This window comes from Tachypleus tridentatus, chromosome 1 (genome assembly GCF_004210375.1).
Source record: "Tachypleus tridentatus isolate NWPU-2018 chromosome 1, ASM421037v1, whole genome shotgun sequence".
Classification (NCBI taxonomy): domain Eukaryota; kingdom Metazoa; phylum Arthropoda; class Merostomata; order Xiphosura; family Limulidae; genus Tachypleus; species Tachypleus tridentatus.
In genome coordinates, this window is record NC_134825.1 from 92,069,639 (window position 1) to 92,213,817 (window position 144,179).

The 144,179-nt window shown below is 31.6% G+C and overlaps 1 protein-coding gene across 1 annotated transcript; it reads left to right on the forward strand.

Moving 5' to 3' along the window:
- The first annotated feature begins 3,673 nt into the window (after nt 1–3,673).
- Nucleotides 3,674–109,914, forward strand: LOC143255498 (carbonic anhydrase-related protein 10-like). Its single transcript, XM_076511250.1, has 10 exons — nt 3,674–4,127; nt 10,309–10,356; nt 50,712–50,848; nt 53,126–53,320; nt 72,039–72,140; nt 82,020–82,086; nt 96,918–97,072; nt 100,016–100,147; nt 105,842–105,887; nt 109,253–109,914. The coding sequence occupies exons 1-10, from the start codon at nt 4,082–4,084 to the stop codon at nt 109,282–109,284; spliced, it is 960 nt and encodes a 319-aa protein (XP_076367365.1). The 5' UTR covers nt 3,674–4,081; the 3' UTR covers nt 109,285–109,914.
- The last annotated feature ends 34,265 nt before the right edge of the window (nt 109,915–144,179 follow it).

The window sequence follows — 144,179 nt, forward strand, 5'->3', positions numbered from 1 at the left end:
TCCAAAATTTTAAGAATATATCTTGAGCTTGTAGTTGAGGTTTTAGTTTATTTTGCCGTACGTGTCCTGCAAATGTATTGTATATACTATAGCCTTGAATACTTATATAAAATTATATTAATATTTTTTTAAATCACAAGTGTGTTTTATTTATGTGTTTGTCACATAGTCACATCTACCTTAAAGTTACATTTACAATTAAAAACGACTTTCATAAAATGGAGAACATGTAATGACTACCTACCTTTATATGTTCATCTATTCGTCTTTCACGCTTGTAAGAAAGAAAAACAATGGGAGTTGACATCAACTTATTTTTATGAACTTGATCAGAGAGCATTATAAGAACATTCACGTTACTTATTTTACGATTTTAGTATAATTTAACATTTGCCTAAGAATAAGATTATTTTCATCAACGATAGTAAAAATGTATCGTCAACGCTTATGGTTAATACAGTAGAGAATGCGTGAGAATTTAAAAATAAAAAGATTCGAGATGTTAATAGTTTCGCTTATGCCTTTCTTAGCAATTATCTTATGTTATAACTACTCTTTATATAAAGTCGTAACTTGCAGCTATTACTTCCTTGTTGTGTGATTACAAGACTAATACGAACGTCTTGCTCATCATAAGACCCCTAAAATAATTATAATGTCAAGGCCATTTCATGCAACCGAGATAAACGTTGTATAACAAAAAGACAATTTTTATAGGCATCATTTCCTTGCGTAATCACTGCCAACTTTGGTACGTAAAATATGCAATACAATATGAGTTTTTTGCCAAATTCTATTCACTCAAGAAATTTTATTCACAAAACAAATAATGGACAGAAAAGTACCATAGTAAACTTAGTCATAGGTTTGAGATTAAAGTTCATAATTTCTTTTGTGTATTTGATTTTTTGTTTTATATACCAAACAAATTATTAAATGCAGTAGCTGTTTCTGCCAACATATGACAAAATAATATCAAACTTGTAAAGAAATAAGAATTACCAGTGTAATCATGCGTGCTTAAAGATCAGAAACTTGTTCAGCTCCATTTATTATAACAAGCAATGTCACTTCAAGCATATTTACACGCATCGAGAAAAGGCAAAGAAAAATAAGACTCTATTGTAAATATCTATATATTATTTTGGATTCATTAGAGTGTCTGTAAGAACGTTCACAAAACAGGAATGTGTTTATTAAGTATCCCGAAAAAAAATTCACTTCGTATTAAAGGATCATTATCAATGCTACAGAATGTGTACTTTTGAAAGACAATAAATGTTATACCAAAACTAGTTTGACATATCATGTTGTAGAGGGTATTTCGTTTTTTTATCTTTGTAATTTTCCTGTTTGGTTTTTAACGCGTATTTAATTAATTATTTAATAGATTACAATGTATGTGCTTATTCGTAAACAGAAGTTCAACTTCACATATTTCGGTTTTGGGGAAGGGCTTTATTAGATTATAAAATTTTATGAGTTGATATTTAACTATAATTATAAAACTCATAACGTAATATTCAAGGATTCTATATGTATTGTGTTAAAATATGAAAGATTATTCTTTCAGGCCTGGCATGGCCTCGCGCGTAAGGCGTGCGACTGGTAATCCGAGGGTCGGGTTCGCGCCTGCGTCGCGCTAACCATGCTCTCCCTCCCAGCCGTGGGTGCGTTATAATGTTACGGTCAATCCCACTATTCGTTGGTACAAGAGTAGCCCAAGAGTTGGCGGTGGATGGTGATGACTAGCTGCTAAATACTCATCGCACGCGTGATTATTTCAACATTACATTGAAAAATGATTTTAAATAATTTTGACACCCGTACCAAACCAGAAGAACGATCAATTTATGCTTGATTTCTACATGTTACCAAGTTCCAAAGTTATTTTCAATGCTACTTTGAAACTAAGAAAGTTAAATGCATTGAGAAACTTAGTTCGTTTGAAAGGGCTAAATACAGATGACGAGCAACTGAAATAATGACAGCCATATTCAAAGTTTATACGAAGAAGTAGGCTGTGTCCTATCACGATTTCGTTCTTAAAGTTAATTCGAAGAGGTTATATGGATTTAGAGAAAGGTTCACAATACTAAGCGATGCATAAGACTAAAGTTCGAAATTACGAATCGGGAATTAAGTGTAAAAAATATTTTGTGTTTAACCTTTCTGTGTTTACATGTGGATATTACAATTAAAATAAACTACCAAATCAAACATTTCAAACAGTCATTGTAGTTCTTTACTGCATTCGTCTCAGTGGACAGAATATGGTTATAGTGCTTGTCTTTTGAATTTCGTGCAACGTTACACGAGGATTACCTGCGCTAGTCATCCCTAATTTAGCATTAAAAGACCAAAAGAAAAACAATTAGTCATCACCACCACCGCCAACTCTTGGGTTACTGTTTCAACTACGAATAGTGGGATAAATTGTAATGTAATAACCCTCCCCTACGGCGTTAATGCGAGGATGTCTGGTGGGATGAGGATTCGAAAACACGATCCTCATATGCGAATCAAGCGCCCTAACTTCCTGGCTTCTTTAAGTAACACGAAATAAAGAATAATAGCACAGTCTTTTAACTACCTTCGGAGATACTTATAATAAGTTTTATTTACTTTTTAACTTGTATTTTTTATGATACAAAAATTAGTGCTTAGTACAGAAATTAAATTAGATAGGTATACTTAATATCTGAATATTTAACTTGAAATTTCAAATATTAAAAGTTGTACGTTACTGTAATAATATTAAAATGACTTAGAATTAATATAATATATAATTTACGAGTCTACAGTTGGTGTTTTCGAACGGATTTGGTATTTCTTTTTGCAAAAGTTATTTTTTTCACTTCATAATTTCGTTATTTCGTAGCCAAGAATGAGTTGAGGGAAGACAAGCCTGAAGATACAAAAAACTAAACCTCATAACGTGTCTTTTTGAACCCGAGTCTGGGACTATAGCCCCAATAAACTCTTCTTTAATGTACCATACAATAATTAATAAAGTGAATGACACATATAAATAGCTGTGCTGGAAAAAAATCTTTTGACGAAATTTCAGTCTTTTTATGAGTAAATACAACACAAAAAGAAGATATTTTAAATTATAATTGGTCATTTTTGGGTTGATTGGTAGCTCAACAGTAAGCTTCAGGGCTTATGACACTAAATATTTGTTGTTTTATGCACTAGCCTGTACATAACAAAACACAAATTGTGCAGCTCTGTGCTTTAAAAGAAACAAAGTTTATCTTGGAATATAAAGAAAAGGCTAGAAGTTTATGAAGTAAGTAGTTTTATACCACAGAAGAACTGTTATGGTGCCTTATATTTTTACACTCTTTTCTTATGTTATAAATTTCATACGAAATTTCAGTAAAATATTACTTTCGAAGTAAGATGCAGCAAATTGACGAAAATAACCAAAAGGTAAATGTTTTGTACCTTATAACTTAAATATAAATTAATTTAATTTGTTATGAGTTCTGAAAACTGTGTAGAAGAAATTATCTGTTTATAAGTAATATGTATAACCAAGAGAATATTTCTATAGTTTCATTTCTTTCCCGAGAGAGGACAGTGCTTTCACCACAAAGCTGAGTATTAACTTGAATAAGTTGGATCACCCGAGTAGTTGACGGCTTACTTTGCAGACAACCTGCAAGAAGTTTCAATGAAAGAATTCTATTCAGACATCACAATGCGAAATGCTTTGAGTTCAAGTAAAGTCAAAAAACGTTTTATGAGAACAATTTTACGCAATTTATGATAATATGTTTGATGATACTTCGCTCATCTCATTTTAAGAAATCCCACAGGTCTAAAATAATTTACTGTAGTAAAGAAGCTTATTTCATACACAATTAGGCTCTCATTATTAATTAGTGGCTAAACTTCATATTTCTGGTAGGGTGGTGGCGATTTGAGTAAACGTATAGTGAAATTTTATTCAACATAAAAAGATTTCTTATTTATTTTTACTTCAAATCATGGACTATTACAAACATTTATGATGCTGTCTGCTATAAGAAACTTAAAGTGTAAAAGCTGAAGTCTACTGGCTCTGCTGGAAATGAAGCTCGTGCTCTCCTTGTGGCAATTATTTCTGTTTATAGAAGGTAAGTGAGGAGATAGGGAAATAGGTTTGATTTGGTAATATATTTTACATATTATTGTAAAGTATTAGTTTTCTTATAATGACGTTTGGGGAGAATTTAGTAAAAATTATGTGAAGGTTACAATAGAATAAAAGTGTTTTATTATCTATATCTGTTCACCCATCTCAATAATATAGTATTTTCTGAAAATAATAATAATTTGCAAGGATAAAGAGTACATCTAAAAATATAGTTTTTTTCTCCAAAGACGAAAGAGAATGTACAGCATGTAACAATAATAATTTGTTTAATCAATTACAATTACAGTTCGGAAAGATCATAAATGTTTATTATTATTGTTTTTGTTAATATTGTACAAAATGCATCAGTGTAGCCTGTCGGGTCAGAGTGATAGGTAGAGTGTAGATTGTTTATGATGTATTTTAGCACTACATATATAAAGAAATAAATATCAAGCGACACGAAAGCTTGGTACGGCGTGATGGATAGGGCGTTTGAAAACCATCACTGAAGATGTTCTCTGTTTCAGTCTAAGGGGCTTCATTATGTAACGATCAAAGCACTTTTCATTGTTAAAAGTTCTCAGTGGGATTTACAATCTGGTGGCTTTGCTAGCCCTGGCAATCTTCAAATGTCCTCCTGATCGAGATAATCCAGTAAAATACGTGTAAAAAGTGGCACTCTCATCCTTTAACACAAAGTTATTGCCAAACTTTGCTGTAGCATATGGAAAAAGGATCGTCTCCTTTAGGTGATGTCATTGATGTTTCCTCTCAAGAGTATGAAGAGTATTTTTCTATCATGATATATAACTACCCAAACATGTACTGCACCACCTATTATTGAGTAAATGTCTAAGTTGTAACAAAGAAAGTAGCATATGATCGGACAAACACATACATATTGTTATTCTGTATAAGTTGTTTTAAGCATTTGTTCGTCAAAATACACATTCCTCATCGTGACAATTGTTATAGGGCGTTAAATTGTTACACTGTCTAGAAGTAGTAAAAAGATAACGGACATTGTTAGAACAGTAGAGTACCCCAAGTGTATTGTATCCACAATTTTTAAAAGTCTCAGACTACAGGAAACTTGTTCCAGAAAAATCTGCTTGTGAACACCTAAAATCTATTGCACAATATGATAACGTTTTGGCCAGATTAACACGTCAAGGTTAGATAACTCTTGCAATACCTTACGACACAAATGGCATGAACATTCATTGCAGGGTATAGGTTAGAAACAATGAATAGAAGACCGACTATGGAATGCTATTTTGCAAGAATGGCTATCCGTAAACTGATATTAACAAGAATTAACAACTGTCATCGTGCTACTCAAGCAAGACATCATGTGAACTTACAGTTATAACACTCCTGACATATTATCCTTTTAGATGAGTCTTGTTTTAGGCTTGTTAAAACTGATGGAAGGATTTGTGTTCGTCGTTTATCTGAAGAACAGATAAGGGAAGACTATCTTTTCGTAGTGTTCACATTTTCCTTATTAAATGCTGAAAACGATTTTTATTTTTATTTTTTATTTTCTTATTTTCATCTTTCGAAGCTCTACTCAAATAAGTGGTTGAGTCTAACAGTTCATTGGTCTTAAGATTTTGGCCAGCAGTGTACTCATATATTCTGAAAATTGGACATAGCTATAATGTATTTAATTAACATCTATACTTATAGCTAATGTTCCTAATGTTTTTCTCTAACAATGTTTTTACTGATGTGTTGTAAACCTCATGATGTTTCGGTAGTTTGATCTTCACGTTATTGTAAATATTATATACCAGAGGTACATCAGTTCGTCTAAAACATTATACCTATTTAACAACAAACTTCCATAGTTCAAAGCAGTTATATCTTATCCGTTATTCCCTATGAATCTTTATAATTGTTGATTTGTTTGTTGAACATACACCCATGAATCTTTATTTATAATAGCTTAATGCCTTGATATACATGCACCACGAAAGAAGCATGCGATCTCGATGAGATTTTTATTGTATTGAGAAAAAATCAAGCTTGTACCTGTGTTAGCGTTGTAGTTCAAACAGAACACAAAACTATTTCATACATTCAGCCTCAAAAAACCCAATCTTTACCAGGCAGAATAAATAGTGGTTGTCAGGTTCTACATCACTGAAGTAATAAAGGTCCATACACGTAAGTTTGTAAAAACAGTAAGTTAATATCGTGGAAGCTAGAAAGCCATTTAAAATTAAATATAAATTTAAAGAAAAATTAAATAGTGTATTCATACTGATTTAGACGACTTTCTATTAAAGAAATAGGAGATCTAAATTTTCAAAATGGTGACAAAATAATAAAAAATGAGATCATTCCATCGATATTCGAGTCGTTATACATACATTTTTGTACGGGGAAGCAAGATTAATGAGAAACTTCATTTTTCACTATAGTCTAGTAAGATGAGAAAGATATATAAATGTTAGGTAAAATATTAAACTGGAAGATGCTCTTAAAGTTCCTCTGATGTGTTCTTAGTTTTAGGAGTGAGCTTCAAGCAGTGCCTCTTCTTACATTTAACTCTGTTAAGTTTCTTTTGTATTTGGTAAAGTACCAATAAAAAGGCTAAGACTTTTCATAAGACTCTGGTACAAAATCCATAAACTATTTAAACATATTCAGGTGTCTGGAAGCTAGTAAAAGAACTGCTTATGGCAGTGCATCAGATACAAACATCATTCAACTGGATTAACAATCAAACAAACTTGAGAAACAAGAACAATAACATTATCACTCATAAGTACAGTTTTGTTTTACTCTGCGGGCTCAATGTTTCCAGTATTCATATTGTATGAGGTTTTACACGAATCATTAATCTTTTCAAAGAAGAAAGTCCAGCAGTATGTCTTCTGAATAGGCAACATTAAAATTCAATGAATGCTTATTTCAGAGCTTACATACAGCAGACAGTATATATTAAAGTTCAAGTTAGTACTAGTTGCAAAAAACAACAACAACAACAAAAATATTTATATTTAAAAATCGAAACAACCGTTTGACAAAACTAAATGAATTGATAAGTATAATGTTTTTGAGATAGAAGCTTCTACATAGCATTGTCAATAAAATTCTTTATATATTGCATTCGATCTGTAGATCTGAAATAACAGAGTAAATCCGCATCACATTATTCTCCAAGGCAAAAAAAAGCTATAGTTTCTCATTTGATTATATGTTGCTTCTTAGAACTGATTACAAAGCTTCCTGTTTCTTGTGCTTTGGCTATGGATAACGAAATAATTTTCAGAATTAAAAATACAGCACAACATAAAATAAGACCAGCTAAGACAACAGATCTTTATTACAGTTAAGAAAAATATATATAATTGTATTAACATTGCTCAGACTAACATAAACTATTTATATAGAGAGATTTTAAACAGTCTCGCCAGTTGCCTAAACGATTTAACTTTAAGAATGTCATATTATATGCATGTATGTAAACTGAGTAAATGGTTTAACAATGTGTGTTTCTTTTTCGGATTTTTTCATATAGCAATTAGTCTTAATGTTATATATTTATTTTTTGATATTAAAAGTCGTGTGTGAGACATCCCTTTCAAAACTAGCACTGCAATTTAATAAGTTTAGTATAGTGGTTATTTGATTATCTATGTGACTTAAATGTTTAAGTTTGATCTAATGCTCAAATGGATGTTATATTATTCAAAGTTATAATAACTGCTGAAAGCTTTCAACCCGTTATTTACTAATACCGTGGTACCGTGACACAGCATAGATACTCCATTGTGTAGCTTTGCACTTAACAACAAACAAACAAACGTTTCTAATTTATAAGCGAAAGAGGTTAGACGTAATTAAACAATATCCAACAGTTACTTGAACTTCGATAAGCAGTGAATTGCATTAAAAAGGTTAAAGAAACATTCTATATATTAGCCAGGATAAATATGTATAGAAAACATTATCATACACGTCGCGTAGTTTTCACTTTAACAAAAAACAAACCACACAATAAAATGTACGTTTTCTCAAACAATTTGAATCTAAACGTGTCACTAACTCTTCTATGGAAGTTTGAATAAAGAGGAATACAAATCAATCGAGATTAAAGATTTCTATAAATATCTTTGTTAAATCTTAGATGCAGTTCAAATAAGTTCGGCATGTTAGAGAAATCGCAAAGCAAGTCCCAATATTTCTGTTTTGAATTGCAGATAGTAGTTAAAATAGTGTTTGACACATTATCTTTCATCCACTTTTTCGTGTGGAAGTGTTTACATTTTATGTGCAAACAAACTTCTCATACATACCTTAAGTGTTTCCTGTCTTAAGGGATTGTGACTATTACTACACAGTGCAGAGCGTAGAATGTGTTCAGTAGTATATCGAACCTTGGACTTTTCGATTCGCAACTTAGCACTCGAACATATAGCGCACTATCTATCAACATATGTAGGTTATACTCAATAAAAAATAAGTCAGCACTTTTAGCATTGAAGAATGAATAGCATTTTTATTTTAAATTTCTTACGAAAATGTGATAAACACGTATAGAATGGAAAACGTACTTGCTTGAAGATTCCGGTCGCTCCAAACATGCTCGCCCTCCCAGGCGTGGGAGCGTTATAATGATACGATCAATCCCACTATTCGTTGGTAAAAGAGTAGCTCAAGAGTTGGTGGTGGGTGGTGATGACTAGCTGCCTTTCCTCTAGTCTTACACTGCTAAATTAGGGAAGGCTAGCGCAGATAGCCCTCGAGTAGCTTTGCGCGAAATTACAAAAAAAAAAAAAACTTGTTTGGAGTTTCAAGCTATGTGTCATTTTCATTATTCGCAGACTTTGAGCGACAGCATACATTCAGTATCATTATAAGCTTTATTGGTCTTAATATTAGCTTGTTCTTTAATTTTGGATCCTAAGACTTTAATTTTAGTAGCTATGTTCTTGAAATTATTCCTAGAAACGTCTTTATTGTCAAACAGTCTTAGAATTTTGTAATATACTATATTTCATTTTTAACTTTATGTGAACCTAAAAATTAAGAATTAGAGATGCATTGATATCGTGATCGATAAAGTACAAAACAATACGATTAAATAAACGTGATATACCCCCAAATTAGAATTGTTTTAAAATTATTGCTCTTGCTTACCACGAATTACAGTTAAAGTTTAAGTAGGCTTAGAAAAATGAGATATATGAAGCAAATCGCGTTACTGAATTACTTTTAGTGCAATAAGTGTTTCGTAAGCTTTATCAGTTTGATAAATTAAAGCAAGGTACAATAAATCTAAAAGTAAAGTATGTATTTCCTTTTTTTGTAAGATAACTCCTTATTTGTAGTGTAAGGTTTATAGCTGAAACTTTAAAAATATATATACTACAAAAATCGTATTAACCAAATTGCGTAGGGTAAGAGTACTACATGTCTCTCAAATAAAATAAAAAACAGTATTAAAGCAGTATTTAATTTATTTTATAAATTGAATAAAATAATTGTATTAAATGCTTCGTACTTAAATGTACGTGAACATGAACATAGATATATTTAAAAAAACAACTGCAGTATTACTAATATTACACTATTGCGTAAGAAAATTAGTTGGTCAGATTTGTTTTCTTTCTAATTCAACTTGAATATGTTAAAAACTTGATGCTCATTTATAAATCCGTGATTTTTTGTTTAATTTCGCGCAAAGCTACTTGAGGGCTATCTTCTCTAGCCGTCCTAATTTAGAAGTGTAAGACTAGAGGAAAGGCAGCTAGTCATCACCATCCACCCCTAACTCTTGGACAACTCTTTTACCAACGAATAGTGGGATTGATTGTCACATTATAACGCCACTACTGCTGAAAGGGCAAGCATGTTTGGTGCGACGGGGATTTGAATCCGAGACCCTCGGATTACGAGTTGAATGACTTAACCCAGCTGGCCATGCCGGGCATACCTAAAGGATTAGTTCTTTTATGTTATCTTTTGATTACAGATTAATATCCATTCGATAAGATGATCAAGAAATTCAATAAACTGGCTAATTTTATTGCAACATATATTTTGTTCTCAAAATAATAAATTGTTTGTCGGAAATAAATATTCCTTAACAGTATAAATGAAATGAATATATTAACAGAAGCCATTCTATGGTAATTAAACATTTTCTGTTTAATCTTGTATAGGTACGACGTCGAATTGGGAAGACTGGTGGACTTACGACGGTATATCTGGTAAGTGCTAAAAGTACTGTCTATGTTTTTAATTAATTGGTAGAAATGTGTTAAGCACTTTAATATTTAGTTTTGTGTTCTATTGCAAACTGTGTTAAAATAAATTTACTCTATAATTATTTCGATATTTGTGTCTGAGCATATATGAATGCAATAACACTGGTAATATAAATATATTGTACATAATAACTTGTTAATTTCACCGAAAATCCTACAAATAATCCCATATATGCAACTGAAAGGAACGCACCTTGTCTGGCCGACTTGAGTACCTTGCAGCAGAAGTTTCTTATAAAAAACTAAATTAAACTCTAACATCTATTAGCCAAAAGTCTGAAATGTACGAAAACTTTCTGCTCCTCCTATTTTTGGTTATTTGTTTATAAACAGTTTATTTGTTGTTTAATTTGCATAAAAGTTTATGTAGATGTGTATTAGTATAATATGTATGATATATTTTACTTCTATTAGCCTAATTGTGATACTTTTGAAGTTATGAGCAAAAAACCACTAGGAACGCAGGGGTACGAACACTTTATGTTGTAACTGTACATGAAAAGCGGGTAACTTCTGGCTAGTAGTTAAAGTAATTAATCAATTATAGATTCCACAGAATCGTCCAACAAAGAAAAGTCACCCTTAGTAAACAGTTAACGTGATTTGTTGTAATATTATCCTACAAACGCTCTTTCTATGGGTACTAACTGATTACTATTTTTAAACTCCTGTAAATATATGAGTGAAAGAAAAACAGTTATTCTTCATAGTGATTCTGTTTAAAACAGATGCACTGTGTGGTAAAATTGATGCTTGACGTTGTATACAAAGTAATCTGCTTAAGTATTTAATGTTTGCTATTGATAGTTTGCTTTCCATATTATCTATGTGCAAAAAGATAGTCTTAAAGGAGAATCCAATATGAAGATAATATGTTATAAGCTCTAAAAAAATACGATATTCACAGTCAGTTTTGTCAAACTTAAACTTCACACTCTTGAAATAACGTGGTTATTAAAATTCCGTTATTTGAAAGACATTTTTATTGTATTACAATCTTTTAATTTTCTACAGTAATTCATAAATCAGAGCTATATAAAAGAAAACATTTTATGCTCGACTAGTTTATATATGTTAGATTTCGAGAAAAACGATTTTTAAAATGTTGTGCTTGTCGTCTACTTAAATTTCTAGAATAAATTTGATTACAGGTGTTTTATATTTATGTTTTTATATTTTGATATTGCTTACAAGCAAAAAATGATCTTATAAATGCACACAAAAATACACAGAATTTCTTGTTGCTAGAGATTTTTAATTTAAACAATAAACACAATATAATTTCATTTAACGTACGCTAATTGCAATAAGTATTCAGATTTTTAAGAATGGTTTAATATAAATGGAATATGATACTTCTTTGGCTTGTGGTCACCAACTTGTAGTGATGGTCTTAGCGCTATTTAAAGCTAAGTTTTGAAACTGCTGATCACTGTAAAGAAAGTCAATTATGAATCAATGAAATAATTCATATCCACAATTTTCAGCACGTTTAGAACGCATAGTTTAGTGCTGATTTTATTTACGAAGACATTTCTATAACAAAAAATAAAACACTTCAATAATATTATGTATGCAAATTTGTGAAGAAGAAGGTAGATGCCTTCTACACCATAAGAAGCATAATATACGGGAATACTTTTAAGAAATAACATTCAAAATGTTTTATTACAAGCAATTAAAATGTATTTACACCTTTTTTAATCACATACATGGCACGAGTCAAAATTAAATCTTAAAAGTCCGGCAAACAGAAAAAAATACATATTGAAACTGGTTTATGGAAATTACCTCCGCTGAAATGTGAAAAATGAGTTCAACTTGTTTACAATCAGTGTTTACAATCAGTGTTTACAATCAGTGTTTACAATCAGTGTTTACAATCAGTGTTAGCCTTTTCATCATATACATTTTAACAAACTGAAGTTTTCACAGTTCTCTATGAAGTACACATCGCCTTCTGCGAACGTTTGTAATTTATTGTAACAGTTTTGTTTGCTATTAAGCAGAAAGCTACACAATGGGTTATCTAAGATCTGCCCATTGCAGATATTGAAATTTTATTTATTTTTAAAGTTGTACATCCTCAGAAAACACTTGCAACAGTATTTAAAAATTAATAATATATATTTAAACGTACTGCTCTTTTGAGGATATTTTGGCATTTTTAACAACATTTTATATGGAATTAATAAAATATTATTTTTGTAGAGCTGTGAAACGAATTAACCGGCGAAGTAGCGATTATCTTTAGGCCTATTACTAGTAACAGAAATGATGATTGACTGCAGAATTTTTATCATAATTTTCCTCTTCATTAGTACTCTCCAGATTTCATATTAAGAATGTTTAAATTGCTAATTAACATATGCGACAAAGAGTCTACGATTAAAGGGTAATGTAGAAACATTTTTGACTGCCCTAGATCTAATTTAGCTGGTGAGTTTTGATACTGAACGAAACATTCTCGATAGTAATTTGTAGTGCACAAACATTTACAGCAGTTATTGTTACTACACACCTTTGAATCAAGGTCAGTGAGACGAATCTAAAGAAACAAACAACTTCAATTTTCATAATTTTTTCTGAGTTTTAAACTAGTATTTCTTCATTAGATTATTACAGTTTCATTTGATACACTTTTATACAAACCTTAGTTGCACGATACACATTATATTTTGAGAATCGTAAACCCACGAAAGTGTTGTCACATATAATTAACATCTTTTGCACCATCTGCAATGTACGGGAAATTAGTTTATCACTTGAATACTGCAGCTAGCAGGGCATAAAGGCTCTAAGAACGTATCTTGTCATCAGTTGGTGCATGCCTATCATAGCTCTATTGAAGATTTGGTACGTGTAGAAGGGACTGGCGATAGAAATTTGTTCATTAAGCTTGGAACATCTTCAGCGCAATCTGTGAGCACCGAGCAACTATACAGCTTCAATAATCTCTTCACCAAGCTTGCTGTGATTCCACAATGGTAACACGTTAGTTTATTAGTGTATTTCATCGTGTAACTATGTTTCCTCTAAAGTAACCACAATATATATAAATTGTAATCAAGCCTGCGTGTCTGCTGAATGAACAGCCATAATTGTTATTTCAAAATGAAAAAAAGTATTGAATATGTCACATCGACACCATGTAGGGATTTTCGTTAAATCTTAAGGTAAGTCTTCTTATTTGAGCTGTTTTTCAAAATGTAAAGACCTGAATGAAGCAGCCACTATTCTCACCAACGGTGTCTAAACAAAAATGGGTTTGTTTTATAGCAAAACCACATGAGGCTATCTGCTGTGTCTACCGAAGGGAATCGAACCCCGGTGATTCTAGCGTAGGCCGTGGGACGCAAAATTAGTTAAGTAAATAATCATAGCTAAGAAATATTTACATTCTATTCCAGAGCCTAGCTCTTAAAGAACTAAAAGCAAGCTAATTTATATACATAATTGCTTGTTTGTTTATAATTAAGCACAAAGACACACTATATGCTATCTCTGCTCTACTCACCACTGGTATCGAAACCTGGTTTCTAGCGTTTCTGAAGGTATATATCCAAAATAAAAACTATCAAGTAGCGTTATGGGTTAATAATATTGCATATATCATCCCAGCAGAAATGAAACATTTCTTAATGTGTATGAGACATGAAAATCATAACCAAACGTAAAAGCAAGAAACAATGCTCTTTACTTTTTCTTTTTTTCCATTAAATATTGTCTTTCCTTTTAAATGTCAAGAATATCACAACTATCTCTATGTTACTTCACGATAGCCTGAACATATGTATATGTTATATCACATCAAACTATTTGTATTTATTTTACACATAGAAAGGTAATAATAACACTGTTATGTAACAACTTGCTACTTGTATTTTGTATTTGAAAGGGGAGGTGTAATAGGTAATTATTAAAACTAATGTAGCTCTCTGGTGGGTCAGCAGTAAGTCTACAGTATAATACAAACAATCTAGGGTTCAATTTCCGCAGTGGGCAAAGTGGAGATGGCCCATTGCGTTAATTTGCGCTAAGAAAACAATAGTACTCACCAAATAAGTTTTTACACTTTTGTTTTGATTTTTTAGTTAATATTTTGAGATGTTGTTCTGTAGTCAGCTGGGAAAATAAATTGCACTAATTTCTGTTTTTGATTTCCTCCTTGAATATTACGTATTAATTGTACAGGTAACTGCACTGACTATTATGTGAAACTAATCGTACGAAAAAGAACTGATAATCTGAACTTTACTCAACTATTTATCATTTATATTTTTAGAATAAACTACAAGATAAGGAGTCTTAGGTGCAAGAGACAGATATGAATGATATATGTAACGTATACTGTAACACCGACAATTCTAAGTTTTATGTAAGATTATATTTTTGTATTTTATCGCGCAAAGTTGAATTTTTCCGTTTCTTCTTTGTTGTAAGGCGAAAAACCTTTTAAGAAAAATCTATCTTGATCACGTTTCGAATAGAGATTATCATTTGATCTATGATAAAGTAGTTTATTTTTGCTCTGTTAAAACGCAATGGAACGGGTGAGAACATTGCCTAGTTTTGTCACTTCACAGAAGTCCCAACAACGGAAGCCTGCAAGATAGCTTTAGAACTTTATATCCAAGACCCCAACTCATCGATACACATCCCCAGCAACCAATTAGAAACTCTTATAGGATTCACTACCACCAAAACTAACTTTATATTCAATGACCAAATCTACTTATAAATAAATGGCTTAAGTATGGGTAATTCCGTACCACCAATTCCAGCAAACATTTTCATGACACAGATTAAATCTCAAACGATCAGTTCAGCCTTACACTCACCACTATACTGGTACAGATATGTCGACGATACAATTGCTGGATTCACATCTACAGAATATACACTTACCTTTTTCAAGCACGTTAACTCTATATATTTCAACATTAAGTTCACTTGTGAACATAAAAAACTCACCAAATAGTATTTCTTAACCTCAAGATCACAAAAGCCGATACACTATTCCAAACAGAAGTCCACAGCAGAATCAACCATACTGGACTATACATTCCTTAAGACTCAGAACATCAAACAAAACAAAAACTAAACATATCAATAAACCAAATAAACACAGCCACGAAACTATGCTCAACAGATAAAATTAACGATGAAGTCAACAAAATAAAACAATACTTCATTAACATTAACAAATTTCCTCCAAAACCGTTAGAAAAATTATACGCACATATCTAGATCAACAACACAGTCAACAATAATAAATTCCAAGAAATAACAAACTACAAAACCTTACACTGCTACATAGGATATATTCCCGATATTAGCGAAAAAATAACAAAATTTGGAAAAAAAACTTGTAACAAAACACAATATTCCGGTAAACACCAAATTTATTCAAAACCCAGGTACAAAACTAAAGTCCATATTATGTAAAAACTACACTGAAAAACACATCACCAACATCACTTATGAAATACAATGCAACAACTGCCACGATTTCTACAAAGCACAAAAATGGGTACCAGATTCAAAGAACACAAAAACACCTTCACATGTTTCTGAACACTACAAACCAAATAAACATAAAGTAACCATAGAAACACCCTGATACTAAATAGAGAAACAAGTACAGGAATAGAAATGTATTTCTCAAAAGAAAATAGTTGTGTATCAAAGCTTCAAAAAGACACTGTGATATATGATTATCAAATGTTATAATAATTTTGTGACCATAAATATAAGTTTCATCACGAGAAAATATTGTTTTCAATGTTATATGAGTTTCCATTTGCGATTTTTTCTTTGATGTCGTCCAACTGATATTTGTAACAACCATTTTCTTCATTGTCAACTATATATTTATTTAACAAATTAAACTAATAACTACAGTAGTTTGATTGCTGTTAAGCGAAATATTTATTATATGAAAGGAATGGTCAAATACAAATTTTATTTTTGCTTTCGTTACAAACTCTGATAAATCTTATTTTCGCAACAACAAAAATAACAGCGACAAACATTTGACTTAAACATTTGAAATATATTAATTATAACGCAAAACTGTAGGCAACGAAAACAAACGGTGCATAAACATTTTAAATGTATTAATTACGAAGCAGAACCGTAGAAAACGTGTTTAAACGTTTGAAATGTATTAATTGCAACGCCACTATAATGCAGAAAATCATGCTTAGAAAGAAACTGGCATGTTTTCTTGAAATTGTTGATAAACAACGTTTCTAAAATTATGTTGTATAAACATTTTTGCATAAAGCAAGTGAAGTAAATTACATGCAGTTCAAAGCAACAGTCTTAATTACGACAGCATTTATACTTTAGAGTTGATCACAACTAGCATCCTCACTTTTGTTTTTCAAACACTGTCTTTTACTATTATGTTGGTTGTTGTCTTTTAGACATTTTCTAGAACTGCTACTCTGGCTGATGTACGTTTAACATTGCTTGGAATTACCACCACTCTAATACTCTCCAGAACTAACACCACTCTAGTTGTTGTGCGCTTAACACTGTCTAGATCCACTACCATTCTGGACGTTGTAGGTTTAACATTTTCTAGAACAACAATTATGTTTGGATTCAGAACTTTTATAGACCGCAACCGCCTTTGGAATAAAGAGACATTCTAGCTTCAATAACGAGGCCTCCTTCAGGTCACGGTAGACACTATACAAGTGTCTTATAGAGTAATGTTCCAAGCTGTGTAGATGCAGTGAGCGTTGTCAATAGATCTGACGTCATCATATCTTCATTGTTTGATGAATGGTTGCCTACAGGTTGCTGACGCAACCAACCATTCTCTTTCCGATGCTGAGGTTGATGTACTTTCAAGATAGCTTCTTTTAGTTTTCTTTCTTTCCAGTAGCGAGCTTTATCCAAAATTCTAAGTTCATCCCAGTTTATTTTCCTATTTTATTATTATGTTGAACTGAGACCAATTTATTTAGACGTTTTAGTCTAATTGTGTTTCTATGCTCTGTTTTTTATAGTTGTTCTGCGTTTCGACCAGTTTCTCCAATTTGAATATTGTCGTGAGATCTATGGTCGTTGTACTCCAAGTGTGGTTTAGAACAACCGTTTAGGTTGTTGTACGTTAAAAGTTGTTTACTATTATGAAGCCAGTACAATAATGTTTTTCTTAACCATTTTCTATTAATTTTGTACATACCTAAAAACGTTGAAGGATTTTCAAACTACACGTTTCGATTTCTCCTAACTGTAAAGCAAACAAGAAATATATTTTTAATACCGCGATCCACATACTCATGTGTCTTTGATTGTTTGTTTTCGAATTTCACGCAAAGCTACACGATGACTCTTTGCACTAGCCGTCCCTAATTTAGCAGTGTAAGACTAGAGGGAGGGAAGCTAGTCATCACTACCCACCGCCAGCTCTTGGGCTACTCTTTTGTTAACGAATAGTGGGATTGACGGTCATCCCACGGCTGAAAGAGCGAGCATATTTGGTGAAACGGGAATTCGAGTCCGGAACCCTCAGATTACGAGTCGAGCGCCTTAACCACCTGGCCATGCCAGGCCATGTCTTTGATAGACAGATTGCATCGTAACAACTGTAAACACTCGGATTTTTTAGATGACTTGAAATTTGTGACGAATTATTATATAAATTTTCTTTGAAAAATGTGAATAGTCTGTCATTACTTTGATTCGATTTTGTTGAACTACTATGAAAAGCATAAAATGTTAGTGTATTTTCAATTCACTTTTACTGCAAAGTTTATTGTAAGTGTTTGAGACATTTTAAATAGGAAGTATATTACATGTACGATATGATTTAGCATGAATTGCTTATCAAACGTATGTTAGTTGTAAGATGAGGAATCTTGTGTACAAGTTACATGTTGGATCAATAAAGGGTTCTATCTTTGAGTGTGATCAAGATGGGAAATTTAGGATGTATATAAGTGGGTAGTATTGATAACATGCTTTTCAACTTTACAGAATAAAATAATAATAAATTGATTTTGAGCACACAATTATTAACATTGAGATTGCGCAAAGTAAATGATTATACCAAAAAAATCTTCATTTATGTGTTTTGTCTCGAGATAATTCATGTATGAATTAATTCAGGTGTTCTCACGTGCAACAAATGGGAGGTAAACTTTCTGGATGCTAGGGATAAACACTCACACATTCATCGAATTTAGTTTTTTGATACGCATTAGAGTGTGAGAGTTTTGAGAATGTCATACATCTTAGCTTTCAGTTTATCTACTTATATTATACCGTTCACTGATGATGGGATCCCGGTACCATATTATATAATACTGAGTAATTTTATGGATTTGCCACTTGTAGCATTTACTGGACAGAACTGACACTGACATAAAAGTAGGTATCGTAATTAATTTTTGAGTAATATACAAAGGGGATCACAACACTAAGTAGTATAAATAGTTACAGTATTAATAGTATTTTTTTGACGACAAAAAACCTACTTGAAATGAAAATATATCTCAGAACGGCTGGTATGGGTATTAACACTTTATTGATAAGAAGAGAAAACGTTTCGACCTGCCTAGCTCATCTTCAGTTTGTGTTTAACTAATTCGTTCAGTTCAAACAAACAATAACATTTAAATATATTCCATTTATCTCTCAATTTATGGAAATAAAACTAATATTATTTTCAACAGTTATTTTTGCTTTATTAAATTAATTACTTTATACAAACTTATAAATAAATCTCAGTTTTTGTATTTGCATCTCATTGTATAAAAAAGTCCCCTGCTGAGAATGCGGTAAGTCTACGGATTTACAACACTAAAATTAGGGGTTCAATTTCTCTTGAACACAGAGGATACCTTGATGTGGTTTGCTATAAAAATACAAATATAAAAAAGTTATTTTTGGTTCAAACGTTCATGCTTTGTTTCTCTTACCCTTAAACTTTATAGTTTGTGATTAAAAGTGAATAATCTCATTATTTCTGAAGCATTAATTTGTTTGTTTCTGAGTGAGTACAAAAAAACCAGTGATTCAGCATAAAATCTGTACTTACCTGAACTACAAGATAAATTCTATGTGTATTTTGATACTACTTGTTAAATTTATTACACATTGTATTCTCTGTTTACTTTCAAGATATTATCTTGATAATTTGTCACTTCATGTTAGGTTTTGTACTTGTTAGTTTTGGATCTTTTAAAATAATATTTAGCTCTTACTTTTAAAATGCGTTCTATTTACATATGTGTTATTTAAATACATTAAATACAAGGAAAAACATTTTTTAGTGGCATACGTGTTAGCAAGCTTCGGAATTATGTTTACAGTGTCTTCTTTAAATACCGTATATTATTCGATCATCATTATTTTTAACTTTCAGAAAAACACTATTATTTCTGTTACATTTCATCTACATTGAATTTTCAATACATACCCAAATATTTCAATGCTTTATCTCCAGCCGTACTACAACCATCTGAAGACATTATACAACACACAAAAATAGTTTCGCTTATCAATATAAAGATTGTCATGCTTTCGCAGCCAGAGTTGAAAAATGTAAGTTATATTTTGTCATATTCAAAACATTGCAATTTGAAAAACAACACAACAAAATGATATACATTCCGTTTGTGGACACGTCATTTTTTCAAAGAGAAATATAACTTGAGTTAACCTAGATTATTACAAATATATTGACTTTTTTCAAAATTTTGTTGCAAAGGTTTTAGTATTAAAAATATAATTCATATTACAATCGTCCTCCCATAGTTCATCTCTAAGTTTATAACACTAAAAATCGGATTTGGATCACAGGAGTGAGCAAAGCACAAATAGCCAGTTGTGTTGTAGTTAGTTTTTTTTTCACTCTCAACAGACAATAAACAAAATATTATTATATTTACTATCAGATCTTGATGAAAAATTTGAGTAGTTTTTAAGAGTAGAAAGTTGGGTGCATGAAAAGCTATACCCCATTATTTTCCTTATTAAAGAGAAACAAGGTTTCGTTTTATTACATCATATGTGATTTGTTTGGTTGGACTGATGAAAACTGATAAAAAGAAAAGCTGCAATCCTGAGCTAGTCAATAATAGTTAAGATGTTTCATATTAGAAGGAACTCGTAGTTGAGAAGTTCTACAATAACAAAATAAACGTATTTTAAAATGTAGGGTATACACATTTTTTATGCAGGAAATAAGAAAATAATGTTTTCATATAGTATATATAAAATAGTTCTAGGTATCACATGTTAAACGTAAATTCAATTCTAGAAGGAAATTTTCTGTTCAACTTGGACCATACCCTTCTAATCTCTCAGAAAATGATTTTAATACGTGAAATAAAATTTGCTAATTAAATTGAAGAATGATTTACTTGTAAATTTAAATAATCTTTTAATGGTTAATTTGATATTTTTAGTATTAATAACTAGTTAATGAAATTGGAACTTATTTAATATAATATATAGTTATTTAATACAATATATATTTCAAATAAGAATAGGAACAAAATAAGCTCTTTATATGATGCAATTTATTTTATTATCAACGTTACATTAAATCGGGAATATTATTAGTTATTATTTCAAGCTAAATTAATGCTATTTATTAGCGTAACCATGATTTTGATATATTTTAATGTTGTGTAAACCATTATTCTGAGTTACAATAATTAATCGAGTATATTATATCGATTATAATTTTATTATATCAGTCAAACTATTTATCAACTAAAAAAAGCACATCAATACTCACAAGGAATCACCGTATAGCACTAATACCAAAAACCGCTTACATATTAAACAAAAACAAATAAAAACTTCAAGATTATAAATGTAATGCCAACATATATTTTACATATAATATGTGTGTACGAACAAGAATATTTAAGCACATAAAAACTAATTAACTAAATGCAAAGGAAATACATCGCAAGTAAGAGATATTAAAAGTATGTTACACTTTACCAAAAGGTGTAGTATTAAATATATATATTAGCAAAATAACATGATTCAATAATACTTCAAAATTGTTGTTGTTGTTTTTCTTCCTTCTCCAAGTCGGATGAAATCAATTGAATTGCAAAAGACTTGCTATAACAAAACATTGCTTGTTCACTTTTAGTCGATATATTAAAGTTTTTCTATAATGCAATGATGCATGTTAAAAACATTTGTAGAAAAAGAAAGACAGCACTTTGAAACGTTTAATGTTGCAACTTTATGTTTTTGGTTAAAACAACTTGTGTTCATTAATTTTAGGTTATTTATTTGTAGTTAAATGCAAAATTACACAATGTGCTATGTCCACCGCATAAATTGAACTCTGACATTTAGCGTTAAAATCCCTCAAGCTGACCGCTGACTAACTGGATCTCATGATTACTTTCATCAGACTTTTGAAAACGTGACCCATATGTATTTACATGCTGAATCACAAATATAGAAAAAAATACATATTAAACACATTACTAAATACAACATAATAATTATTTCTCACTTAATATGAATCACTCTATTATTCTTAACCAATGTTTCATGAGTTGATTGTTGTAAAAATTCAAAACAATGTTGTTTTTATATTTTAAATTAAGTATTAAAACACTGTATTAAAATACAGTTTGTGACGGCTTATTTAGGGAATCTTGTTTTGTTCAACTGGTAGTCAAAGATCACATTTAACATTTATAGCTTTAAAGTGCTCAATATTCTTTGAATGTTTCCGCATATGGGCTTCTATTTATATCACACCTTTTAATATATACTATATACTATAATATAAAACAGTACTACAGGAAGATATGGATAAGACATTGGCGTCACGATGAAATAATTTTAGCATTTTTTTCCTTAAAGTTTTAGTAAGTATCGTATGCTAGTATCTAGGCGCACTTCATAATTTTTATTTTGTGATGTTTATTTTTCCTCTCGTGTTTTCGTACAAACATTGTATTTTGTACACTGTAGTGTTTATTTGCTAATAAGCGTAAAGGAGCCTCGATATTTAGTTTTATAACTATTTAAGCTTACAACTGAGCCATCGTGTAGCTGAACAGTGGAAATAAATTCAGCTGTATATTACAGTTACACTATTTTCTTTAATTCAAAGAGGACAGAACAAAACATAAATAACTGCTTTTGTTACTTATTTGTTTTATATAATATATTGGTATTGTAATAGTGTGGGGAAAAAATTAGAAAATTCAGTGTTTGTCTGATGTTCTAATTAGCACACATCGACTACAATTGTTATTTACAAAATAATTTACCTAACAATTGACATTGTAGAACAAACAACATACAAACGGCACTGAATTGTATTGATATGCTTAATATACAAAATTTAGATAGTGTTTCTAACGCTTTGGTCAAATTAGCTCAGTTTGGATCGATAAAGGTCATATTCACTGTCGTCACATTTTCTAACAATTTTTGTATTTTCAGTGTTGCGGTTATGATAAATAATTATTATTACACAACAAACTGTAATACAAAGTAGCCACAGTATATTGAACACGTTGGGATTCAGCAAAGTTCGGAATTTAATTTCAACAGTGTCTAATCAGTTCCGACCAGGCTAGCTACTTTACGTTTGATCTAAATCAATATACTTGGTTCATATTCAAATTCTTCATACTATAATTATACCGTCTCTGAACTTTAGTTAAACAGTATTTTACATCAAACTAATTACATATTTAAAAAATGAAATGTAAAATATTATTAATAAACGTAAGACTCTAACAAGTTGGTCAGGGTTAATGTGTAGTATGTCAAGTGATTTTCGATAAAATTTATTGCAATGTGAACTTTTTCCAGCAAAATATGTTGAATAATGTATTCTAAAGTTGTAATAAAAAGGTACTAAAGTACATAAAAATGACAAATTCAATTGAACGTCCGAATAATAAGATATTCATTTTGTTGGAATATTTCAAGAGACTATATATATATGAGATTGTGTATAATAACACAAATTTCAAAATCAAAAGACTTATCAATTATTCTTGGCCCGGCATGGCCAAGCGTGTTAAGGCGTGCGACTCGTCATCCGAGGGTCGCGGGTTCGCGCCCACGTCGCGCTAAACATGCTCGCCCTCCCAGCCGTGGGGGTGTATAATGTGACGGTCAATCCCACTATTCGTTGGTAAAAGAGTAGCCCAAGAGTTAGCGGTGGGTGGTGATGACTAGCTGCCTTCCCTCTAGTCTTACACTGCTAAATTAGGGACGGCTAGCACAGATAGCCCTCGAGTAGCTTTGTGCGAAATTCCAAAAACAAACAAACATTCTCCAACTACTTGAGATACATGATAATTTCACAAAAATGGAGATAACTTGTGTATACTTGATTTGTATCCCGTTTCTAGACAAAGATTGGTACCGTTTTCTATTATATTTTTATCATGGCTTCTTTTATGTTACAAGAGACAATCTTTTACGTAAAACAACTGAGGTACAACTTATTACAGGTTTCTTTTTTGATAATTCTGGTGCTACATATTTCTTTATTTTCCAATGCTTTAAAGTACAGCGGATTTCCCTGACTTTGAAACTTTTAACTCCCTATTTGAACTATATTTATGGTATGAATACTTTGCATCAAAAAAGACTTATTACATATTGTTCCCAAAATAGATAATATTTTATGGCATCACACTATCCACATTACATTAAATAATGTCATAATGTAATTAATTACGATACATGCTTTTCCACCAGTGATTTTTTTATTAGTCAGTGTTATCATATGACCATCTGATTTGCATATTCAAAATCATTTTATTATAGCGTAATCAACCCTCTGTAGCGTTGCTATTCAAAGATAACATTGATTTCGCGTTCTTCAAAGCTTAGTTCAGAATAACTGTATTTATATTGTAGCGTTACTTATATATTTATTATTTTACATGACCGTAAGGTATCTGGGTGTCCACTTAGAACCTCTCTCTTACAAGTAATGTTACGTTACTATGGACTTTATTCGCTTATTTTTATTTATTTATTTTAAGCTCTTTGGGGAAACTTTTTATTTATGCAGCTTAAAAGTAATATTTATTATCTGTTTTGTTACATTTTATTTTTGCTCTCTGATGGCTCACGTGTGCTAGTTTGAGAACTAATAATGCTTGAATACGAGGTTAAATCCTCATATTGCGCTAAAATCAAGTTTTCACACTGAAAATGATCACACTTTTATTAATTAAAAACACAACCAACATTTAAAGCTCTATATCAAGAAAACAAATAGAATATTGATAGCAGAACATTTGCTGAAATCCTACATTACAGTAGAAAAGCTAGAGACAACACGTTGGATACTTTGAATTTATTGCGGATACGAAACTGATTTAATGATTCATTCTACGATCCCGTAGAAAATCACGTGTTTTCGTGGTATGTATTATATTATTAAAAACAAAGATATTATTCTTTATCTCTGGTGCATAATCGTTTCCCAGTAATAAATAGTACATCAGTTTATTTCACAAAATAAATCTAATTATCAACCTACCCTTTGTCAATGCTAAAACTAGTACATTTCCCAAAACATGAAATTTAAACTGTGTTTTGAACGTAACTTTATACAACAACAGAGCTTTTTAATAATATTTTCTAACCTCATTTTCCTTCTGTAGTTGTTATTGAAATTATTCAAGTTATTAATACCATCTGCTCTTTATACTTGAAAAATAGTATGTAACCTATAAGTTATTAATGTTCCCAGTCTTTATAAAGAAAACTAAGAAGTACCATAAATTAATACATAAGAGCATTCAAACCTATAATAATTAGAATTCGTTAAATTATCAGCTGTGTGCTCTCGTTATTAAAGATTCCACGCCTTATTTTATCGTTTAATTCCATTCAAATAAGAATAAAACAGAAAAATATCAGTTTGGGTACAAAAATGTTTAAATTTTACCCTAACTGTAAAGTATCAATGCAAGAGGAAACCGTGAGCAATATAAACCTCTGAATTAAAGGATTAAATATAACTGATTTACAGTATTCAGACTATGTACGATATTTCTAAACTTCATTAAAAATGTTCACGAGAGTGTATTATTATTATTTGGTGTGAAACCAGGTGAAATGTTTCTTTTCCTAGAGTTTGCTTTTACAAATATGAGACTAAAATATACTATCAATTTCACTCTGTTCATATGACTGCGTACAGGTGTGTGTTAGCATATCTTATATTTAAATAGGTCTCAACATCTTTTGCTCACTGTAGAGCAGCAAAAAGCTTCTACAACATACGTAAACAAACATTTATAGTTGTTACAATGAATTTCATATTTTACAAAGAAACTCAAAATGTATACAAGATGGATTGAAAGCATCTGATAGTTAAATCGTAGCTTTATAACTTAACACATTAGCCGGTATGAAATGAAAGCGATGTTATTGTCGCTTCTCAATGATGCAATGCAAAATTGCATATTTCTTTAAACTAGATCTGTTTTAAACATATATGCACTGTATCTATATATTTGTGAGGTTTCGACCAGCGCTTTTTGGTACCCAGTAAAGAAAATAGCTGTTATTTAGAACATAAGATACAAAAAGCAGACATATATAATGTTAGCTTAAGTTTGCTGTTTTGTTGGCATTTTATGCAATAAAAATTAGTAAACTATATCAGAACATTGCTTAGTAGATAAAGCAGTTTCAGCATTTTCCATCGTTGAACTTATCTAATTCTAAAAGAATTTTCTTAATGTGATTATGAAGGGAGTTTTTCGTCTCATTCACAAAAATAACTACGTGAAAAAATAATTGCTATTCCAGTTCACTTTATTACTTATTACTTTAATAGTAGTTAACATGATATATGCGAGTAAGGTTTCTCCATTTGTTTTTAATTACTTTTTCGACTGAAGATATTCTTTGAACCTTTTTGTTTCAGAGCAAAGCCACTTCCATCTATTTGATGTGTTCACCGCGGGAATCAAACTCAGCATTTTAGCGTTGTAAGTCCGTAAATATACCGCAGTATCGCAGGGGACGTTTTAGAGCTAAGAAAACATAGCACTGTGCTGTAAAATTTATCAATTGAACTAAATGTTACAGAAACTCAATCAAAATATATTTTTTGCAAAACACATAGTTAACGTTTTCAGTATGCTTAATGTTTAGATGATTGATAGTTTTAAATACTAGTATTTTAAGAATGTAAATTCAGTTTAAAAATACATAATCTCTATACAAATTACGTTATACGTATTACTAACTATATGCAACACTACATTTGTAGCTGTGTCTTTGCCAGGTTTTACACTGTTAATTTTCTTGAAGATCTTCTCAGTAAGTTTACAACCAATATTTTTAGAGTAAGATTTTCATCCAATTTTAAACAAAAAAATTACTTTTTGTTTTACCAGTATCAATATTGATAGGCAATACTACTAACGTATTATATTTTATTATATAACCCTTGGTGAAAATAGGTGTTATTGATTAGCTGAAAAGAACTGTTAGACATTATTAAAAAGTTGCAATTCCATTTTATCAGACATACACATACTGATTATAATTCATTTTGTTAGATATTGTTTAAGTCATTTTTTATTTAATTTGGTTAGTTTTAAATGTTTGTAAAAACCTTTATCGAATTCTACTGAACATTATGCTGAATGCTGTTAGGTGACCTTTGAATCATTAGTGTATCATTATCGTTGGTCTCGTTAAGACATGTTCTGAAAGTAACTTAGTTATAAAAATTTATAAACTTCTTCCTTCAAGCGGCAAAAAAAATTAAATTAGACTAAACTTTCTATTTGACACATGTACATACCACCATTCTTACTATAAAATGTTTAAATAATACTAATAACGTTATCAAGTACGAAAATGATTGTAAATGATCCATAGATATAAGAGGGCTTTGTGCTTGAAATGTGATATACTGGCTTAAACAGTAATTATGTTTCTGAAGCCAAACATTTAGCATCTAATACGCATAAAATTATTCCTCTATAGCTTTCAAAAGGATGGTTAGAAATTGCGGTATGAAAGATGCAGAAAGGCTCACCTTTGTCATTACAGTAATGTGTATTTGGAGTGGTAATCTCTTCTGACTTTATTCATACCAGTATGAATACATAAATTTGAGCTGTTAGTTCTGGCATAAACAATTAAACATTTTTATGTATTGAAGGTTGCAAATGGCCACCTCTTCTCTTAATTATTGACATGAACCTAGAGGACAGTCTAGTTTAAAAATTACACGTATTTTAAAGAACAATAATCTAATAGGTTTATTGGTTATGAATTTTGAAGATGGAAATTTAAATATATTTTAATGTTTATAAATAACATGAACTGTACAGCAGTATAAACCTCAATCGTCAGTTCTTCGATCTCTAGTAGATCAGTGGTAAGTTTCTGGACTTGCAATAATAAATCTAGTGTTAGTTCTCTACAATGGAACAGCACGCAGATAACCAATTCTGTAGCTTTGCTCTAGAAATGAACCAATCACCAACTATTTAATTTGTGAAACTTGTTATATTTGTTGCACTATTAAAAATACAGTATCTTGACGGAAGTGTTTTTCACATTGTTCATTTAGATGTCATGGACCTTTTTTTCAAATCTTGCTGCAAAAACCAGACAAGAGATTCCATAGTTAATGTACATACTCTTACAAAATTACAGTTATATATATATATATCTTCCTATTTCCAGAACAGAAATTATACTTCAAATGTTTAACTCTATAGATCTTATAATGAATCATTTTTACATAATGCGATCATTTTTTTTTAAATTGGCACTTCACTCTTGCGTAAGAGATCTACAAAAATCGCTTACTTTTTACACTAAATTAAAACTTTCTTTTACTTTGTTGATAAAATTCTATTTGGTTTTCCTTCAGGGTGTCTAGAAACATACAGAACAAAATCTCTCAAGATTTGCATTCCTTCTTCCTATTGGGGGTTGTCGTTCAATACCTTGAAGACCAAAATATCAAAACTAACTAAAATAAACCTGTTTCGTAGATGGGTTTTCTCCTTGTCTGTAATGTGTTGAGTAGAACTGACATATTTCAACAAATAATTTCATTGACAAGGTTATTTCTCTGACTTCTCAATGAATTGACCTTGGAGACGTAAGGAATAAGTCATGCTTCTATAAATAGCGTCCAGGCTATTCTCCAGAAAGCAACGAGTTACGTAGGCTTGATGATGATAAATGAACAAATCATGGTCTTTAGTAATAGAAGATATAACTGTCTGTCATCTGTCCGTTCCCTTAACAAATAATGACCTGTTGCAATGTAACGTGCTTTGTTGTCGCCTAGTCAATCCACGTGTAATTTTTGTCATTCCTCGTACAGTCGTAACAAAGTTTTTTTTTTTTTTGTTTTATATTCTCTTTGTGTTATAGCGATGAAGTTCTTTAAAGATTTAATAGTTCAATGTGTATTAAAGGTGGCTTTGTAATAAAAAAATTGAACATTAGCGGAGAACAGTAGTTTATTTGGTGTTTTTGTTTCACAAATATAATGATTTAGTTAAACAGATATTCTTCTTCTCTTCATTATGGTTTTTATATTTTACGAATTATATTTTGCATTTTGTATACTATGTTGTCAAATATAAATGGTTCCAAGTATATTTTAGTCTTAAGAAATATATATAAATGATTTGAATGCTTGTGTCACGTCCTACAATAAGGAGGTTTTATCGTAAATAAACCAATAACGTATAAAAATATACATGAAAAAAAATAGATAATTTGAATGATCTACGCTACATAAGTGCCAGCTGTTTTTGACCAATAACAGTAACAAAAAGAACGTAGTAACAATACCTGTAAAGAATAACACAAAAATACGAATTGGCTTTGAAACTTTCAGTGGCTGGCAGGAGCTTCATGACAAATAAACTTTTGTATGCAGTAATATTGCCGTCGCAGAAATAGTTATTTGATTCCAAAATCATTAAAAGATGAATTATTTTTAATTGAAAATAATCAGTTTTAACTAAATTAGTTAAATAACATTGTAAATGTGTTCTATATCTTAAAACATTTACGGACAAAGTACTGGTTTAAAAAAATAATCGAGGACCCAAGGTGTTTTATTTCAGCATATATTGTAACATAGTAGTTGAAAATTTGTAAGCGGTTTTAATGACTATTTATTTACTGATAAATTTGCTTTCATATATATTAAATGGCATTCTCATGTTCTAGGGCCAAGCATGGCCAGGTGGTTATGACACTCGATTCATAATCTGAGGGGCGCTGGTTCGAATCTCCGTCACACCAAACCTGCTCGTCTTTTCAGCCGTATGAGCGTTATAATGTTATGGTGAATCCCACTATTCGTTAGCAAAAGTATAACCCAAGAGTTGGCTATGGGTAGTGATGACTAGCTGCCTTCTCTGTAGTCTTACACTGCTAAATTAGGGACAGCTAGCGCATTTCGCCCTCGTGTAGCTTTGCGCAAAATTAAAAACAAACTCGTATTCTCAAAAAAAGCAAGAATTGTTTGCACAAAAGTTTCTTGTAAGCATTGAAATTTTTCTATTTAGGAGTGTATTTTTTTTCCTATTGGACAGAATGGAAGGAATAATTAACTTTCATTTAGGAAAATGTGCAACAGATATAATACGTATAAAATGACGAAACGAAAAAAAAACTTGTGTTTTCAGGCGGGAGAAAGACAAACAACAGATTCACAAGATAGAGTAAATGTTCCCATATATGTACTTATTAGAACGTTTATTAAGGAGTAGTCATGATACTATCACAATGCACTCTCCCATACCGCTCATATAGATCAAAAGGAATAATTGATAAATGAGGCTGAAAATAGTTAGCAATGGAAGCTCGAAGAGCTTTATTAAGATCATCCATAACAGCGACCTATGACAGGTTAAAGCTATAAGATTTTAGTGAACAAACTTCTAGAATAATTTTAAGAAACACCGCCGAAAACTTTAGAAGCATAAAAGATAATTTTTTTCTCTCACACGAAAGGAAACCATTTCAGAACAATATAATTAAATAGCATTGTTGCATGTCGTGTTGAATTGATGGAGGGCCTTTTAAAGCCCACATTGTTCTAACCATTACCTTCTGGTTATCTTAATGTTATAATACATGGTGTTCGGAAAGTCACTGTTCAGTTTTGTAATCCTATTTTATTCAGTCTATTTCAAGCCAGCAACTGATAGCGGTGTTTAGAAACAAAATAAGAAGAATCCAGGCCTGTATTGATGCCAACGGGGGTCACTTTCAACATTGTTTATAATTGTCGTTCATATTTACCTCCTCTATTCTATATTGAAACGTCTGTTAATAAATATATAAGTGCACAGTGACTTTCCGAACACCCTGTAGAACGAAAAATATTTGCGCTTTGCACATAGGCACACATATGTATTTTTATCATGCGATCTTTACAGTTCAAGATTCATTATATTAATATTTCTAGTTTGTGTGATGTTATGCGGGTTCTAAGTTTGCAAAATGCAAGTTCTATGGCTAAGCCATTGTACATGCAAAGTACCTTTATAATTCCTAATTGTAATAGAAGGCAACCCATTACGAAATTCATGAGATATAGCACCTCCAATATTGATTGTGTTTCTTTCTGTTTTTTTATTTCGCACTTTTTTATTTGATAGAGAACCATACTTAACTTTTATGGATTTTTTTAAACGTTTGGTACAATGATAGTTTAAGAACCTCATTTGACGTAAATATAAACCACGTAAGCAAAGTTATTCAACCAAAACAGCTCAAATTTGACAAACAGTTTTCATGTTTATGCAAAACGGCACCTGAGCTACCGGTCTGACATTTTTATTACAACTTAACCTAAAAGTAAAATTGGACAGTGTTTTACATTTGTCGTTGAGATTCAAGGCGGCTGATTTAGTAGCAAAACTATAAAGCGAAAGGACGTGCAGATACTAAGTATTTGTTAAGCCAAACAGTGCCTATCTTAGCTTTACAAAATAATCATTGACATCGCGTTATAGTAAAGGAAGCTATTAACACCGTTTTAAAGAGAATAATCACCATTAAATAAGCTGGTTCTGTAAAGTAAAGGTCTGTTCCGAATAATGAGGTTGAGATCCTGAAGCTAATGTGGGTTACAATCGAGTGTCACTTTCTTTCTTCTTGTGGTTTGCTGTTGTGTGTTGACAAAAAGTCATGATAAAGCATCAAAAACACTTTTTGTGTGGAAAGAAAAATGCGGCCAAAAAAGGATTGAGTGTACGACTTAAATCCATGGAATAAAAATAGGCAACCAAACTGGTAGCTACACTTAAAACATTTATAACAAATTTACATTTAAGGATATTTGCTGTAACATCCTTATCAATGCTATAGGAGTAACTACTAGTTTGACCGCCAATTTTGATATCATTCTTCTAAGTCACACACTCAGTTCTTTTTGTTTCTGGTGCATCTTTTTTTTCACACCTAAGGTTATTATGATTAGATTGCTTTTACGGTTATATTTCAGGACTGTTTTATTATATTACAATTTCTAGAAACCAAAGTACATATTCCAGCACGAGAAGACATTTCATCAATTATTTACAACATTTTGAACAATAGCATTGTGATATAATTGTGTGATTTAACATTTCCTAGTTACAAAACTCTGCACAAAACCAAGGTAAATTAATGTCAAGTTGTATAAGTTTAGCTCTAATTTATATACCATTCGTGTTATTCTTGAAGATCTTGTAAAATCAACCAGATAGTGAAATTTCAAGCAAATGATGAACAGCTTAATAAATGTCAACTACTTTTAGGTGGCTGTATTTTCTATCAAAGTGTTAGATTTATTACTATATTATTTTTCTTGATATGGTTAGGAATATTTATTCTATCTCCAAATTGTTATGTATAAGCCCAATGAAAAATGTACGTACTTTTTCTTTAAAATTTATTTGTTTATCGTTAATCACAACGCTACATAATATCACAAAGGCTACATTACTCAAAATCCGATTTGTTAGCATTATAAGCCATCAGACTTTCCGCTGAGAGAATGAGTGATTTTTTTCTCTAAGAACCAATGAACGTCTTAGAAGAGTTCTGGTTTTAAAGGACTTCCTCTGTCTATTTTTACAGTAGGACAACATTTCAGCTTATGTACTGAAGGATTTATTCTGAAATCGCCCCCCAGTGGCACAGCGGTATGTCTGCGGACTCACACCATTAAAAACCTGATTTTACTACCAGTGGTGAGCAGAGCACAGATAGCCCATTGTGTAGCTTCTCACTCTAGAAATAGGAAGAAGCAGTTCATTAAAGCCAAAACTATAGTATATTTACATTGCCTAAAATATCTTTAATAAGTTTCTTGTCATATAATATAAATGAGCTGTCTCAATTTTATCGGTTCTTATAATCGACTACAAGTTAACAGAAAGAAGGAGGGGAATAATATGATTTTCGTCTTTTTATAGAAAGGGTTATTTACACCTAACCGCTTCTAATTTTGAACTAACTGGCCATAGGTGCCGTAGCTAAGCAACACATAAGCTGCCAACACTTAGACTACTCTTTCCTAACCGAATAGCAGTATTTGGCCATTGATTTTATGGCTCATGCATGGTCCCAAGGCGGAGGACGTTTCTGCAACAAGAGTTGTGAACTATGATTTCTTGAAATCAAAGTACAGGGACGTTAAGCCACATAAGAACCTAAAGTATTTGATGGTTTTAAATACTTTTAATTAATAAGGACATACAACTGCTTTCTAACAAAGGAATACAACGTACGTAAGCAAACATATTTTTATAGCCATTTTTCTTATACACCAGATGCGTTATTTCTGACGCTTAGCGTATCGATATGCTGATAGAATGTTCAAGTTTCTAATGCATTATACAACGGAAAACTTACCTCATTTGCAGATGTAGAAGTATTATATCGTAGTTGCCAAATCGCTTTCCTGTTAAGATTAACCGTCTAGATAAGGAACGCTCATGACTGGCAGCTATCCTTTTTGTCAGCAGTATTTTTCATAATGAAAATGTTAATTTTTTTATTATCATATTTTTGCCAATTGATGCTTGCATGTCATTGGTTTCAGACTTTTCAGAAATAAAATATTTTAATGTTTTGCGATTGCTCAGTTTTGTGGGTTAGAATTCATTGGCCCACAATAGTCACATATTCAACTGTTTTGGGAAATTTAAATTTTGCTGACAAAAACTGACAAACAATATAATATGTTTCAATAATATATTCAGTAGAATCTCACTGCAAAACATAAAAGGTTTATATTTAGTGAATTGGAATATTAACCTGTTGATTGCCGAGTATTTCAGCTGCTACAATACAACACTAATGCTTCTTCATTTTGTAGCTTTTTTCGTGATGCCATTTTGGATCGAAAGTGAAACAATTTGTAAGTAGGTCAAATGCATGTATGGTGCAGACATCTGGCGTTGAAGTTAGGTATTATTGAGAACGAATTAACTCCTCCGTGGCACTGTGTTACCGATCGGCTTGGACGAGTTATCTCGTCTACAGCACTGAACAGGTTAATCCCTGAACTGCACCATATGCACATATGGTTTAAAAAGTCCGGCTTAGAGTATGCCAGAATTCAGATATAGCCGTCCCCACTTTTGAGCTACTGACCATAGAAAGAGGCAGCAGGTTTACAACGCCCATTGTTATTTATGTTTTGTCGGTTTTATGAACCAAATCATATGAATGATTGTCACTTTTAACAACAAACCCATATTTGAAAGTGCAGAGAGTATTTATGAGTGTCATATCTTGATCCCTTTTTTCACCAAGTCCAAAACATTAATCACAAGACCATGTCCGACGCTACATATGCTAAGATGAAATAATTGTTATCCTTAATAACCTTTTATTTATCAAAATTAATCACTGTTATCTTGGTAATATGATAACCAAATGGATTCATACTTTAATTTTACAAAAACATGGTACTATAGTGCGAGGACAATATCATTGTCATGTTTATTCAAAATGTAAGGTCACAAGAATGTAAATAAAAAATTACCATTAACAAAGATATCGTTTTATCGTATTCACAATTTTCGTTTTACCTGTTTTGCATTAACTAGAATTAGATTTTCTATAGCTTAGAAAAGATGAATGTTACTTTTGCAAAATGGATATAAAATAAATAAACTAAAACAACCACCAATTTTGAAGATGTATTGAAAACATATGTCAGCTAATTCATATGATGTATTAAATACCTACTATAAAAAACCCGGCATGGTCAGGTGGTTTGAGCGCTTGACTCGTAATATGAGAGTCATGGGTTTGAATCTCCACATCAAACATGCTGGACTTTACAGCCATGGAGGTTCCTTAATGTTATGGTTACTCTCCCTATTCGTTGGTAAAAGAGTATCCTAAGAATTGGCGATAGGTAATGATGCGATGACTACCTACCTTTTCTTTAGTTTTACACTGCTAAATTGAGAACGGCTGACGTAGATAAGCCCTCGTGTAGCTTTGCGCAAAATTCTAAACAAACATACATTTTCTAAAAATAAGCAATGTTTATATGAGTCGTTACTATAGAGATCGAATGAATGACTCCTCTTTGGAACACTAAATAATACATACATAATTTTAATAAAACTTGGTATAAATAGGGTTCTATTGTATTTTTGTGCCTATACTATTTTTCCATGTGTATTTAATACAGTATATGATATCATTAGAGTTTTTGGAACGTAAATGCAGCAGCTTTCTATATTTAAGGATTTTTGAAATTTTGCCGTTATTTATTTACATTTTATCGATCATTTTTGTGTGGGGAAAGAAAGGTGATATTTTAGGTTAAAAAATATTCATCATTATCTTGTAATTATTATCTTCAGCTTCTTGTTTCGCAACTAAGTTGTAAAATTAAATAGATCGTTATAACTCTAACAAAAGTGGCAATTTTCAATTGAAAATTATCCAGTTAATATGTTAATTTACTTTTATGATGAAATTTTGTAGAATACTTGAATACGAAAAGCGGAAGACTTTTGAAACTTCGTCCTCTACACTTGTGTCTCCACAACAGGCAGTTGCTGTCCATTCTACAAAGTTCAATCATGAATACTCTGCCAAAACAATCTATCAAAGGATTTACTTTTATGTTTATCTAAATACTAAAACTATTGTTCATTCACTTAAAACTTAAAAGATTACTTCTTTTCACACTTCAAATAGTACATTAAGCCCTATGTTTCTAAATAAATTAAGATAATGCCACAAAACGTTTTCATTGTCCTTAATATCGCATTCTTTAGAAAGTATGTTTTGTTTTTGTTTTTGGAATTTCGCACAAAGCTACTCGAGGGCTATCTGTGCTAGCCGTCCCTAATTTAGCAGTGTAAGACTAGAGGAAAGGCAGCTAGTCATCACCACCCACCGCCAACTCTTGGGCTACTCTTTTAACAACGAATAGTGGGATTGACCGTCACTATATACACCCCCACGGCTGGGAGGGCGAGCATGTTTAGCGCGACACGGGCGCGAACCCGCGACCCTCGGATTACGAGTCGCACGCCTTACGCGCTTGGCCATGCCAGGCCCCTTTAGAAAGTAACTGTCTAAAAAGTTCTATAAATTTAAAATATATAATTAAAATTTCTTATATATATAATTTGTGTTTCAGTTCTAGAGAAAGATATAAAGCATTCAAAATAAAATAAAATCCCTGTTTCTAAATTTCGATTAGTATTGCAAGTTAATACAATTATTTTTTAATCGTATAACTACAAACGTGAGTTTGTGAATGGGATGACACAAAGATTTTGTGAGAAATCAAAAGATTTAGTTAAATTAATTCTGAAATACTAAAGCATAAAGTTTTATTTTCAACAACATTTGACTTCTAACCTAATTATCTCAACATCCGTAACTATTATAGGTAACTAAACAACGGTGGGCTTTGCTGTAGTTCTGATACTTCAAATAACTTGAAATTTGCAAGATAGTCGATTAAATAAAGGATGTGTCCTTCATATATAAACAAAACCTGAAACATTTTCTTGTATCATTCAAATTTCTTAGGATTTTTGAGTGCGATATGTTTATGTTCTGTATTTTGCATTTCATGTGATGAAGAACTTTGGACACTGTTGTTTAGGAATAACGATATTCAGTACTTTATTATCTTTATCAGGCCCATTAGTTTTAAAATCATTGTGCGTTTTGCCAACGCCGAACATCTCGTGATTCAATCCTTTATTTTAGATTATCAATAGATAATGCATACATTGTTCTGAGATTGATAAATGTTGTTCACTTTATATTTTGCATAAATGTTTGATCACAGAGCGGCATAGAACGAATATATTCCTAAGTAACGACATGCAAACAACCATGTGCACGTGCGTCTTTGTTTTTAACACTCCTACGAAAATTTATATGCAAAAACGGCTCGTTTGGACTGAGAAAACACTTTTACACAGAAGAGCGAACAACGTTTCGACCTTCTTCGGTCATCGTCAGGTTCACAAAGAAAGAGGTAACTGACCGGAAGCTGACCACATGTTTGAAAGGGGTTGTGTAACTGTGTGTCGAAATGTAGAGGGCGGTATTAGATGTTTGAATATATAATTTTATTTTATTAATATAGGTATAAAGGCGTTCCTTTATATTGGTTTATTTTGGGTTTAAGTTGTTGTATAAGTAAGGCTTCTTTAATTTTGCGTTTGTTTATGTTTGTTTCTTTATTTAGTATTTGAGTGTTTTCTATGGTTATGTTGTGTTTATTTGACTTGCAGTGTTCGAAAACGTGTGAAGGTGACTTTTTATGTTCTTTGAATCTGGTTTCCATTTTTCTACTTGTTTCTCCAATATAGAAGTCGTGGCAGTTATCACATTGTATTTTATAAATAATGTTGGTGTGGTGTTTGTCAGTGTAGTTTTACATAGTATAGACCTCAGTTTTGTGCCGGGTTTTGAATAAATTTGGTATTAATTGGAATGTCATATTTTGTTACTAATTTTGCCAAATGTTGGTTATTTGTTTGCTGATGTCCGGAATATATGGTATACAGCAGTATATGGTTTCGTGGTTTTTGATTCGTGAGCTGTATTTACTTTAGTTGGTTGATTTTGCTTTCTGTCTAGGTGTGTGCGTATAATGTTTTCTACGGTTTGTGGAGGAAACTTATTGATGTTGGTGAAGTATTGTTTTATTTTGTCTAATTCATCGTTAATTTTATCTGGTGAGCATAGTTTTATGGCTGTGTTTATTTGGTTTCTTAGTATGTTGAGTTTTTGTTTTGTTTCATGTGCTGAGTCCCAAGGAATGTATAGTCCAGTATGGGTGATTTTTCGGTGGATTTCTGTTTGAAATTGTGTATCAGTTCTTGTAATTTTGAGGTTAAGAAATGATATTTGATTGTTTTCTTCCTGTTCACATGTGAAGTTGATGTTGGGATGTATAGAGTTAATGTGATTGAAAAAATTAAGTATGTGTTCCGTAGATTTGAATCCCGCAACCGTGTCATCTACATATCTGTACCAGTATAGTGGTGGATGTAATGCTGTGTTAGTTGCTTGTGTTTCAACTTGTGTCATAAAAATATTGGCTAGAACTGGTGATACTGGGTTGCCCATGCTTAGACCATTTGTTTGTATATAGTTTTGGTTGTTGAACATGAAGTTTGTCTTTATCGTGGTGAATTCTATGAGGGTTGCTAACTGGTTACTGGGAATTTTTATAGTTGGGTTAGGGTCTCGGATATAGAGTTCTAAGGCTATCTTGCAGGCTTCAGTGGTTGGAACTTCTGTAAAGAGAGATATAACATCGAGACTAGCCATTAAGGCTTTATGATTAAGTTGATTTAGATTAGACTTGAAATTAAAAGAGTCTTTGATAAATGAGCTGGTTGATGTTACATATTTGGAGAATGCCCATGCTATGTATTTACCAAGGTTGTAATTAAACGATTCATATGTGGACATTATTGGTCGTAATGGACAATCTGGTTTATGAGGTTTGGGGATGCCATATATTTGCGGTGTGCGTGAGTCGGTTTTACGTAGGTAGGAATAAAGTGTTTGTGAAATTGTGTTGGCTTTTTTCATTTGTAGTAGTAATTTGTTCAGTTGCGTCTCGTGTGTCTTTGTTGGATTTGTGTGTATTGGTTTAAATTTGTTCGTGTCTGATAGGATGTTATTCATTTTTTTGGATGTATTCATTCGTGTTCATTATGACTATAGCGTTACCTTTATCTGCTTTTAGAATTTTTATGTTTTTGTCATGTTTTAGGTTTTTAATGCAATTAATGTCTCTTTTTGTAAGGTTGTTTTTCAGTTTTCTGTTTTGTGAAATTATGTTGATGGTTTTGTGAGAAAATTCTTTGAAAAAATCGTTTAAGATGTTGTTTTTAGGTGTTTCTGGAAAATATAAATTTGTAATTTTACCTGGGAAGTTTGGCTGTTGAATGTCAATAAAATTATCTAAGTTGTCTTCTTTCTGTTGGTTGTTTTTTGGTTGTTTCCTTGTTTTTGTTCTCTGTAGAAAGTATCACAAGTCTCCTGGCTAGGTCTTCTAAACATGTTTTGATTTCTATGGTTGGAATGTACCTAGGTGCTATAGCGAAGTTGAGTCCTTTGTTAAGTAGTTGTTTCTCCCTGGCTGTGGTTTCGCTAGATAGTAGATAGGGACAGTGGGAATCTCGTTCATCCATTCATTAATGAATTTAAATGGCAATTTCATTTAAATACAAAATTATTAGCCTAATATTAATAACCTTTCAAGTTGCTCTGGGGCCTATTAGGCCCCACTTTTCGTAGGAGTGTTAACAAGTAACACATGCTCCAGAAACTTCATAATGATTATACTATTACTAGTTAACATGCTCGTAAAAGAGTAGCCCAAGAGTTGGCGGTAGGTGTTGATGACTAGCTGCCTTCTCTTTAGTCTTACACTGCTATAGTAGGGACGGCTAGCACAGATAGCCATCATGTAGCTTTGTGAGAAATTCAAAACAAACAAACAAATAAACATATACTTAATATGACAAAATGCTGTCTAAATGGTCCATGTTTATTGATTTTTAGTTAATATGAACAGATGATAGAATTTATCAATCATCGTTTAACTTTTAATCTTGACATTTAGGTGGCACAACTTTTAAGAAATATTTTGTTTGTTTGTTTTTTTAATTTCGCGCAAAGCTACAAGAGAGCTATCTGCACTTGCCGTCCCTACTTTGACAATGTAAGACCAGAGGGAAGGCAGCTAATCATCATCACCCACCGCCAAGTCTTGGGTTACTCTTTTACAAACGAATAGTGGGATTGACAGGTCACTTATAAAGCCCCCATGGCTGAAAGGGGTAGCGTATTTGATACGACAGGGATTCGAACCCACGACCCTCAGATTACGAGGCATTATTTAACGTGTGAAAATCATTCATTGCTTTCTCTCTTCATTTATATATAAAAAGTATGCCAAGAGCTATAATTTGCATCCACAATATGCAAAATTTAAGTAAAATGCATTGTTAATGTTTTGTAGTTGAAAATAGAAAATGCAAAATTCATTCACTTACTGTGCATAATACTTCTTTGGTTATTCCTGTAGCAGATAAGAAGGTAAGATTCTGGTTATTACCTTAGCTGCTGAGGAGGTCAGATTTTTGTTATTACTTTAGTACTGAGGCTCTTGTGTTCAGTGTTATAAAACTATTTATTTTAACCTATATTATGAATTCCTGGGTATTCAACACGTCTTTTTTGTTATTTATTCAGTTATTTGATGTGCTTATAATATTCTTTCCAAAAATACAAACGTATGTCAAGGTCTAGCACCGTTTGGTAATTCTAGCGTTTGACTCACAATTTGTGAGTGGTGGAACTGAAAGCTGGCGCCGAACATTTTCGCTCGTTTCAACCATAGGGTGATTAATAGGTATGATCAATCCTATTATTCGTTAGTTGGCCAGAGATAACACAATTGGCAATACCTTTAAAACGTTTATCAGGCAACAAAACAAAGAAGACGGTGTCAGCTAAAACACCTAAATTGAGTTATAACACCAGAAAAAATTAAAATACCGCTTAATCCTAATAGTAAGCATCATATATGAACTTATTTGTGGCTGCTTCAACTACTTAATTGAGAAGTATTTTAAAAAAATAAATTCCTATTGTTGAGATTGTAATGGATTTACTATTATACATTCATTTTTGATGTTTGTTTCAATTAAATATATACTAAGAAATGTACGTAACTTATATTGTTAAGTGTGTTTTGTGCAAGTCCCGCATGTTCTCTAAATTTGTAGAAAAATCTCGAACGTAGGAATCAATAATGTACTAAATGTGTATGTATTACTAGTAACTGACAACATTTTTGCCAATTGAACTTTTTAAAACGCCTCCTAAAAATATTATAAACGGACGCGCCAAAAGACAACACAGAATGTTGTTAGTCTGCTACAGTTAGTATACTATAAAGCCTAGAAAGCTATAATTGTGACAAATGATTATTAATCAGAAAACTAGAGATATCTGACCAGAAATGTTTCTTGATGAATTAACTTCGAACGTTAATATGTCTGCGAAAACATTGTATAACTTCGGCGAAGAAAAGTTGTGCCTGTGAAGTAAGTTGTACATGTTTCACAACATATGGTTAATTAAGAAAAGTTGTGCCTGTGAAGTAAGTTGTACATGTTTCACAACATATGGTTAATTAAGAAAAGTTGTGCCTGTGAAGTAAGTTGTATATGTTTCACAACATATGGTTAATTAAGAAAAGTTGTGCCTGTGAAGTAAGTTGTATATGTTTCACAACATGTGGTTAATTCGTTCTCTTTGAAGTATTGATAAAATATTCAGTTCCAGACCAGATAGAAGACTCCGTATTGTTTTTAAGTTTATAAAATGTTTGTATATGAATCATTGTTTGTAATAACCGTTATTATAAATTGTGTTGTTGTTTATATATTAAAATATATTTGTGTTAAAAAGGAAATTGTGTGTATCAATCTTTTTGGCAAATATCATAAATTTGATACATATTGATAATTGACATTCAATTAATGTATAAATTAAAATTAAAATTTCCAGCAATTTAAATCTTAATATGTAATATAATAAATCGGAGACTAGTTCGAGATAAATAATAATACGTTACAAGATTGTTACTCTTATTATTTTGCTCGTCAGTTAATTTAACGTGTTTCAGATTGCGTAAGCTGATTAGCTTAAACTTTTATACGCAATTTGATATTATGAACTGGTTATGCTTACTAATTGTATCAGATCTGTCAAGACTTCAGATTCTAAAGGTGTTGTATCTAGTACTTTTATCAGACTGATAGTAAACACGTCAATCAGCAATCTAAGTATTAAAACAGTCGTACCTGTTAGTGACTAAAGTAACGCTAAGGTACTAGTACTTCCATACTGTCCCCAAAAATGTTCTGTTTCAAGAACAAACACAACTAAAATTAAGAGTAACAAATACTTTTATTGATTGCTTTAAAAGTTCATATGTTACACCACCACGTGTCAGTTTCATGGTATACCTTTTCTCCAGATATTTGAAGCATAAATCAGTGTCAAAACTATTCTTAAATTGCAATTCGAACTAGATGTACAGTGAGTGAAGTCAAACCTGAATGCTGTTTATCAGAGTATATAATTATTCTCGGTATGCACGTTTTACTGACGATATGGCAGTGCAAGTTCAATGTCCCTTATGTGACGTCATTTTTAGTGTCTACTGACTGAGTGACAGATCACACACTTCTCTATAGTGCTTTTTGGTGGTTAAAATAGGTTATCCTTTCAGGCAGTCCTCGGCCACCTTTATGAGAAATGAAATTCTGCGACATAGAGTCTCGAATTTCACCTATATAACATTGACACTCAAGAAATTAATGTAAAATACACTACAGTGGACAGTGTTAACTATTGTTTTATATAAATTTATATAAATTCTTGATCACATTTAGTCTTGTTCACAATGAGGAAAAACAAAACGTTAAACAATAGAGTCGAAGAGTTACAAGTCAACTATATTTAAGGTAAAGACTCAAACTGTTGAGACACAATTTTAATTTAAACATAACCAGAATTTGCTTAATCTTTTTTGGCATTATTCAAGAGCACATGGACGTTATGGATCAATAAGGTACGATAGATTCTAAGAAGTAACTCAAGGATATTTTTACTCCTGAAAAAGAATAGCAAAATATTGGGAAGTACTTGAGTTTCTGGATCATTTGAAACCTAACTTACAATTTTAGTGATTTTTTGTTCTACTTCTATCATGACAGATAAGAAGTAACTCATTGAAAGTAAGTTGAGAAAAATATTTTAAATATTTACTCTACTAGACTTACTAAATAAATAAAAATTTCGACGAAAATTCAAATATAGGTAGATTCTTTCTGTTGAAATCCTCAGAAATTAAATCAGTATTTAAACTCTCCAATAGCACATGTATGTCTGTGAACTCGCACCGCTAAAAACCAGGTTTCGTGGTAGGCAGAGCACAGATCGTCCATTCTGTAGCTTCGTGCTTAAAACAACATAACATCAATACACTACCAAACATCGTTTTCATGCTATATCTTTTCTCCAGATCTTCAAAGTACAAGTAAGTATCAAACTGTTCTTAAATTAAAATTCAAAGTAGATGAGTAGTAGAGTGAAAGCAAATCTGCTTGCTGCTGATCAGTTACTTGTTTTAAGAAACTGAACACGCCTTGTTACTTGTTACTGATTTTCATTATAAGATATTTATTATATTGATAACAGTAATAACTGATTGAAACAACATATAACAATGAGTATAAAGAGAACATTAACCAACAAAATAATTACTCGTTTGTGTATTTCAATTATAAACTAATCAAAACCTAGATTTTTTGAAATCCTCGTATTCTATTGTTGGGTAGATACTCTCTCAAACTATATCATAGAATCAGATCAAAATATGAAATAACAAATTTGCTTAAGGTATAGTTAGAAGTAAATTAGCACGGTATATAGAATAGGGTTATTAATATACTCATGGCTAGTTGCTTGAGTGGGATCATTTAAGGGGAAAATAGAAGTTTGAACATTATTAGTTCATGATATTTTAGGCATAAATCTACATACGTGAAAAGTACTTACGATAAACGTTCCACAACAATAGGTAGATGGATTTTACAAGCTCATTCATATAATGAACTTTTGTAAAATAGAAGAGCCTCCGTAATCCATTTGAACCGTTAAATACGTTTATGGCGTGACATTAATGAGAACAAACAGTATTCTCACATTTTTTTATAATTCACTTTTAATTTGTTCAGACAACGAACTAATAAAAAGACAACAAGAAGTAAATGTGAAAGACGTTTTTTTTTTATAATTAAAGACAATGATCCCCGTCTATCTTAGGTTTACAAATGTATCAGTATTTGAATTTCTAACTACGTAAAATTCAATGTTAATACTTCTTTGTTAATACACTCAATAACCAGATTGTTATAGAAAAAGTTCAAGTTCTCCTTTTAAATATACTTATCCTCTTAAAAGGTCAACTGGGTAGGCGAGTAAAATGATATTAAAAATACACTAAATCTTCTAATGCTTCACTAAATTGTAAAAAGGAAAATTTACAAATACGCCAAAGAAGTTAGAGTCGAAATAAATATTCATGATCTTAAAGATACAGATTTAACGTTTTCAACCTAAACGATACCATATGAAATGTGTTATAAGCTAGTAGATCAAAGATCCCAAGGTTCAGGCATGTCGTACCTAATTTTTAACTGTTAAATAAAAGAAGGTTAGTCGGTCAGCAGCATCCACTAGCTACATGCGGCTACTCTTAATCGAAAAGAGGGATTGACTGTCACTTTTATAAAATGCTCACAATTGAAATTGCGAAGGGTGATAAGTAGCTTATTGTAATTGGAATACCAGACATTTCGATCCGCAAATCTAAATAAATCATCAAGTAATCACTAAAAATTATTCTCGTTTTTTCCACTTTTTCTTTAGTAGTTAACTATTAAAATTGAATTATTTTTCATTGAAAGATGCTGCTTTCATTATTATGTATTTTTATCTCTTGAATATAATGAATGAATTGATATTTATTAGGTAATAAGTTACGCATAATGGAAATGGACATAAAACTTGAAAATGTATCAGTGCAAGTATACTAATTACTCTGAAAAATATTACAAACGACGTTGTATATCTTGCGGTTTTGTTAGTGCCATGTTATACAGCTTTCTTTAGTCAAAACATTTATTTACTACTACATTTTTCGAGTATTTTGATTCAGAGTTTACTGCCTATCCTCATAATACTGAGTGATGAGAGTATTGTCTTGGTTTCGAAAGAAAAAACGAGCAAATCGATTGACTACTGCTTTGTTTGTTTCTAACCCGAACTGTTCAACCTGTGTCAGTCATCCTCCAATCGATTTACTTGTTTTGTCTTTCCACGTTTTGGAAATGAGTTTTAATCGGCCAACGTTTTACATATCTAAATATTGCTATCTTATTCCTACTGAAATAAACTTTAACTTTTACTTAAACTTTAACTTCTTTAACTTTTTAGGGAAAGAACTAGAGTACATTGGAGTTATATGCATTGAAAATTAAATTCCTGTTTTTGGAAGCGTGACAGAATTTGTAACTTTTTTTATATCAAAACCATATCGAATTCCCGATTTTAGTGATCTGAATCTATATACTTACCTCTATCCCAGCGAGAGACTAATCTGTAATTAATGATCGTAGGTGAAAAATCCTCAAAATTAAGAAACTTAAAAATGTTGATCAGTGTACTTATGGAAACAATCATCTTTGAACTTTAATAGCTTTGATAAAAATAAAATTAATTTAAATTATGAAATATATCTGTATTCTTGAGAGTAATTTAAGCGGTTCTCCACCCAAAAAGAAAAACAAAATGAAGCTGGGACAATGCTTCTCAACACTATTAGCTGTTTTTTGATTTAAGAACCGTTAACAAAAGAAAAACACTTAAGTATAACCAATGTTTTTCTTTTTCCAACTTTCAAAAATTTTAGAAAACCTTTTCAATTTTATTAAATATGCTTGAAGGCCATATTACTAATAATACTGATTTTTAGATGTAGAATAAAAAATACTTTTTTGAATTTAAAAGAATTTTATATGTGTCTATCATATACAAAAAGAAGACCCCAGTTTGCCAATGGTATGTTTATAGATTAATTAAAATCTGGTGTTCTATTTGCTATGATAAATTGAATGCAGATATATGATTGAGTAGATCTGCGCTAATACAAACAAATAAATGAAATGAATGGCCATAAATTGCACGGAAAACGAATTACGAACGAAAAAGAAAGTCATAATCTTTATATTAATGATTTTAATTTTTAGATTAAGGTTTAAAACATTATCAAGATGTGATACTTTGTATAGACATAGAACGGCTCGCTAGTTGCAACTGGTCAATGTATCGTGGTTATTCTATTTCTATTTCTTTTAAATATGAGCCATGTTTAATGTACCACTATCATTGGTTTTCAAGAAGATTTGTTAAGTGTTTAGATTGTTAGGAAGTTTCTCAAAATAGAATGTTTTTGTTTGTTTGTACTAAACTTTTCCAAAAGGTCAACCTGAACTTATAGAATGCACCACGGGTGGAGGTATACTTTTATGCTTTTTGTCTGTTTAAGGCAACAAAAATTCAAGCTTGATTGTAAATGTTTTTTCTTCGTTTCTGTTAGTTTAATATCTTCATTTCATCGCCAAGATGGTCGTTTTCTACACTACTGCATTTAATAAAATATATTACATACAAATATTGTTTTTGATATGCTTTTGGTTACCTAAAAAAATTAAGTCTAGTGACAACTTCAGGTTTTGAATGAAACGATTCCTGGGCTGTCATTTACGCTGAACAAAACATGGATATGACATACTATTTTTACAAACCTCTTTAAAAATTCCATAAAAAAATAATTCAGACGAATTTAAAGAGAAAAAACATGTAGCGAAGCATTATTTTGTCAGTTTTATTAAATCTAAAAACACTCAATGCTTTGCAAATTAGACATTTCCATATCATTTATCTGCGAAGCTGGTTCTGGTTGAGTTGATACCACAGTTCTTACTGATAATGGACCTGTAGAACATTATAGTTTGGTAAACTTCGGTACATGGAAATCAGTGTCTGATAAAGGCATAGAAGGAAGTTTGTTTATCTTTCTTGGTTATTTGTATTACTTGAGAAATAATCGTTTTTTATTTCGTGCTCAGTCCAACTCTGTTTATTGTACTCCGTTGCTGAAAAAATGCCAAAATATGCTTGGTCCTGAACCATTCTACAGTTAACTTGAGTATAACTATCTGTTTCATTATACTTACAGCTTACCCTTTCTTGTTTTGGAGACAGTGATATTTTTATGCCCTTGGATTCCTTTTAAAGTATACTTCACGCTTCTGTTCAAAATATTCTCAATCTCAGTACAATCTGAGTAACGACAGCGAGAAACATCCAGTTTAGGTTCTATTGACGGTTATATATCATATTGTTATTTGTTTTGTTTTTAAAGTAACTAATATTTACACCAAACACAACATCCATGTTTTATACATTGCATGTAGGAGCGACCACATTACTTTGAACTAAGGGAGAAGCATGAAGACATTTTTGCGTTCATGTGTTTTTAAATATGAGAAAATTTTTACTTTTTGTGATGTTTCAGAATATACACACATAACTCGCTGTAGTTGTCATTGTTGTTCTTAGGAGTTCACTTTTGGTTCAGGGGAATCTGAATATGTCTCTGTGACGTAGGTTTTGAAAATTTCCTGAGCACTATGTACTATGTCAAGTATCACCTATGTTTCGAAAGTTTTCTATATACTTTGCACTGAACTAATTTAGACCTAGATTAGTGCACCATCTGTGAACCGAAAGGTCATAAGGTCATATGTTTGAAACATAATGTTGCTAAAAGTTTAGCATTTTCAACTGCGGGCATTATAAAAGTGACATTTAATCCCGATGTTTTGGCTCAAAGAGTTGAATAAATCCCTTATGATGTAATTGCTTATCTTCCCTTCTTTGGTCAATAGTTCAAGGTTAAGGACGGTTATACCCGAATTCTGAGTTTCTGACTTGACTGCTTAGACTATATTACACATAAGCTGATTTTTACTTTCAAAATACTTTGAATTACTTTATGCTGTGTGGATGTTATTATATTAATCATCTCTCTTGCTTCTGTTAAGTACTGAAAGTTTACTGTTTATTAAGATTTATTTATATAGTTAGGTGAGTGCATAATGCTCAAAAGTCTATCCAGTCTACTATTGTGTTTTTACTAGATACGTATTAAGCGATCTGTTTACACTATAGTAGAGTTTAGGTCCTAAATTGCTTTTCTACTAACACTGATTATAGAGTGGATACTTTACTTGATATGAAACTCTGCTTTTAAAGAGTAGTGTATATGGAGTTGTAAAGTTCCATCCTAATTTAACCACATGATTGCCCTTGTTGCAAATTACATTAAATATTATATTTTGATATACAGTAATATAAATAACTATGGAAATACAAAAGCGATACAAGCATAAGGAAGGATTCACAAACAACAATTTGATTGCAAAGTGATTAATGGTACAACAAGTCCCCAGGGTGCCATTAGAAAAAACAAAATATGTGAATAAATTGTATTATGTTCTAATGTAGCTTATGAAGTCCTATGCTTTACACAAAGCATTATACACTGTTTTCATACTGCAATACAATTGTATCAATATTGTCCCAAATATCCTTTTTTACTTGCCGTGATCCAGAGAAGTTACTTGGTTTTATGTTGAAATTTTCAGTTTTTACTTTAAGACTTTACAGCCCGAAAAATTTTAATATCAATAGCTTGTAATAATTAAGCTACAGTTGTGAGTGTATTATTAGCTTCTTTTTCTTAGAAGAATCGTTTCACCACTTTTGCTGTATGTTTGGGATAATCTATACGTTTGAAGATGAATTCTTACTGAACAGGTCTTATTTGTGATGGAATGACTTGATAGATAAGAAATTGCTTGTACCTTTCAGAAATCAAGGTTCCATCAACGTCTGTATAGATTGTTAATACCGAAGGTAGATATATAGTATTAATTTTTATTGGATTTCCAATTAGAATTCTGTGGGATTTTGTATATTGATTATAATCTTTCTCTTTTCTGTTTTCGTGCAGACTGTGTTTGATTGTCACTGAGCAGTTTGAGGCTTGATATACATTGAAAGAGCACACTTCTTCAGTTTTATTTATTTTACTATTTGGAATGCAATTTCCATTTCACCCTATTATTTTTGGTACCTCCACCTTTGCTTCTACTTAGCACAGGATGCAAGTTATTGTAAAGTATACGCAATGTTGTAAATTTTGTTTGTATTTTGTTCTGTGTCATATGTAAAATTGTTATATGTATATTTTTCTCTATTATGTATTGTATTTAGTTGTAACCTTATCTGAAGCAAAATAACTTGGTTCTCAAACAAAACAATACAAATCATTGTTTGCAAAAGAGTAGTATTCTTTAATGATTAATAATTTGCACTGGAACAAGAAGTGATGCTCATACTTTTGTTGAAAACGAATGAAATTTTATATTTTTTGAAATAATATATTTTACTATCTGTATAATTCTGCAAAGTGTTTAAAACATCCAAAGTTTCGTTTTTAGAATCAAGATACACCTCTACAATAATTTAATCGAAAATTAAGTTTAAATATTACGAATTAAGGCGAGTCTATGGAGGCCCAGACACTTTTTTAAAGACGTTGTAAGAGTCCTAGCACTTATTTTGTGATTTTATGAAATATTAATAGATTAAATGAAAATATGTATATTATTTTATTGTTATGTATTCAAAGGAAAAGTAGAAAGAATACTACACAGAAATTATTGTTTCTTATGTTGTTTGATTTAAAATTTATGTTTCCACTTTTGCTTATGAAGATCTCTTTTCAGGTAATTTTTTTTTAATTTTTTAGCCGAAACACCATATTTTTCTAGAACTACACCGATTTTCGGTATGATGTAGCTTTGTTTTTGAAAGTAGACATTTTACATTCTAACTCCAACATCCTATGATAACCACCTTTAACATAAAACCCCCTATGGCTCAACGGTAAGTCTAGGGGTTAGAAGGTTTGATCTTAACAACAAGCAAATAAACATATTAAACTTTAAAAACTATAACTATAATATTTATTTTCGGCTTAATGAAAGTTTTACGAGATGTGTTGTTCGGAAAAGCTTTCTAATTCACAGGGAAGTGGCCTTTCTGTCTGATGTAAGCAATTCGAAAGAAAGAAGTGATTAATAATTTTATATTTTTCATCCAGTGAATTCAGGTAAACCATGAATATAATGTTTAGTGAGAAACCTATTGAATAAATAATTAATTTAAAATATAATAACATCAACTTTTACAGTAGGGAAGTTTTTATCATAATAATTATAACATTTCGATCAGTAGTGTCCAGTCCTCATTAAGTAAGAATGGGATCAGAAGAGCGGCCGGCATGGTCAGGTGGGTTAAGGCATGCGACTCGTAATCTCAGGGTCGGGGGTTCGCGTCCCAGTCGCACCAAATATGCTCACCGCTCACCTTTTCAGCCGTGGGGGCGTTATAATTTGATGGTCAATCCCACTATTCGTTGGTAAAAGAGTAGCCCAAGAGTTGATGGTCTAATCTTACACTGCTAAATTAGGGACGGATACCGCAAATAGCCCTCGAGTAGCTTTGCGCGATATCCAAAAACAAAACAAGCGTCAGAAAAAAAAAGACGATTGATAGTAGTTGAAAGGTTGTAATTATCAGAATTGGAGCTTGCCTGTTGTAAAAAAGCTGTAACTGTAGTTTCAAATAATGAATCACTGACATTATTTTCTCACATCTAAATGCTCTGGTTGTAATGTAAATAAATATATCAAGTGTCCTGTAATCAAAATAACCCTTTGGCAACTTTTTAAAGATTCTCTACTTGCTACGTGCAGATGAAAACTTTTCACCTACATTCATGATAAAATATTTTAGTGATGAATCTTTCATGACAACTAAACTGTTATTTAGAAGATGTAAATCAATATTTCTCATATTTAGATAATTTTTTTAGACAGAATGGACATAAAACCTTAAACTGAGTCGTATTTACGAAACCTTTTCCAGGAGTTGGATGAATTCCCTTTTTGTAGCGTTTGGCATCACATTCCCTAAGAATCTGACGAAAAGAATGTTGGGTTGATATATTTATGGTTTCTATTTTTCAGGGCCTAACTTTTGGGGTTTATTGAATCCAGAGTGGAGTCTGTGTAACAAAGGTCGCCGTCAGTCTCCTATTGATATTGATCCTGTGGCTTTGCTCTTTGATCCATATCTACGCCTACTCCAGGTGGACAAATGCAGAGTAAGGGCGTGTTCGTGGAAGTTGAATAGTTTTGTTAAAACATTTTGAAGTTTGGAAAATTGAGATGAGAACAGATTGACACTTGGTTATTCTGTAATTTTAATAATCAAAATACTTTGAGAGCAACAAATACTAATTTTCTCTCTGTAACAGTTTAGCATTTAGATATTTTAGTCAGGCTTAAATAAAATTGGGCTAAATCTATTAACAAAACCATTTTATCTGGTAACAAGGATGTTTAGAAAAACATTATATAAATAACGATGTAAAATCTAAATCATGCACGACTTATGGTTTAGTTCAGTTAATAAACATTATTGTTGTTAAGAGAACAACTAGCACGGGGTTATTTCTGTAAATTGCCTAAGTAGTTTACTTAATGGGTGTCCTTACAGTTGATATTGCATTGTGTAACTATGAGCTGGCACGCTTAAAATACGTGCTTAGTTATGTTATATAAAATAAGAGAAACATTATACAGTTTGCACAAATATTTCGTTGAACAACACTAGTGATAAGAATTGATATCTTAGTTTGTTTATTACACATTTTAATACAGTCATATTCCTCTCTCTTCTCCTAAATATATATGTATAACGATACTTTTATGCTTATTTTAAAAAGAAAGCTGGAACTTAAGATTAATTTAGAAAGCTACGCCTTAAAGTAATTGTAATAAATAACTTATGTATTAATATGATCCCTGATACGCGTTATGAGGAAGGACATTTGCTTGCATACGCTTCATTGTTTTTCTTTATTTTAATCCAAGAAATCAGTTTCTTATGTCAAATAATCTCCCGATTTTAGGCTTCGCACTAAACAGACTCTGCAAATTAGGACTTGAAGATTTAACATTTTAGTCGTATCTTATTAACAAGACAGCTGAACCTAAATTAATATATTTTGGAGAAATTAAGAAGGCAGCTTTACGTACTTGCAGTTTTGATATATAGGCAACCATAGCTTAACTTCTAACAAAAAGCATTCTAAAATATATGATTAAATTATACTCAGATTATGTTTTACTTTTATGTATATCGTTACGGTTTGAACGAAGACATAAAAGAGTGGCAGAATTCAATACGAAATTACTTGCAAACATGACAAAAAATCTATTTTCTTGTGTTTGGTTTGGGAACTTAAAGATGAACAAAGCATCTAAACTTATATCTTCTACTTTTTATACAATGTTTAAATTCGTTTTACTGTTTGCCCTTCTTATTGTTATAAGTATTGCAAATATATACCTGACTAAGGACTATTATAGGGTTTTCCTATGTATATTTCTAACTAGATCGAAATTAACATTAGTCAGTAATTGAGCTATTAAACATGGTTTAATACTATTTAAGTTGGTATATCGCAGAATTCTTTAAATTTGGTGCAATGAAACAGGTTGAGAATGTTTTACGTTTTGTTTTTTAACTTGTTCATGTAGATTTATTTTCTCGCCATCATGTTAACGAGTATATACTAATTAGTTAAAACATCATGCAAATGTTAAACGTATACGTGTGTACACAGTAAGATATTTTGTTACATTTAGGCTAATCCAAAGTGTCTGTATGAATTTTGACAGGGATTTGACAAATGCATCCAACTTGTTAACGCCAAAAGATAGCTTATTTAATTTTAGAGAAGTTTGTGGGCGTATGTAAAATATTTTACATGAAGTATTTAAAGCAGTAAACTAAATACGCTTACTTCCTAAAGAATATCGTAATTCATGCCTGCGTTAATCATTACGTTATATTAACAACTGCGAAGGTGACTACAGGTGCACTTTTGGTTTTGTATTAATTTTTTTAAACGCATTATGAACTAAATGTTGCTTTGAAATAAAAATAACGTTATGAAGACGATAAAACAATACAACTCTAATTTAGTAAAAAAAATCAAAAGGTAGTTTATTTACTTAAAGCAAATTACTTTACGAAAATGCAAGGAGATAAAATAAAAACTTATAAATTAATGTGTACATTTGCAAAATAATTAGTTTTAATCCTAGAAGAAATATCATATAAAAATATAAATAAACAATTCAGTTTCGTTATACACGTTATATGTGCTGTCTTATAGGATTTTTAGTCTTTACCATTCGTAATGTACAAATCTAGAAAAAATTATTCTAATACAAAGAAGAACTCTAAAATAAACTCCACTTTGTTGAATTATAGCCAGAAATTCTCATGGAAAATCTAAATAGCATTTAGAAACATACGCACATTGCTACTTTTTTTCTGATACTATTATTACATCTATTTATTTATTCAGGTTAGTGGTACGATAAAAAATACTGGACACAGCATCATTTTCAAGGCTGACACAGTCCCATCTGTGACCAAAATAAACATTACAGGTGGTCCTCTGTCTTATAAATACCGTTTCCACGAGATTCACATTCATTATGGAAGGGTGGACAGCAGAGGTTCAGAACACTCCATTGGTGGATATGCTTTTCCAGCTGAAGTAAGTACTAAATATTCTTTAGAGATAAATAGTACAATACTTCAGGATATAATAATCCGAATGTGCATGCAGAAAATACAAAATTCAGACGCAGCGTTTATGACTCTGCCCAATTTTGTTTCAGCTGTAAGATAGGGAGTTTTCAACCAGATAAAGGGATGAAAATTTTATAGTACATCTGAAATTATCTTGACTATCTGTTTCTCTTTTACATGTATGGTATCTTTGTAATTTACTCATTACTATTAAAAATAGTAAGCTGCTTTTCTAAATAGAAGATCACCTAATTGCATTAATTTTCTTGGGGCAGTTTTTAAGCCATTTCATTTTGCATCTTTTTCCTTTGCTTCTGTTATGGAAGTTAGAAATTAGGAACATGTATAATAAGAATTAAGAGGTTTTTAGCAAAATTCATTTTAAATTCCAGTCGTAACAGATATTATCTGTGGTAATAGCTGCGTTATAGATATCCCATTTACCAGTTAAAATCCAACCAACGATTAAACTAGCCATCATACTGGCTGAGCTTAGAAAGGGGGTCGCTATACCTTTTCGCCTGTTCACGCTACTAATTTTCTAACGATTTAGATTACTGTAATTCTCTGATTTTTTGGAGACTGATCAATGGCTGACCACTTTCTCAGATTCTCTCAGCTTTAACCAGTGTTACCTTGCACCTAACAGAAAAGTGCTCTAATGTATGGAACGTAGTTGAAAACATCAGCTCATCTGGGATCGAATTCCTAATTTTTTAGTCTTCTAGTACCACAACGATATGTTTGCGGACTCGCGTCCCTAAAATTTGGGTTTCGATACTCGTGGTGAGCAGAGCACAGATAGCTCATTTTGTAGCTTTGTTTGATTTCAAACAACCCAAACCTACGTTTAGGCTATTATTCGTACTTAATTTTATGATTGCTGCTTAAATCCGAAATTTACACTGTAACAACTTCTAAAGAAATGGTAATGTCAATGTAAACCAGATATTTCACAAATATTCCACACACTCTTCACTACAGACGAACATCGGCTTAAAAGACCGTAGTCCCCCGCTAGTACAGCTGTAAGTCTACGGATTTATAAAGGTAAAATCACGGGTTCGATTCCCCTTGGTGGACTCGAAAGATAGCCACATGTGGCTTTGCTATAAGAAAACAAACTTGCAAGACCGTGTTTAAACAAACAAAATGTGCAGAAGTCGTAGATGTGGGCTCATTGTCGCTGTTTGGTAGAAATTACATTGAGCACTTAAATGTGTGGCTTAATACTTTATTCTGATGCATTTGTTCTTTCTCTAAGATTTAGCCATATAATGTATCTTCTATCACTAAATACTTTTGAATTCAGCTTTGCTTTACTGTATATGTTGAAGTTTCCCATTAGGATTAATAAAACATAATACTCCAGCTATGTTACAAAGGTGACATTGCAATGTTAAATTCTAGGAGTTTTCAGTCATGTCGTTTTATTTTACAAAATCTCTTTCAATAGTTTGTATTTTTCTATTAGTCGAACATTGTTTTTTTTTAAATATAAGTCAACAGGAAAAACATGTTATGAGCAATTTTTCTTCAGCTAAGATTGAAAGATTTATATCAGCAAAATATACCCAAAAAGATGTTTCCTAACAGTCTTCATCTATGCCTGCCGCAGCTAAAATGCATTTATTTGTAATAAATTTGTTTTTTCTACGTTATTTTTTCTTAATAATCGAAAAGACTGAATTTCAAGACTTATTGTTCCAGTGCTGTTAAATATTAGCTTTGCGTCCTTCTGTTGTTTTCATTAAGTGAACGTCACAAACAACTGTGTTCACAAATTAAGATGTTGCCACATATTTCACTATCATGTTTTATTGCTGTTTTCTACGGATATCCTGTACTCTTTTAATATTGTGAGACATCTGGAGTCCATCTTCTCCAGAAAGATGAGTAATTTTTGAGTGGACTATGCATTTAAGCTGTACAACGCAGCCGCACTTGCATTTTACCTTGTCTTGCAACGTATATTAGAGTATATATGTGTTTTTAAAGCATGGTCGTTCTCACATTTCTTTTTTCTTAAAAAGACATTACACACTTGTTTTTGTACAAGAAAATCGCATTTGTAACTTGTTTTATCATGTAGAAATTGGAAATAAAGTCTAAGATGTTTACTTTTTTCCATTATTCGGTTATAAAAATGGCATTGGATTTTATTCTTCTTCGAACACCTTGAGCACATAACATTTAGGCACCACTGCAATAGTTATTCAATATTAATTTAACACTAATTCACAGTGAATTATAAGTTATCTCATGCGTGATGATGATAAACCCACTTGAAATAAAAAATGTATTCTCAAGACGGCTGGTATGGGTATTAACCCTTTTAATTAGAATAAAGTACAGAACAACGTTTCGACCTTCTTAGGTGATCTGCAGGTTAACAAAAAAGAATTGCTTTCATACTGTATTTTAAATCTCTTCCACGGAAAATGTGATATCAAAAGTTAGTTTCTCAATACTTATTATAAAATCGCAGATTTAATATATCTACTTGGAATATCGTAGATGTATAGTTCTGCCAAACGAAAAGTTTGAGAGAGAAAAGTCTCTAGTTTTCAAGAAAAGCAAAACTAGCATATTTTAAAAAAAATATCTTCTATGAAATAGATCTAAAGAACAAGGGTGTTCCATATACTGCTTTTTTTATTACGCGAACATGCATCTTGCATTGGTTCCCTACAAATAAATATAATAATTCAAAGACAATTTTCTGTTTAGAACGAGCCCTACTGTAACGATTGTAGACCTCTAGGTAGTAAGACTGAGGGCTCACTTTAAAAAAGGGGGAGTTTTGATACTCGTGATTGGCACGGTACAGATAGCTCAATGTTTGTCTGTACTTAATAACAAACAACTAGAAACGAACATAAAATGTGTATATATGTATAATCTTAAAACAAAAACAGCACTGTCTTGGTAATAATCATGGAAACTGAATAACATAGGTTCTAAAAGCAAATATATGGGATTTATTCCCCTCCATTCAATAAAACATGAACTGACTAAAATGTGCAATGAGTTGAATGTTATCCAACCAATCGGACAATACCCATACGAATATAATATATATTCATACTATTTCCACCAGTAGAGAAATGATGCACTCATTTCTTCTTGATATAAATATCACATGGTAAACGTGTAGAATTTCAAACTTTCTTTGCTAAAGATTATCCTCATTGAATAGTTTGTTCGATGACAGAGAAGAACAGTATAACAGACAATCCTTATGTCTATGAAGAAGCAGGCTCGGGGGTCAATATAAATTTTGAATGCATATCATTTAATTAATTCATAAACATAAGTTTCAAAATAATTAAACGTAAAATGTTGAGTAGCTAATTGATATGCATCATACCAGCCACGAAGCCCTTTAATATCACTGACTTTTCAATGGAATTATAATCTTAATTTCACTTAGGGAGCTGAAGAACAACTGTTTTTAAACACTCCTGAAGTTTGAAACGACTTAAATCAAAATAACTGTCAAATTTAGATCGATAATATTGGACATTTGCACAAAACTTGTGAAACTCTAACTGCTTACCCATACAATCGGATTCTTATCCATCATGTCATTCTCTCAGTAGCAAGGCTTATTGGGCAAAGTGATCTATCTTTCAGCAAGAGATTGATTCCAATCAAAAGAAAATGTAGTGAAATGATGCCATTTTAAAAGACTCTCGTGGAAAACTCGCAGCTTGTACAAAGTATTGCTATGAATATTATTGACTCTATATGGATTTATATAGGTGAAACGATCAAACGGCCATTAAAAATAATCTTACTGAATCTTAAGTGATGTTGTTGTTACACGTTAGATGTGTTTTTAGCACCGTTCAAAGCACAAGCTTTCTTTCGCCCAATTACGGAGCCCTATCGCAACACAATTATCAGTGTATAGTCCAGATCTCTGGCGTCATCTCTAATTTCTAACCACCGTCACAAGGAAGTAACCGGTAGACAGCAACTTAGTTATTTGGTTATTAGTTTATAATACGTTATTTTATTATTTATCATTAGTAGGCATATCATTTACGCAAAGTTACCGGTGTAAGTAAGAAAATCTTGCACAAGTGAAGATGAATACCGCTATTTGCTTTTCGACATCATAGCAACATGGCAAACAAACTTAAATGAAGCCTAGTATTGAACATGGCATTTAATTGCGCAACATCAAGAAAATTAATCAAATATAACTTGTTTTCAAAATAATTTGAAATTAATTAAACACCTAAAAAAAGAGATTCGGAAAAATATTAATATTTTTTATTACAGTAATTAAGAACAAAAACAGTAAGTACCTGGCTAAATAAGCCGCATGTTTCTTATCTTTCTGATTCAACGTGGTTTAATTTTTCTTCTCAGTGAGGTTAGGCTTTTTAACAGTTTTCCCATTGTTTAATTTCTGCTCGACACTAAATAATATACCTTAGCATAGCTTTTAATCATCTTTGCTCCCCAACGTCACCAATTCTTAACATTTGTTTATAGAAAAAATATGCCTCACATTTTATGAACTATTCAGTTTTATATCGTTCTCATTTGGATTTCCTTTAGGGTCATCTTCTGACGATAATTTGCTGGATACATTATCTGCAACTGAACTTTTTAAAATATTAAAGTTTTCATTTCCTATTTCGTAGTGAAAATAAGCTTCCTTGTTTGTTCAGTTACTGTAAAACAGTTGTTCCCAAACTAAAGTCCAAAACGGATCCGTAAGATGGTCTTTAAAAATTCTCTAGCACCAGATATAGGAATATTTCCAGTGAAATTTTTTTCATTGCAATAAATATGAATAAAAGCTCTCTAGGCAATAACTTAACTTTTGTTAAAAAATGGCTAAAGTTTGGCTTTCTTACGTCTTCTCATAAATTACCGGACTCAAGTGGCCCAATCTCATATAGACTTTTTATTTTTACTTCAAATTTTTGCTGAACCCATATTTAGTGAAGGATAATATTTCTTACAGATTATTGATTTAAAATAATATAATGTATAGAAAATAATTTAAAATGACCTAATGTTCTCAATACCTTAGTTTTACATTTGTGAGCTATTTCTTTTAATGTTTTGGAAAAAAAGACGAATCCAAATAAACTAATGTATGTAACGTAGTTCGCCATTCACTTAAACGATTTTAATACCTAATGAACACATTTTAGACGTCCAAAAGTTTAGTAATTTTTCTAAAAAAAAAATACGTTTCATTAGTAATCGTATAATAATTGTTTACTAATAAAATGTATCAGCTTTAGGTACTACCTCAATTAAAACTTGCTGATTGTGGAAAATGTACAAGCTTAAATTGCTAATTTATAGCAAGTTCAATGAAGACATTGAATTGTTTGTTGGCTTTGTTAAATTTCGAGCAAAGCTACATGAGGGCTATCTGCACTTGCTGTCCCTAATTTAGTAGTGTAAGACAAGAGGTAAGGCATCACTATTGATCCCAATTTGACTAACACCATTTGGTGCAGTCGCGTTTTATGCAAGTTTTCTTCTAGCGTTATTCGTTATTCACTGAATATTATAACGATGTTTCTGAGGTTCCAAGTTTTCGAGACAACTAAAAGATCAATCAACATGACAGTGAAGTCCCTCGTTGAACTACACCCTTGTAACAACTACCCAATGTATTTTATACAGAGATATTTGGCTGAAAGAATATTTTGAAAACAGCATTCCAAATGTCGGATAGTGAATCAATAAATCTCATTTTAAAATGCGTAAAAATGCAGAATGCATTTTGATTTGGTTCCTCATTGCATTAAAAGTGTAAATGTCATCGTTAACAACACATAATAGGTAATTAAACTGATCCTTATTCTCAGTATGAACCAATTACTATCACTAATGAATAAAAACGAAACTAGATAGTTAAAAGTGAATGGAGCAGAAATCTTTAATACTTAACCTCAACGGCATCTTAAGCAAATCTCTTAGATTGAAGATGTCCAAAACTTTACTAAGCAATAAAAGAGCTGTCATCCAGCAGCACCCACCTCCATAAGGACCTAGTGCGTGTATATGAAAGAATTGATTGTTTCTTTTCCAATGCCCTTGCAGCTGAAAATGCTGATCATGTTTAGATTTGGACCGTCCGTTATGCATGCAGCCCGTCACGCAAATTAGCAGATCATCTCCGTCTCTACGAAATATATAGCTATTGTGTCTTTACTTTAACTTGTAGCAGTTACTAGAATAGTTTTCCTACTTCTTGATCACTTGTTTTAGATACTACTGGAAAATATGGTTAAATTATCAATCTTTCCTTTACATTTTGAATTTGGTCATGAAGTTCCACAGCATTTTTAATTATGCATATAAATTCAGTAACTTCTATTTAAGTAAATCACAACGGAAGTATCCATATTGGCACATAATATGCCACGAAGTTGTTTTTATATATATAATTCATAATGCATTTTAATATCTATTTATACTAAACATAAACTTAACTAAGTCAATCAACACTTATTCTCGCTGAAGAGAATGTTTTAATATTACATTACAGAGAGAAAATGTTTTTTCTAGAAAATAGTTCCATTTTTATGTCTGAAAATTAATTTTAGTGTCAATATTTTTTCTTAAGAACATTTAAAATCGAGCACACCTTAGTTACAAGGAAGGAATACAGCTTTATATTTGTATATAAGTTCAGAGAAAACTGAGCATGAAATGGACGTGGCTTAATGATTAGCGTCTTAGCGTATTCCGCTGAATATTCGGACGCGTTATTGAAGTTACAGAAAATTCTTTTTACTCGATTCCGAGAGCCAGACAAAACCATCGTGACGGCAAGTGCTACTGTCTGCTTACCCTCCCTCTGAACAGTAAGATAAGGACAACTGTATCTGAATAACAGAGTTCTCCGACATGATAATTTAGCTCGTGTTCAATTGGCGTTTGTCATAGCTGAAAATAATGCTAAATTAAAAGACTCAAACTTAATATGTACGCTATACATTGTTGAAAAGAAATTATTAAATTTGCTTTAGTGATGGATGAAATATGAGTTTTAAACGTACAATAAAAGCTGAGTGTATTAATAAAAAAGGAAAACTTGAAGTTTCATATATTAGGTTCTCCAGAAATAAGTGTCGTTTTGAACTGCGAAGTTTGGAAAAGTATGAACCAGTGTTGTAAAATATGCTTTAATCAAAGTAAGCAGAGTTTGCTTCAACATCTTTTCCCAATATATAATGATGCTGTTTATGCTCCTGGTGTAGAAATCAGTTTCTATGGTGTATGAACTACCTGAAAGCTTCTTCTGTAGCTTCCTGGTTTTGAAAGCGTTTATTATTCAAAAAGTTGTCAAAGTGCTTAAAAAATAAACCTGTAGGGGTAAAGGTCTGGGGAATAAGATGAATAAGGCAGAACCTCGATTCTCAAGTCTTTCAATTTTTGGAGAGTTACCCCTAAGAGGTATCATGACGCCAATATTGATCTAGTCAGCTCACGCGGAATCCACTTATCCAACTTTTTCGTATTTCCAATCGTACTCAGGTGATTGGTAATGCATGATTTGGTTGTGCTTAGCTATTTTACAAGCTCGCGTACTTTTATGGGAGGGTCTTTCTCAACATGCCATTTAAGGATGGCTTTCTTCCACGACCTTTATGGTCTCCAAGACTTTCATCTCCACGTCGAAATCTTTGGAACTAATGCTGAACTGTACGTTCAATAACAGATCTATGGCCGAATGCCTGGTTGATGTTCCATGTAGTTTCGGTAGCTTTTCATCCAAGTTTTGAAGTTCTGGAGGAAAATCAGACAAGTCCTTCTTGTACGAGCTGTCTTGGGGGTTGTGAAACTTACTTTGAATAGAGTTGAAACAACTAAGATACCTTGTAAGCGACAAACATTGGATAAGTTACTCTATTCAAATTCTAAATGTCAACCTAAGAATTCAGTCATTTTCTTTTTTGACAATCTAATACATAAACCAGTAATTATAATTAAATAAATGGTAGCGAGAGCGTTTGAATTTAAAGAGCTTATTGGTACAATTACTCAGCTAAATATATGCTACTACACTTACAAGGGTTAGTAGTAATTATTTGGAGTTATACGTAAACAGGCTATAGACATCCATCCCATACGAACATGTATTGATTCAGAAACATTAACATTTTAAACATATTTTTCTCAAAACTTTTCTTTCGTTCATCATTTTCATATTTTACGCAGGGTTCTTAGCTAACGAGATTTTAAGTAAACATTAAAACTGCTCATTTCTAAACATCTGATGTATTTCGTTTCTCAACAAACTTAAGACGCTCATGGTTGTTTAAGAAAATAAGATGTATGATTGTTATACTATTATAATTCAATGTGGTTCGACTTAAGGCATAACAATGTATAAACTACAACGTCAATTCAAACGAACAAGCATCATTTATTGTGTTACACTAATACAAAAGTTGAATACCTAATTAATATACACAAAACCAATCTACTGAGTGTGATCTACCTTTTATGATAGCTTTAGTACAAACATCAAATACTATTAACATCAAACATTGGAGAAAAAAGGAAAGATCCTAAGTAAAAAAGCCTTAGGCATAAAGTCCATTTGCATGAGGGCTGATCTTGAATTTTAACTTCAACTCGGATGAAACTTTTGTTTTAAAGCACAACTCCTTACCATTAAATCCTTTTTTTCTAGCATACATGGATATTTTATACGCACGCCATTGTTACTTACAGTTAAACGATAATACTATCACTTTGTTCCATTGATTCTGATCATTAAACTACTTCAATGATAACTTGGTTTGTTTTGAATATCGTGCAAAGCTACACGAGGGCTTTCTGTGCTAGCCGTCCCTAATTTAGCAGTGTAAGACTAGAGGGAAGGCAGCTAGTCATCACCACCCACCGCCAACTCTTGGGCTACTCTTTTACCAACGAATAGTGGGATTGACCGTCACATTATAACGCCCCCACGGCTGGGAGGGCGAGCATGTTTGGCGCGACTCGGGCGCGAACCCGCGACCCTCAGATTACGAGTCGCACGCCTTAACGCCCTAGGCCATGCCAGGCCCTATTCAGTAGGACAATGAGTTTTATCGTCGGTGTTGCAATATGTAAATACATCATCTTCATCAGGGGTTCCCAACCTTTTGGCACTCACTCGCGACCCCTTACCTAAAAATTTGAAACCCATGTGACCCCCTACTTAGGGCTTACTGTCAGCAGCTTAATTTTTCTTTTATTTTTGTGAAGGAGAGGGAAAGAAACATCTAAAATATTTAAAAATTCTGTAATTATTTATTAGCAAATTAAATCACATTGGTCCAATCTGAATTCACAAAAAGAACATATTTCTTAAAATAATATTAACATAGGTTTGAACAGCTATCCAACCCAGCTAGTGAGATGCCTGATGTTGCATTTCAGCAGCAAGCTTTGAAATTCGTGGCCGAGCGTTTGTTAGAGCCAGTCTCATGTCATCTCCAACATCCAATCTGTTCCTATTCTTTGTTTTTATATTGACAAGAGTGGAAAATCCTGCCTCACACAAGTAGGTAGAAGCAAATGGAACAAGGACACGTAAAGCTCTCATGCTGACTTTGGAGTATGACTGATACATAGCGCACCAGAACTGAGTCACAGATTTCACCTTGAAGAGATCACGAGCTGAAGAGTCGTTCCTTAGATCCAGAAATTCATTTTGGATATCATCTGGGATGCTAGATACATCAAGTTCAGTACAAAATGGGTTCCTTACCAGGGCCTCCTGTTTCTGTGATAGCTCAGGGAAGTAACGCTCGACTTCCTTTTCTAGAGACTGAAGATGTTCGGTAATCTCATCCTTGAGAAACTGATCCAGTTGGATCTGAGACTCATCCGTCACTCCACAAAGTTTTTCAAACACAGCGATGTTTCCAAGATTGGTTTTCCGACGCCAGTTCTGCAGTTTGGAAACAAAGGCCCGAAGACTATCTTGAAAAAGGAGAACATGTGTTTCCCTTCCTTAACTTCAAATTGAGCTTGTTCAGCTGGTTAAAAATGTCGGCTAGGTACGCAACTCTTTTATTCCATGCTTCATCTTCGAAGTGAGCTACAAGATCTTTCCTTTCTTGAGTCTCCAGGAATAGCTTTATTTCATCTTTCATTTTAAAGACACGATTAATAACGTTTCCTTTCGACAACCAACGTACTGCTGTGTAGAAGAGAAGGACTTCATGGTCAACATTCATGTCTTTGCATAGTTCTTTGAATAGGCGAGTGTTGAGTGCTTGAGTCTTCACATAATTTACAATTTTGATTACAGATTCAAGCACTTCCTGCAGGGAGAGTCTTACTGGCGAGAGTATATCGGTGAATCATGCAGTGGATGCCCTTTGCTTGAGGTGCTAGCTTCTTCACTCTCGACTGGAATCCTGATTTCGATCCCAGCATAGCCGGTGCCCCATCCGTACAAACCCCACACACGTTTTCCCATTGAAGATCTTCGTCTTGAAAAAAGTTGAAACTTTTTCCATGACATCATTTGCTTTTGTTGTGGTTTCAAGTGCACTGCAGAAAATGAATTCGTCTTTGTCACCTGAATTAATGTATCTCACGAAGACAAGCAACTGAGAACATGAACTTACATCTGTTGACTCGTCGAGCTGAAAGGAGGACAAAGGGGAACCCTTGATTTCAGTCAAAACCTGTTCCTTCACATCCATAGACATTTTAGAAATGAGCCTTTCAAATAGTGTTATTTGACAGGGATACTTGCTGCATCTTCTTTGCACTGGCTTCTCCAAGAATAAGATTTATTGCTTTCATCATGCAGGGTTTAAGAAGTGTTTCTCCAATCGTGTGAGGTTTTTTGTTTAGCAATTTCGAATGCAATCTCATATGAAGCTTCCACTACGGCTGCACTCTGCTGCTGAAACGATCCACTTCTATCGATTCTTTGGCTTTTAAGACACCGTTCATGCCGTTTGAAGAAATCCAAACCCTTCTTTGCGTGTTCTGGATGTTTCGTCTCGAGATGACGCTTGAGTTTTGATGGTTTCATTGACTCTGCACTCAGGACAGCATGGCACAAAACACACTGGTTTCTCGATGCCGTCGTTGGCGAGCACAGTGGTGAAGCCAATGTTGAGGTAGCATTCTGAGTATCTGCGCCGTTTAGCCATGGACACAACTCACCTCTACTGCTTACTTATCTCCTTGTTAAAATAAAATAAAAATGTTGAATAATGAACGCTTTGGCAACTGTAGATCTTACACTGACTACTTGTGGAGGGTGCAGGTAGAGTAATGATGGGGTAAGTATTGGGAGGGAAGGGAGCATGGCCAGTCGCGCGATTCGTCATCCACCAATCAGCAACGGACATGTGACTCACGTGTCGACAGCGAGCACACACACACTTAATCACAGCTAAACAGACACACAAACATACGTACATGCGCGTGCACTCACATACTAGCTACTCACTAGTACACACATACATACAGTTGCAGACACATACACATTCACACAGGCACATTCACTCACAGGCACGCATACATACCCATAATATCACCTAATGACATTGAACTAACGTAGCATACATTTTGCTATGCACCGAAACAAAAAAAAAATGTAAGAGCATGAAAATGTAACTGATGACATAAAATTAATATTATTCCAAGCTACTTCTAACAAGGCTACGCGACCCACCGGTTGGGAACCCCTGATCTACATTGTAGTTTTCACTTCTGTATTTAATTATACGTCCTAAATAGTTGCAAATAAAAACATTTTAACGAGACAACTGTTGTAGCATAGCGTATCACATGTCAGTTTTTATGACATATGCTATCTTAATTTATTCATTATTTGAATGAACATGAAAGCAAAGCCAATAATTTCCATACTTTTATATTTATCTGTTCTAAAAGAATTTTAGCACACCTAATGTTTTGTTTTTATAGATATAGAAAGACAGTCACATCATTATTCTAGCCAACTGTGTTTTCTGATTTAACTTTCTGCTTCGTACACATTTAATGAACCGTACTATAATTTTCGCTTCTATATTTAATTTATAAAATTATCGTTCTTACATGGAATAATTTTTCATGATAAATAATTATTTAAATCTCTAAATATCTTACAATAATTTAAAATGAAAGTATAGTGTTTCACTTTAGAAATATAATGTTCGTTTTTTGATTTAAAACCTTATGCTACAACTAAATAGGATAAACGAATGGCTTACTGTTTAACTAATCATTTTACTATTATAAAAACGATTTAAGGTAGCAACACTTACCATTTGATTCTATATAGAAAATCTGCTTCAAGTGCGAAGCCTATTATGCAATGAAAATTCATAAAACATCGGAGTTTTAGAGTGCTGCTTATAAACGAATGCTGTTTATGCGTGAATAAAAAGTCTGAAACAATTATCTTGCACAGATTTCTAACTCGCACTAATACTGTTCAAGAGATTTGTTTGTTTATTTGAATTTAAGCATAATGTTACACAGCGGGCTATCTGCCCATCAGTATCGAAACCCATTTTCTAGCCTTGTAAGTCCGCAGACCTATTGTGGTACAGAGGGGCATCTAAAAGGTCCAGCTTCCGTTTTTAGAAAATACAAATGGTAGAAGTTGTCATTTGGCCATAAACACCAGTCCCCTCTTAAAACTGGCAGAACAAAATGTAAATAGCATTGAAGGTCTGGAATCGGGAGAAAAAGGTAACACACACGCAGTCTTTTAGCTAGAATAGTTTCTAGTGATATGTAAAAGTCTAAAATCACATCAATGTATAATTATTCAAACGTATATATTAAATATTTGTTAACAAGTCAGAAATTATATTACACTACAACATTCAACTTTAATAGTTCAAAGTGTCAAATACATTTCTCATAAATGAACTTAATTTATAACCTAAAAATTATTGAATTCATAATATTAAAAGGACTTAATTATACATCAAATGATTCACATTTGATGAATCCGTCATTTACTGTTTATCATTGCAGAATAAAAATATAAAATAACAGACTTGACAAGCATACTGAAACATTTTAAGTAAAAACCTTTAAGATGCACTAATATGCTATTTAAGAAAATTACAAGTATCATACATGTCTAGCTTTATAATTTATGATGAAATTACACACCGCGAATATCAGCTTCTAAAGTGTTTCAACAACTGAAGGTATTTGTACTCATCATATAAAACTCGTGTTTCATTTACGTATGTAAATAAAACTATAGATTTAATAATTATCATAAATACGGAAACACATCTTTAGAAAAACAAGTTTTAAAACTCTTTAGAAAAATGGCCCAATTTCAAAACACTGGTAATATATACTTGTGCTATCAAATTATTAGCGAAATAGATAAAATCACTCTAAATGGAAAATAAGGGACATCCTCAAAAGTGGTTCAAGGTAATATGATCATAGAAAGTTTCTTCGTTTAGAAATTCTACAACCTTAGTGATGAACAATAATTCTTTTACCTTCACAATACTTTCCCATCACTTAAAGTTCAATTATTAGCAACATACGTATATCTAATGACAGGTTTGTCAAGTATCACACATACTGAAACAGTTATGAAGAAGAATTCAAATTAGAAAAATACTACTTTATTGAAGATTTGTCACACAGAAAGTTAAACTTTCAAAATAAGTGTGTAAACTATTTCGAAAATTTGTTATTTAACCATTAAAGTAACAAGGTTTTAAATGGCTATGACTCAGTCTTTGCGTATTAGATTAACTTGTTTAATTGTAGTTTCTTAATACTTTTAACACTTCCCTCAAGACCCAAGGAGTGGCTTTGCATTACAATTTGTTGAATATTAACAGCTCAATGCGGAAACCCAAGGAGGGTAATTTTAGTCGTATCTTTGAGACAAGTTTTCGTTTGTTAACTGAAATAACTTAAGTTTCCATACTACATACTCGTAGTGCCCAGGTGTGCCTACTGGGAGTAAATTCAATATATACAGCTGCATTTTCAGTATTATTAATTGCACAACTGTCAACCTTTTATGCTCCTACCATCATCTTTATTTAACTCTGAACTGAGATACAGGAAAAATACTAAAAGCAACAACAGGCACGATGCACGATATCTGCCAAAGTAATTCTAAGCGATTCCTAAAAACATATGCGTGTTTATTTGAAGACTTCCACGCTTCTTGTGCTCGGCCATTAAGCTCGTGATACGCTGACGGATTTTAATCACCTTACTACTTCAAATCACTTTTTGCAGCCTCAGTGCTAAAAGAGTGCGAGAAACGCCTTTTTCTTTAAGCCAATGGACACGTCCAAACATTTCAATTCAAATTAAGAATCGCATTGGGTAACATTTTTAAACTAATGTCCCCTACTGACATGTAAGTGACCTGTTAAGAGCAATAATAGAAATAATCTTCATCAATTCTGTGAAATATTTTAATTCTGGCAACGCCCTATATATTTTGCGACATGATATAACTTCAAAATTAATCATTTCTTTGATTATTTGAAATTTAAAATGCCAAAGCATTTTTACAACTTGGAGGAATGTTTATGAATCGTTCTTTACCATTACACAATAATATATATACATTTAGATATACGCAAAGTAAAAAATGCGAATTTTTTGGCTGAAGTAGATTACTTAATCGTGTTTTAACTCGAAAGTATGGTGCAATTATGTTCGATTACACGCACGGAATGTAAAGCAATAATGAAACGATACTTAGCATGTTATAAAAGTCCCATATAAATCTAAAGTGTAAAGGTTTTCTCTGATCCTCTAGAGATACACGTAATCTCCGATTTCTTGTTCTAAAGAACTATGGTTTCAAATCATAACTGATTATGAATTTATCATTTATTCTATTACCACGACCTTTTGTTTGTTTGTGTGATATTCGCGCAAAGATATACCAGAGCTATCTTTCTGTGCTAGCCGCCCCTAATTTAGTAGTGAAAGACTAGAGAAAAGGCACTAGTTATCACCACTCTCCACCAACTCTTAGTATACTCTTTTACCAATGAATAATGGGATTGATTGTAACATGATAACGCTCCAACGAATGAATAGGTGATCATATTAGGTGGGATAGAGATTCTAACCTGCGACCTTTGGAGTGCAAGTAGAGTGCTCTAACCACCTGACCATGCCGGGCCTTTCAAACCAAAGAAGCGTTATATGAATTCCATCAGTATACTGACTTAAACAGTTGTAAATGCACAATACCGATAATTCCTTATGGCTTAATTTGTATTATAATAACGTTGGGTTTCTTCATAGTATAAAAACACTTTGTCCGCCTTCAATGAATAATAAAATTCAATTACATGCCACATAACTCCATTAAGAGCTTAAACAGCAATTGCTACATATGGATGCTTTTTTGTTCAGATATCTTTTCGAATTTATTTAGATAACATATCACATTGGTGACAGATAATCCACGCCATTGATATTAAATACTGGTTTAGTACTCAATGCATGTATGTTAAACAGTTATTCAGATTAGCAAATTGCTGACAAAAATATATCAAACTAGATTTTCATATAGTTACGGGGAATTCTTACCAAAAAAGAAGAAAAAACCGTTCGGAACGCAATGCTTTTGCAAAACAATGATTCGATTCCCCTCGATGAACTCGGCAAATAGCCTGATGTGGCTTTGCTATAAGAACACGCGCGCGAGCACACACGCACACGCACAACAATGAAAAACATACAAAATTCTTTGAAAACGAATATTAAAGAGCGTGTAAAATCAACCATTTTTAAACAATACTCCTATATCTAAACTATTAGTGAACTTTAGATGTCATCTTCATGAAGCACGTATAGTCAGGATTTGTGTATCAATTTCTTGGTGTCTGACCTCTCTATTCAGTCCATTTATGCATAAAATGAGATACAGTTCGAAAATTCTATTTTCAGTTTTTTATTATGTGAAAATAAGACACCTTTAGTAAATACAATGAAAACGACACATACACCTAACATTTTAATGACTTAACAATATTAAGTGAACACAACTATCTTTAAACCATCTAAAATACGTCAAATATCAGTGTTATAAATTATTATTTTAAGCTTAGAAATGTCTCAGGCATTCAGAAAATGTCATCTTAGTCCGAATTAATAAAAAAAAAAAATCCTATGGAATTCCCCTTTTTCCTTCAGTCGAGCATAAAATATTAAGCATATAGTGATTTGTCTAGACGTTAGCTTATCCTTTGCAACGATATGATTATGAAATATATTTTCAGGCCTGTATCTCCATAAAGATAATTCCTACTATAAAAATAACATCACATATCTGCATTTTAAATAGTTGCTTCTATCTTCCGTAAACTGGGTGAGGGTTTCAATAATGAGAAATATTTTAGTTTGTGTGTTTTAAATTTCACGCAAAGCAACTCGAGGGCTACCTGAGATAGTCGGACATAATTTAGCAACAACAGACGAGAGAAAAGGCAAATAGATAACATCACCCACTTGGTAATTTTTATCAACAATTAGTGCGATTGACTATCACATTAAAACACCTCCACAGCTGAAAGGGCGACCCTGTTTGGGACGTAGATTTATACCCCCCCCCCACCCTTACATTGTGAGTCAAGTACCCTAACCACCAGGCCGTACGAGACCATAAATATTTTATCAACAAAAACTAACTTGTCAACTAACGTGATCAGTGACAGGTTCTCTGACTATTAAACTGAATTTAAATATGTAAAAGAAATCAAATATAATCTTCATTCTGATTTAAATGATGTATGACCTTTATTACTTGCCATTAAACATGCTTTTGTTTATTTTGACCTTATTCGTATCTCAACTAAGTTTATTCATTATTTTTCTGTTAATTTTCTAATTACTTTCAATTAGTAATCCATTTGGTTACGCAAATAAGTGTATCGCTTATACTTCCTTTAAATCATATGTACAATTCCTCTTTTTCATTAACTATCAATTAATTCATGAAGTTCGCAGCCTCTTTTTTATTGTCATCTTCTTCTCTAAGACAAGTGTCAACATTTTCCTATTCTCAGGATAATTTCCAATGGCTATTTATAACTTCACTATAGAGGTGTTTCAATAGTCGTTTTCCATAGACCAACTATTCATAGACGTTATAGAATATAATCGAAATAACTGCCCTAGGAACGGATACATTCTTGAAGATGTTCAGTTCGTATCACTTCCTCTTGTTCGTAAATGCTCAGTCATTGTCCAATAAATTTCTAGAGAAACAAAATCAACATTAGTTTCTTCAATAATACAATGGCAACCGACTTTGAAGCACCCTGTAGATCAGTGGATTTCATGTAACATTTTGTCATTTAAATTCTATTTTCCGATAGTGCTAATGTTGACTTTATTCATCTATTTCAAAGTAGTTTTTCCTAATGTTAGTTTAGCGGGCCTCGAAACGCGATAATCTCTTGAATACACTTTCCAGTTTACGTTGTAAGAATAACCGTGACAGACATCAGGTACTTCTAGCTACTTACCTTCTCTTTATTCAGTTTTTCTTAATGAAAAATCGCTATGTATATTACTCTAGAGTCAGCTTATAAGAACAAATTATTTAGTCTGGTTTGCTTTTACCATACAAATATTTACTTTGATTGATGTGAAGAACATATACTTAAGTCGAACGAACATCATCAGATAATAAATATTTTTTCAATATCAAATTGTCGTATAAGAGGTGGATGTAATATTGACATTTATAAACGTAAAAATAAACGCATGTGAAAGTTATAAACTTTATTACATTGTTTTGTGATCGATTTGTTAATCAGCCATTAAAAGATATAGCAACAGTATACGTGTCCAGTACTGACATTCGTTGTCTTCCTACCTTTCATTAGAACTAAATTGTATAATCTTTTTATCTAGAATTAATCAACCTAATAATCCCAGGTTAACCACTGTACGGGAGACATCAATTCCTAAGACTATTTAAAAGGAATTCAAAGGCGTAATTAACTTATCAGAGTAATCAGCCTGCTTAGATCAAAATCACAATTCAACCTTGTATCAGTAATGACTATATAATTAAGTATGCTTACTAAGTTAATTGGAGCTACATAAGGAAACTGAACAACAATGTAGTTGAATGGATGTTTGGATGGGACTCATTTCTAGGTGTGGTTAGAAACTTGCATTTTAAATCTATAAGCCTTCACCAACTTGAAAGCATTATTCAGTATTTTGTTAATGATAGGAGATATTTCTAGCTTCAACATACTCATTTTGTTGGTAGAAAAGTTCTGTTGTGTAATTAACTCTTTAATGAAGTTACTGTTTTAGACAGGGTTGAGAGCTGTTGTTCCAATTCCTTCCCTAAACATTCCACTGTCAGAAGTTTTTTACCTTTCTGGTGCACATTGTGTTTTGACTCTCGTCGTTTGAAAATCACTTTATATAGCGATATTGGAAACGACTGACTTTCATTCAGCTATAAATTCAACCGTAATTGGATTTTTTCATTATTAGGAATAAAATATATACTTGATTAAACTTGTAATCTTTGGCATTTATGGCAAGATGCCAATATATTACTACATACAAATTACTCCTACAAAGTGTGATTAACCTTCTCTATTAATGCGTATTTAACTTACCTACAAATATTAGGCAAACTATTATATTACGTGGTATTACAGACTAACTAAATTGTCTTACAGTTACAGATAATTGGTTACAACTCCGATCTGTACCCTAATATTACCGAAGCAGTAAGATTACACAATAACCAAGGACTGGTAGGTGTATCTGTTATGTTACAGGTAAGTAATTGTTTAGCCTTTCGCAAAGTGTAAATTCTTTACAGTTGATTCTAAAAGCTTCTTAGGTTTTACTCTAAAAGAAAAATCATTTTAAGATCTAAGCACGTATTGTTGATTTTGGAATTTATGGAATTTTTTACTCTGTATGCATGTGTTGTAAAATCCTGAAGAGTTTGTAATATCATAATAACATGGTATCTTTATATTAGATTTAGATTAGGCTTTATATCTCTTATTTTGTAAATAAATAGTGCTTAAGCCAATCTCACTTTAGTAAAAAATATCGTAAGAGAAAAGACCCAGTACAAAGCAAATTAAAAATGAAATATAGAATGTTCACGAATCTATCTAGAACCCTTAACTTATAAAGCAACACTTAGAACTTTCAATAATTTATTAAAAATAATAAAACCGTTTTGACTTATAAAGAACAGAACTTTAAAAATGTATTTAACTTCTTGAATTATAACGTAAAACTTTGCACTTTTAGAGATCTATTTAGAGCTGTTTGACTTGTTAAACACAACTCGGAATATTTAAGAATCTATTTAAAACTCCTGGAATTATAAAGCAGAAATTGGAATATTTAAGACAACAATATGATAAATATTCAGATGAAATACATTAAAGTCAAGAGTGCTCTTATTGTGTTCACGTCATTAGCATTGATCTACTGATTGTTAAAAGGTCCTGAGTAGTAAGTTTCTTTTTTATCTCGGAAAAATTTATTCAAAACACTAATTAAGATAGGAAGGGTTTAACGCACAACCTGCCACAACAAAAGCATCAACTCTTGTATTTTAAAAATTATCATTTCTAAAAGGATTTTCTAAGAACATCAGAATGCTGTTATACGAGGGCTGTTCAAAAAATACGTGGAATGACGTCATAAAACAAAATATACTTTATTTAGAAGTTACAGGTCTGGGACTCCTTCAAAGTACTCTCCTCCCCAACGCACACACTCATCCCAACGGTGTTTCCACTTGTTGAAACAGTCCTGGTACGCTTCTTTTGTAATGTCCTCCAGCTCCTTCGTCGCATTTGCCTTAATCTCGGGAATCGTCTCAAATCTTCTTCCTTTCAAGGGTCTCTTGAGTTTGTGGAATAAGAAAAAATCGCAAGGTCAGGTGAGTAGGGGTGGTGAGGAAGAAGTGATCGAGTGTTTGGCCAAGAACTCGCGAGTTTTGAGGGCTGAATTTCACAGCAACGCGGTGCATCTTCAATTTTTCGGTCAAAATCTCGTAACAAGATCCAACTGATATCCCACACTCTTCAACAAGCTCCCTGACAGTCAGACGTCGATTTGCCCGCACCAGGGTGTTGATTTTGTCGACGTGTGGGTCGTCAGTTGACGTGGAAGGACGTCCAGGACGCTCATCATCTTCAATGGACTGTCTACCATCCTTAAAACGTTCATGCCACTTGAAACATGCCGTACGCTTCATAGCAACATCACCGTAAGTCGTGTTAAGCATAGCAAAAGTTTCAGTCGCAGATTTTCCAAGTTTAACACAAAATTTCACAGCAAGTCGTTGCTCCTTCAGGTCATTCATTCTGAAATCCGCCAAACGAAAAAATCGCACTTCACTTAAAACCGCGTAGCTAATACACAAATGAAGATATCTGCAATCAGGAAATGGCGTCGTAATCAGCTGATCTGTGCAAACTTAGCGACACCAAGCGGATTCCCCTGGAACCAACTGGAGCCGCGCAATTCAAACAGTCCGCGTATTTTTTGAACAGCCCTCGTAAAATGTATTGTGATTAATTACCACCATGTTTCATTAAGTACTTACACATCCTTAAAAAAATGATCAACCATGCATTGGACATTTCAGTTGCTGCAGCGAAAGATTGTTTAACATTAAACAAATAGGAATTTCGAACTTAACAATGTATTTATTTTAGTAAGACTGGAGATGAAATAAATTTCACGTGAATACATAATATCCAGTTTCATAAATCTTTCGGATGAAAGACTAGTTTGCTTTTATGCAATTAGTCATATCAGTCACTGTTCACTTTTGTTTACTTTCCCTGTTTTTATGGAAATGTATAATGTGTAGTAGGACCTACATTGCGGTAGAGATGCAGTATCAATATCCATTCGTCAGTCTCGCATAAAGGAAAAATAATAAATGCAGGAATAGCAGTAGAAATTATGAGAGCGAGATGTGGGTGCCACACCTATATCACCATGCAGACAGTTATGGGAAGGTGACCACTCTTCAAAGTAAAGAATAATAATAAAAAAAAAGTAAATGAAACTGCACATATAAAAATATGGTACCACTACTTGTGGGTGAGTTAAACTTACCTCTTGAAATTAGCATTCCAGCCCCATTAGTGTAGCAACACAGTAACTGGTAGCCCAGTAAATGAATTATATTAGTATGAAGAGTCGTTACCAGTTAGTTAAACTAACTACTAGCTCCCAATCATCACATTCTTTTATATATTTGGCAATGTATACAGCTTAAATAATTGCTTCAAGTGAGAATCGTTATAACGGTCAAAAAATGTCATGGAAAGATGAAAAATGTTTCTTTTGTTTTCATAATTCCACACAAACTTTACAGTGAATTTTGAACTATCAGATGAAAGGAATGATAACTTACTCAACAGCACCCACACCACACCAACCATTGGGATATTCTTGTATAACCATATGTCGGAATTTAACCGACACTCTTATCGAAACGAAGGTCCCAAAGTGCAAAGCGAGTTTTATAGTAACGGAATATGAACCACAAATTCTTTTAGTCACAGTACTGTTATGCTAATAAATAAATTGCGCACAATTCGATGAAAAGGAATTCAACGGTAAGCCTGAGGACTTATAATGCTAAAGTTCGAGTTTGTTTCCTGCGATGTGCAAAGGACACAGTTCATTGTGCAATTGCTTAACAACAAACAAATAAGCAAACATTAGAGGTTGCTTTGAATACTCTGCGCTTACCCCAGTAAAGTATTTGTGTTCACCACGGATATTGAAACTTGAGTTTTAATGTTGTAAGCCCACTGAGCTATCGTGTGGAAGTTGTGTAGTGAAAGAGGAAATTTAGACTTTTGGTCTTTTGTAAAGCTTAAACATCATACTAATGTGAGCCAAAATACCCAACTCTTCTATGTTGCTGGGCCCGGCATGGCCAGATGGTTAAAGCACTCGACTCGTAATCTGAGGGTCATGAATTAGAATCCCCGTCACCTTAAACATGTTTGCCCTTTTAGCCGTAGAGGCGTTATAATGTGACGATCAATACCACTATTCGTTGGTAAAAGAGTAGCCCAAGAGTTGGCGGTGGGTGGCGTTGACTAGCTGCCTTCCTTCTCGTCTTACACTGCTAAATTAGGGACGGCTAGCATAGATAGCCCTCGAGTAGCTTTGTGCGATATTCAAAACAAACGCATTTTTCACCAGATGCTAGTTTATTACTTGATTTGCTATCCCAATTACCTCTAGACAGACAACTGATTTTATTTAAGCGTAAGTAATTTCTATTCCACATTAATTTTCAAGCAACGTAAGTAGGGGATGTCGCTTGACTGACCTTCAAGAAGGACAGATAAGAGACTGACTAATAAATGCTGTAGTGACACAAATTGCACAGTTTTGTAAATTTGAAAAACTATTAAGAATTATTACAGCATGGCGATTATCCTATACGTCTTATTAGTTAAATGACAAAAGTAACTGAAAGATCATAAGTAAACAAACTCTCTGCTTTAAGGTGAACATAAATCCTCGTCCTTCATTAAAGACTTTGTCTTAGTATCACGAATCGAAGCACTTCTAGGATTTAAATAATGTGAATAATTATCATAATTATGCCCTGTTCTCCTAAATATTGTACAAAATTAACTTACGTTATTATTTCATTAAAATTCAGATTTAATCTTCAATAGTAAATACAATTGAATTATTTGAAATAAATTGCTACACTTGATGATGAGCAAATTTATCCTTCTTAACTCCATAATGGCAGAATATGAAAATACTCGTTCATCTTTACCTGTTTAATAAGCAAACAATAGGACTGTGTCATAGGAAGACGACTCTGGGTGACCTTGCATAAAGAATTTTCTTACACCAACATCTTTTTCAATATTATTATATTGTTTCTTTTGTTTTGTTTTCTTCTTTTTTCTAAAACGTTACGTTAAACAAATTTATTCTTCTAGCAAACATCTGGGTCAGTACTTTACACTTTCAAATACAAAGTTGCGCAAAAATAACACTGCAGATCTAATTTCTTCTCTCACAAGTCGCTCATATGACTAAGAGTCCTGGCCAGAATTATGAACGAGGCTGAGCCCAGAGAACAAATATTTAAAACATTACCTTTAATACAATACTGGAACTAGAAACTCCAATTTGAAACACCTGACTGCTAGTTAAGCGTGAAAGTTATTGGAATATAAAATTGTGACGAAACTTCACAATGGACTGTAGATGCTCTGAACATTAAATATACATTTTCAGTCCTTACATGGAATAAATATTTCAATGTAAAACAAAAAATGCCAAAACACACAAGTTTTTTTAAGTTAAAAGTAACTGAGGCACTTTTAAAATGATTAATACAAAAAAACATTCGTAACCAAATATTTAAAACCTTGAAGAAATTCTTCCTTTGCTAACTTTTCTTTGACCTTCTTGATAAAATTTAAACATCTCATACTAACCATAAATAATATTCTAAATTGCTTGTACATTGTACATTAATCAATATCGTATACACAAGTGGTATTATGATTTAGTAATATAAAGTGTAATTATTTTATTTTAAAAATAAAAAAGCTAGCTGACACCGAAATTTGTCGTTGTTAAGTAATTTTTATAACATACAGTATTTTAGCATTTAAAAATGTTTTATTTGACAAATATTTACTTTAATAAAGTTATCATTTGCACAATTAATCTTTTCTTTTCCATCACAGAGGAGTCTAGCACGGCCAGGTGGGTTAAGGCATTCAACTCGTAATCTGAGGGTCGCTAGTTCGAATCCCCGTCGCACCACACATGATCGCCCTTTCAGCCGTGGGGGGCGTTATAATATGACTGTCCATCCCACTATTCATTGGTATAAGTGTAGCCCAAGGGATGGCGGTGGGTGGTGATGACTAGCTGTCTTCCCTCTAATCTTACACTGCTAATCTAGGGACGCCTAGCGCAGATAGGCCTCGAGTAACTTTGCTCGAAATTCAAAACAAACAAACAAACCTATGTTGCTGCAATTTGCAATCAATCGCACGTGTACTGACTATAAAATGTAACTATTTTATATATTCTAGTATTTCAACAGATGCTAATATGACATTTAAAATCTTACTCTTCAAACATTAGTCGGGTATAATGTGTTTTTGTATTTTGTTACCAAGAAACTTAGTGTGTTCTAACTTGAGATTCAAGTGTACGAGCTGATAGTTTCAGTAATTGAACATCTAAGCAGCTTTTAATTTAAATCTATGACGAGCGATTTTCCTCAATTGAGTTCGGCCTAAAGTAAGGAACCATCTTGTTAGACTTAACATTTTGCTTTTGCATAATGTAAAGTTTTAGATGAACGTTTTTTATTGTTTCCTCTGCTCTCAAAACGTACCAAAATTATTAAAAGCTAACATTTATTACTTTAATCGTAGTGATGTAGTTTAATTTATATCTATGAATGGTAAACTCAATTTGTTTTCGTACCAGACTTTCAATATTTGTTTTATGTAAAGCTTTTTGTTATCAGTGCATTTTCATAAAATGTCTTAACGAAAAATTTTGTTTTAAGCAAGTCTCTGTTCATTTCCCTGTAATTATAATTCACAAGTGACTAGTTAGTATGATCCGTATTAATAATGTGGAAGCCATCCATCATCAGTCAAATTGTTCAAATTATCTTGACTTATTTATAGGCTTGTTTCCACTTGTATGGAGAGTCCTTTGACATATTAAACATGAACTCCTAAACGTTCTCTGTATATTAAATACGCTGCTTGAACCTTGACAAGGCATTATGATACCATCATTTAAAAGTTAACGTATTTGAGCTTCTGCAAAATCCATTTGTTTGGAAACACAATTAACAGAAATTAAATGAGCGATTTTCCTACACGGCCAAAAATGCTTTTTGGTTTAAAGTTTCCTCCTGGTAAGAAGTACTTATGTTGCCATGGAAGATGACTTGTAATATAATCTTAATATATATATATATTAAGTTTCATAGATCTTTGGTCAATAATTGAAGATAAAGATAATGTTTATAACCTTTTTGGTGCCCATGAATTCTCGTGGCTGTTCAAGTACACATTTGTAAATGTATTGTTATAGTTAATGATGTTAGTATTCTATCAAATAAGTTGATAGAAATACGTAATATTTTTATAATTATAAAGAGTATAAAAAGTAGATTTTTGTGTTGTGTTTATGCATGTTGTTTATGTAGGCCACATCTTTAAAACTCAACTCTAGGTACAGATACATTTCAACTGATATGGTTCATTTAATCAAAACAACACAAAATATTCAAAGCAAGTACGGTGAGGACCTATAAAGCTGCTTTTAAATCTTAAATAAGATTGATAACAAACCAGCAATCAGATATCATTAAAATAGATAATGTTTCTCAAGTCAAGATTTGGGGGTCTTTCCTGACCAGGTGGCTTAATTTGCCAATTTTGTTATCAAACGTGAGGAGTTTAACGTTTAAAATTGTAATAATCATAATATGACGTGAATTATTTAGATGCGTTTAGTTCCAACGACCTACTTTTATCTTAAATAAAAGACAAATTAAACAACTTTAAACGAAATAAGTTTAATCAACAAATGTATTATCCATAATATTCAATAAATTAAATAAAAAAAATCACGTTAAGTATCTGTCATCAATACATTGGATTTAACCACAAAAGATGCTTTTCCTCTAAATTTTACGTCTCTCTAAAATAAGCTTTAAGAACATATCCATATTTATTGTTATATTTTACTTCAGCTTCATTGACTGACTCAAACTTTCATTCATTCTTCCCAGCTAAAGACGGAATATTCTATTTTATGAAGGGCGTCACTGTTTGAACATATAACATTTGTGAAAAGCATTCTTAAAGTTATAGTTCTGAACAGAAAGCAAAATAGAAAAATAAAACTCTAACACAAAGAGGATGAAATTTAGTAAGATCATAATAAAGATATTTCCTGTTTTGGAAAGCATGCTCTTGATTTTATATTTATTTTGTGATTGGCGTGACTCAAACTGACGCGTTGTTCTTTCTGGTTTAATAGTTCAAAATATCGGAGACGGCTGGTGCAGATAGCTCTTGAATGTTTTCAGTAAATATCTGAAACAAATAAAGAATATAAACAATTTATATTTCTATCCGTAGTTGTTACTCAAACATCTGTCAAATCTGGAGAAATTCAATTTCTTTTTACTAAAGAACCTCTTAAGAATCCTGACGTAGATGAGGGACATTATTTCATACAAATAATTTAATGTATCACGTTGTGTTTCAATTATAACATTAAGTTTTTCATTTCTTATTACATATTTCTTAAAAATAAAACATTTCACGCTCTGAAACCAGTTTTTTGTGAGTCATTCTATGAAAATAACTTTTTAATAGTAATGATGAACTCGCTTAATATGTAAAATGTAGATATGATAAATAATGAATTGTTTTTGCTTTCTTTATCAATTTGCTTTTTAGCTTTGGGTATTTAGAGAAGAAAATCACTCGTATATAAATCAGTCATTATGAAATTGAAGCATTAGAGTTTAGACGTGTTTTTGCCTTTAAAATAATTACTTTATCAAATGAAGATAAAAGATTTTATGATGTATATAATTTTATATTTGATATTAACAGTTATTTCACACAGATTAAATGTAGTATAATTATCTGTTTCAGAAAATTATCCATTGATTTTAAGTGAAATGAAAAATGAATAAATTTAGTATGGGATATTAAAATGTAAATCCTAAGAGTTAAGATATTTAAAAATAAAGCCATAGAAAATGTGTGTAGGTAGGAAATATCTTTCATAAAAAAAAATCAACTAAATATCTCATCTAATATGTATTTATTTACGATCCATTTTTTTAATACCACCAATTTTAGGTGTCGCACGGATATAATAAACATCCTCACAAGATAGCGTCAGTCCCTACGATAACATCAGAAATTAAATAAACCAAAATAACTGTGTATAGACATATTTATGTAACATGGTAAATGCACATAAGAATAAAAATCATTCTCTAGATAACTCTAACAGTTTTTCTTTATCTTTTAAGAGTTTTTAATTGTAATAGTTCTGCAGTCTCCTTGTTCAACTGTGTAATTACCTCTGCATTATTACTATAACTAATACCTTAGTTGCAACCACGTATGAAATTTAGTTAAGCTGAAAATAAATTTTAAATTTGCTTTCTTGATTTTAACTACTTTAAAACCCACTTTAAGTTTCCTGTAATATCTTAAATACTGAACATTACAGCTGAGCTTTAATTTAGAACAAAAATAAAGCTGTGTTAAATTCCAACGGCATGATGTTCTTTTGCTTTTTGAATTTCGCACAAAGCTACTAGAGGGCTATCTGTGCTACCCGTCCCTAATTTAGCAGTGTAAGACTAGAGGGAAGGCAGCTATTCATCACCATCCATCGCCAACTCTTGGGCTACTCTTTTACCAACGAATAGTGGGATTGACCGTCACATTATACACCCCCACGGCTGGGAGGGCGAGCATGTTTGGTGTGACGGGGATGCGAACCCGCGACCCTCAGATTACGAGTCGCACACCTTAACACGCTTGGCCATGCCGGGCCTAACAGCATGATAATTTTGAGATTTCTTTATTTATTTAATTAGTAAAGGGATAAGTAGTAACTCTCCTTTATTGATAAATTTAAGTCTGTTAGTCGAAATGTGAAAAATCTAGAACTGAAAAGTACTTCAATAAAAACAAATGGTTTAGGATATTAAGTCTAACTTAAAAAATAATGAATGAATTATTTAGAAAATTAGGTTTGTAAAGGTTATGATATTAAAAGACAATTATATACCAGAAATCAGTGATGTCGAGAAAACCCATTTGTAGAGAAATACATATGGAAAAACGGCTCGTTTGGGTTGAGAAAATATTTTACATAGAAGATTCACAGGTTCGTCAGGTTCACATCGATGACCAAAGAAGGTCGAAACGTTGTTCGCTCTTCTGTGTAAAATATTTTCTCAACCCAAACGAGCCGTTTTTCCATATATATATATACTTGAAGTTTTCCAAGGAAATAAAATCCTCAACTCATCTAGAAGTTTCATAATTCAGTGTTGCTGAATGTGAATCATTTAATACTTCAGAACTGTATGTTATTGTTTTACAATAAAGTCTGGACATCCTAGTTTCGGTCTGTCTGAAGAAGTTAATTAATTAAGACTTCGTATTTAAATAGTGGTAATAAAATATTATCAAATGTACAAATAAATATAAAACAAGGCAATATAAATGTAATTTTCCATTTCAGGCAGCGTCTAAGAGCTTTTGAATCAACATCTAAAAGTCTGAAACAAAATTCTAGAACTTGCTAGAATTGAATGTCCTGTAAGAAGAATCTGTTTGCAAAATGTTTGTAAATGTATGAAGGAGAATGGCGTTTTATTTTGTTCTTACTATAATATAATAGCCTCCATTCTACCTAGGTTACAGGCTGTTTCAATAATATCGAAAGATTGTGACAAAATTGTAGGATGAGAAATTTAGTAATACGTTTATGCATTCTGAAGTAGATGTAACACACATATTTTAAGTTGATACCTTATAGCACCCTTACTTTCATGCTAAGCAAGACTTTTGAAATTAATAAAATACTGGTGTTTATTCTAACAGTCTGGTGATCTTTCAAATGCAGAACTTCGAATTCTAACAAATCAGCTGGAAAAAATACGCTTTCGAGGTATGTATAATAATCTATTTTATTGCTTTATTTACTACATAACATTCTCCATCTTGGTATGTTTAACAATTAATTTGTATTTACTGAGCAAGCATTTTATCGACGTTTGTTTAATATGGTACATAGTTTCTGTATTTAATTTACTGGACACATTTGAGTTCTGATTATTGCACCAGTTCCCAAAATTAGTGAACTCAGGATTTTATCAATAAACATTTTATTATAATATAAATGTATCCATTTTAGCGATAAGCATAATAATTTATTTTAAAATACATTATGGTATACAGATTGCTTTTGCATGTAGCTTAGTCCTTTATTTACTAAATAAGATGTTCTACCGTTATATACTTGGTAACGTAAGTTATTAATTTCATTCATTAGATAAAATGGTATGTTTTGATAATGTAGTTTATTCATTTCATACATATTTGTTTCTATCTCAACATATTACTATGTATCTACATGTAGGTAATTACTTCATTAGCATTTCTCCTTTTCGTTTAGAGATCGTTGAGATAACTGTTATGTAGTTCTTGAAATTGATGAATAGGTAGACTTGTGACCAATATGCAGTAATTACCTTAATGTTTTTGCTATTTTTTAATGAAGTTAAAATTAACTACCTAAAGCTAAGCATTTTGCTAATGCAAGAATAGTCTGAGGCTTCCAGAAGTATAGGACTTTAATTTCTGATAATTGGAAAATAACCCTACGTGAACTGTTATTTAAATGTAAATTTTCATATCTTGTAATTCCTACTAAACATGCTCTGATTTTTGTTTTGAAGTTATTAGTGAATTACAGAAACTTGAAGTTCAACTTAAAAAAAAAAACGTAATATCGAATAGAAGTTTCTATATACATCTTTCGATACTCACAAAATAATGAATTCGATCTTTCATTACAATAAATCTGCGTGTGTGTGTGTGTGTGCTAACATTATGGTGACGGATATCTTTGTTTTTTCCTGTGACGATGGTTCTGATATTTAAATGTACTGATGTTGTAATGCTACATTCCTGAAATCTAATGTCTCGTAGTTTTCTTCATATAGTTTTGGATTTATATTTACAAATTACTCTTAGCTAAAGTTAAAATTATAGTTCAAAGGTTACATGAGTGGATAAATATGCAAAGTTTCACACATGCACACATTGAAAAATGTTTACGGCATTCTAAATAAGATTCTTCCACCAACTGGATCAATGATCAGTTAGTAGGTTTGTATTTCAGTCGGGTTTCGATTCTCGCCGGTGTAAAAAGTCAGCTCATCTTACTTTCACGCCTTTCGTGTAACTTAGATGTCCGTAGTTATAGATCGTTCAAGTAATCCAGAGATCTGTAACCATACATCCACTACATGGCCAAACGCATGTAGAAACCCCTTTTAGTTGGTGGGTTCGTCTATTTCAGCCACACCCATTCTTAACAGGTGCATAAAATCAAGCATACAGCCATGCAATCTCCATAGACAAACATTCCCAATAGAATGGGTCATACTGAAGAGCTAAGTGACTTTCAACGTGTTACTGTTATAGGAGGCCACCTTTCTAACAAGTAAGTTCGTCAAGCTTCTTCTCTGCTAAAGCTGCCCCGGTCAGCTGTAAGTGCTGTTACTGTGGAATGAAAACGTCTAAGACCAACAACAGCTCAGCCACGGAGCGGTAGGTCACAAGATCACAGAACGGGATCGCCGAATGCTGAAGCGCGCAGCACGTAAAATTCGTCTGTCCACAGTTGTAACACTCGCTGCCAAGTTCCAAACTGCATCCGGAAGCAATGTCAGCACAAGAACTGTTTGTTAGGAGCTTCATGAAGTGGATATTCATGGCCGAGCAGCTGCACACAAATCGAAGATCACCACGCACAATACTAAGCGTCGGCTGGAGTGGTGTAAATGCGTTCTCTAGAGTGATAAATTGCGCTTCATTATCTGGCAATCTGACGGATGAATCTGGGTTTTGCAGATGTCTGGAGAACGCTACCTACCTGAATACATAGTGTCAAATGTAAAGTTTTTTGTGGAGGAGGAATAATGATCTGGGGCTGTTTTTCGTGGTTAGGGTTAGGCTCTTCAGTTTCATTGAAGGGAAATCTTAATGCTACAGCATAAAATGACATTGTAAAAAATTGTGTGCTTCCAACTTTGTGGCAACAGTTTGCAGAAGGCCTCTTTTCATTTCAGCATGTCAATGTCCCCGTGCGCAAAGCGAGGTCCGTAAAGATATGGTTTGTTGAGATTGGTGTGGAAGAAGTTGACTGGCTAGCACAGGGCCGTGATCTCGACCACCTTTAGGATGAATTGAAACGCCGACTGCAAACCAGGCCTTGTCGCCCGACATCAGTGTTCGACCTCACTAATGCTCTTGTGGCTGAATAGGAGCGAATACCCCCAGCGATGTTCCAAAATCAAGTGAAAAGCCTTCTCAGAAGAGTGGAGGCTGTTATAGCAGCCAAGGGGGGACCAACTCCATATTAATGCCCACGGTTTTGGAGTATGTTCAACAAGCACCTGGGTGTGATGGTCGGGTGTCCACATACTTTTGCCCATGTAGTATAGTTCGGGCAGTCCAAAGATCTGTATCTCAACATAGTTCTAGTAATCCAGAGATTTTTGTCTACTCAGTATTCAAAGTTAAAGGTTTGGAAGTGCACATAGTTTAAGTAATCCATAAACCTATATCTACAAAATATCAAAGTATTCTACAAACAATTTGTATCTTGCACTAATATTCAAAGAATTTAATATTAAATTGTTCAAGTAATCCAAGATCCAAAACTTAGTCTCTACAAAATCTATAACTGTTACGATCTTCTTACAGTTGTACCAGTGCAATTGTCAGAATGCTATAGATGAATGTAAATTAATAATTTTGTTATTGTATGTACAAGTTTCTGTAACTGATCTTTCTATTAGAAAATATTACATGCCCTAGAGCAGATATTCATACAGTCTTAAATTTCCAATTTTTAGCCGCGTTATAGCGGCTTATAGTACTTGAGTTTCTCAAATACAAACGTTTAACTCGTAGCTCTGTTACGTCTTGACCGATGTGAGATCTAATTAATTTTCGACCTTTTCGATTGCTATGTTTAGCCATGCTCAGACTCGTATATTAATTTAATCCAATCCTGCCTGAAAGAATTTTAATTTGAGGATAGACTGGTGTAAATTCTAATGAGAAATAGAATCGGATGTAAGCACGCCCCACGCTCGGTATTGTTGGCACACACAAGTATAGTTGATAAAAAGGTCTTCTACATTAATTTACTCTAATCTTGACTAAAAGAATTTCATGTGCCGCGTTTATTCGAAATTTACTCAAAATAAGATAAATCATATAAACTAAATATACATGTATGTTACATATTTGCATTTATTAATATTTGAACATTGCTTTATTTTGAAAATATTATGGTTTGTTTCTATTTAACACCTTTTTCTGTGTTTTGATGGAAAATGGAAACCGTTCTTTCAACTAATAGAAATTCTGCTAATGAGGATGAAACGTTTGTTTGAAAGTAAGCGCAAAGCTACACAACGGGGTATTTATGCTCTGAACATCATGGGTATCGACACCTGGTTTCTAGCGTTTAAGTCCGCAGACATACCGCTGTGCCACTGAGAAGCAGGATAAGTTTCATGCGAGTCCGCCACATTCTGCTATATACAATATTATCATAACTACCTGTTAGGGAGTGGTACGCTTTTGTTAATCTTTCCTTCGGTTTATGTCAGCAGTCTTGGAAGAATTAACTCTGCTAGATGCATCATGTTGTCTCGTTGGTGCTTTCTATCAGTGTTGGCACTATACTGTTCTTTTACATACACACACCATTCGTTTGCTTATCTCTCTGTGGTAATACTTTAAATAACCTACACTTTATATAAATTGACATACATTTATTATGATTAAGATAAGGTATTTCGAATGGCCGTATTGTGCAATTAAACCGATCAATCAATAAATATACAGCGCAAGAAAACAAATGCCAAATATATTCAGAACACGTGTATTTAGACTTGGATAGTTAATGGAGAAGTTTTTTCTAGTTTTGAAATGTACTAATTATCCTTATACTATGGATGTAAACGCTGATTGGCTGTCTAAAGCAGACAAAGAGGAAGGACGAGGATAGCACTACATACTAGACGATGAAGTTAGTTTCATGAAGTGGCACCAGAAGGCAAGTTGGTCGTGAAATGGAGGAAGATGAAGTTATCAATATAGATAGTTTGCTAATAAATCATGAAAGGGTGATGTAAATAAATGTGTATATGTATATATATATATATTTAGTGCTACTAATCTAATGTAGGCAGAACAAGGACAGGAGAAAGATTTCAACATGCCTCTACTTATGTTTACTTATGCTCATCACATCTACATGTAATATTTATCACACCTACTGTTTCGATTTTTTAAGTTAAACTACAAGAAAACTATTTAAAAGTCAGTTTTAACTTTCTTCATCATTATTAGTCTGTATTTAATTATTGGTCGTAAAAGTTATAAACAACTGTTTGAACGAGACGATCACTATTTCATAACTGTTTTTGTTTATTCAATTTGAATAAATGTTTTTGTCTTGCTAAAGTTTAAAAGATCTATGTAAATGATTAGGTTTAGCCATCACTATAGCATATATTTCTGTATGTTTTCACAAATCATTTTCAAGTGCTTGTTTCTTGTTGGTATGGCACATTTTGCATATAAGCTCCGTAAGTAATATTCTCAACATTTCAGAAAACAAAAATTTACTACCGAGAGGTAACTCAACTTGACACATCTCATATGATGGCAAGATAAAGCTTGTGTAACACCAAGTGACGTGTTTTCTTAAAGCTTAAACGAGAAATGCTTTCGTTTCCAAAAACTGACAGAGAAACAAAATTATTTTCAACATCTTTGAAGCCTTCATTGACAAAGTTCCAAATATAATTTTCATAATTTAACATAATTTATAACTGAAGAAAGATTTGACAATCATTATCTAAAAAGGACCTATTATAAATCAAGTGATTATTCTTTCATCTTTTATAAATGTAATACGTTTACTATTTATCATTATAATAACAATGTAAAACCACAGACGTGACAAGCATACCAAAACATTGACAAAACTTCAAGATACACTGTACTATAAACATCTTAGCTCACAAAATACTTAATTAGCTTTCATATAAAGTTTTCTACATTATATCCTCATTACTATTTCAGTACATACACTCTAATTTGCAGCCAGTGTAATAATAACTGTACTATATACTTATTTTAGCATGTTATTAGTTAAATAATACAATGAATCACTATAAATGAAAAATAAGATACTTCAAACAAGTAATTCGACTTAATATTATTGAAGTTTATTTTAGAAACGCTACAAAACTCGTGTATTTTAAATGCATAATTAAATTGACAGTTTTCTTTCGTGGGGAACATCTTTTCTCTTGCTTAAAACTGACATGTTTCCTATATAGCCTAATATGCTAATATCAGTTTATGAGTAAAGATTTGCAAAAGTAAATCACTGTGACAAATTTACTTAAAATTCAATATTAATAAATATATATATATATTTAGAAATGTATATAATTTACTGTTAACTCTGTATTGTGAAATTCCCTACTATTCACTAAAGCTGTAGAAGATTCTCGAGTAGAATAAGTGTGTGTGTGTGTGTACGTAAACATTGGTGTATCGTAAATATTTTTGTGCAGGCTGATATTTCTAGAAACTCTCCTCATGCCTACAAATGTCACCAATGCAACGCGCCAAGGGAATGTATATAATATTTCTTTGCTATAAATGTCGAAAGCTATAACTTGTAGATAGTTGACCAGGAACATTTTAGATTTCAAACCTTATAAACCATTCCACTTTAGTGGATTTGTACGCATTTTTACAAATACATTATATAACTTCAGCGGCAAAAAACTCAGCGTGTAATCAATGAAAAATGCAGAATTAGCTATCTCTCTGTTAGTGAATTGTATCTACATCAACTTGATATTAGCTTATTCATCGTGAGCCCTTAAGGAAGTTTCAGACCAAAGAGAAGAGGCAATATTATTTGGAAGCTTGTAAAACATATTGTGAAATATTACATCATTGTATGTAACAATCCTTATTATAACTTATTGGTTGTATATTAAAATATAATTGTATTAAACTGTGCAAATCAATATTGTTAACAAATATAATAAATTGGATATATATATCGGCATTTATTTTAACTTCTGAGTTTAAATTGTCATATCTTTGTTTCAGGCTATTTGAAATTGTAACATAACAATTACACATACTAAAATATTTAGTAACCAAACATCAAGCTAGAAAGCGATGACTTAATTCGAGATTTATCACAAATAATATTGGTTTTTGAATTTCGCACAAAGCTACTCGAGGGCTATCTGTGCTACCCGTCCCTAATTTAGCAGTGTAAGACTAGAGGGAAGGCAACAAGTTATCACCCACTGCCAACTCTTGGGCCACTCTTTTACCAACGAATAGTTGGATTGACCGTCACATTATAACGCCCCCACAACTGGGAGTCGAACGCCTTAACACGCTTTGCCAAGCCGGGCCCCACAAATAGTGTGTATACATTCTACTTTTAAAGCATTAAAGAGTAAACTCAGCAAAAGATGCTGAAAAAATATTTCAATTTTGTTCCCTCTTGCAATAAGAGATGGCTTACAAGAAAATGATTCTTTCACATTTGATAAACCGTGTTTACTGTTTGTCATTAGAGAATATACTTTACATTCACAATAAGTTGGAAGTCACTGAATTTTACAGTCAATGAAACGAATTTACCTATTATTTTACTTTACATAACAATATGGATGGTTAACATACATTCATGATAGTCTCAAGTGTTGGAGGTAAATTAGGAAGTCATTTTCTGATTTTGATTTAGAACTCTCATATTTGTAATTTAAAATTATTATTGTTTACGAATACAACTTACCATGATCTGTACACAACCCACCTTCTTCAGGGTGTAACTTTAGTCATGTAAAGAAATACCAGTATCAGCGTTACAATAATTAGGTCATTTTCTCTCATGTTTCAGTTTATTCCTGAATATACAAGAGTATCGAGCTGTCGGCGTAATTAGCCTATTGAATCAATTCGAAGAGCAAAGTTACTTTTATTCATGTATTTGAGCACTAAAATCAACGGTTATCTTAGTTTTATTCTGACAACTTCAACGACAGAAGTATCTACAAGTATCAATGCAATCTATGCAGTAGCACATACATACGCGAAATGAGACACAACATAAACATTAGGATCAAAGAACACAACAGCCCCATCACACATTTACAAACACAGCAGAACAAATCAGCATTCGATTAACATTAATAACATTGAGATTAACATTAATAAAAGAACAACTAATTATTTGTGAACTATAACCTAATCTTAATTAAAATATATGCGCCACTGTATATGTTTACTAAATTGGAACAAAAAACCGCTCTATTTCATACAAGAGATACCTGATGATGGCTACAAGTATGGTCGAAATATCGTAAAAAGTTAAAAATTAATCCGTCAAAAAGCTATATCTTTGGACAAAATTTATAGTGGATCATTTTTCTTCCTTACAAGAACTGAAATTATTCATGTTTAGTTTGCACTAAGCTCTTTATGTGCTTAATTACGAAATTACAAAACTATAATATGATGTCTCGTGATAAATTTAGTGTCATAATATTACACAAATGAAAAATAAATTCTAATTGCAATATTAATGTGGACATAAAGTAGAAAATTTTGTATGAAAGCTAATCCACTATTTTATAAACTAAGATATTTATATTGCATATATTAGTGCAGCTTGAAGTTTTGCTACTAAATGTTCCAGTATACTTGCCATGACTCTAATTTTACATTGGTGGTGTAAAGCATATTTTTTAATAATAAACAGTAAATGTGATGGATTAATAAAGTGTGAAATAATAATCACTTCATTCATTTATAAAACTGTATTTGATGCTTTCGTGAACTAATACGTTTAAATGTTAAAACGAACATGAAATGAAGTTTTGAAAGAAACAAATATAATTTCTGGTATGTTGGTCAGTTTTATAGAAACTAAAGTATTACTTGTTTTAGCTTTAGCCAAACACGTGACTCGGTTTTACACAAGTGTCAAGCTTTCTCAACTTGCCATCAACTGGGTTGTGTCAGGTTGAAAGAATGACATATCTGACGTAAAAGTTCGATTGGCGAATTGGTAAGAATAATACTTATCGATCCTATATGCATAAACTTCCAAACTAGAAAAAAAAAAAAAACTCTAGACAAAGGTTTATGAAAAAAAAATCCTACAGACAGGTGAATTTTTCAACAATAGTAACGGTTAAATAGTTATATTATTGTTTAAATATTAGCAAAACAATCATCATTTAAAGCTAAATATGAAAACATTGTATATTATGTAGAGAACTAAATAAGCATTCTTTTCATGATGAATAAATGTTATAAAATGCATTAATTTTAAAAATAAGTAACATTAAGTTTTTTACACGAAAACGTCAAGAAATGCAAAAAGTATTATATCCAAATTAACTACAGAACTGAAACTATAATCGAAACTTAAGATGGATACTTCAAAACGCAATAAACTATAGCATAATGTGTAGAATTATAAATGGACTTTTCTTCAGTTTAATATACATGTATTTGCAAGCTTTGGCACATTTACCAGAGAAACAACATACTTAGCAATATAAATTCGTGAAGCTGAGAAACACTGGTTTAAATTAAGTGTCTAGGCAACATTCATAACAACAATTGGCATATAGAAATTATGTCATATAAAGGATTAACTGTCAGAGCTTTAAGCTTTTACTCGCACTTAATAATCAAAAACAGTTATGATCAGATAAGAGTTTTACTTGTAACTTTTAGAACATATAATTAAATATGGACTACAGTGTTGGTGACATATGTTAAAACTATAATTCATACTTAAAATATAGTTATTTCGTGGTTACATTTATAAGAATGGAACAGTAGATTTGGTTTGTTTTGAATTTCGCGCAAAGCTAAACGAGGGCTATCTCTGCTAGCTGTCCCTAATTTAGCAGTGTAAGACTAGAGGGAAGGCAGCTAGTCATTACCACCCATTGACAACTCTTGAACTACTCTTTTACCAACGAATAGTTGGACTGATCGTCACATTATAATGCCCCCACGGCCTAAGGGGCGAGCATGTTTGGTGCGACAGGGATTCGAACCCGCCACCCTCAGATTACGAGTCGAACTCCTTAACTCCCCTGGCCATGCCGGACCAAAATATCAACTTTCCTGCCGAGAAACAGTAGGTGTGATGAATATTAAGTATAGATGTGATAAGAGTAAACAGAAGTTGAGGCATGTTGAGATCTTCATGCTGTTCATGCACTACCTTAGCATCACGTTCTATGTAATACTTCTCACCCTATCTTTCTCAGATCTTTACAAATTAGATGAAATATCATCTTAAGTCTTTGATTGTTACATGGTGACTGAGTCACGTGTTGATATCTATGTATATAATCCTCTGGTGGCTTGCTCACGATCTGTATGCATTGATGACTTCATCGTCTTCCACCCTCCTGCACCTTTAACAATGCTCACTCTTAATGTCTCGTCGTAAAACCATAAAGTAATCATATCTGGTTCACGGAGACATGATATTATCGCGTCTTAAGAAAATTATCCCCCATCAACTGCTCCTTGCAGCAGCCACATCTTATTATATAAATATAACTGACTGAAATAGGAAAAGTAACTCATATTTATTATACTTTGTAGAAGAACGAATTATCTAAAACTCTTTAACCTTCTAACTCAGGCTATCCTTTAGTGCGCATGGCACGAGATTTTAACGACTTACATTCATATTTTAAGTAAAGCACTTTTTGTTTTTTATACCAATTAGTATAGAATGAAATTGTAGTTAATAATTCATATTCGAAATGAATATAAGTTTTAAGTTCTTTGTTTTCTAAGGCAACATTAAAAAATGAGAAGAATAGCTCATAACTTGCAGTCCTAGTGTACTTACATTATATAACTTTGCTTAGTTCAACAATTTTGTTATATTACAATGAACAGAACTTAACATGAAATCTATTTTATTTTTTTTTACTTAGTTTCAGGTAATTCATACTCGTATAAATTACAACACGTTTTTTTTTCCTATTTTAGTCAGTTATCCGATGGGCAATTTTCTTACAGAGCAGTTGTCAAGTTACCCTTCCTGAGGTAGCCAATCAGCGCTTGCGTTCACAATACGTCTAATTACTTGTGAAATTAATTTATATTGTTTTAAACTATATAATTTTAAAATTCACAGCATGTATTATCTTTCTTTTAAGCTAATAAATGTTATTCAATACAAATATATTCCTCTACTTTCATATTATAGTAGAAATCAGATTATTTAAACGGATCAAGTAAAATAAATTACACAATATTATACTATGTTGTAAGTAATTGGTAAAGACGAAAATATTATTTATTTTGACACATAGAAGATCAGGAGTCATAAGACAAATCTAAAGTTTTACGAGAGTATCGTTTAAGTCTCGCTGAAAGAACATGTTATAAAAATGTTCTTAGTTTCGTGATAAAATAGGTATTAAACCTTATGATATGTGGAGACAAAAAAAAAGTGTGTACCTGATTACCAAAAACTATTTTTATTTCATGAATATTTTGGAGCAGTGTTAGTATTCCTGGCATGGGTATCAATAATGTCGCACATTAATACATTGTTTCCTTGAAAAATTGACTTAAGTATAAGAGAGAATGCCGTAAGACCAAAACCAATAGTCATTTCTTCTTTATACATCATTAAATGCTACGCTTAGAGCTGCAAATAAATAATGTCAAGAGGTCCTAACAACTTAATAATTATAATTATTGTATATTTCGACTAATTTAAAGTACATGTATACTTGTAGCTGCAAATAAATAATGTCAAGAGGTCCTAACAACTTAATAATTATAATTATTATATATTTCGACTAATTTAAAGTACATGTATACTTGTAGCTGCAAATAAATAATGTCAAGAGGTCCTAACAACTTAATAATTATAATTATTATATATTTCGACTAAAGTACATGTATACTTGTACCTCATGGAAACACTTTTGAAAAATCATGTTGGTAAAACTGTTTAACCAAAAAGTCACATACTTTGTTCCACCTGCACGAATAATTCAAAAACTATATACATAATACGCCTTTTAAAAACCAATAAGCGTTAGGTATCTAAGAAGTACTTGATTTCAGAGTGAAATGTAATGTGTGTTGTGGTTGCAAGGTAAGTTTGAATCCCCTACACGGGAACAGAAGAAATTTAAACGTTGTTATCAACAGTATGTACCTACACGTAAGGGATTTACAAATAGTTTCATCAATGTAGGATGACAGAAAGCGTCCTAAATAAGTAAAAAACATAAAATAAAACATTCTTCACTCAATAGATTGTGTGACGCACGTTTGATAATCTAGTCCAGACGCTCTCGGACCTACGCCTACGCCTTTTTCATGGAATTTTATAGAGGACATTACTTGTGCTAGTAACGTTGCGAGTAAGGATAAATTGCGTCAATGTATCCAAGAAGCATTCACAAACGTTACTCCTATAATGGTGCAAAACATTTAACAGAATAATAGGAACATTATTTTGTGTATAACTCGTAGTGCACATGCTAACTTTTGGTGATTTGTAAAATAGTTTTAAACTTTATTCATGCATTTGTAATAATTCTATATTGAATGGTTTTACAGGTATGATTTTTCAAATGTTTCTAAATATTTTATACGTATTGTATAATGAAACATGACTGTAAATCTAAAACCAAGCCCATTTTGTTTTACTTTTATCTTTTACTAGCCCTTCTCAATATATCTTTATTAGAAAACATCTATTTGTAAAATTTATAATTATCTGTAAATTCTATAATTCTTATTCTATAACTTTATTTACATAAAATCCTACGTTAACACTAATTATTTATAAGTAGATACTTATTTTTTTGAAAAGCAAAAAATAATAATTTAAGATAACCGCACAATGTTTGTGCTTAACGTACTAAAAATGGTACAACATAAAAATATTATATTTATTCAGTGATCTGGCTTATATAACGTGCAACATGTTTCAATGAACTGCTTTTGTAGATATTATCTTAAATCATCCGTAACTACTGTCACTTTTAATTTAAGAAACAAGTGCCCCCAGTGTCATAGCGGTATTTCTGCGGACTCACACTAAAAACTGGGTTTCGATACCCATGGTGGGCAGAGCGTAAATAGCGCATTGTGTAGCTTTTTGCTTAATTTTAAACAAACAAACATTAAGGAACAAATTTGAATTAGGGGAAGTTGGAGGGCAACTAAAATATTTATTACACTACTCTATGAGCTAAAGAATAAATGAGGCTATTCAAAAGATTTGTTTTTCAAAATTACTCTGAAGTATTTTCTAATATATTGTAATACAAAATTCGTGTAAAATGCATTACGGAATAACTGAATATTTATGTTCAAGCTTTTGTTATATGTTGATTTTAAGCGTTTTTTATTTTTTGCTTTTGGTGTAAAATATATTTGAAGATAACATCGTGCTTTAAGTATAAAGTTCATATCAGGAGATCATGCATTGAATGTAAAGTATATTAGAAGATATTTGCTTTAAATTTTACAAACAGTAAAAGTTAAAAATCTTGACAAAGTATAGAAACAAATAATTTGTTAATTGCATATGTTTAATATTAAGTTATGCATGATTCTTTAAAAATAATTGGTTATAAATTATTTATATATATATATATCAGTAATTATTTACTGATATAGTTGTTATTTGAAACACACAGACTTATGTCGAAATATTCTTTGTTTATTAAAATGAGGAAAGCTTTGTGAGTCAATATTGACATAATGGAAGTAATTGTAAGGTATTCGGTGATATATCATAATGTATCATGTCACAATTTCAACTGTTTTAATACTGAAAGAACAGAGCTTTGTGATTTGTCTATAAGTTTATATCGCTATCCGTTGTAAAGGATGTTTCCTAGCGGTTTTGTTGACAACATTTTACTTTATTTTATGCTCACTAAGTTTTAAATCTCATCGCCAGACTTGTTATGCAAATAATAATAAAATAAGCAAAAAATAATGTGTGTTATGTCTAAATAATTTCGTACAATTAAGAACACGTTTTGGTTTTCATCTGTGCGAATTTCATGATGACATTACTTGTACCCTCTAATTAGCCATTACAAGTCGGCTGTCATGCTGGCGACAATTACTAGGAATTGCATAATATTTATTGTTTTCCTTATCTATGACAATCTTGCTGTTATTTGGTGACCTATCTGTATATAGTACTCACGCTTTCTACTTTATTTGTATGGCTCACCTCCAGTTGGAACATTAATGAATAATATAACTAAAGGATACTGAATTTCTTTGTTCGATATAATTACGGCTTGCAGTAAAACATCCATAAAAATTATGTTTTCAAAAATGTTTAATGCATTTAATAATTGAGATTGAAGGCAGCTGGAAATAATATCTGATCACAGCTTTTGATCATAAATTTTGCTCTCATTGGCTTTCCGCAAAAACTCAATTTTCTTGGTCATGTTCTCATAAATTAACGATATGCATTAATCAAACATCTTTATTTTACTGAGAACTGTTGTTAACTCAAAAAATACAAATGTTTGTATGGTACTTTTAAATTAAATGTAGTCACAATATTATGTGCAAGTAGTCAAAACTATTGACAGGTTTGGTATTCTACATACTTTAAAACGTTACTGAAAAGAAAAAAGACGACTTCAGAAACTTTTCCTTACTAGCTCAGAACAGATTCATTGTGAATCTATTGTTATTAATTACGGACTTACAACACAAAAATTCGAGAATTCACTCCATGTGCTGGACAGAACGCGCCTTGCACTGAAACAAAACTACGTTCAGCGCTCAGTTATTTACAATAAAGTAAAACCATCTGTTCTGTGCTGAGACTACTTCTGTCTTTAATAATAGCTAAAACGTGGTTTTGTTTTATGAATACGCATATTTACTGACGGTCCTATGATATGAATAATTAACACAAAAATAGAAATTTACATAATCGTGTGAGTTGCTGCTTGAGAGATTACGTTTGGCATGGCTAAAAAACAAAAAACGAAAAGTAAGAAATTTATCATATGAAAATGTCATATTTGCCTATGTAGTGTGCTGAAAATAAATCTAACATTTAAGATATTAACGCATCCAAATGAATTTTGATTATTTTAGTTTGATTAAGTCTTGTTCCACTTGAAAGACAAATCACATAAAACATGAGTGAAATTTTAACATAGCATTTGAGAACTTACTATCAAAAAGTTATCCCGAAATAGCGTTCAGAAGTTTAATTTCCGTTCCTTCACATTGCAAAATATCTTGTTACGTGTTTTAATTGTATTTTAAGTTTTACACAAACAAATCACACAACATCAAGTTGATTTGAAAAAGAAACCGAAACCATACGTAAAAAAACATTTTTAGTATCACTTTTTAAGCACGTTCTTCTTTCCAGTGATGATTTAAATAGAGTATAATAAAAACTCTTTAAAACAGTATGTAGTGAATTGAAAAGGTGAATTGTCATTGTAGAAATTATGTTAACTGCTAGTAAAGATTACAAAACAAATATAAATATATTACTGAATAGATTAAAATCTTCATACCATATTTTCTCACAGATAATTAAAAATTCCTTGTTATTGGACCTTTTACTGATCTATGTTTCAGGACAGAAAGCACGTATTGGTCATCTGTCCGTCCGCGAGCTCCTTCCTGATACAGACTTCTACATATCTTACGAAGGTTCAACAACACTTCCAGGATGTTACGAGACCATAACGTGGATTATTATGAATAAACCAATATATATCACCAAACAACAGGTGAAGAGACTATAAGATTAAATTTAAAAGGTTTGAAACATGGTTTCTTTATCCAAATGATTTTCATTATACGTTTTATTAAGTGACTTTTATTTGTGGTCGAAAAAATAGTTGAACTTTCGCTTAACATTATTCACAGATCGCTTTCATAGAATAAGAGGTTGTGATATAAAACTGCAAAACCAAATAGATACAAATTAAGCATTGTACTTACAAACACAAGTATTTATTTTGTCATTACTATCACTGTTGAAAGTAAGGTTTTTCATTCACTCTAGAAATTGTATCTACTACAAAATAAATATTCTCGGATTATCAGCTTTCAAATTTAAAAAATATCCTCAGTTCTTCAGGCGGACTTTCTTCTGTAAAGTTAGGTCTAATTATTTTGATGCAAACACTTCAAAGTGCCGAGTTTTTGTAAGTCTTTAAAATGTTATCTTACAAACTTAAGTAGTTGATATAAGATAATTTGGCCCTGCATAGCCAGGTAATACAATCGACTCGTAATCCGAAGGTCACAGGTTCGAATATCCGTCACACCAAACATGCTCGCCCTCTTAGTCGTGGGGACGTTATAGTGTGACTGTCAATCCAACTATTTGTTGGTAAAAAGAGTAGCCCACAAGGTGGCGGTGGGTGGATGTGACTAGCTGCCTTCCGTCTATTCATACACTGCTAAATTAAGGACGGCTAACGCAGATAGCCCTCGTGTAGCTTTGTGCGTAATACCAAACAAACCATAAGATAATTCTTTAACAATTTAAAGTTGCAACAAAAAATAAGTTTAATTCACAGATGCTTAATCGTGTAAGTGCTTGAAAACTATTTAATCTTTTGTACTGTTAAAATCCAAAGTTTCGTTATCTCGAAATATGATCGATTTAAGAAATTACTAAATATCTGTAGTAATTAATCACTCTATAACAAGCTAGCTCTCTCTCACGCGCATGAGATCGTTCGTTAAGTTCAACGGTCATGAGGGATATGTGAAAAAAACAACAATTTATATACAGGCATCTGGTGTTCAGATTAACTTGGTGATTTAGACATTTTGACCTTGTGGATGATATACGGCCTTAAGGAAAATGTACTGTTTCATGACGGTTCAACCAGTAGAGTGTATATTTTTTGTATAGTTGCATGTAGAACATTGTTCAGTTTCGTGGTGTCTTGGAATATTCACAAATTTACTTAATGTCGCCGAAACATGATACACAGTAAGTAGTTAGTTGAATATATTTATAACTAATTTATTCTGTAGTTATTCTAAAATGTTTTAAACTTATGGTCAGAATAAAGCTTTTGAGCACTATTGTTCACTGTAGTAATAATATAATGAAGTAAAACAATATACTGTTTCATGCCCTACTGTTTATAAGGTTAGTAAATGATTTCATTGAATAACTTGTATTTTATTAGTATTTGCATTGTCATATTCGTAACATTTAATCTAAAGTTAACGGGTACTTTCTTATTATTGTATAATGTATTTATCAGCTAATCATGGCATTTGACTTGCATTCTCTATGTACATCATCTGTACATATTTTGTTAAATTTATTCATATTGTAATTTACATGTAATGTTTCGATTTCTCTAGACAACCTTGCGCTGCAGTTAACTAAACGAGAATAATGAACATAAAATTCAATTGCACAAGTGTTGTAACTTATTATTATAGAGTTATGTAAAAAGCAACTTACATAAACGTCATACCATACTTTATTAATGATGTTTTAATAGTTTAAGACCACATATTCTTAATTTGCCTAAATTTTACTATGAATGATACAAAAGACGATATCAACACATTCTTTCTAAAACTTACAATTTACCGAGGTGGCATTGAGGTCTCGAAATACAAAATTTCTGAAGGGATCGTCTTTCTTAACCAGAAAACGTTTATCCATGTTATTTCAACCATTTTTCACCATAGAGAAAATTTTTTGCTCGGTGCTGTATTTAAACAGAACGATTGGAACATTAAAACCAACAGATATGTTAAAATATTATTTTTAAGCTTTCTTAGAATTCAATTTCATGAATATGAGGTTTTAATCATTTTAAAATTTTGGTCATGTTGAAACAAACAGTGTTTTTTATGAGTACAGGAATTTTATTTTAAACACTTGAATAAGTTTTATACCCATAAAATTACAGTTAATGAATTGAGTTTTCTTTAGGGAAAGAAGTGTGTATATACATAATATACATACATATTTTTATATATATACGTATTCCTATGAATGCGAAGTAAAACAAGTCTATATTTCCATGTTTAAGTATAAAATATATTTAGACATTATTCCACATTTTAAAATATATTTGTTTAGTGCAAAGTTACACAATAAGCTATCTGCGATCACATGACCGTAAAAATCGAACACCGGGTTTTACCGTTGTAAGTCCGTAAATATACTACTGATTCACTCTCGTTATTATGTCTCTACAGAGCGACATACAGTTTGTTTATTGTTTCTTCTTCTTTATCATCCTCTTCAAGTACCTTCTATTCCTTCATTTTTCGGCAGGTTGACTTAAAACTTGTCTTTTCCGTATTTTTGATTCATGCATTTTTAAGAAATTTACGGATACAAGGGTAAATCACTATAATATAGATAGAAAAAATAGTTTGTGAATACTACGATATTTAAACCAAGAATTTGAACGTACCCGCAGTTACATAAACTGTAAAATGTTTTTATTTCCACCACCATCTTTGTTACTAATTTACCGAGTCACATTCACAAGATACAACATATCATTGAAGATGCTTTATGCAGGAAATTAGTTCGAAAGTCATCACGCTGGAAGATGCGAGTTGATAATGAATCAAAATTCGTGATTATAGCATAGCGCTATAATGAAATTAAATTTTTTCTAAACATTATTAAATGAAATCTTAATTTCAGTTTTAAAAGGCTTGTTTCTTTTCCACAGTTGTTCGCCTTAAGAAAATTGAAACAAGGTGATGAAAGAAAACCGAAAGCACCCTTGGCTGATAATTATCGTCCAGCTCAGCCACTAAATCATAGAGTGTTGAGAACAAATATTGACTTCAGAAGAAAACAAGTAAGAGAAGTCAATATATTTTTTTTTTCCTTCCGTCACATGGTCCCATCGTTCATCTTATACGGGTTTGTTTAGCTTTACTAACATACTGTGAGGCTCAATCATGTGATTGTCTCATTGGTTGCTCAGTTTAATATATTCTTTACTCTAGCACAGTTTGATTAACTCATTTTAATGTCTCAGAACTGTACAAAGACCTGTAAAAATACTTAAATCAACCTTGGTTTTGATATTGTTTACTGCAAAACACGAGAAGTTTTCTAAATCATTAGCACAATATAAAGACGTTATACCGCAGTTTTTATTTCTGTTTATTTCGCTTGTTGTGGTGGTTAAAACATATATTTATTTGCCCATAAATTGATTTTTAAGCTAATATTATAATTATAATTAAGTATTATAATTCATTTCGGATGAGTCTACGATTGATTATATTACGTATTACGATTTCAAGAAGCCGGAAATTTTAATTTAAAATTTATTTGAATATCTATATGAATCAAATTTATGATATTTGCGAACAAGCTTGATACACACAATTTTCTTTTTTAACACAAATATATTTTAATATACAAACAGCAGTACAATTTATAATAACGGTTATTACGAATAGTTATTACAAATATTGGTTTATATACAAGAGTTTTACAAACTTACAAACTATATTGAATCTTCATTCTATCTGGTCTATAATCAGGTATCTTATCGATAGTCCAGTTCTATGGCAAGCAAGTTAATTCTGAGTTGATACTCTTACGCCTCGCCAAAGCTAACGAACGCTATCTTTTCTTGGCTAACCTCACACCGCTTACAAACTAATTTTTACTGGTGAGAATATTTAATGTCCTCGTAGAAATACTAACGTCAGAAGTAAATTCACTGAAGTTTGTAATGTTCGTAATTTATGAACGTTTCTGGCCAAATTTCTTTTGCCTAGCTTTTATACCACCAAGATTTGACAAATTTAGAGTAAAGGCGCAATATAAAATCAATAATATACGTCAAAGATATCACACTGAAACAAACATAGGTATTAAAATAAATGTATAACAGTAACTCTATTATAGAGCCATTTTTAGAAACGTTAAAACGGTTTTGTAATTTGCTGTTAATACAATCGTTGAATAGAAACATCATATACATTAAAACAAATATCATGTTAAAATAAATTGACAGGTAACCCTGCGCTGGCTTAAGTACAACCTGTAAAATTTACAAGGCATGAATTGGTAAGTTAATAGATGTTGTTAAATCCCCTCTACAAATAAGTCGCTGCTACATGGTATCTAGCGGCAGTAATCATGTTTGAACTTACCTTACAGAATTACATGAAATATCTTTATATCTTCCTTTTCTTATTTTGACTTAAAATATCTTTGTTTGACTAAAACGTCCTCAAAATGGTATAAAGCTTAAGCACAATTAGGTATTACTTCAAGTAAAAATAATCTTTACTATAATAGCGCTCACGTACTCTGCGTATAAAAAATGACTAATACTAACTAAATTGGTAAAGAGTAGCCCAAGAGTTGGCGGTGCATTATATTGACTAGCTTCCTTTTCTCTGATCTACCACTTCTAAATTAGGGACGGCTAGAAAAGTAGTCCTCAGCTAATTTGTGCGAAATTCAACAACGAATCAAACGTTTCTAAGTTTGAATCGTCCTGGAATATTTCTCCACATGCTTTTTTGTTACGATACGGTGTATTTTTATATAAAATTATTAGAGTATTTTAGTTTAACGTCTAGCCAAATTAAAAACACGGTAAATTTGTAAGCATGGGAACAGTATAGATAACCCATTGTGTGGCTTTGCGTTAAGCTGCAAACAAACAAATTTTGATATTTATGTCTTATTGGTATATTATTTCTTAGTACACTAAGTATTTCTATTCCATAACTATAATTTAGAGTTAATTTCTGTTTAAGAACAATAATTAAATTTTAAATATGTTTATAAATAGGATGTGTAAGTGCATGCTCGTTTTCTATATTTTCACCTAAACAAATGCTAAATCTAATTATAGCTACGTTTGTTTCAAGATTTTTTGCAAGATTATACAAAAGGCTACTGCGCATATCTGTCGCTAATTTGTAGCTAAAAGAAAGGCAGCGCTCGCTGCTAACTATTCTATCACTGTTATCTGGCCAAATGGTGAAATTTGAACATCACTCCTGTGATGTAACCACAGACTTAAAGTGCAAAGCATTGTTTTGTGGGAAAGAGCCACGAATTATGAATTCTTATTTTCACAGAGAGGAAAATGTCCTCTAGAACCTGACCCTCCCTGGTCAAAACAAATACCGAGTCCCCAAGAAGAATCATGCTAATCATGAAGCTTCTTCTGGCTCTGTTTATAGTTACGACAGTTCTGCTAGATGTCTAAATAAAACTTTTGTGATATTTGCTTTTTAAAATGTTTTAGAAACTGTATGATACAGTATGTATTTACTGCCTCGTGAAGAACTTCAGCGAGAAACGTCGCACAAAATAAAACGGAATGAAAATTTTATTTAATCTTGTTATCCTAATTAATATATGTTCCAACGTTTACAACAGCAATAAAATATATTAAATCTTCAATAATGTATTTCAAAGTTTATTTCATTGTGATTACTTAAAACCAATGACAAAAAATAGTTGTCGTTGTTTGATATTTCATTCATATTAATTATTACCTAAAAAGAATATTTAGTTACAGTAACACCCGCAGCTCTTACAACTTAATAACCAAAACGTATAGTAAAATACAAATACTTTAATTGGATACTGACGTGTTACAAGTAGCCTGGCAGTAAAGAAGTAAAAGGTTCTAGAAGTTTGCAGTCATCTTTTGTGGCTGACTATTTTGTTGAATTTCGCGCAAACCTTAATAATGAAGATAAATATGGCTGATAATACATATAACAATTTGTTTACGAGATTCTAAAGTTTCGGGATAACTTATTCCATATCCAGCGCACTCTGACAATCGTGTTACAAAAATTATTATTGCTATAATTGTAATATAATAACATAATCACTAGTTTATTTAGTTATTAAGATAAATGGTAAATAGACAGATAGAACAACAGATGAGATCAGTATGAACATTTAAAACAATTTTAGATCTAAAAGCTTTGTGAATCCTTTACAATCGGACGGTCTTTAGTTACGAATAGACTTTCTCTAATGTTGAGGTGAAGATCTGAAGATCCTGTAGTAATGTGAGAAGTCGTTAAATGAAATATTGTGACCTATGATCTTTTGAAAATGCTATTTACATAATGCAGAGAACATAATCTTTTCTTCGTTTCAAAGTAGCAAATGCCAAACTCCGGAACTCATCTAGATACACCGTATGCCAACAGTGACTTCTAGAGGAAGAACTTAAACTGAAACATAAGCAATACCAACAACATCTATATAATCTAGAACACCAAGGCCAAGATCTTGTGAAGTATATTCCGTACATTTATTTTGTACATTTGACATATTTAATCCATAAAGAATAACCAGAAAACAATAATAAGACTGGAACAAACTCAAAACAGAAAGCTCCAAAAACTGCGACTTTATTCACCTTTATCTCCAGGTTTTAATCCCGATAATGTAATATTTAATGTGAGTAATCTCTAGCTTGATGAAGTTTGTGAACAAACTGTAATCAAGGGTCTTAACTTTAGCATTCCTGCTTTCAAACTAAACTATGCTATTATATTTACAAACATGAAAAATTTACAGAATCCTTACTTCTTTTCCAGTGTGAACTAAATCGAACATGAATATAGCACAAGATTTTATAAAAAATAAACTAAAAACATTGCTGTTTCCTAATTCTACCTCTCCTTTAAACGATAACAAACTACAATCCCTCAAAGCTGTCTTAAAACAAAAATATTGTTGTTACTAAACCAGACAAAGGCAATAATATTATCATTGTAATAAAAACTTAGTATACTAATAAAATAAACCACCAGTTCAGTGACCCTTGTAAATCTAAAAGAAACCAACAACATACAGACCTGTTATCCTAATCTTCTAAACCAGAAGGTAAGATCCTACGATTTCTCAAGACCCTTAAAAGTTAAAATATTATTCCTGAAACGACTTTTCATCAAATTGCTTCATATAGCACCAAACCCGATATCCCTATGGGCTACCCAAAGTACACAACACTGTTTACTCTTTCCGCTCTATTCCCTCAGCTGTTTAAATTTATTGTTCCTATCTTCAAGCCCCTCACTTTGAACGAACGTACGATTACCGATTCTTTTCCTTTTACCTCTGAAATTCCTAAAATTCCTTCTGCTGATCAATATGTTATGGCCAGTTTTGATATTGAATCTCTATATACCAATATTCCCCGTCATTAATTTTTAAATATTTAATCACGGACCTTCTCTTCCTCACTGACACTGAACAATATCTTGGTTTCACCCGTAAACGTTTGCTGGAACGTATTGACCTATCCATAAAATTAAACCATTTCTTCTTAATGACATAACTTTATGACAGAATTTATATTTCCAAGTAATATTTTACATCAGTTCTCTACACCCAAATGTCAAATTCACATAAAACTCGGAGAAAATGATGCTTTATCATTCTTAGACGTCAGAATTACCAAAGAAGTTAAACATTTTTTTAACCTGTGTTTGTCATAAACTAACTTTACTGGCATTTACACAAATGTCAATAGTTTTATCCCCAACTTCTTCAAACATGAGTATATTATAACCATAACCTCCGAGGATTATGAGTATACTAAGTGTAGCTGACCAATAATATTTTGTCTGGCTCTCGGTGCGTCAATTTTAATATACCAATCACGCGAAATTCTTGAACGTTCAACAATATTCGAAAACATGCTAGTATTTTACACGAAGAAATTACTCTTCTACGTAAAGACATGTTAAATAATATCTACCTGAATATTACAGGTAATTTTCTCAACAACAAAATCAGCCATTGTACATACCTTCCCTAAATTTCCCTTAATTATATCCATTCCTTTCATGGGTTCGCTTTCCCAACCAATTAAGAAACAGTTCTCTTCACTAATAAAAACAAAACAAAAACTTCTGCAGATTTCAGTACTATTGTCAAGTACTTAAACTTATGCGTTCATGAATCATGTAGTGATGTAAGGTCACGTAAATCCTAAAGCCCGCTCTTATGATCTAAAATTATATTAAATTTTCACATTAACTGTTGTGTAATATATATATAACATTGTTTTATTCGTCCATTTTTCGCTTTTCTATATAACTAAGTAAGCTAATGATTATTTTGTTATATTATAAATTTAGTAATAATCATTTTTGTAACACGATTGTCATATTTCGCTGAAGATGGAATAAACTATTCCGAAACGTACGAACCTTGTAAAGAAGATATTTTACGTTTTGTCAACCGTCTTCATATTCATTATTAAACTTCGTGCAAAGTTATTTGAGGACTACCTGCGCTAGCTGTTCCTAATTTAGGAGTGACAGGCTAGAGGAAAAACAACCAATTAACATCACTCTTGTGTGTGTGTGTGTGTGTGTGTGTGTGAAAGTGGATAATCTGAATGCATTAACTGAATGCTCGGAACATTTCAAAATAACACAAATTTTGATTCAAAATGCATTTTTGATCAATTTCAAATTTTAATTAGTTGTGCTTGCATTTTGAATCTCTATATTTAATATCTGCTTGTTTTCTATAGGGTAAAAGCTGTCCAACTATGTACAACAAAAACCACTTCTATGAGGGTAAGTATGGCCATGAATAACTGTCTTCTGTTTAAATTATGCATTCACCCACTTAATGTTTCTATAGTTCCTTACACGCCTTGAAGAGACTATACTTTTCAATGCTTTAAGATCACTTTTTATTGGTTCGAATAAATATGCTCCAACGGTTTTGCATTTTAATAAATAATGCATTTGAAATTCTCACATATGTTAGGTTATTAATAAACCAAAATTTGAAAATTCTTTCAAGGACACTTAGGTTTTCTAATTCAAGAAATCAAGGCCTAAGTGTCTATGACAAACGGTGATCACAATATCTGAATCATACTTTCTCTTATAGACATATTTCGTTTTTGTTCTTCACAACTATGCAACAAAGGATCACGTTACATTTAAGTGAATCAGAGGATATATTTGGGCAGTAACTAAATTATATGATAACTGATAAACTGTTTTAAATTTTCACTTTTAATATGCACACACACACACACACACATTCCTTAATACAAACTAATTATAGAGCATAGTGATTCAACATGATAATATTTATGTTAAATCACACGTAGATGGAATGTTGCATTGATTGACGACCTGAGTGAATGTATAATAAGACAACCTCAATATAAGTGTTAATACCCATACCAGTCATTCCGAGATACATTTTTATTTCAAGTGGGCTTCTCGTCATCAAGAATTACTTCTACAAAATAGTTTTCTCATAAAATCCCATCTATAAAAGTTAACAATGAAATGAATATTTATTGTTGTGGATCACTTGCAGGAATTGCTGTATTCCACGCTAACAATCTAAAACTTTCGAAGATTCTCCTTGTTATTGACTTGATGGTATGTTACTAGTTCGGCAGTTTCAACTTATTTGTAGTTCATTTCGTGATGTATGTAAATTTTATATTTTTCTTGTTGATCTGAAGGTGTTCTTTGTTGTAAATATAACCGTATTTATTTTTAAGTGAAAATCTTGATCTCTAGAACTTTCACCTAGTTCTTATTTGATGTTTTGGTGCACTTGTTGTTTGTGAATTTTACTTAAGAATTATTTTAATTTATAAGCGCACCAGTTGCTAAATTAAATAGTTTAATATCTTACTTTATTTCTTATTTATTTTACTAGAATAACAATGAATTCATAACAGTATGGTATCAATAATGCAAAACATATAAAGCATTTTTTCGAACTTATGTGCCTACTTAAGCAAATCTTAACTATATATGTTAAACTACACTCGGAGTTTTCATATACCCGTCTGATATATATAATGTAGAATACGTTTTGAACGCCATCAGATGAAAACCCCTATAGCTGTGGAAACAACGTTTAAATTAGAAGGTGTGTGTGTCGTTTCATTTACTACATTAACACGTTTAAAATATAAAACTGTAATAAAACACTCATAACCTTATACACTTTTAACCAAAAATGTAATTAAAAAGATTATGACTGCATTCACAATATCATTAAAAAGAAACGTGAAATGCTGAACTTTTCTTTAAGTTTTTGTTCCATTTGCATCTAAGAGAACATCTCTAGTAGATTTTATAAATATTCGTACTGTAGATAAATACTTCTTATTGATATGTGAAATTAAAATGAAATTTAAGACAACAAAAATTGTTTAAATATATTATTCCATATTTCAAAACTATTAACCATTCCCAATTTGTATAACCCAGTGGGACAGCGGTGTGTCGGCGGACTTACAATGCTACAAACCAGGTTTTGATATCCATAGCGAATATAATATAAATAATTCATTGTGTAGTTTATGCTTAATATCAAACAAACAATCGAAATATACATATTTTTTTAATTTAAAACATGCCATATGCCAGAATTCATTTTTTATATTATAACATTTTGAAATAATATTATATATGTTGTTAGATAATTGTACTATTATTTATATACTTTTTTGATTCACAATTTGCTGGTTAAACTTTCTGTATAACATATTAAAGTTTAAATTGTTTTCGAGTGATTTTGTTAAACTGCTGTTTATGATACTTTTCTTTATAAATGTATTTGTTTTTTCATAAACTAATTAATAATCACAAAAAAGACTTGGACTTTAATATTTCCTTTGTAAATTATTTAATAGTCATTTACTTCCAAGTAACCATGAATTACCACAATAGAAATGATAAGAGCAACGGGAAATAGGGATCGTTAAAAGATCAATCTCACCAACGCCCTAGATGGGCATGGAACCTAAAAATAGAGAATGGTGATTTATTTTAATGAATGGATGTAGTTTAAGTCTCCAATCGTAATTAATCGCGTATCGAATAAGTGAATATAACGACTCATCTCGAAACAGCTCTATTAATTACTGCCAAACCAATGAAGAAAATAAACCTAAACCATTTTATCTAGAATAAACCAGAGATTTTATTACTTGAATAGCATAATGAGAAAAACCATAACTGATCATTACTTTTTGTCCTTCAACTGAAGAATCGCTGTTATTGGTTCATTTACGTCGTAAGAATGTCTAGGTTTTCACAATTCAGATGTAAAATATAAAATTTATTTGTGACTTTAATTTCCTAAATCACTCAGAATTTGATAATTTTAATTTATGTTTTCCACCTTCTACTTTCTAACTTTTCCCCTCATTTGCTGTTTAGTACTTGAAATAATTTATATAAAATTTACTAGTAATAAAATAAGCAGTTTATTTTATCTTGTTATTTTAAGACTAAATACCTTAATATATATATATGTTATGATAAAAATTACACAGGTCATAAAAGTTGTTTTGGTTTTGATAACGGATTTTGCAGATTTCGAAAGTAATATTGTTTTTTATCACGTGAAGATTTTTTTATAAATCCAAAGAAACAAAATATCTTACTTAGATCATATTATTATTTTGTTTGTCACAATGATTTTTTTTTTATTTTTATATTTGTTATGTTTGGGTTCTAAAACGATTGATAAGACTCTCAAGTCATGATTGGTCTAGAGAAATCTATAGCCAGTGATTGTTAACATTTTAAGCATAACAAATTGTGACCCGATTTCAGTGAAAAAGATTCATTTGATAAAAAGTATAAATGACATTTTGTGAAAAATCTGTATGTGATGGAAAAATGGGTATCATTTTTGATTCAGCTTACAAAAATTACTGTAGAACATGTAAACATTTCAAGACAGTAAAGCCGTTGCATATCTTTGTTATTAGTCTTATTTTAATTGTGAGATTAATAATGAAGCATTACGCTATTGTTATTTTTAGTTTGCTATATTAAAAAAATAATTAACGTGTGTTGAAGTGTGCTGTTTTATATCTTAGCCTTACTTTTAGCTAGAATATTTTCCTCATTTGTCTCAATCTATCTTTGTTTTTGTTTTTTATCCACAGCAAACTCGCAGTCATGGAATACAGGCTCTTGATTTCTTCATTGTAGGAGCCTTGTTTACAAAATGTAGTGTGGTCAATGTGAAAAACACCAAAGCCTAGGCTTGTATCATCACATCATTTTTTCAACCTTGTGAAATTACACACATCAGATTATAAAGAGGCTCCAGTCAATGATGTAGTGCTCATTTTTTTTACGTTACTGGTTACAACTTCAATGCCCAGCAATATGTATATCAAACTATAATTTAATGGATCATTTACAGTGAATAAACGTTCATCACCAAATTCAGTGATGGTGTTTCTGCATAAGGTTGTCTTCAACATTATAATCTAACTTCTTCTACACTTGTACCTTTTGTACCTTAGATGTTTCATCCATTTAAAAAAAACTGGATCTTTATCTTGGTAAGTCTATCTTGGAATAACAATACAACAAACGCTAAAAGCTAAAATTAAACTTACAAAATGTGTCCGCCATAGATTAGTCTTTACTACTTTTTTGCTGTTGTACAAATATTACTATTTTTTTTAATTACAGGAAGTTGTTTGGCAGATCTAATAAAGTAATTAGAATATTCATCTTGCACTTGAAACATTTATTAATTAACTAATATCTATTTTGTTTTATATTTTATCGCCCTCTCGTGACGATTTATTGAAATTTGTTGAGTAAGAAATGTAAACTTCAAGATCGAATTTATAATAAAAAAAATATAGATTTGTGTTGATAAGACATATATGCGTATACATCGTTTTAAATTTATAGGATAATCTTAGTAATTGAGTACAAAAGGCATAATTCGATACCTAAAACTAAGATCTGATCCATAAATAGTTTAGCAATATTTAATTAAAATGTATAAACGACAAACTTCTAGCCTCGTACTAATAATTAAGATGAAATCAAACTGATCTTACTGGCACCAGTAACATGTAAGCAAAGTGATCAGGATGTTAATGAGTCAACGAATAAAACACAGTATTTAGAATGTTAATGAATCAAGCGTTGAATAATTGTATCAGGTTTATAAATTCTGCCTTTTTATCTACAAAAATAAATTTAGATTGTGGCACAATTCAACTAGAAAAAATGTATATATTATAAGAGACAAAAAATAGTATTTTTTCTTATGTTAATTAAAAATCTATAGCCCTCTCCAATTTTTAGATATTTAGGTATTTAGAATTTGAAACTTCAAATATCCTTCAACGAAACTTACCGTACGAAGAACAAACACGCCATTTCTACTTTTACAAATTGATTTTTTTTAATTAAGCGTAGTTCTAACACATATGATATACTTCAGTAGTAATAACTAATTTTAAATGAAATGTATTCGTTTTTCTGTGATAAAGATAAGTTCGATATGTGAACGTTGATGTTTTTTATGTTTTATTTTTCGTTTACAGATAATAAAACTTAAGACTTTTATAAAGAAGGTATGAAAATTTTCATAAGTCTCCAGCAAAGTAAACATATAGTTTCCAACTTGCAGAATCCCGTCGTTTTTCTTGTGTCAGGCTCTGTCTTGTTCCGAAATGACACGTGAAATACAGATGTTGTTTGGGTGAAACCTTATTTTAAATACACATAAGGGCAGACTACAAAGGATTTTCTCATGATCGAATGCTTTCCAAACATATTTCAAGTTGACATCACGTCAGGAAATGAAAGACATTTGTCTTACACGGTAAACTTGTTTTACAGTGTATAAATTCAATAGCCTATAATCGTAGCCTATAATTCTGTTAAAAATAGGAGGCACGTTTTTGACTCCACAGTTCAATGAGTTGTAAATAAATTGAAGTCAAAACCTCCAAAAATATTCAACATACTGACTCTTCGTCGGAGACAAAAGAAAGAAATATCAACGTTTGACACGCAAGTTGTGCTTATTTGTTTTGTTTCAAAACAATAACATGTATTATGTTATATCACGGTCTTTGAGGTCATTTTCTTAGAGAAATTTTGAACAGCCATATAAAAAAATGTAAACTTCAATTCCTTGGTGTTGTGTTGTCTAGTCGGATGTGTTCCGAAAGTATATAAGGGTGAACATTTTAAATTATTTTGTATTGTTGTCTATTTAAGTAACTGTAAATTTTATGTTGATCGAAAATAAATCAAGTAGTAGTTGTTATATATTTCTTTCAAGTGAAGTGCTTTTTAAGTTATAAGGTTTCATCCTGTTTGAAAACGTATAAAATATGTTTCATTCCAAAAGTTCTAATGCTCATGCAGGAAACAGCATTTATAAGTATGGTCTTTTTTTAAGTAACCAACTTTTTTTAGGTATTTCAAATAAAACGTTCGTAAACAGATTATTAGGTCGATATTTGAACCTTATGGTCATGAGGAGATGACTCTAAGAAACTATTTAAACACGTAAAGCAAGTGTAAACAGCAATACGTATACTATTTTTGATTATAGACTTTTAATTAATTCATTCATTTTATCATTCAACACGTCAGTAAACACACCAAACATGCACACCCTTTCAACTGTTAGGGTGTTATAAGGTGTTGGTCAATCCAAGATTTGGTGATGGGTAATGATGACTAGTTGCCTTTTTTCTACTCTTACACTGCTAAATTAGGGACGGCTAGCCTTCATGTAACTTTAAACGAAGTTAAACAAACACATCAATAAAAACGCTAAAAAATTCTTGTTAAGGTAATCACTAATGAAATTTCATTATCATAAGAAAATTAAGAGATTTGTCTTTATTATTCATTTATTCAACAAAATACAAAGATAGCAGAAACAAGTCGAACAGGAATTCATTATATCCCTTGAGGAATTTTATGCATACGAAATAAACTAAATATTTATTCCATAATGTTTAATAACAAACTAAACTGCGAAAATTAGTCTTTCTTAAAGAAGGTTCAGATTGAAAATTGTAATTCATCCTTGAGAGTATCCAGCTTGCTCAGCTGCAAGTCTGTAGGTTTTTCACGTAAAAAATCGGGTTTCGATACGGTAGTGGACACAGCACAAACAGTATCCTATTTCATTTAAAATAAAGTACAGAACAACGTTTCAACCATTATAGGTCATATTCATGTTCCAAGAGAATAAATCACTTAGTTTTGTCTGGCTTGGTTTTATTTGTTGTTGATACAAAGTAGTGGATCGTTTCCTTTTTATAACTTACCAATTTTTTGATCATCTAATGATCCATTATCTAGAGATTGTACGGAAATAAAGCACATTTAAATCTCTGCTTCATAACATTTTACTTATTAGATAATTAATTGTTTCTTCTTTAAATTTGAGAATACCTATTGGTTCTGCCATAACTTTGAACTTTAGTTGTTTATTGCTTCAGTAAAACTAGTATTGTTGCTTTCTAATAAATTATACAAATTAGACGTGTTTCTTATAAAGAATATCGTAATATCGTTATCAAAGAATGTTTATATCCATACTATACACCAAGAACACTTGGTTTAAATTAAGTCATTGTAATTACTTACATTATATTTTAGTTTCACAACACTTGTAATGAAATTAGGAAATTTACAAAATTTAGCGACAAAAATTAACAAAAGTTTTGGATATCTGCAATATGTTATCATAAATGTTATAGAAAGCGCATAATCTTTATTAATAAATGGTAATTTGATTATTTTTGCATTTAACATTTGTATTATTCGATTTCTTTTCACTTTATAGGCTAAAAGTGCAATTTAATCTTTAAAATTGTTCTTGTTCCCAAGAAGTAAATCACTGTCCAGAATGGTTAGCATAATAGTTACTCACTGTTTTGTAGTGATACGAAAAACTTTATGAACAAATGAAAAAAATCATATTTGAAATTTAGAATGTTTATAGTTTGGTCTTTTTATTTCTTTTTTCATCATTTTTTATTTTAACATTTTTAAAGAATAATTAATTTACATTTTTAAATACAAATTATGTTTATCAACGTTATGTTTTATTATGCGGAGTTCAAACTCAATAAAAATATAATTGTTATATAGATAGGAGCAATCACTCAAATGATTGTTTAATAATTATGCTCCAAATGATTTTTTTGAAAGTAGCAACAGGTATTTCTTTTATTACACATAATTACAATACTTTGTTTAGTTGCTCCCAGTGCTGATGAACTTAGTTTTTAATTGTAGTTATGGTGATGGTTTGTTGCAGTAAAAACCTATAGTAATGCTAATAAATAGAAAGAAGCTATTCATTATTCGCACGTCAGTTTTATTATATGTAATAAAAGCGCTAAATGCTAGTTCTGAAGATCACTTCTGATAGTTTTCGATTTACAGTTTGTTAACAGCGTTGTTCGACAGCATCATATAATTTTATGTATTGCTCAATTATTATTCCCTCGGTGGACTCCGCAGATAGCCTGATGTGGCATTGCTATAATAAAACACACATACACAATTTTTATTCGAATATATGAAACTGAGAAGTAGTTTTTATATAAAATTTCTTAGTTGCAATGGCTATGTTAAAGCCCTTCGAAGAGAAAATTTTTGAAGTAAACTATATGTTGATTTTTATTTAGTGTTTCTTCGCAATACTTACAACTACGATAATTATTGTTGTTGTCAAATTAATGGCATTACCGAAAATCTAGCAAGAAATACATTTTACGTTTAAATTAAATTCAATACAAACATAGTATTCAGCTTTAGAAGTGCGATACGAAACATTGGCCTTGACATTAAATTTAATATAAATGCAATACTGAAACTTTAAAATACTTTAACGAACTTTGGGGCAGTTTTGAATACTGATTTTGCAAAAATACGTTACAGACATTCGCTTTTGTATATTAGTGTGTTCATTAGTGAAGTTTGCGAAAAAACAGTTCATTGGTTCAAGTTATTCTTAATACCTAAAAATCTTCTGTATTTTCCCTAATGTTTTGTGGAAATTCCTTTTCTAGTTCTGTTCGTTTGTGTGTTTATTTTACCTAAACTGAAACCATTCGTCAATGTATTCATATTTTTAATACACAACTATATGTAAATTATATATATTATACACAAGTGTTTTTTCATTGGGATTACAGTCTATGTATTGTATATAACATTAACATTTCGTATAAACTTTTCCCTCGTAGAATACAGGTCAACTAACATGTTTTGTTTCTAAACGAAAAGCCTTCTATGTGGGAAAAGCTCGTGGCATGCGAGACAGATCTGAACTATTTGTTATAAATGTTTTTATTCATTTCGGTTACATATTATGAAAACATTAGCCTTACTTCAATCTATAAAAGTATAGTTATACACTAGAACGTAGAGGGTTAAATAAGATACCCGCCTGATTTCTTATAATCTTATTTCAAACAACTTGCTTATGATTGTAAAAAAAAAAAACCTTTGTTAAGTTGTGGTGGAGGATAATTTTGCCTTCATTCTGCATTAAAATAATACATCGGTATAATTAAAATAAAATTGTGTACCTCATGACATTTAAAGTAATATTTCCAAACAATATGTGTTCTTTAAGATAATAGTCCAAGCAATACATCATGACTTCTCAGCAAGTAAATGTATATAATAAAAAAGTAATATTCATCAAAACAAGTTCTAAAATGAAACTACACATTATATTAAACTTTCACAAGTAATTTAGTGACATTAGAAGTTCTAAAGGTTACAATAAAACCATGAAACTCGTACTCTCTTTGAATTCCTTAAATCATAAATTAGATGTTTAAATAATGCATTGTTCTTCTTTACACACGAATGCACAGACGTTGTTTGACTGTATAAAATGAATTCCAATGCTTCTTAGTTTGCTGATGCAATATGAGAGAATTCTGTTTCGTCTTACTGTTTTCTTAAGTATTTATGTTTAATCAATACAGACGAGAACGATACCTTTATTTTCTTTTCCAAAGACCATATTATGTTTAAATTATATATTTAAAACCGGCTGGCATGGGTAGAGAAAGCACTAATAGAGGAGTGAACAAAGTTTCGACCTTCTTCTGTCATCGTCAGGTTCACAAAGAAAGAAAGGGTAACTGACCGGTAGCTGACCGCATATTTGAAGGCGGTTGTGTAACTGAGTGTAGGAATGTAGAGGGCGTGATTAGATGTTTGATTATATTTATTAATATAGGAATAAAGACGTTCCTTTGTATTGGTTTATTTTGGGCTTGAGTTGTTACTGCTTCCTTGTGTTTAAGGTTTTTAAACATACATTAGGAATGGTTGCTTTAAACGAGTTATTTAATAAGGTTACACTAACAAATGTTTTACGATTGTTTATTACACTCAGTTGTTACAAACAACTCTTGATGAGACTTGGTGTTCAGAGTATTAAGAGTATTTCAAGCCAGTAAAACGTTCAAGTTAATTAGTTTAATATATAATTAAAGTGATGCACTTAACAAAAGAAATTTATAATAATTACTAAATATACTAGAGCTGATGCAATTAGAATAATGTTTAATAGCATCACTTAGAGCGATAAGTAATTAATTACTGAACACGTAACTTGTCCTTCTTGCTTGATATTCATTCTTTAGTTGACTGAGGCAAGCCTTTCCTTAAAGTTATACAATTTACTCGCACCGACTTACTTACGCGATATTTTAATTAGAGTTGTGTGTATCAGTGAGTATTTATTATACTTATATTATATAACAGGAATATGCTTCACAACGGCACCTGTAAAATAATGAAACTAGAACAAGCGATGGTGGAAAAAGGGTTTGGAAAATCCGATGAATATATGTTATTATTGAATTTAACTTCTATGTGATTGTCATTTATTTATATGATATACTGAAAGTGATAAATTTCAATATATAAGCAGACAGATTACATACCTACACTGTTACACTAACACAATATATAAGTAGACATATTACACACCTACATTGTTACATTAACACATTATATGAATGGATGGATTACACACCTACATTGCTATACTAACCTTGTTGAACCCTTCTTATCTTCATGGGAATAAAGTACATCTAAATCGTTAAATTCATTTTAATTTTTAAAACTTTGTAAGGTTGTGAAATACAGACGTTGAAAACAGCATCCAAGGTCAAATAAAAATTTTTCTTCAAGCAACAAAACACAAACTTTGAATCTTTAGATAAACAAATCATTATGCTAACCAACAGGCCACGCCCAGCCAAACTTACAAAACACAAAACTGACAAAGGACACACTACTTTAATTTTTGTTTAATATAACGATGTTTACATTTCTAATAAGAATATGATTAATGTTTAGTCTTTTCGTAGTTACCAACCTTTGATTTATACAGTGAACTTTCTGTGTAGGTAAAGCAGCTCAATATATAATTTCCTTTTCTTAACGATTAGTTTGGGGAAAACATTCCTTGTGAAGGTATATAATGAAGTATTAGGCGTAAAAAATATAAGTTAAATTTTTCTATGTACAATGAGACTTGTATGAGGACACCAGTTTCGACACATTCATGTGTCTTTAGAAGAAAAATTAGTGAATACAGTTTGAGAGATACCAGAGTTTAGAACTCGCCTCAGGGCACAAGTGGACAGAAGTAAGTACATCCTGATGACGATAAACCTACTTGAAATAAAAGTGTATCTCAGAACTGCTGGTATGGGCATTAACACTTGTTGATAAGGAGAGAACAACGTTTCGACCTTCCGAGGTGGTCTTTAGGTTAAGAAAAAGTTTGAATGTGACCGTTTACGGACACATGTCTTAGGGACAAGAGTATAAACGGGTACGGGATTGTAGAGGCGTTGCAGGTGGATGTTAGGTTATTAATTAGTATAAGGTTTTAGTTGCTGTATAAATAAGGCTTTTTAATTTTGAGTTTGTTTCTTTATTTAATATTTGGGTATTTTCTACGGTTATTTGAGTTACAGTGATCGAAAACGTGTAAAGGTAACTTTTTGTGTTCTTTGAATCTGGTTTCCATTTTTTACTTGATGCTCTAATATAGAAGTCGTGGCAGTTATCACATTGTATTTTATAAATAATTTTGATGTTGTGTTTGTCAGTGTAGTTTTTACATAGTATAGATCTTAGTTTTGTGCCTGTTTTTTGAATAAATTTGGTATTAACTGGAATGCCATATTTTGTTGTTAGTTTTTGCTAAATGTTGGTTATTTTTCTGCTGATGTCGGGAATATGTGGTATGCTGGCTGTATATGATTTCGTGATTTTGTAAATCGTGAGATATATTTACTTTTGTTAGTTGATTTTACTTTTTGTCTATGTGTGTGCGTATAATGTTTTCTATGGTTTGTGGAGGAAACTTATTGATGTTGATGAAGTATTGTTTTATTTTGTCTAATTCATCGTTAATTTTATCTGGTGAGCATAGTTTTATGGCTGTGTTTATTTGGTTTCTTAGTATGTTGAGTTTTTTTTTTGTTTCTTGAACTAAGTCCCAAGGAATGTATAGTCCAGTATGTGTGATTTTTCGGTGGATTCCTGTTTTAAATTGTGTATCGGTTCTTGTAATTTTGAGGTTAAGAAATGATATTTGATTGCTTTCTTCCTGTTCACATGTGAAGTTAATGTTGGGATGTATAGAGTTAATGTGATTGAAAAAATTAAGTGTGTGTTCTGTAGATATAAATCCCGCAACCGTGTCATCTACATATCTGTACCAGTATAGTGGTGGATGTAATGCTGTGTTAGTTGCTTGTGTTTCAACTTGTGTCATAAAAATATTGGCTAGAACTGGTGATACTGGGTTGCCCATGCTTAGACCATTTGTTTGTATATAGTTGTGGTTGTTGAACATGAAGTTTGTCTTTATCGTGGTGAATTCTATGAGGGTTGCTAATTGGTTGCTGGGAATGTCTATAGTTGGGTTAGGGTCCCGGATATAGAGTTCTAAGGCTATCTTGCAGGCTTCAGTGGTTGGAACTTCTGTAAAGAGGGATATAACATCGAAACTGGCCTTTAGGGATTTATGATTAAGTTGATTTAGATTAGACTTGAAATTAAAAGAGTCTTTGATGAATGAGCTGACATATTTGGAGAATGCCCATGCTATGTATTTACCAAGATTGTAATTAAACGATTCATATGTGGACATTATTGGTCGTAATGGACAATCTGGTTTAAGAGGTTTGGAGATGCCGTATATTTGTGGTGTGCGTGAGTCGATCTTGCGTAGGTAGGAATAAAGTGTTTTTGAAATTGTGTTGGCTTTTATCATTTTTAGCAGTATTTTGTTTAGTTGCATTTCGTGTGTGTTTGTTGGATCTGTGTGTATTGGTATAAATTTGTTTGTGTCTGATAGAATTTTTTTCATTTTTGAATGTGTTCATTCATGTTCATTACGACAATAGCGTTTCCTTTATCTGCTTTTAGAATTTTAATGTTTTTGTCTTTTTTAGGTTTTTAATGGAATCAATATTTATTTTTGTAAGTTTGTTTTTTAGTTTTCTGTTTTGTGAAACTATATTGATGGTTTTATGAGAAAATTCTTTGAAAAATTCGTTTAATATGTTGTTCTTAGATGTTTCTGGAAAATATTAATTTTTAATTTTTCTTGGGAAGTTTGGCTGTTGGATGCCAATAGAATTGTCGAAGTTGTCCTCTTCCTGTTGATTGTTTTTGTCTTCTGTGGAAAGTATCACAAGTCTCCTGGGTAGGTATTCTAACATGCTTTAATTTCTAATGTTAAGATGTACTTAGGTGTGCTATTGCGAAGTTGAGTCCTTTGTTGAGTAGCTGTATCTCATCTGTGTTTAATTTAAGATGCAAAAAACAGAAAACACACCAACACAACAAACCATTGACTAACCTCATAATTAACAAATCCGACCGTTACTCATTTACCAACAAATAGTGGGGATTGACCTTCAATTTATAATGCCCCAACGGCTGAAAGGGAAAGCATTTTTGGTGTGACGGGGATATGAACCCGCCACGCTCGGAGTACGAGTCGAGTGCTTTAACCACCGGGTCATGCTAATAACTCAGCAGCTATCATAATTTGTTTATTATAAAAATACTGCAAGGCGGCATTTGAAATATGTTTTGGAAACTCTTTGTACTCATTTTGTATTAGTTTTCCATATACATAGATAAAGGTCTACTTTAGTTTAGTTTCTCTCATAATGAGTGAGACGAAATTTACCTCCACATTAGGAATTTGCTTAACAATGTATTGGAAAAGAAATAAAACTATTTTTATTATTAATTTACGAAACAAATACCCTTAAACCATTTTTGTAGTGACAATGAAGTTGTATTTAGCTATTACTATTATTAAGTTCGGCTTGTAGAATCTTGGGTTTTCAAGCAAGGGTAATTGATATCAACAAATTGTATAAAAGTCAGGGTCGTTTTTTTTTGTACAACAAACAAATTTTAAATACGAAAAAAATTAGTAGTGATTTCACAAATTATGTATATTTTGGCTCATGTACTCAACGTTATAATTTTTTTTACTTACTATAATTTAGTGATCATAACATCTTGAAAGAACTGACTCTACTGTAATACTTACTGATGGCATCTTTATCTGACAAACTGAAACAGTTCAGATCACAAGAAGAATAACTCAGAGTTAAGGAAACAGTATGCTTTGCTGGGTTTAATAAGATACCTGAAACGGTTAGTATAGATTTTGATTTTTCCAAGGGTTGCGTGCTCAGTTAAATCAAGTGGATCTAGTTTAACTGTTATTGACTTTACTCTGTGACTTTCTAACAATCTCCATGGAAGTTTAGAGGAAATCGCTAAATGTCTGGTAACCTAAAGGCTACAATTTTCACTGGGACTTTGTGCTGCCATAAAATTTATCGCCGCAATCCATTCTTTGTTGGCTTTATACCAATTGAGTTGACGTGACTCTGTCAATATTAAACCACCTTTAGGAAGTTTGGTGAATAATCTAGTTCATTGTAACTCAGTCTGGAAAAAATTGGTTGCAAACTATTGAAACAGTTGGTTTAGTTCTAGTCATGCACCACGTGGTCGAGAATTCTACGATCCTTCAAATAAACACCGGACTTTCGACTTTGAAACTAAAGTTAAAGCTGCACATACTATTTATAGAAGCAAGAATATTTCTTGCAAACTAAACTAATTAATCAACTCAAATATTCGCTGCTAATTCACTGAATAACTGAAAATATATACTTACACTTGAGGTTTGGGAATAGCAATACGTTAGAACTTATCATGTTTTCGGAGCAAAGTCGTCTGTTCATCGCGAAGTCGACACAAACGAATAGTGTATAATTAAATCTGAAATAATTGAAAGAAAATAGAATGTACATGTTTGTATTTCTTGGGTACTCGATTTAAAACCACGCTATGCAAATAACATAAATACCGTACTTTTGTATTTCGATATTTCTCTTTCTGAAATTGAGGCGATGTGTTTCTTTACCAAGAATGTGTATTTGAAAGAATCTACACTATTTTGTGCTTTTTATATTCCTCCATTAATTTTTCAAATGTCACTTCCATATGTTTCTTGCAAAAGTTACTTTGCAAGACGCGATTTGACTGGAATACCCTTTTCACTGCGAAGGCGGAACATATGTAGGGAATAGAAAAGAACCATTACTTACAGGCTAAATCTTGAAAGCTGTCTTAAAATATAAAATAAATACTTTGCCTTTAATGTATTTTTTATGGTTCCTTTTATTTTCTTGTTCTTAACTTATATAAAATTTACTTGTATGTATTGTATTTGTAGAAAACATGATCATTTACGTTTTCAGTTTTTCCATCAGTGTTATTCGTATCTCAATAATAAGTAATAGGACAGTTGTTGTTGTTTTTGAAATTCTAATGCATATGTTCTAAAGTTGTCTACTTATTTACAACAAATAAAGGTAAAAATGTATTAATTCTTTGTATTTACTCTGCTCGTTGTCGCAAAAAGGCGCTCAACACTTTTGGGACCATGGGCGTACAATAAAAATAATGAACGAATCCCAATATCTGTTCAAAGAATAGTTGCTCAGAAATTCACGGTGTGTTTTATTGTTGAATAGTTGCTTTCCTTCTAGTCTGTCAGCTTAGAAGTATGTCTATGCGCAGACAAACCTTGAGTAACTGTTGCGAAATTAAACAAGCTAACAAAATTAAGTGCACATACATTTATGCAGATTTGCGCGAAAATCCCAAAATAAATTAGCCTATCTGACATAAATTTGGTTCCTGGATAGTATGTGTTATTTCTTAATTGCTTATGTTGTAAGAGTACAGAAAATGGCCATTATTCCCTTCAAACTTTGCTCTAGCGACATGGATAATGAAATTTAGAAATTAATCTATTTTCTATGTAAAAACGGGCAAATTTGCACATTTTTATTTACATAAGTTCTAAATAAAACAACATATGAATCAAGATTTACTTGTATTTATACTAAATTTATAAAAAATGAACAAAAATGTTTATAAGTGAGTAGTTTTTTGAGATTTGCGACTGTAATGTAAATCATTTTCACATATTAGCCCCCAAATACAGTCTCCCATCATGTTTTCGTTACACACTCCCAGGTCACAAAAGCAAAGTTTGAAGAGAAAAATAGGTCTTTTCTATTTACTTTAGGCATAAGCAATTGGGAAATAACACTTTCTTCTCAGGAACAAGAAAAAGTACAAATTTTGTTTCATAATGTTATCATCATAACGCACTTTAGAGAAAAGTGTATTTACCCATATACTTCTAGCTCAACTTACAAATATTACATTGACACTTGAATGTCTGTTACTGTACGTTATGTAAATGAAACGTTACATCAGACATTATAAAGAATCTCATCATGAAAAATAGCAGTTGAAACATACTCTTATAATGTATGAATTTAAGCGAAAGATTACAAACCGCCAGAGAACAATGACCGTAATAATCATCAAAATCCAGGTCTAATCTAAGTTATACATATTTATATGTAAAACAATTTATTCTAATATTCTAAGGGCAAAAAAAAACACATTTAACTCTGTTGTAAAACAGATTATGTTGAAATATAGCATGAAATATCTACAAATTTACTTTGAACAAAAATGTAAATGTGTGACAGTTCTCAAAGTGTGACATTTCTATGAGAAAAACTGGTTACTTCTATTTATATATTTCACCTAGTGGCACAGCGTTATGTCTGAGGATTCACTCCGCTAGAAACTGGGTTTATATCTACTTGGTGAGTAAAGCAGAGATAGTCCATTGTGTAGCTTTGTGCTTAATCCAGAACAAACATTTATTTATATAATTAAGTACTGCAGCTTGTTAATTTCTTACTTCGCTAAGATTTCCTATCAAACCTTAAAAGAGAAGATAGGGGCATATTATATAATTTAATAATAATAAGTTGTTGAAAATACTAGAAACAGAAAGAACTAACTGTTAACGTAAATGCAATCTGCTTGTCGCGTACTTTGCACAATACATGTGTTTGTTAGCTGTAAGAGCTTACCACACTATAAATTGGTGGATTTTATCACTAAATGTTTTATTTTCCTTTGATTGTTGTGAAACACAAAGCTACATAATGACTATTTGAACCTTGTTATTTGATTACGGTAAAAAGAGACAAACTGGAGTTGTTCGTACAGGGGGTGGATAAAAAAAAGTAGTACCCCTTGAAAATGTTGTTAATTTGTTATATCTTTTTTATAGATAATAGAAAAATATGTAAAAAATATATTTTTTTAAAAGACACATGACGATATCTGTTCAAATATAATCTCAACTCCTAATTTTAACACTAGTTTTCGTAAATACGTGAACTTTTCGTGATTTTAGTTACATATTCTTATAAAAGTGTTGAGCGCTTGGTGTAGTTTCTTAGATTTTCTTATTTAAATTAGACTACAAAAATAATCAAATAAGTTTCTCTGCAATAATCGAACGTAAAAATAAAACTCAAAATGACACAAACCGGTTTTACGAGTTAATATTTAGTCGGCTTCAGACGTGGCATGCTTTCAGTGAGTTTGTGCAGATATTCCTGAGTGATTGATTGCCATCCTTCTTTGAGTACTTTGAGTTTCAGTGGCAGAGTAAAATGTATGGGAACTTACAACACTAGAAACAGGATTTTGACACTCGTGGTTGGCAGATCACAGATACCCCATTGTGTAGCTTTGTGCTTAATTACAAACAAACAGAAAGTCCACCTTCTGTGTTTGGCTTGTGATCTTTTGTTAATCGGTTTTAAATACATATGACGGATTTACCGTTATACGTTTATTTAGATACTTAAGTTTGTTTCGGTTTGATACGTGTGACGTGTACTGTTGGACGTGTATCGCGCAAGCCCCCTGTTCTCTAAATATGTGGAAAACTCTTGAAAGTAGGAATAAACAATATTTGTTTTACAAAAACGCTACGTGTTCGAAGATTGTTGAACTTTCTAGAAACTCGCCTTAAACTATATAATGTTCGAAGATTGTTAAACTTTCTAGTGTCATGTAGACCTTAGAAGCTATACCGGTTATTAACACTTATTAATCGGAAAGTACGAAGACATTAAATATCTTTGTCGGTAAAAAGTGAGCGATCTGAAGCCTTTTAAGCTAGCTTCAGCGAGGTGTAACAATATCAGTTCAGAATTAATTTACTCGTCGTGAGCATGGATCGTTAATAAAATATTCAGTTTTAGACCGGATATAAGACTTAGTATTGTCTGTACGTTTGTAAAACTTTTTTATATAAATCATTATTTGTAATAACTGTTATTTCATATTATATTGTTGTTGGTATATTAAAATACACTTGTATTAAGAAAGAAAATAGTATGTATCAGTCTTGTTGGCAAATATCATAAATTGATACACGTTCATATTTCTGGTCATTTTAAATCGTAATACATGGCATGATAAATCGGAGACGTATCCAAGACAGATTATAATACGTAACAAACTACACAATTTCAAATAAACTAGTTTAATCATTTTGTAGGCTAATTAATATAAGAAAACCTAATCAACTGCAGCAGGTGCACACCACTTTTTATGAAAAAATTACATCATGAAAATTTCAGGTATTTAGGAAAGCCAGTGTTAAGATTTGGATTTGAGATCATGTTTGAACAGATCTCATTGGGTACGTTCCAAAAACATATAGTTTTTACACATTTTCCTGTTATCCAATAAGAGGTATAAAAATTAACAATATTTTTAAAGGGGACCACTATTTTTTTCCTTTCCTCTATGTGTATTTATTATTTTACAAGCTGTTACAAGAGGCATGCATTATCATCAAATGGTGTTTATAGTAGTAACCTTATTTTTAGCAATATAAAACTTCACTTATACTTGTCGCTGAGCCTGGTCGAAATGCTTTATTAGGTCTTATACTTAACATAATATTATGTATGAAATTGCTGAGACAATTATTTTATTTTTCAAAGCAATAAGAAAAAGTAATAATACATTGCTGTATGCGAAATATGTCATCCACTTAATTTTGCAATTCATTTGAAACTTATAATGTAATGATGTACCATCACCAATGTCTTTAACTTAATTGCATTAAACAGCTGTTTACTAGTTCTTAAGAAAGGTACTGATTTTTCGATAAAGCTAAACTACAGTAATATCGATGTTTAATCTCAATGTACTCCTTTTGCAGTGGTAGAACAAATTAAATCTATGTTATAAGTCATGGACACTGTCATTGTTAAAGATTGCACACTTCAGCTCATTGTTTTATCTTTTGTTCGTTGGCATTACATAACGGTAGTTTTGCATCTACATTCTTTCAGAAACTACCTTTAGGCAGAATTACTGAGTTAATATTTGTGGTGTTTTTAGGATAAGTTACATTAAGACAACTAAAGATGTTACAAACAATATTGTTTCCCAATGATTTACTAAGCTCTTCACGATATTCTTAAGATACTTACGACAAAAAATAAATATAAATACATTAGAGTCCAAGAAATCTGTTAACTCGGCCGTTTTCTTAAGGAGTAAGAATCGTTGGTTTTTATACTTTAACCACATCTTATGATTGATCTGTGTAAGATTTTCCTGTAAGATTCTACTGATTTAAAATATCATTTATAGTTTCTTGAATTACAGTTGATTATACTGTTATTGGAGCGACAAAATCACGGAAAGATTTATGATGAAACTTTCACAACTTTAACTGATTTATTTGAGAAACACATAGGAATTTTATAACATGATGAAATATTATGTAATGTATTCTTACATATAAATGTATCAAAGTTAAACAATTCATATGCTTGTTAAGTACAATCTTTAGAACCCTTAACTACCACACGATGAACAAAAGAACTTTTCTAAATGTTTTGCCACATATGTCAAAATATATAAATATAATCATATAAACTTACGCAACGTTACCAACCCCATGGTAATTTAATAAACAATTACAATGAAATAAATTAAAGTGCATATACAAAAAAAAATTCTATAATACTGGAAAAAAATCTGACAACTCGATAAGAAAGTTTTGTTTAATATAAGAAAAAAATGGTAATGCTCTTTATCCCTATTTTTCATGTTGAGACTTCAGTTAAAGATTATTGTCTTTTCTCTCTTTTTCAAATTAATTCGCTGCAACTTTTATCAAGTTTTCTTATTGCAGGGTAAAAATTGTTTTAACGATATCACGTATTTTTATCATTAAGAGACTATTACTATGATAAAACTTCAAGCATCCTATTAAATAGATATCGAGTCCTTTGAAAATCTTATTAGCAGAAAAATACATTCCAAAATAAACATTGCAAAAATAATAGTTCTTGTAGTACTTGTCCTGACAAAACTGTTATGGCAAAACGCTGGCTGAAAAAAAAAAAGTTTTATTTTATTATCTGAAAAGTAAAGACTGTTTTTGTAACTTTATCACCAAAACTGTGAAAGAGGTGCGAGTATTTTCATTCCTTTTTTTATTCCTCAAAATCTTGCGATATATATAGTTTGAAAAAAATTGAGACAGCTGTAGGACAGATCATTGGCAATTATAAAACATACAAATAATAAACATTTAATAAATCAGTTAAGCGTGGCAGTATTCAAACTGACCAATGGCAGTTGTGGAATAAATCAGTTGCAGTTATGATATAGATCGGTTACATTTGTGGGACAAACTGTTACAGTTTTCGTGCAGATCAGTCACGGTTGTGGTATAGGTAAGCTATATTTGTGGGATAGATCATTTACAGGGAAAAGTCAGTGATTGTTGTTTTTTGTGCGATAGGTCAGTTAAAGTTATGGAATAGGTAAGATAAGTCAGTTATAGATACTGAGATATCAGGGAAAGTATAGTTATAGATGCTAATGTATCAGGGACAGCTTAAATCGCAGATAGCCCTTGTGTATCTTTGCGCGAAATTCATGAACAAACAGTTGTAAGTAGATCAGTACACTTTAGTATATCGAGATTTTTCAGTTGTAAATTTTCATTGTTGTAGGATAAAGGATATTAATTACGAGGTTCAAAATATTTTAATTCTGTGTAATACATACTGTATTAGTTTAAACAGATATTTGCAAAATAATTCTCGTATGGCTGTCTTACAACGATATATATATGTATAGAATTTTAGTAAGATTTAATTTAGAACACGAAGGTGATATAATAGAAGTTTTACAAAAAATAAATTTAAATTTCAGATTCATGTTTTAAAATCAGTATTTTGTTGCTTTATTTTGCTCAATATTCTTCTATTCCTGAAATTAATAGGGAACTTCCTACAGCTAATATTTTAACGAGTGTCAGAATATCACACTACTTTTCTGTGCTATTTGTTTTAGTAAATGCAATAACATAATCATTTTCTTGAATTTAATGTTTGAAGTCACATGTAAAATGTAACGTTATATTTTTTGTTGTTTTTAAGTATGAAAAGTTTACTTATGAAAGTCATTGTAAGGTATTAAGTTCATAATCCTAATTGCCCTTGTGAATACCGCACAGATTTTCAAACATATGATATAGGAAAATGTGAAATAATTGCATTAAAGTGCATGTACATTTGTGTGTGCGTGTATATATATCGTATGCTATATTTGTAAAAATATCATTTCTTTCATTGCAACGTCTGCAAAGAATCGTGTACTAATACAAAATGATAATTAGTTTTGCTGATTTTTATGCTTTATTCATTCTGACGTGTTTTTTTTTGGTCTTTTGTATGTGAAGAATTATAAGAATAGAGTTTTATAGCCTATAAAGTTGCATCTTATCTACCAAGACGTGCACATGATGTAATAAAATATTTAAACTACATCAGTAACAGAGTAACTTAATTTTCTTAGGTAAGTTTAGGCTTAATAGTAGAGTAATATTTTATTCTTCCATTGACCTTCACGAAGAGTAACTTAATTTTCTTAGGTAAGTTTAGGCTTAATAGTAGAGTAATATTTTATTCTTTCATTGATCTTCCACGAAGAACGTATCTTTATTTTACTTTTTGACCCATTTAGGAGCTATAATGATCCTTATTAATTCCTTTAAGCAATTTGCTGACATTTCTTTGATTCTTCAAGAAACCGAGTTGTCAGATAGGGGCACAGAGTTAATGTTTTTTAAAAAATTTCCCATCAATCGTGCGCTCTACCAAATCTTTTGCGCATGATTTTATCAAATTCTATGAGTTTCACTTGCTTTTGAAATACGGTAACTAAAAGATATGAAGCAATAAGAGCACCTTTGTTGTCCTAATGGAAATTGGATTTTTTAATTGGGAGTGTTTAGTTTCTAAATGCCGTTTTAACTTTGCTGAATGCAAACTCCTGTCACTCAACACTGTTCCACATTCAACACACAACCCATTAGGTCCGTCTTCATTACCTGTCCATGTAAAACCATACTCAATAAAACTTTCATCATACTTTCTTTTCTTTCTTGTTTCGGTACTTCTTGCATCTTCCTGCGTTGAAGTGCTTACACACGACGATAACAGCGATGAATTCATATTAGGCCTAAGAAGATTTTTACTCGTATCTGATTTACTGCTGATATTCAACCACTTATCCATTATAAGGGTAACAACTAATTATTAATTTATCTAAAAACGCACTCTTATATCTTTGGCACTTCAAAAGTATTTTCACTGATACAAAATAGCTTTTAATGAAAACTCGTCAAGTGCTTGAGTTTTACCATCATACAATGACATGCTGACCTAAGATAAGTGTTGCCATAACGAAGTCAAAAATATAGATTTGTGGAAAAATGCTAGGCCGCTAGAATGATATATTTTCCAAAAGGAAGAAGGTAACCTATTATTTTTACTTTTTAACAACAATTTTAAGGCCAAATAATAAAATATTAAGACAGATGTGACGTGCGTCTAATGTCGAACGAAATGAAACAAGACGTCATTGGTACCAAGTTTGTCTAATAAAACTACAACGAATCTAACCTAACCTAACCTAATAATTACCAATTACAATGTTTCAAATTTGGACAAGTTTCAGCTATGAAGTCGTGTTTCATTTTTTTCTGGATTTAGCCGTTAATCCAGACCTGGCTTTTAAAAGCTAGTTGGCATCACTACCCAGGATTTACCGATGTTTCATACTGAAAATTACTAGGCTATCATGCATCTCCAATGATGCATGCGATCTTCAGATGGTGCCATATCTACTAGCAACCACTGGTGCCACTGTCGAAGTAAATTGATATTGTATTAACACTTTCATCGCGAGAACTTCCCCTAAGCTAAATAAAATCGTCTGGCGTTAGGCAGAGTAAAATATTAAAGGCCCAAATACGCAATGAACTTGTTATATTAAAGATATATTTTATTTTTTATTTTTTTGTACAGCGTATTCTGATTCAATTTGATGGTTTTAGGAAAAAATATTAACATTCTAAAATTTCCTCGCAGAGCTTCAAATAGCTATGGAGCATAGTTTGAAAGACCATGAGCTAAGTAAAGGTACTATTTATAATAGGCTGGTACTAGATTTATAGAATATCCTAATCTGTCAACCTGTGATCTCCAAATACTGTTTTTGTTTTATTTAATTGCGGTAATTTGAATTATTTCAGTTTGTTTAACTTAACATTTATAGTGAAAATAGAACCATATATTTCAGACTCATATTTTGAGTAGATCACGAAAGAGTGCTGATTTATCGCCCTATTGGGGCTTAATATCGTAAAAATATGTCATCATATTTGCCAGTTTCGTAGTACACCTATAAAAATCCTGCCACGCTTGAATGGGTTTTCCTCCAATTTTTTATTAGCTTTAGTCTCTCACATAACTTGGGCAAGAGTTAGTTGATCATGATAGCATTCTAATGCTAAAATGTATCTTAAAATAATTGTTTCTTCACAAAGCAGATAATACTTGAAGCACATATCTTATTACGTTGTCACTGATAAGTAAAAAATGACTATTCTGTTTACTTTTACTTTTCTAGCTTTCCAAGTGATTCGAGGTATTTATCTATTCTGGATCATATCTGTAAGTGGAATAATATTACTGTTTTAATTATAGCCTAAATAAAGAAGAATTATCCGCTCGTTCCAAGAAGTGGCAAACATTTCTGTTTTCAATATTAGCATTATCCTGTCGTCATATTTTGTGAAATTACACTGAGAACAAACATTTAACCAATATAATAATTTTTCATGAAACATCTCAATACTTACACAGAATATAACCATATACAATCACATTTGTGCAAACCGACTTGACTATCGTTCTGAACGTTTCTTATGAGCAGTGTAAATAGATAAGCTAAATTTATTATTAAAATCTTTAAGCGTAAAGGTAGTTTTACAAGTGTACTTCTAAAGTTACTAATATACTTGATATAATACATTTTAACTTAACAGAAAAATCAAATGTTCTTCTTGAAAATGTTTCTCTAAAATAACCACCATACAGTATAAACTTAATAGTTTATTCAAATACACATTTTCAGCTGAATAGGTTTAAGACTGTCATTAGGCCTTGTCACATTTTATGTCAAGTTAGAAAGAAACTACAGTTAGGCTTACAAGTAACGTAATATTACATCACATTTGCCATGTAAAAGTGAAATGATAATAAGGCTCTACTTTGATAAGATCGTTGCTATTATATAACACTTCCTTGAGCGGTTGATCAAGAAACACCCTGTTACCCTACACAGTAGCAACTGAAACTATGAAACTAATTACTACAAACTGCTAGTGCCTGATAGAAAAACAAACAAACTATAAAGTTGGCTTGTAAGTTGTCTGATTTTGTCTTAACTTGAATGGTTCCTGTAACTTTTAACTCGGATGCGAGCATTCTCATCCACGTCATACAAGGCAATTACAAAACTATTATGTGACAACTGATGTCAGTCCAAGCAGTATCGTTACTCAGCTGCGAACAGGAAATTACGATTGCAAGGGTGCTTATAGCACAGGCCGTAATAGACAGGTAAAGATAGTAACGTGCAACGTGGTCACACGAATCGTGGGGAATAAGTAGCATTCAGGAAATCCCGAATGTTGTTGCCAATTATATCTAATATATGATGTTGCATCTTCACCCTGATTTGACGATGGCACTTTCAAATCAATAATGCAACAATTCATTGTATTTAAATCATTATAAATTGGCATGAAGAGCAAAACACTACCATTAGGCATTTATGTTTGTTTGTTTGAAATTAAGCATAAAGTCAGATAAAAGACTATTTGTACTCTGCCAACTACGGATTTCAGCTTTTCAAGTCCTCAGACATACCTCTGTACCACGAGGAGGGAGGCAGGCTTTTATGTTTTGAACTTTCTCTGCTTTTTACAACCTCACTAAATTAAGCAACTTTCACTATTGCTCTGTGAATCTTTCATATAAATACAACATATTTCATTACTTCAAAATTTGGCAATTCTTGTCATACTTCTAACTATAAGGAAAGACCAAAGATGAGTGGTAGATATTATAGATAATCATGGTCTTTTGCAGGTTCGGTTAGAACTTTTAGTACAGTAAACTTTTGTAGATTACTCTGAAAGTTAAATTCGGATCCTACTCTCAACTGTCTCCTCGTAAGGCAAAAAAAAAGGCATACATGGTATGAGCTATAGAAAAATCACATAAATACTTTTGTTTAAGAGTTTGACATGTATATTTTTATTATACCGCATTGATCATATTTCAACTCAAGCTGCAAGTGAAAAATATATAAACAAACAGCATGAAAAATGCTGTGACTGTCAACCGAAAAAGTAATTTTCAAAGATTTATTTTACGCACATATCATAAACTAAATCATTTCAAAATTAAGATGATAATATTTTAGGAATAAGCTTCGTATTTATTAAAAGGAAATTATTAATAGCCATTACTAACGAAACCATGGTCGGAATAAATGACGTGTTTGTGAAATGTACAATTGTCTTGTTTTCTACGATTATATAAAGCATTGAGGCTTATTCACAAATAAATAAGAATGAAAATAAATCAATTGTAGATAATATGCTTATAATACAAAAACCTTACACTTTTTTCACATTCGTGGAAACTTAGGATTCATAGTCACCAATAACATTTAAACCGTAACATTTATTATATATATGTGTATAGATACATATACTGATTTTTCTATTATGCAAATTCAACATATATTCACTAAGAAGATTTAGCTTTTATATACATTTACTATAAATGTATTGTAAGAATTTCTCTCTCATACATATTTGATATATATTTATTGTGATAATTTCTCTCTCATACTTTCGCCTAATGTTTACTGATGAATATTTAAAATCAGATAAACTCGGGAAGGCTAAGAGAAAAAAAAAATAATAATCTTTGTGTGTTCGTTTATCTGACGTTACGAAGTTACATTTATATATGATTACATATCGGCAATTAACTTTAAAAAATGATATATATATTTCTAATTGGAAAACTCGTCCTATCATTAGTGCAAAAATAACTTCAAATTCTAGTTATATATATATATATATATATATATGAGTGTGTGCTATTTGTCCAAACTTAAAATACAAACAAAAAGTAACGTATTCTAATCTTTCATTTGCGAAGCAGTTTGTGTTATTTATAATTCTACGTTACCTTGCAGATACTATGTACTTTGTCTTACGACGACTATGCAACATTAATTACTGAAGAAAATAAAACCAAAGTCACCTTCAGATACGTTAGTGACACTAGAGGATGAAGTTGCATTAAAGTGATTAGAAATGAGTACTGTAATAAACAATTAACTTGGTGTCACTCTTCTTCTAACAAAGTTCCTGGAAAAATATTTTTATAAAGAATGATTTTTTTCTGAAATTATGAAAAAATTGGTAACTAATTAAAATTATCATGTTTTAATAAACTCATGAAAATTCTGAAAATTTGTTTCTTTACGCTAAGCATGTAGGGTAATCAAGACGTGCTTGACGTGTTAGGATAATGCTTTAATTTGTATAAGGATATAATTTTGATTGAAAACCTAGTCAACTTCAACGTTCATTTTTATGGCAACGTATTTGATTTCTTTTTTGCCCACAATGGATAGTCTTCGCTCTTGTAACACATTGTTTAGCACAGCAATAGTGATGGAGTAAGATGTATGGCTGCTGACTCGTCCATATGCCTGTTTACCTCACGTTTCTCATGAGTTAGACACAGTAATGAATACACAGTTTACTAAACTTTGTAAGTGTGAGCTTTCTGGTACTTTGTGAAGAAGTGCAACAGTCTTTATGCTTCATAGGTGATATACGTTTCCGTCATATTCTATTACACTTGTCATTTAAACACTTCATTAAATACACGGATCATAATAACGAATTCACAAATAGATAGAAGGCAATGTTCTAAGTATAACTAATTATTGGAAAATATGACAAAATTCATTCATAGTAAATATTTTCGCTGATTATTGAAATTAATAGCCTTAGAAATAATTTAAATGTTTTTTAATGCTGTGCTTCCTTTTCAAAATACGTTTTTATGACGGTATGGTTAGTTGTTTTTCAGAACCTTTACAGTTTCGCGATTTCTTAAATATTTAAACAGCTTCTAAACCTTTGAAGTAAATTCACTTCTTCATATGTATAACATACACCCCAGACAAATCATAAATCATTCGTGATGATGAGAAACCCACTTGAAGTAAAAATGTTTACCCATACCAGCCGCACTGAGATATAAATCATGAATCATTCAACTAAGCAACGAGCAACCTTACCATAAGAAAAATAAATTATGAATATTCAAGTTAAATATGAGCTCTCTTTGTGGAGCACGTTGTAACCTTTAAATACGATCTAAGAACGTGAGTCTTTCATTCCTTTTAAAAAAGTATACGTATAACTCATAGATTAACATAAATAAATATTATCATTTATTTATACTTAGATATTTAAAACGCAGAAATGTTTTCAATCATTACAACGTCCGTTTTCTGCTAAAGTTACAAAATTACAAATGAAACCATATCCACTTTAAGTCTGTGCCTTCTTGTAAATATTGATATATATGTATATTAATATTTCGTCAGAACATTATTAACGGCGACATTTAAAGAATGAGAACACGTACTACAAAGTAATCATTCTAAACGATGCTTTCAATAAAAATGAGCTTCTGATACATAGGACATACAAATAATATTATAATACAAAATACTACTTAAAACCAACAGTATATACCTTAGTAACTTGGAAAAAAATGCTCCTATAAAATCCATAGTTTCCACACATCAAAAGGGACACGACGAATGTAAAATATAATGCCTTATTCACAAGCCTCATGCTTTATCTAGATTAGACGTACTCGTTCATGCTCGATCACTACAACTTGCACGTTAAATCTATCACTGCCAATACGCTATTCGGGAAGTTAGATATTTCTAATGAAACAGTAGGAAAACAAGTGTCTTGGATGAAATCTTACGCTTCGTTTATGGAATTTATTTTACTTTAAAGCGTATATTAAACTACAGAAGAAGATTTTTTCTAAATTTATCCAGTGATTAGTCTCTTCTAAAACTGGCTTGAGGTAGTGAATGGTCGTTTACTTGTAAGGATGTTGCAGCTTGAGTATCTATGTCATGTACTAAGTCTAAATATAATTCGTAATTTTAGCTTAAGCTTTCATATCGACAGAAAAATCAGATAGGGATTATATCCCGATCATTCTATTAGTCCTTCCTCTCCACATAATGCACTCTTCTACAAAAATATGTTCCTTTCTCTCCAATCTTCATTTCGCTCTATGAAAAAAAAAAAAATTGTTCATCGTTTATTAAATCTGGCTCATCGCTTGGAATAAATAAATAATTGTAAACAACATATTAACAAAAACCATAAAATCTATTTCTAATTTTATTTCGAATATTTTTTCACGAAGTTTTTGTTCAAATTTATTGCTCCTCGAAACTTGTGGAAAACATTTTTTTCTCATAACAAAGCCAATAGGAAATATAATAAATCTATTTTTTTTATTTTTTTGATATCTTATACGATCTGAGCACGTAGAAGATGGGTTTAGGGTATTTTCTTAAATAAATTGCAGAGTCTCAGGACGGAATTTTATTATCGCTTTTTGTTTGTATAGTCTGTAACCTGATCCTAAAGAAAAGCCTCATCAGATTTAGCTTTATATATGCAGCTGATATATGGACGAACAAAATCCTAGCTTTCGAACAGCCCAAACACACGACTTGTGTTTTACGGACAACTTATATCTGGAACAATGAAAAAAAATAGGATGGTAACTGTGGCCTAATATCCAACAAATTAGCTTTTAAAGCTTATCCGTCTATAAAAGAAACACAAAAGGGCATGTGTGTTTTACTTGAAGCGTTTCATCGATTGTTTTTCTTATTACGTACATGTATACAGCCCTCGGTTCAATTTAAAGTTTTCATGATTTATCATTATCTATTTACTCAAACTTCATGCATTTTTCATACATAGCTGTCGTTCAACCCTCATACAGAAGATGGTAAAATATTCATTTGTAAAATATCTATGTGTTCTCCAACACCGTAGTTTTTCAAATAATCGAAAAACAATTTCCTATTACAAGACATTATGTAACCGAGTTATCGAAAAGCTTAACTGATTTTGTTTTGTACTGATAAAAGAAGAGAATAAGTTGCTTCTGACATCAATTTTTATGAGTTCTCAGTTCGTTACGGAAGTAAAAACTGCAAATGCTGAGAACCACAAATTAAGCTTTTCTTTAAGCAAACTCATTTCATTTGGCTTCTATTTTACGTATATGGTAGAAAAAACAAAATAAAAGTAATTAGAAAATGGTTTGTGGTCACGCTTCACATCTGCCACCGAAAACACGCATAAATAAAGCATCAGAAGATTGTGATGAAATAATAATCTACGTAAAAACATTTCTCAACCCAAACGAGCCGTTTTTATATATACATCAGAAGACTGATTTAAGTACTTTTATCTCTCATCGTAAAGATAGTTTAATCTTATTCTGTTATTGAATCTGATAGCTAGTTGCCGTATTTAATTCTAATTTAACAGATTTAGTAAGATTAAGAATATGATAGGGAACTGAAAACTACATTTAGTGGATTTAGCCTGTATCATCTAATGAAATAGGTCTAATTTTTGTTCAGAACAATAAACTTTTACAAAAAAGCATTTCTGTAAATAACATAAAAACATCTAACAAACTGCTGGCGTTCCATTTCCACAGTCAATGTTTACAATTGAGAAGAAACGAACCTAATCTTGTCCTCCCGTTATTAGAAGAAGTGAAGTAGGTATGAGGTGTGTGGTTGAAGGTTAGAAAGGTAAACATGACTTTTTAAATCTAGAAAGACTTACTCTTAATAATAGTTAACACCCTTTACATAACTGTGTAATTTAGAAACCCTGCCGTTTTACAGTCATATCAAAATAAGTTTATCTTATTCGCTAAATCACACAAAGCTGTTCTAAAAACGTCTAACATTATTCCTTATGTTTTTCAAATAGAACTAGTAATATGAATTAATAGGTTGATTTCGCTCTAGCAAATAAATATTTAGGGCTTTGAATTCATATGAAATGTATGTTTGATTTCTACTTTTGGTAAAAAATAAGCTGGCGTATTAAAATAATCTTAATTCAATTCACAAGAATTGAAGACACACTGTCTTTAAGATGTAATAAAACAATTTAAAGGAGAAAATGGAGATTATTGGAAATTTATTCACTTATAACATGTTCGTTTATTTTAAAGCAGAATATAAATACTTGAGGCTATATATCAAGTTATTGTGTGCTGTTTATTGACAACATTCATAACCAAAAACATAAGATAAAAAAGACATATAGCATGATACATGATATAAGTATCATACATAGTTTGCTGTGCTATATGTTGGATGCTGTGTAAATACTCATACTTATATATGTTTTCCTTTATAGTAATATTGTTTGAAAAATGTTACTGAAACTCTCCAAAAAAGTTAAGTAATATTGTGTTATATGTTCCAAATACTCTATTACAGCTGAATTATTTGTCCTTTTTTTATATACAAAAGCCACATTGAGCTACTTGCTGTATTCACCGCAAAAAATCGAATCCCGGACTTCCAACATTATAATTTTTTTATACTTCTACTGTTTAGTTGCTCTTTTGAAAAATTATAAACAATTTTTAATTTCTGTTGTTTTTATTTAGGGGGAAAATTTAAAACCAATTCTATAGATCGGTTATGCCAATCTTTCACTTTTAAGATGGTTATCTACCATATGATTGAATATCAAAATCGTTCAACCTAAACTCTCAAATGAACATTTAATAGAAATAGATTTATATCTGTGCAATTCATAAATTTTCATTTCAGCATGTACAGTTGACAAAATAATAATAACTTACTAAGTTATCCTCGGCCACTTCACCGAAATAATTGTTTCTAAATAAGTTTTACTATCCGAAGTTACTTGAGATAAGCCCCCAGTGGCTCAGCGGTATGTCTGCGGACTTGCACGCTAAAATCCGGGTTCGATACCCGTGATGAGCACAGATAGCCCATTGTGTAGCTTTGTGCTTAATTCAAAACAACAACAACTACTTGAGATAATGTAATGCTTTTCGTACATTTCATCATTCCGTTAATTTCGTCTTCTTCAAGAAATGAGTTTAGACCATTTTGGATTAAGACAGAGACAAGTGCACCAACATGTGGTATAACAAAGAATGAATCGTAGAATTTGGTCCTGATAATATTGCTTGGATGTATCATTGTATGCTGGACGTAGATTTTGATATGTTTGCCAGTTTGTATTTTTCCACAGTTAGACTTCTAATGATGTCTGCCTGAGCAATGAAAAACTTGATTATATATGTCCAAAGTTTTGATAAGATTTTGTTATTCATGTCAAAATGTCATATATCTATAATAAAGTATTTTCACTATCTTATCAAACCGTCTCAAAACTTGTATTTTCTTAAAATTTGGTTCCTCGTTATCAAGTTTTTACAAATGCCATAAGTGTCATTTTTCATTATGAAAATGAGATTGAATCTGGTTCTAAGCTATTTTTACATGAGTATGCACCTGTTATCTGGCTGGTAAAACATAGCTTATATGTAAAAAGAATATTGCTAAACGTTATTACTTCATTGAACGCGTTCGATGAAGCAGTTGTGAAATAGCTAATAGAACAATGCACCTTATGAAGGTTTAACTATCTATGTTCTAACCCTCTGCACGTCGGTCGCCATTTGATTCGAAGAATATGCTCAAGGTTGCAACGAGCCAGAACTGGCAATTATCGTTCATTGGTTTTAAAGTGAAAACTAGAAAAAAAAAAACTATAAGGTATCACTGTATGTAAATAGTTCAGAATGAATGGCCAATAATGTACATTTGAGATTTTGTGACTTTATTTCATGACAATGGTTCTAACAGGCGGGAGCTATAATATTAAAAATTCCGATAATACTCTAAGTATTTTGCTAGTATAGACCAATATTAAATACACATAATTTTATACTCAAGCATAAGTCTCTTATTTAGCAATAATTCTAAAATGATATGCATTAATTGACATATTAATAAGTTTGATTCAATTAATTAAGAAATATTTCCTAGTTCATTGGCATAATACATAAAATTCAAGCCGAGCCAACATCAATAAAGACAGTAGTTACATGATGAAAGTGAAGAAACAAAAATGTATAAATGTATTTAAAATGAAACAAGAAAATAAGTACAAACCGAGAAACATCTAGCATATTTTAATGATTCAATATAAAATAATAAGGTTACAAGTATTTACAGGCCAATTAGTAATTAGTTAGAAATATTTCATTGTGGTTGGCTCAATATAAAATCGTAAAGAGTGATTATATATACATTAGTGTTCAAAACTTTTGTTACAAAAGAAATGGAACGAGTACATATCATCGGATTCAGTTTTTAATATACTCACCCTATATTTCACTGGTTGTTAACTTAATGAAATATTAAATGCTTATTTAAGAGCTTAAAAATTATAGTGAGTAAATTTTCATCATACGTAGAACGTCATACTAAAAATTTTAATCATGATGCTACATGACTGTCTTTTTTTTTAAATAGTTTTGATTAAATTATTCAAAAACGTAAATATTGAAAGATCAATAACTGGACGTTTAAAAATATTAGTAATAGTTTATGATAATGATAATTCTTCATGTTGCCCATGTTAACAATAGATAAGTAAATACACTGGTCAGAAATGGTGTACAGGCCTTTAATAGTTACTTTTACCTAATTGATTTGAAATACTTACGTACAGATACTTTTATAAATATATTAAGATGGTCTTACCGCCCTCTATAACACTGACATGCTGATTCACATGAAGTCGCATTAATCATACAAAGAAAATCATGTAAAATAGTTTCACTTAAAGAACAAAAGTGAACAAATCATGATATTCTTGATGACGAGAAACCCACTTGAAAAAAAAATGTATCTCAGAACCACTATTGATAGTGTTAATACAACATATATATGTTGTTGTATAAAGTACAATGCAACAACTTCCACGACTTCTATATTGGAGAAACAAGCAGCAAAATGGAAACTAGATTCAAAGAATAACAAAAAAAACTTCACACGTTTTTGAACTCTGCAAATCAAATGAACACAACATAACCATAGAAAACACCCAGATACTAAGAACGGAAGCAAATGTAAACAAACGCAAAATCAAAGAAGCCCTACTTATACAACATCTAAAACGAAAATTAAACCTTTATACCTATACTAATTAATAACTCTAACATCCACCTGCAACGCCTCTACAATCCCGTACCCGTTTATACTCTCGTCCATAAGACATATGTCCCTCAACAGCCACATTTAAACTCTTTCTTAACCTGATGATGACCTCGAAAGGTCGAAACGTTGTTCTCTCCTTATCAATAAGTGTAAATGCTCATACCAGCCGTTCTGAGATACACTTTTATTTCAAGTAGGTTTCTCGTCATCAAGGATGTACTTACTTCTGTCCACTTGTGCCCTGAGGCGAGTTCTAGGCTCTGGTATCTCTCAAACTGTATTCACCGTTTTTTCCTCTAAAGGCAACGTCGTATTAGGGAAGAGACATGAATGTGTCGAAACTAGTATCCTCACACAAGTCTCACAGTAATAGGAAAATTTAACTTATATTTTTTACGCCTAATACTTAATTATATAACTTTACAAGGAATGTTACTCCAAACTAATCGTTAAGAAAAGGAAATTATATATTAAACTGCTTTACCTACACAGAAAGTCCACTGTATAAATCAAAGGTTGGTAACTACGAAAAGACTAAACATTAATCATATTCTTATTAGAAATGTAAACATCGTTATATTAAACAAAAATTAAAGTAGTGTGTCCTTTGTCAGTTTTGTGTTTTGTAAGTTTGGCTGGGCGTGGCCTGTTGGTTAGCATAATGATTTGTTTATCTAAAGATTCAAAGTTTGTGTTTTGTTGCTTGAAGAAAAATTTTTATTTGACCTTGGATGCTGTTTTGAACGTCTGTATTTAACAACTATACAAAGTTTTAGAAAATGGAAATGAATTTCACGATTTAGATGTTCTACTTTGTTCCCATGAAGATAAGAAGAGTTCAACAAGGTTAGTATAGCAGTGTAGGCGTGTGATCTGTCTATATATATATATATATATATATACATACTCTTCAAAAAGAGAAATGCAAAAAGGATATTTTTGTTATTTTAAAGAGAAATATATGTAATAACGTTACAAGCTCAGAGTATGTGATATTACACGTGTTAAGGCACTGATTCTCAGACCAAAATGACAATAAAAGATGTGCACTTTGAAAACGGAGGAAAACATCGAATTTTTTGCCAAAATCATGCGTGTCCAATAAATTTGTTTCAGAGATCTGCATGTTCTGCAAGTGCAACATGAGCAAAATCCCTATAAAAGTGACGGGTTCTCGGTTTCCATGGCTCAGTGTTAAGCCACCGACACGCAATACAGTTACGCCAAGACTGACTGAAGCACAACTCAACAACGCCATTGGTCGCTTGGAAGCAGACGAATCTCGATCAGATGTTGCCAGAGCTGTGAATGTCCACCCAAGCACCATCACAAGACTATGGAATCGTCACCAACAACATGGATCAACTCGTGACCGTCCACGATCTGGCAGACCTCGTGTGACCACGCCCGCACAAGATCGCAACACCCGGTTACGTCACCTTCGGGATAGGACCACCACTGCGACGTCTACTGCCTCAACCATACCAGGGCTGCCTAGTATTTTCGATCAGACCGTACGCAACCGTCTACGAAATTCTTAGGCCCCATGTGCAACCCATCATGGTGAACGTCAACGAAGTTTTTCAACATGACAACGCCCGTTCTCACACAGCCCGACTCACCACTGTCTTCTTGAGACACCACAACATCAACGTTCTTCCCTGGCCCTCCAGATCACCAGATTTAAACCCCATCGAACATCTTTGGACGAGTTGGACCGGCGACGGCGACAACCTCAACCGCAGACTCTATCTCAGCTTGCAGCAGCTTTGCAGGCTGAGTGGACAGCCATTCCACGGATGTGATTCGTCATCTCATCGCTTCCATGGGCAGGAGATGCCAAGCAGTTATTGATGCTCACGGGGGGACATACTCGTTATTGACGTTGAGTAACATTAACTTCATCTAGTGAGCGTGGACTTCGCCTTTGCAGACTTTGGATGTTCAGCAGTGAATGTGCAAAGTTTCACACATGTCATACAGAACTACCCGGAATAAACTTGTTAACAATTTGTCTCATATTTTGCCTTTTGCGTTTCTTTTTTTGAAGAGTATATTATGTTAGTATAGCAATGTAGGTGTGTAATCCATCCATTCATATAATGTGTTAATGTAACAGTGTAGGTGTGTAATATGTCTACTTATATATTGTGTTAGTGTAACAGTGTAGGTATGTAATCTGTCTGCTTATATATTGAAATTTATCACTTTCAGTATATCATATAAATAAATGACAATCACATAGAAGTTAAATTCAATAATAACATATATTCATCGGATTTTCCAAACCCTTTTTCCACCATCGCTTGTTCTAGTTTCATTATTTTACAGGTGCCGTTGTGAAGCATATTCCTGTTATATAATATAAGTATAATAAATACTCACTGATACACACAACTCTAATTAAAATATCGCGTAAGTAAGTCGGTGCGAGTAAATTGTATAACTTTAAGGAAAGGCTTGCCTCAGTCAACTAAAGAATGAATATCAAGCAAGAAGGACAAGTTACGTGTTCAGTAATTAATTACTTATCGCTCTAAGTGATGCTATTAAACATTATTCTAATTGCATCAGCTCTAGTATATTTAGTAATTATTATAAATTTCTTTTGTTAAGTGCATCACTTTAATTATATATTAAACTAATTAACTTGAACGTTTTACTGGCTTGAAATACTCTTAATACTCTAAACACCAAGTCTTATCAAGAGTTGTTTGTAACAACTGAGTGTAATAAACAATCGTAAAACATTTGTTAGTGTAACCTTATTAAATAACTCGTTTAAAGCAACCATTCCTAATGTATGTTTAAAAACCTTAAACACAAGGAAGCAGTAACAACTCAAGCCCAAAATAAACCAATACAAAGGAACGTCTTTATTCCTATATTAATAAATATAATCAAACATCTAATCACGCCCTCTACATTCCTACACTCAGTTACACAACCGCCTTCAAATATGTGGTCAGCTACCGGTCAGTTACCCTTTCTTTCTTTGTGAACCTGACGATGACAGAAGAAGGTCGAAACGTTGTTCACTCCTCTATTAGTGCTTTCTCTACCCATGCCAGCCGGTTTTAAATATATAATTTAAACATAATATGGTCTTTGGAAAGAAAATAAAGGTATCGTTTTCGTCTGTATTAATTAAACATAAATACTTAAAAAAAACAGTAAGACGAAACAGAATTCTCTCATATTGCATCAGCAAACTAAGAAGCATTGGAATTCATTTTATACAGTCAAGCAACGTCTGTGCATTCGTGTGTAAAGAAGAACAATGCATTATTTAAACATCTAATTTATGATTTAAGGAATTCAAAGAGAGTACGAGTCTCATGGTTTTATTGTAACCTTTAGAACTTCTAATGTCACTAAATTACTTGTGAAAGTTTAATATAATGTGTAGTTTCATTTTAGAACTTGTTTTGATGAATATTACTTTTTATTATATACATTTACTTGCTGAGAAGTCATGATGTATTGCTTGGACTATTATCTTAAAGAACACATATTGTTTGGAAATATTACTTTAAATGTCATGAGGTACACAATTTTATTTTAATTATACCGATGTATTATTTTAATGCAGAATGAAGGCAAAATTATCCTCCACCACAACTTAACAAAGGTTGTTTTTTTTTACAATCATAAGCAAGTTGTTTGAAATAAGATTATAAGAAATCAGGCGGGTATCTTATTTAACCCTCTACGTTCTAGTGTATAACTATACTTTTATAGATTGAAGTAAGGCTAATGCTTTCATAATATGTAACCGAAATGAATAAAAACATTTATAACAAATAGTTCAGATCTGTCTCGCATACCACGAGCTTTTCCCACATAGAATGCTTTTCGTTTAGAAACAAAACATGTTAGTTGACCTGTATTCTACGAGGGAAAAGTTTATACAAAATGTTATTGTTATATACAATACATAGACTGTAATCCCAATGAAAAAACACTTGTGTATAATATATATAATTTACATATAGTTGTGTATTAAAAATATGAATACATTGACGAATGGTTTCAGTTTAGGTAAAATAAACACACAAACGAACAGAACTAGAAAAGGAATTTCCACAAAACATTAGGGAAAATACAGAAGATTTTTAGGTATTAAGAATAAGTTGAACCAATGAACCGTTTTTTCGCAAACTTCACTAATGAACACACTAATATACAAAAGCGAATGTCTGTAACGTATTTTTGCAAAATCAGTATTCAAAACTGCCCCAAAGTTCGTTAAAGTATTTTAAAGTTTCAGTATTGTATTTATATTAAATTTAATGTCAAGGCCAATGTTTCGTATCGCACTTCTAAAGCTGAATACTATGTTTGTATTAAATTTAATTTAAACGTAAAATGTATTTCTTGCTAGATTTTCGGTAATGCCATTAATTTAACAACAACAATAATTATCGTAGTTGTAAGTATTGCGAAGAAACACTAAATAAAAATCAACATATAGTTTACTTCAAATATTTTCTCTTCGAAGAGAAATAGTTGCCATTGCAACTATGAAATTTTATATAAAAAACTACTTCTCAGTTTCATATATTCGAATAAAAATTGTGTATGTGTGTTTTATTATAGCAATGCCATTTCAGGCTATCTGCTGAGTCCACCGAGGGAATAATAATTCAACAATACATAAAATTATATGATGCGGTCGAATAACGCTGTTAACAAACTGTGAATCGAAAACTACCAGAAGTGATCTTCAGAACTAGCATTTAGCGATTACTAACATTAGTAATCGTTATAGTTGTTTGGTAT

Excerpts from the sequence above, each read along its gene's own strand:
- LOC143255498 (XM_076511250.1), top strand. The coding sequence starts at position 4,082 with ATGAAGCTCGTGCTCTCCTTGTGGCAATTATTTCTGTTTATAGAAG. Across the intron at positions 10,357-50,711 it reads GACTTACGACGGTATATCTG|GGCCTAACTTTTGGGGTTTA; the intron begins GTAAGTGCTAAA and ends TCTATTTTTCAG. Across the intron at positions 53,321-72,038 it reads GATATGCTTTTCCAGCTGAA|TTACAGATAATTGGTTACAA; the intron begins GTAAGTACTAAA and ends ATTGTCTTACAG.